Source organism: Mytilus californianus, unplaced genomic scaffold (genome assembly GCF_021869535.1).
Source record: "Mytilus californianus isolate M0D057914Y unplaced genomic scaffold, xbMytCali1.0.p SCAF_7, whole genome shotgun sequence".
Lineage (NCBI taxonomy): Eukaryota > Metazoa > Mollusca > Bivalvia > Mytilida > Mytilidae > Mytilus > Mytilus californianus.
In genome coordinates this window covers 73,146,307-73,290,485 of record NW_026262723.1, presented here as the reverse complement: position 1 = coordinate 73,290,485, position 144,179 = coordinate 73,146,307, and the positions used below count along the sequence as shown (strand labels likewise).

The window sequence follows — 144,179 nt, the reverse complement described above, 5'->3', positions numbered from 1 at the left end:
ACTTAATTCTTCAAATAGTTGTAGTGGGAAATGTGAAATAATCAAATAATTATAATGAGCTATGGCAAAAAATAAGCAAATTAAATGCTTATTTAATTCAATTTAAACAATAACATATAAAAGGTCACAATCCTAGCTTGTGAAATTTTATTCCATAGGCTTCATTTAAGTGAGGAAGAAAAACATTAACTTCAATACCACTAGTTTTAGGGTGTACTGCATATACTATTATCTTTTTTAATTTAAGAATGATCATGCATCATCAAACATGTACATTTTGGCTTTCAGAACTGACATTGAAACATCTTCATTTAAAGTATTTGTCATACAATTGTCTGACTTAACTCAGGATATTAAAGAATTACTTACGGTGAGGTGGATCGAGGACTTCAAACTCAGCTACAGTTTCTCTTGTATATTTTGGACATCCAGTGGTAGCAAACTCCCTTGTGAAACCCTGAAGTACACCATCAACTACCTCCTTGCTGTGAGCGTTAAGCACGTAAACGTGTACTTTGGTCACATCTTTATTGTACAACATAGCAGTCTAAAAATATAGAAGGATATGCATTTAAGAATAGAAGAGATTAAGTGATAAATCTGGTGCTTATTGATTGAAATATTCTTTAATGTGAATTTCAATGAACACTGCTAACCACAATGGCTGTCGTTAGGGGATGATTATTTGATAGTCTTGGTGGAGGGAGCAGGAAAAGAAGTATTTTAATAATGTATTACCTGATATTATAAAAAGCAATATGTTGAAAGTAATTTCCAAATCATATCCTGACCAGAAATGTGGTGAGAATAACTTCCATAAAAATAAAAATAACTTACATAAAAATAAAAATAACTATAAATGTTAAATCGCATAGAAAATAAATTATCTCTTCTCAAAACAAATATTCGTACCGCAAAAGTTCTCAATGTAGCACAAACCCTCTCTAAATATGATTGATTCTTTACTATCGAACAATTAACTGTATTTTTTTTTAATTTGACATAGGAAATGATTTAGATATAAAAAAAAAGTTAAACCCGTTCACATGGTACCGTTATGTGCTTTTTATGCGTCAAGAATCATTTGTCGCCAACACTTTGTATTTGTTTGAAATATTGTATACACATTCAGATCTTTGATGGACTTCTCTTCCCGGACTATTTAGAGCTTATTCATCGTTTTATTTCCCAATCATTGTTGTCTTCCTGCGGACTCCTACTCTAAGAGCTACCACTTTAAGAATCCGATTCAGCACATGAACACGTTCTCCTCCAGAATTAATGGTTGATTGACTTTTCACTATATGTTTCTTTAGTTAACATTAATAAATCAACTCATTTTTACTAAAAAATCATTTTGGGCGTTTACAGCTATTGATATATTACTCACTTCGCTTCCTATTTATAATCTTAGTAAAATGTAGCTTACCTGTAATCCATGTTTAAACGAGGTTATGTCAGTTTCGTCTGCAACCCAAAATTTGACGATTCCTTTAGCATGACTGGCATACAGTTCATCCAGAATCTGTGGGCATGGCGTGGGGTTCTCTTCAGATGCATATATCAATTCCTTCACACTTTTGTTGGGGTCTGGTCTGTATAATCTCTTGATAGATGGCACTAAAAGTCAATAGTAATGAATGCAATACAGTATGTATTTTACACCTTTCATTATTTTATTTTGAATTTAAAATTGAAGCTATTGCTTTTTAAAGATTAATTTGAATAAACTTTGTCTATTTATTTTTCAGATGATAAAGAATGCAAAATAAACGGGAATATATCAGATCCACAAATAAATTGTAGTAGTCTTAAAATTTTGATTTAAAAATGGCTACCCATAGATACTTCAAAGAAGAACAGTCCAATAGAATGTATAAAATAAATATAGCATACTCCTCCGACGAACAGGGACTTGAAATTATCTGGCCGAAGTTCAGATTTGAAGTCTCTGTTCTGAAGGTAAATTTCAACAGAATATATTAGATGAATGAAATTAAATCATAAGTTTATAATGTTTCAGAAACACAAACATGTGACATATTTTCATGTCTCGGGCAAGAAACTTAATATGACATAAAGACGTGAATATATATTTACTTAAAATAGAAAACAACGGTGCCTTTTCCAGACAATGTTCACCACCATTACAGGCCAGCCCTCTTGCTTGCAGGTTATCTCGTGGATAAAAGTTTGTAATGTCTGGATCAGTGTTCATCATTTCAAATGGTAGCCAATGAAGTAAATTGTTACAGTGCTTTAGTTTAGACTCATAAATTGCACCTACAAGTATATATTTATAAATTGTATAAAATTGATAACGAAATAACATAACAAATATCATACTGTTAGTTTAACTGTTACCTCTTTTGGGCGCTCATTCGGCTTCAGACAGTAACTGAACGTTGTTTTATATACAGATGTATAACATAACAAGTTCAATGCAAAAAAATTCCCCAGACTATCACTATCAAGACACCAATGATTAAAACTAATCTCTTGATAAATTTGATGTGATTTCTGCTTAAGCTAAGAAACATCCCAATACAGATCTAGACTTCAACTATATGTTTTAATAAAATGTGTCACAACACTATACTGAGTTTTTTTTCCTCTAGTCAACATCGTGTCTTTCTTTCCGACAAAAAAAGTATATTATAAAATCATCCTCTTAAAAAATTAAAGAAAAGGAAACACAAAGTTAAAAAGTTGTTGGCCATATGATTGTAAACATATGGTTATACAAATTGAAGCATGCAGTTTTGCATAAAAGACGTGTAAAACATAAGTAGAATATTAAATATTATCTCTAAAACTGAGATACATAGACTAATACCTCCAAATAATATCAAATCTTAACTTTGTAAATAAATACCTGTAAGACAAGTTCCACAGATTCCTAAACAATTATCCAGCGCTTCTTTAACCTCAGTTGCATTACGATATATCCATTTTCTATTAGTCTCGGTCCAAATCTCGTCTACCTCTTCCTGAAGATGCTTGGCAACCAATGAGCAATGGGGTGTAGAATAGGTCGGTATGCAGTCGTCAGCCGTTGCACGCTTTCGTCGTCTTTTGCGTTTGGATATTTCAGGTTCATCATAATCATAAGTAAGTGACTGCTTAGCTGGAGGATGTGCAAGTGCGCATGCTTCTGTCATGTCGTCTGGATCAACAATACGGAAGTCTGAAACATTTTCATATCATTTACATATCATCTATAATCGCGCATACAGAATTGTATTAGCAAAAACCTTTCTAGTGTAAATTTCCATTGCAGGTCAAATTGACTTCATTAATGGTGATTTCTTACGAGATTGTTTCTAAAGCAATTTTCTCTTTAATTATCTACTTAGTTAATTTACTTTATTTACCCAACTGCGGAAACCTGTTAGATTGATTGATTGATTGTTGGTGTTTTAACGCCACTTTTAAGCGCCACTTTTGGGCTATTTCGTGGCGGCCAGTTTTTATTGGTGGAGGAAGCCGGAGTGCCCGGAGAAAACCACCGACCTTCGATAGGAAAACTGACAATCCTAGTCAATTAAGATTGGAGTCGAGTGCACCCGCACGAGCGGGGTTCGAACTCACAACCTCAGTGTTGACTGGCTAGTGATTACAGTAGTAGAACTACTTAGACCACTTGACCACCGAGGACCCCCGAAACCTGTTAGATATGAAGTAACATTTTTAAAACGTTTTATCTTTTATTTTTACTTTCAAACATACCATTTGCAAGTTCAGCTCTTTTTTCCATGAAATCAGTGTAAGTCTCAAGTGTATATCCTGTTGGAATATATTCATCTTTTTCAACCCATAATTCAAACTGGTCTCTAATATCAACAAAAACACTGTCTTTGTATATGCCAATTCCCACAGCCTCTTCATCGCTTCCAGTGTGATTGAAAACAGGCGAACATTGCTCTACAGCCTTCTGTGCAAGCCTTTGAGGCGTAAACTCCGAGCTGACGGTTCCATTTTTGTACCTAATCTGCAAAGCCACGCCCAAAGTGTGTGTTTCGTATCTATCGTCCATAACATCCATCAAAGATGCTTGTTCAGGGTTGGATATATATCCACGAATCACTTCTACTTCAATCACTACAAATATGTAAAATGCATACACAGTTCGGTTAAGAATATTTACGTTTAAGGGTATATTGAAGACATATTTTACATATGTTCAGCAAGTCTGTGTTGAATTTCTCGTTCTTCTATGAGATTGGTCAAGACACATCTGATAAACTACTGAACCGATTTATGATATCGCCTTTTCTCTGAGTCTAGATTTAATTTTTGAAAACAAAAACAATGATAACGATTTTACAGGAACGTTCATGTCAAATGTTTGTTTGAAGAGTCAAACAAACGCACTTTTTATTGTTTTCTACATATCTTTTTTCGAGATCTACTTATTCTTTATATTTTACGAAAAGCATTGTCATGTGATTGAATTAAAGACATACAAAACATCAAATCCAAGTGACAGGTATGCAGTCTATCGATTTGCATGTACATGACACGCGTTTCTGGAATAACCATCGTAAGATATGCGATAGACCAGCAGTTTTGGAATCAAAAATAAGTAAACTTAAAATAAATGAGAGCAGCAACATATCAACGAGTTTCAACATGACAGTCAAATTTGAGAGAGTTGCAGCCATACTTTTACTGCAATGTCATCATTTATAACATGAACATTTTCAATTAAAATACATCTTTTAAATCCTACCAAGGCTCTGAAATCTGGGTGAATGATTCCCTCGGGGACTAACGGACCATTAGCAGAGACATCGACCAAGTAGTAGTTATATGAAGGTATACTGCCAAATTCAGTAAGCACAAAAATGTGTCGGTCATAACCTTCACCAGGTTCGATCGAGACCAAAAGTTTTAGATGTCAAAAACAGAACAGCAAATCTAAATGAGTCTAAAGATGACACCTCTCGTCTGAGGACATCTTTACCTGAAGAAGTCACAACCTCTATTAGTGCAATTACAAAATTTATAAACTGAAAATTTTACAATAAAAACAATATCGTTTTAACAAGCCAATTCCGAAATAAACAAGTATTTCTAAATATCATACTTACAGTCATCTGAGTTTTTGTTTTCACTGTCAACTATTGAAGAATAACATTCGACTATTCTAGGGTCTAATCTAAAGTAACGGTAGTCTGGATCTTGTGACATAAACATTCCAACTGTAGCATTGTCGTTTAGCTTGAAATCTTCCTGCAATAATTGAATTATTTCAATATGTATTGTGTTTTGTATCAATTATGATAAATGAATGTAATTCTAAAAGACGGTCACCAAACTTTATTGAGTTGTTCCCTTTAATTAAAAATTGTCTTTTTGTCTCATCTCCTAAACGTTATATCATGTAAACCAAATAGATGCTGAATATGAGTGCTGATACAAATCCTGAATATTACTTCTAATAAATGTGGTGAAAGGCATCACTAATACAGTACATAAAAGGCATGACTAATTCGAATACAAAATGCATTTCTACCATCTACTTGTTACTGATACACTAATATTAATGTTTATACTAACCCGACCACTGCTGTCAAACAGGGAATATTTGGCATTAATCTCAGTTTCTGTAAATTCAGATGGCAAACTGTAGTATGACGCTTTCGAAGATGGTGGTTCTACTGCCATCAGTTGAATGGATTTAAACTGGATCATATTAGCTATATCACCCTTCATTTTCTTTACAGCTAGCAAGAGGTGATCACCTATGAAAAAAAAAAATTCTTTGAAAAACAGTGATTTCTTGGCCCTTTGTTTTGCTTATCATAAATTCTGTATGTATTTCGTGTTCCTGGTGAATGTAAATCTAAAGAAGGGCTAAGGACACATGAAATTTACTAAGTGTTATTTTCATTTTAAATTGTATTTTCCTAATTTTACCTTATAACTTTTCTTCTCTACACTGGTACTAGCCATGATGCAGTCCACATCAATATAAATTTCAAAGAGAAACATTATGGGTGAATGCAACAAATTACTAGGAAATCATTGATTAAGCTTTTATAAAAGAAATGTCACTATTATATTTGTTTTTAGGCTTTCTTAGTACCGTCTTTGAATTATTTCTTATAAAGAAAAATATAAACCAAATCGATAGCATTGGTTTACAATACTTACTTTAAGGATACCATTATTGTTTACAATATCAAAGCATACAAACCTTTGTGTGCAACATAATCTACACCCGCACATATAGCATATCGTGACAGCGTTGTCATATCTGCTGACGAAGATGATGCCTTGAGCTGTACTGTCAGAGCTCTACCTTCCGAATGGAGAGAATCTGGATTTGCACCTGTATCGTCCCATGCTTTTGTGATCTCCAACTTGCCTATTGGATAAAACCGTTACTACTTATTATAAGTGTTGTTATAAAATATCTGGATGTCCACAATTTCGGCCGATTTTTGTGAAAGCGCATAGTAATGTCGATGAATTAAATTAGTTTCGGTTACTTGTAGTATTGTCTCCATAACTAAACATCTAATAACAATATGTGTTTATTAGATTGCTTGCTTAGTGAAGAATTATCATACAATGATGCCCTTTTCTTTTTGAATATGCAATTTGATTCTAGTTTTTTATGTAATTATTGAAAAATGCAATACAAACAATGATTAAAAAGTCATATTAAATATCTTTTTTGTTTTTATTCAATTAAAGCAGGCTTGTTGTTTGGTATTTGATAGTGTTTCTCATATCAACGATTAAAGCATTGGCTATATATCTTGTCTTACCTGACATATTATCTATAACCATTTTTTGTAAGTATTTTACGGCATTGTACATTCTTGTTGTCATCGTTCTTTGTGCACACCTAAAATCAAAATTAAACCTAATTGGATTTTTTCAACATTTTTCTTTACAAAAAGTTCATAGATGAAATAAAGTCATTAAGCTGAAATAACTTGCCATAAAATAGTATTTTTATGGATTAGGATCACAAATATTTATTTTGCAGGACAAATTCTACAATTTGCAATACTTCTTTTTACCATTTGATTTTTTTTTGTGTGTAATATCTTTATATGCTCTGGTATTAATCCGTACAAAATTGTTCTTACCTTAGCGTAGGTCCAGTTAATGCATTTCCTGCATAATTTGCACAATCACTGAAGTCGACGTTGTTACCCAAATACTGTACAAGTCTAAAAAAATTGAATTAAACAGTATATTTTAAAAATAAAATTGAGAATGGAAAAAAGTATTTTTACTGAATTTTACAGTCATGTAGTTTTAACCTAATAGCCACATTTTGTTTAGAGGTTATTAATTGATGTGTACATTGGGTCGATGAAGTCACAAACTGAATGTAAAGTTTTTGAGTCAGCGATCAAGTTTACCCATCAATAACCTCTGATTTTTTGTACCAAATGTTATGAAAAAGTCACAGATGAAATTTTTTTAAATTAGATAAATATACAGCAAAAAATGCCGTTTATTTTCTAAAATCATGAAACTTTGATAAAAATTAATTATTTCCAAAGAATTGTTATACAAATTTAGACCATACTTATGTAAAGAAGATTTTCCAAATGTTTTTACAAAAATCCATTTTTGTTTATCTTTTGAAACAAAAAAGTTAGGTATGTCTATCCAAGGGATAGAAATGTCCAAAAAACAAAAATTTTGAGTAAATGTCTAAAATTTCGACCCCATTTATCTCTTAAAGTGGCACATGAAGGTTTATTTTTTATTACATATTTGAATTGACTGGGTGAAAAATAGCTTGTATGCAAATTTTCGTAATAAATCACCGTGGGATCAAAACTGTGTCGTATGCCCTTAAATCCTTATAATTCTGAACACGAACATTTTTTATTTTTTTTACTTCAATTTCAATTTTCTTAGAACCCAGGATTTCATTCATGTGTACTGCACATAAATAAATCACAGTGTTTAAATAGGTTACGAAAGTGTAAACCAAAGGGGAGTTTTCTAACGGACAAATCACATCCAAGTATGTGTTGATAACCAAATCATTCGTTGATAAACTAAGGCGATAGTAGATCGAAAAGAGATAAACCAATTTAAGAAACAAATACTGAGAAAATCGCATGAACTCCAAAAGAAGCGAGAACGGGTGCGCTGACATGGTAATAAACATGTTTACCGAAAAAAGGATACGTCAACTTATATAAAGAAACCATTTTTTATGCTAAATACTCTCCAAGACAAAGTTAATGGTTTATCTCTAAAGGGCCTTTTTGGATTTTTGTTTTGGTTGTATTCCAAATATATTTATTGTAATTTTCTGTGCCTATATGAAACTGTAGTCATGAGCGTTGACGATGTTAAATCAATACAGGATGGTACAAAAGAGAGACAGTAGAAACCAAAGGGAAATCGAAAACAAACTGGCAACTCCATGGCAAAAATCGAAAAATGACAAAACGATAATCAACAGAATACAAAACACGATATAGAAAACTAAAGATTAAAACCGGAAGTGATCTCAGTTACTCCGGAAGGGTTAAAAGGAGCTGTTTCACGTGTGACACAAAGTTAATTAAAGTAAACTATCTTTTTCTGAGTTCGATATGCCAAAAGATAAAAAACTCGGACTGCCATAGATGTACTTATACATGGGCTACATAATCAAAAGGACCAACAACGAATGTTCTTAACCACCTTAGGTCAATTTAACTGTGGGAAATTGTTATTCTTTACTTTGAATTTCTATTCCTCCGGTATCTTACCCGCTACTTTCCACCGTCATATCGATACCTGTTTGACAAATCAATTATTTAAACAATTCTGCCCACATACCTGCTGGCATCTACTGTCATAGTTCTATCCACTGGTTCATCAACTACACCTACTACTTTTGTTGGATCATCGTATCCACCAGGATAGTACGCACCATCTGCAACTGTGTTAAGATTGGAACAATCTGGTATTTTCTGTGGATCTAAAATGAACACAGAAGAAAGATCTTATTCAATGGTTATGAATAAATTTTCAGATTATTTTTGCTTTCCATGTAACTATGAATGAAGCAAGTTTGTATTTCCAAAGTATGGCCAAGTTGTATAATGTACAGTAAAAAGATCGCCGTATATGTCCGTTTGTGTTCGCACCTCCTCCAATACACGATCGATGAAACTTTAAGAAAATATACAGTACTTAATTAGTTTTTGCACCTTCTGTTTTTTTCATTCATAAGATTTTGGTTGTTTCTCATTGCAAACGACGGACTTTTGACATATCTATATATTCATTGCCTAGTGATATTGTTAACATTCAATTCTTGTTTTTACAGAGAGGGTATTCAAGTTTGATGAATAGATATAAAATGGTCATTGTTTTATATCTAAAATAGTATACTCAGACTACTAAGTAGTTTGAAGACCAAAGAAATCTGAGATGGAGATTAGGCATTCATATCCCCATTCACCTACTTGTATAGGACTGTTAAAGGCCAAGTGCATATTCAAAACAAATAAAAAAAACAATCTTATATATATATCAGTGTTTCAATTGATTGTAATAAGACAGTATTACCTAAGCCAGCATTTATATCATCATACTCTCCTGACACGCCAGTGAACGTTGGTCCTGAAGTATGGGTAGCTCCTTTCATGTGAACATGGACGCCATCCGCAAGTTTCTCAATGCCAATGTCTCTCTCTAATTTCTGTTATATATAAATAATTTGAGTAAATGTAAATAGATATAAGAAGATGTGGTATGAGTGCCAATGAGACCGCTTTCCATCCAAGACTGATTTACTTTACGGTATGGGTTTAAGTTCATGCCTTTTAGTCCCCTATGCTAGCCTATGGTTGTTTGCATTATCTTTTTGTGTCTGGTCGATCGTGGTCTTATTGGTAATAATACCACATCTCCTTATTTTTATAAAATAGTAAAAGCTACAATGCTTAGGGAATCTGCTACTAAGGAATCGAGACTTAAGTGATGCGTGGATAAAACATTATCATGTGTTTTAGTTCGTGATATTGGTATCTCGAAAGATTTTTGCATATATGTTGTCGTCTTGTAAAATAAGTCGATGGCATTCATGTCCCTGTCCATCTTACAAATGTATGGTCTACTTAGCGATTTAAGTGGCCAGATTCGATGTTTTAACATTGCTCATACGCTAGAGTGTGTATTTAATTCGCTTTTTTATGGAATATCTGACTTCTTTCTATTTTATATCCTATTGGTGTTTCCTTAAGTATATATGGGTCCTTACCGGTAAAGGTGTAATAACATTGAGATTTAACTTCTCCTGAGATTTCATTTTTGAGGAAGAGATTCCTATATGCTCTCTTACTGAAAGCCAAATGTCTAATTTGCAACAGCTGAGATGAGCGGCAGATGAAATATTTTCAGATTTTCTATATAATAGTTTGGTTCGATACTTTGTGGAGTACAGAAGTTGCCATTTCGTAGCGATATGATTTGATTCATTGATAATTAATCACTTTGCTTTTGTCTTGATTGGACATAACATACCAGAGATATTATCGACAAGTTTAAATATTTTAAATAATTGGAGCAGGTACCATTTTCAAGACAGAAATGATGTTTCATCAAAAGGCATCAATTGGTCTGATTGCGTTTTGATGACAAACCTAATGTTAAAGATGTTATCGAAACATGATTGCTACTACAGACGGCGTGGTTCGAAGACAGATATACATGTTATATACTAGTGTTGTCATGCAACAGTGAATCTTTTCTGGAATTGACTTCCTTTTGGAGAAATAATTATGAAAATGATCCCCGGCGTGTTTCCCCTAGTGTTTCATTTCCGACGGAATAAACGCACTGGTAAGGAATACACTATAGAGCACACCGAAACGACAATACGCTGACAGTTACAAGAGGTCAATATTTTCAAAATGGCGTAAACTAAGACACCGGAACAGGAATCATTGTTTCCAGACAGGAATGAATATATACTAGTAATTTGGATTGCAAGATGCATGTGAATAGAACCGCAATATGTTGTCATCTTCAATTTGAATATAACAAATTATAGATGACAACTGTCTATACAATACATAAAATTATTGGAAGAGGGCGTATGCTCAAGGGGTTTAAGAACTGCTACTTACCATCATAGGAACAGGACATGTTTGCAAGACAGCAGTGACGATTTCGTCCAGAGTGACAGTTACTCCCTGCTTAGCCTGTAGTGTGATACCAGCACCGCTTCTAAGGTAATTTTCTCTGTCTGAGGTACCACCTCCAACGTCATTGTGTGTTTGAAACCCTTGCTTAACTGCGACCTTGAAACAGAGAAGTATAGTATGAGAGATGTGTTTATCACTTATTAACAATTTTAAACAAGATATACATTTGTGTCTGAGACTTGATAAAAAGTGTGTACCCTCGCAATTACATGTTTGTGAAAAAGAACTTTTGGCATTAATATGTGCTGCTGAAATTGGAATCTTCTACTACATTGATCGTCTAGTATAAAGAACTGATATCTACTGGATACATTTTTTCAGTTTGTAAGTTTAAAATTCCTTAAAATAGAATTTTTTTTTTGTGCGGGCGTGCCTTGCATACGGCATTCAATTTTGTAAAGCTATTGCTTTTGGTTATAGTGTATGAAAACTGCCAATTTAAGAGGGACGTTCTTGATTCATATTTCATGAAAACTCCAGGAGAAAATCCTAAAATATTATTCTTGTTACGTTTGGTTTTTTTTCTTTGCTACTATCTATTTTTATAATATTTTACCTGTTTATCAGCATTTCTGAGTTTGGTCATGGCGGCTTGTATACATTTTAGGAAAGTTGGATGAGCCCTAAAGTACAGCGAATCTGCCGACTTGAAATCTCGTACCAGTATGTTCAATGTCAAAGCTCTGGTGTCACCATCATTTTTTGCTTTAAACAAGTAGCTCCCTGCAAGATCAAGGGAGTTTTAACAATTATACCAACATCAAATATTTGGAGGCAAGTACCTTACATTTTATTAAATATGAGAACTTTTATTGGCTAATTATGCACATATCAAAGGATGGTACTAATAGTGTGAACCAATCTCGATGCACACGCTATCAGAAATACACGAAAAAATCCGTAAACTGCAGGTCCGAATTTTTAAATTGATTTATTCAGTAGTTAAATCTGTTTGATTCTCAACATAACGCATTCATCTGATAAAAGTTTCCATAATTAATGTATGCATACTATAATATATTTTCGCTTTCGGTCTGTATGTTTCTTGAATTTGTAACGTATGGTAAAAAAAACTTTCTCTCAAATTGCGAGACTTTAATTGACTTTCTTTATGAATTGGTTGATTTTGATGAACACATACCTGTATTGACTGGATCAGCAACATTATCTTTTTCCGTTCCCAACAGGTCTGGGTCAACAACGTCCAAACTAATACCGGTATCAAACGCTATCTCTATAAGAAAAAAAAAACACAACTTTCAGAACCTTTAATAACAAATTAAATCTTACAATGTAAACTTTTTTTACTAAAAATGCCCTTCATAAAATCTTCAAATGCTTCTGTGTAAATAAATTTTCTTTGAATACCATAGTCATATATTGTTTCATTTCATAACTGTGTTGCTTTTTCTGTGTGTGATAATCTCTGCTTTGTTGAATTAGTTCCTCACATCCCTTTCTTTGTTGGTAAAAGCATACATCCTCATTTATAATCTTAATGTACCGGTTGCTGTGTCAGTACGTCTATCTTTTTATTTCACTGGAAATCTATGTTCATGCTTTTAAAAATTAAGACACACCTCAAACATAAATAAAGGGAAATATGTCTACCCTCAGAGTGTCTACCTTAAACTTCAATGAATAAAAAGAGGCCAGTGTTCCAAGTGGCAACTCCAACAATAGACAAATGTCTATACCAAGCTCTAAACCGCCAAAATCCAGACTTGTATCACAACTATATCACAACGTTGCGCTGTGCTCTTGTCCTTACTTTCTGCAATTCGCAATTCAGTGATTTTGTGCCGTTTGATTGCTGTGCCATAGGCGTATATCGCACATTTCCTTTTATTCATGTAAAAAACAAGATTTTTGGGGGTAAAATCTAACTTAACTATACATTTGTGAAATGATATATATGTTTTTTTTTCTGTAACTCATAAATGACCAAGAAGGATTATTGACCATATTACTACGTGAACTTCAAAACAAACACTAAACAAACAACAATTCTAAACTCAAAATCACTTCAAAGTTATTTTGAAGACGATATCATGTTAGTCTATACATGAATGTGACACTTAGATAAAAAGTAAAAGTTTTCAACAAAATGCATAATCGACTTTCTGTCGTATCGAGTATTTTATTTATACACGGTGTAGTGGAAAGCTTTGATTTACCTTATTCGAGAGTCATTTAAACGTTATAAATATCAACAATAAGCTTTCTTTTTCATCCAATCGTATGAGACCACGTTCCCTTAATTTTATCAAGTCATTACAAGGGGGGAAAATCCATAATACTTACAAATTAGTATTTACATTATCAACAATGACTTGGAAATATATTGTGCCACATGATTAGTTGATCATACCCATGAAAATTAAGTAGCAATACACGAAGAAAATTAGTTCGTCCCTTCTTGAATACGGGCCAAATCAGTTCAATAAATGTAGTACAGCATTATTTGCATTTATTTTTCCTTTCAAACAATATTTTCATTTATTTCTTCTTTCAAACCTTTTGACCTCATGTACACTGAAGCTAATTTCCTAAAATAAATGCTCAGTGACACATACCAATCGTTTTTCTAAATTATAAAAGACACTTACACGTGGTAAGATAGTTACAATTATTGGAGTTCATACTAACGGTTTTCTTTTAAGTAATTTGATATGAAACTGTCTGTCAGGGTCTACCCGGTCTTAAGCTTCAACAGTATTGGAACACGGTCATTGTTGTAACATATTGTATATTTAACTGTTTCGTTCATAAATGAATGTTTGTGCATAAAAAGAGTAACGAGTGTACATTTGTAATTTATTGATTGTAAAATAGAGAAACTATTTAATGGAGGAAGATGGGTTTTTTTTTTACAGTTCATACATATCACCTGTAAAACTGTCTTTATCTATCTTTTCAAGCGTCCAATTCTAGTTTTTCGATCATTTGACATTGGATGTTCAGTTGATTGAATAGAGAATTGAAACTGGAAATGTATCAGAGAGACAACAACCCGACCAAAGAGCATAAAACAGCACAAGGCTACCAATGGGTCTTCAACGCAACGAGAAAATCCCGTACCCGGAGGCGGGCTTCGGCCGACTCCTGAACAATAATGTATCATAATTCAGCAAAATGGACGCCACACTAAACACCAAAACATACAAATAAACCAAATAAACCAAAGTAAAAGTTTCACCAGTCGTAAACTGAAGATTAAAAAATATATATAAACAATTCAAATCTTATTGAAATTTCGCTGTTTGACAACACATAAAACAACTTCTGTGTAAACGGTTGTTGTGTACATTATTCGAATACTTCCATATGACTGTCGCGATCTCGCAGGCCAAATTGACATAATCATACAATACACAAAGTAACAGAAATAGAAGTGAAAGGTCAAAGATATAAACCTCCATCAAACCAAATAGGAAAAAGCAAACACACAAAATGGAAAAAAAAAACAATGCTTCGTGCCAAGCTGTCCTCAAACTAAGTAGCTTGCTCGCCTCAAATGCCCCAAATAATTAATACCTGTCCGGAAAAATAAGACAGACATAAACCAACAGAACACCGACACTAGTACATAAATAGTGTCAGGCATATGAAATAAAGTTCAGAATACTGAAAACTAAAGCTTGGAATTACGAACGCTAATAAAAACTGTGGAAAATATTACTCGCTCTTATGGGGAAGCATTTATTGTTTCGCATGTGGTATTGTCTTAATGCCAAGCAAACAGGGCATTTTTTTTATTCGGCCAATAATGAATTGATTTCGATGAAAGAAAAATAGAAAAGTGTTTTCATGCCAAGTTGTCCTCCTCAACTTATATAGCGTGCTCGCCTCAAATGCCCAAAATGATTCCTACCTATCTGGAAAAACATTACAGACAAAACCAAACAAAACACCGACACTAATGCATAGATAATTATATACATATCATGATATAAAAATATCACAATAATGTTAAAAAAAAGCTTGCAATCTACGAACTCAAATCTATCGTCTGCTCTTATGGGAAAGAATTCGTTGTTTCTATTGTAGCATTATCTTAATGGTCAGCAGTCAAAGCATGTATTTCTTTCATATTCGGCCAGTAGTTAATTGATTTCGATAAAAGAAAGATAAAAATTAGACTAGTATGACTGCAGTCCTATGAAAACCATTGGCATTTGGTAATTAGTAAATTTCTCAGCGGCCTCACAGCACAGTCTGAGTATAACGCAAACTGGATTTCTCAGACACAAGGTTGCTCTGTTGAGGAAATCACATTAGTTGTAACAAGCTATACAGTTAAAAATGAACACTGTATGCAGCAGAAGTAGGTATATTGCCACTCAGTAAAGGTAAATACATTTTTTTTACATTGATGTTGTTGGATGGTTGACTGTGTTCAACTCTCTTGAATTATCGGTTGACATCTGGCATGATCGAGATAGATTTGGTTGCGTCAGCTGAATTTTACTATGTTAACCTGTTTGATATAAACTATAAATCTTGTGGCTATTTAAAGACGCTTAATTGGCGATTCGCAGAATTTTCTCTTTCTCGTTTAGTGTTGTCTTTAACTTATTCGGGATAGCACAATACAAAAGTGGTGACTGCCTGGAAAAACTGTGGTAGAAGAATCATTCTATGCATGGCATCACTTTTTTCTGAAGACACTGACAACAGTTCAAGGTCTTGTCTACGTTTAATTATCAGCATAACTTGATTTGTCTGTCCATAATTCGATATGGTTTTGTTTTATAAAAGGTATATAGATATAAGAAAAGGTATCAAACAGGCATTACCACCTCATGCGTGACATCAGGCTGCATTAGAAGAGAAGAGCGAACCTAAGAAAAATTTAAGAAAACCCAACGTCGAGGAGAAACTTCTTAAAGTGATCATCTGCTTGGTCATTCACTTTATTAGAAACCGTATAACATTAAAAGACAGTGTAGCGCTTCAGACGCTCGCAATTTATAAATTGTTATTTTCACCAGATGAAGAACAGTATACCGACGGTGAAAATGGTGATGATTGCATGAGAGATTGAAAACTTCTGTCGATTCATTACTATCGCATGTCATCATGAAAAACTTCCAGACACGAAGATAATTCTACGGTCTATATTCTAAAGAAAGTGTTACACCATGCGGCCAAAGTTGGTCATGGACCGTGCAGATTTTATAATCATTTTGGTCCCGTGCGTAACTTACAGTTTGGCTCTAAACGCAGTAAAGTTGACTTTATATATTTCTCTTAGAAAAAGTACCCGGAATATAAATACAGATTTTATCTTCCTATTAGTTCGACATATAGTCTATGTAGTCAACGTATCAAATAGAAATAAGCATCAAAGAAGATCTTACAGTGAACTACAAATATCATGTTGTCTTTGTTAATCCCAAATCAAGTGATCAAAATCGTAAGCATATTGGTTTGTCACTTAAAAATATATCATTTGATCTACGTTGCATATCATATCTTACAAGTCAAACTTCCTTTTGAAGTGAAATACAGTAGGTTATTGTAGTCGACATTTTTTTTTTTTATCTAATCCCCAGTTTTATTCATTTCTGTCATTTTAAAACTATATACAATAGTAGAGTGCAAATAAATTATAGGGAAATCTTATGTTAAATCTCTAAAACTGGTATTTCTTAATTTTCTGTGAATATCATGACTTGTATGAAGTTATTTTTGAAAGGTTAATTGCAATCGGTGAACTTAAAATTTCTATCTTTCTTGATTATTGTATGTTCGCCAACATCGTGTGATTGATTGAGTAATTATTTAGTTTTTAACGCCACTTTTAGTACTATTGGCTATTTCGTGGCGGCCAGTTTTTATTGGTTGAGGAAGCCAGAGTGCCCGTCGAGAACCACAGACATTCGACAGGAAAATTGGCAATCCGGGTCGATCAAGATAGGAGTCGAACGTGCGTGGTTCGAACTCACAACCTCAGTGTTGACAGGCTAGTGATACAGTAGACGAACTACTTAAACCACTCGGGCACCGAAGCGATCCCCAACATCATTTCAGAGTGGTGATAAAAAGTTTATATCTTGAAATGGTACCTTCATATTAACAAATACATCAAAAGACCACCTCTCCAGGACAGACATGCACATTTATTTTTCAGTTTTTTTACCTGCTCACGGTATGCTTGCTAACCATTAAACGGTTTTCAAGCATAACTGGACCCTTATGTAAACACAAAAGCCAAGTATTCAAAGAATGTACAAGATCCCACAGAATGGATATTTAGAAAGCTTCGAAAAGGCGGTTGTCACGTATAAAATCCATTGAAGAAGGCTTGTAAAAATCATCTTCCCTTCTTCTAACTAGTGTCAATTATATATATTTCCCTTCAAAACCTATTATTTGAACAGTTATGAGTGGTGTTTTTTTTATATGGATATAATAAGGATATTATCTGTTTAATAAAACAAAACAAAATACGCACGCACCATTCAAAACAAACACACAAACAAACAAATAAACATGCATATATACACAGAAGTCTACAAAGTAAGTCATTGTTTCGGTATTACTGTACCTAAAGTGAGCTACCTTTAACCCTTGCAAAAAAAATCAATAGTATGGGGGAGATTTCTTGGTCTGTGGTTGTTTCTAATACTCTTGCAGGATCATTGTACAACTTTTACATGCGGTAGTTTTAAGCCTTTTTACTTTTTAGCTTTTTCAACTTTATATGTATCGCCTTTGGCTATCGCGGTATATTTTGAACTTTGCTTCAACTCGAAGCGCATGCATTTTTCATCAAAAATCGTATATAATATTCTAGTAATTGTTTTTCAATAAAATCAGTATACGATCATATCAGTTGAAACTTTTTTTGATTTGGTTTTTAATCTGACCAAATGGAATCCCAGACTCCTACCGAGTTGAACTTGGGTTTCCCCACACAATAACAAACATATACAAAGTTTGTTTATATAATCATTGAAGCCAACAACTTAAATTGTTGATGGTAATACCTAATATTATAAAATATGAGTGAAACATGAAATTGAATAGCGGTTTATTCGACTGTAACTGTATGTTTTAAATTTTGTCAAGGCTGAATTATCAATAAATTATTGATACATGACCTGCGAACTAAACTAGCCCTAGATATGACGTGATTAACCATCCTGGTTTTCGGGTACTCGTGTTTTTAAAATCATAAAAGTATCACTTATTACTAAAAATTGATTAAAGTTTAGAGAAAAGCATGTATATCAAGCACCATTTACGAGGACAAGTCGATGGATTAAATAGACACGTATTTAAGTTGATCTTAGTTGTTTTTCTTGCTTTTACTGTACGTAATAAGACCTTTCATTTGCTAAATCGAATTATGGTTGTTTTTGTTGTTTTTTTTAATTTGTTTCGGGTTTTTGTTGTTGTCAGAAAGGTGCCATGGATACTCTTGTGAGTGTTTAAATACCTGTACTTTAATTTTTCACTGTCAAGGACATGAAGGAAATATGTTTGTATCTTGTGATTTAACTTTTAGACTATTTTCATTCCAATAACATACTAATCAAAATGAATTAGACACAAAAAAAAAACGCGTATTTAAGAGGTCTTTTCCGTAATACAATATAACATTATAACAATTATATATATAACATGAAAATGTATGTATGTTAAGAGAACAATTTATAGGATATGATACAAATTATAAGTGAAGAAGAGATAAAGAAAGAAATAAAAAGAGTGAAACATTATTTTTTGTGATGACGACGTAGGTTTTGATGACGATGATGATGACCCGTGTCGTTATAAATAACACTTTATTAAGGTAAAAGAAATATTAATTCTGATCAAATCTTGATCATGTTTGAAAATTCGGATATTTTTTTCTTTTGGGAGTTTAAGGTTTCTACAATTATATCTAAAACACAGTCAATTTTGGGGAAGATAATAAAGATTGAATAAGGTTACTCAATTTTATTAGAAATAATTTCGAATATGTCTTATTTTTTATAAACAGATAATATTCATATGCCTGGTAATATGAACATCTTTAAAGGTAGAAGTGTTATATTTTTGATGTCAGTCACACATAACAGATTTCAAGGAAGGGTTCGATTCCCAGTGAAGGCATATAAAAATTACAAAAATTAAAGGTAAGTTTTTAAATTAATTCCATTAGTGAACAGAAATCAGTAAATTAGCCAATTCAAACTTAATGAAATTAGGCACACAAAGGAAACAATTGAATATAATTTGGTGAGTCAATTTCAGCGGCAGATTTAGGAAGCGTTGATTCTAGAAAAAGAATCCACGGTAAATGAATAGGCTGACGTCACCACAATGGTTTAATGTTATTGTTTGTATGTTACTTTACATTTGGTTTGGAGTTTGTTGTTCGGTCTTGCCGGACTGCTAAAATAAAAGTTTAAGGAGCGAAATATTCCTTCTTGATTTCCATTTAGCCGGAACGCCATTTTACCGGGCTATATCTGTATCAAAATTGTAGTTTTGAGCTACTTTTATACGCATATATTATTTGGTCATATGAAGTGTTATTATTTCAGCAAGGATCGAAAGACTTATTGTAAAAGGCAGCCATGTGAAATAAATTCGTGGGACCTATGTTTTGTTTTGTTTTACCCAAATCGTGTAATCAAAACAATTAAATAGATTATTAGCAATTGTCAGTCATTTAGTATACTGAATTATTTAGTACAACAGAAGTGAGATACCTTACATAACACAGAATTTCGATATTAAAAAGTCTGAAATAATCTAAAGAAAAAATCTTCACAAATTATTCATAAATATTCAAAAACTTTTAGATAGACGTTTTCCGTCGAATAACCTAGAGTTATACACAAGGCTAACATGTGGATTATGTACGGGAAATGCGTTCTTCCCTTTTCTCGGTGGTTCATCTTTTGTTTATTAGATTTGGTTTAAATGTTGATAAAGCTTTATTATGAAACAATAGGCTTATTATATGATTTATCTGAACCTCGAGTGCATAGTTTAGTTTCAGATTTTTATGTCATGTTGTTTTATTTGGTATGTCTGTCCCAACATGTTTTTTTTCCCCAGATTAACACTAAAATAAATATTAACAAAGTGGATCAGGTATATTTGTGTGTTCCTTGTTCATGATAAATCCATTTTTTTCTTCTTTAGAAATACTTTATGAATCATGATTGCGTATTATTTATAATGCTTTTTAGACAATCTATTTAAAGCCGTGCTTTGAATACCACAACAAACAAATAAATGTTGAACTATAAGATATTTGGTTCCTAGAATACCGAAATATCGTAGAACACAGCTAAAATAATTGAATAAATCCATTCACTAGAAGCTTTGTGAATATAAATCTTACTGACAAGTTGCCTATGTACATGCGATCAAAATATCACTGTGACACAACAGGAAATATGTTCTCAAAATAGTGTATTTTGATATGATGCTTGGTGATCTATTTTTATTCTTATAAACACTTACATCTCCACACTACAATATTGCATCTGATTGGTATGTGGCAACCAAAATATCGTATAAAGGAACAAACCCACATATCTAATATCTTATATCTTTTAATTGTACATAACAGAGACAGATATTTGTATATATATGTCTCTGTATAGAACAACTCAAGACAGGAGTTACAGAATATACTTCCTCGAGTTTACCCCAAAATGAATTATTTAGTACATTAAATAGTTTACTTACTTTCAGATGATCCATACTGTAATAATCCGAGACATAAAAAACACAATTTTAAAATGTAATGTTCCGTCATGATCAACTTCATAACATCCTGGTCTGAACTTATCTCAGAATACTACGAATTAACTTAAAGTTTCAAGTCTACTGTTGAATAGGTAGGTATAATCAGAGTACCGTGAAACCGTGAAATAGTATATAGGTATTTAAACCCAACACAGGTAAATCAATTGAAGTTTTTCAATAAATATAACCGATGTATATCAATTATTGTTCTTTTAGCACTTTGTTAATGGAGAATTGGATAAACAAAAAATACATGTTAATTTATAATCGAAATTCTCATTCAACTACATATAATGGTTATAAAGAATAGACAATTGAAAAAAACCGACAATGTCTCAGCGGGCCATTTGAAAGCTTATTAATATTTTTATTGTTGAATTAATAATATTTTTTTTCATATTTACAAATGTAAATACAAATATCGGTAATGTGAGTTAAGTATTACATTTAGAAATAAACAGGACAGTTTGCATAAATCAAATATACGATCTTGAGAGGGTTATTACCACAAATGAAGTAGTGGATTGTCGACCTGCGTACCCTTGTCTGTCGTAAAGTTTTTCATGTAATGGTATCTCTATATTTCACAAGATTTAAATAAAAAACGTCACAGGTTATCTCTTACAAGTCTTGCGCTCTGAAATCGGTATAGTAAGTGTATATTACCCTCGTACTCCATTCCGTGGCAACATATCAGTTCCCGAAGTCTTTATTTCATGACTGAGTGACTTTAACATTTTATAACATCAATTCGCTAGGAAGTCATCCAGGTTATAACAAAGTTATTTTTAACATCACGATTATCTTTTATTTATGTTGGACCTAACATGTAAATGAGAATTTGTAGCGACACGCATAATGTGCACTTCTGTTGTCTTGTGTCACTGTTGTCCATGTCGAAGACGTCGGTTTTGGAAACTGGGACCCAAAATAACATATAATTTATGAATATAATGTTATATTGATATAAAAATAAGTTGTAGTATGATTTCCAATGAGACAACTCTCCACCAGAGACCAAATGACGTAAAAGTTACTTGAAACTATGTCACCGTACGGCCTTCAGCAATGAGAAATACCCATACAGCATAGCAAGCTACGTTTTAACATATGATTTAAAAGAGATTTGGGTGAATACGTCAACGGACAGCCACCAAATGACAAAAATAAACCAAAAGACATTTTGAGACCAACATTCAGGGTTCAACATTAGACAGGTGTGTATGCAATATATATGTATATCTCTTTATCATCACGAGTCTATAAAGTTGTGATTAAATTTAAGAGAAACAATGAAAGATTTGTCATTAACACCCGATTCTCCAAATAACGAAATACATATGACCATGGAAGTAATATATAAAAATAAGGAGATAATGAGACAACTATCCACCAAAGTTCAAATGAAGTGGATGTAAGCAATTGTGGGCAACCGTACGGCAATATAATACTTCCATATCACATACAACTACTAACAAGGTAACTGGTTCCTTACTTTCCATATTTCATTACCATTGTCAGAGACATGTATAGTACATAGTATATAGTTTTTCATGTGTGTATATGTCTCTGTCATTGTGTTTAATTACTCGCTTTAACCCGACTTCTAATTTCATTTGTTGCCGAAAATTTTATGTAGTGATACTAGTAATTAAATAATCTTAATCATTACATAAAACATTTAGTAATCCTGGTAATTAAATTAGTTATTAAATTAATATAATTATCTTTATTGTTGCACCTGTAAATAAAAGATAAATAATATATTTGCGAGGACCGTCTTTACAGATTGGCTTGTGTTCCGTTAATGTTTTAATTTGGGTTTAATTAATAATTACATAATTCTAATTGCTATTATACAAAATCATGTGAACATGAAATAATTGAACACCACATGTTTAGGCAGGTATTGACAAGTCAGTGTTTGTCAGTTTTATCATGTCTTCAGATTCAACATTTTGTAAAGATTTGAGACAGTTAAAAGCTTACCATTTAAAGTAGACACTTGTTCAATGTGTTGTTTACCTGTCAGAAGAAAGAGGGTCGTAATGGGGGTACCTTCATGACGAATAACGGTAAACATTCTTGCCAAATGACGTTAACGGTAATTTTTGGTGCATGACGATAAAATGTACACTTTCTTTTAGACGATAAAAAAATCGACTGATTTTGACGAATCACGTTAAATTTTTTCCAAAAATAACGGTAACGATAATTATTTGAGACCTCTGACGAATCACAATTAATGACATTTTGACGAATCACGGTAAAATTTTAACCAATTTGACGCTAACGGTAGCCGAAAAAGACCGTTTGATGCCTGACGGTAAAAGGCATTCATACCCTCAAGAAAAGCATGGCTGATTGACAAAATTTAAAGATGCAGTGCTATCATATACATAATAAAATGCTCCGCTGGGAGCAGCTTGATACGACCGCAGAGGTCGAACCCTGAACAGTTGGGGCAAGTTTGGACACAACATTCAAGCTTGACACAGCACTGAATTTGGATTGTGATTAAATATTTGACACAGCATATAGGTTTCTGACACAGAATGAATGTGGTCTAAGAACTTAAAATTTTTTGATTTACCTATTCAAACCATATCATTATTATTTGCTTTTATATATAAATCAGAAATAACTAATTTAAAATGGAAAATTTTAAAGAAAAAAATGGGGGAAAAAAATCCCCCCCCCCCCCAAATTATTTGGAACCCCCTTATGATTCATCACCCCCAAACTCAATCCAGCCTTCCCTTTGTGGTATGGTACCTTGCAGTACAATTTCAGAGAGATCCATACACTTGAACACAAGTTATTGTCTGGAAACTAGAAAAATGCTTGTTTTTTGGCCCCTTTTTGGCACCAAATTCCTAAACGTTTAGGGCAATTACCCCCAAACTCAAACCCAGCTTTCCCTTTGTGATATGGAACCTTGTAGTACAATTTCATAAAGATCCATACACTTACACACAAGTTATTGTCCGGAAACTAGAAAAATGCTTGTTTTTTGCCCCTTTTTGGCCCCCAATTCCTAAAATTTTGAGGCAATTACCCCAAAATCAATCCCAGCCTTCCATTTGTGGTATGGTACCTTGCAGTACAATTTCAGAGAGATCCATACACTTGAACACAAGTTATTCTCTGGAAACTAGAAAAATGCTTATTTTTGGCCCCTTATTCCTAAACGTTTCGGGCAATTACCCCCAAACTCAATTCCAGCTTTCCCTTTGTGATATGGAACCTTGTAGTACAATTTCAGAAAGATCCATACACTTACACACAAGATATTGTCATGAAACTAGAAAAATGCTTGTTTTTTGCCCCTTTTTTTGCCCCTTATTCCTAAAATTTCGAGGCAATTACCCACAAAATCAATCCCAGCATTCCCTTTGTGATATGGAACCTTGTGGTACAATGTCAGAGAGATCCATACACTAACACACAAGTTATGTCTGGAAGTTACAAAAATGCTTATTTTTGGCCCCTAATTCCTCAACTGTTGGTACCATAACCCCAAAAATCAATCCCAACCTTCCTTTTGTGGTATTGAACCTTATGGTAAAATTTCATAGAGATCCATTCACTTAACCTAAAGTTAGAGTGCGAAAACCAATGTGTCTTCGGACGACGCCGAACCACAACGTCATAACAATATATGACCGCAAAATTTTTTTGCGGTTGTATCATAACTAGTAGCTTATGGACATTACACTTATTGTAACAGACCATACAGTGTTGCCATGGAATCAGATAAATGTCCTTTGTCCATTTTTTTCAAATTGTAAAAGTCAACAGTCACTTTAAATATTCCTACAACAGAAAATATTTCTTAGTATTCTAGCTACATGTTCATCTTTTCTACACAATAATATAAGTACTAGAATCATGTGAATAAAAAATAAGAAAAGGACTTATTAGCTCATCATCAGTAAACCATATAAAGAAATATGACACTTTTTCTAGAGAACAAAAGAGCGCACAGTAAAAAACGCCGCAATATTGTAACCTTTGAAATTGTTGTCCCACACTAAACCCCCCATGGAGTTTTCAAAAGGTTGGCAGGTATGCAAATATGTCACCTTTCCTCAGATGTTTGTTCTATCTGTGTCAAGTGATGTCATGACACTCAAATCTGTGTCCTTTCCTCAGATGTGTGTACTATCTGTGTCAAGTGAAGTCATGACTCTCAAATCTGTGGCCCTTTGTTCAGTCTCAAATCTTACCTAGACATGTCCTAACTCAGGGCCAAGCAGTTTCTGCTCTTATTCCTTAATATATGGGATAAAACCAACAACCTCTCTCAAAGCATAAAACCACAAAAGAAGTTTCACAAAGTATAACTTCATTAGATTTTTAATGTTTTATTTCACAAATTTTCCAAAAAAAGTTTGCAACCACTCAATACAACATACTATACCTTATAAATACATACTGCATCATATTTTACATAAATAAATAATGTATACTCTTGTACAAATATTGCAACTGCACTTACAAAATATCCTACACAAACTAATCAATATACACTTTCAACCATATCATCAAATAATTACAAACGTCTGCTACACCTGAAAAAAATGTTATTATGAAAATATAGAAACAAGATAATAATTCACTGACTGTTAAAGGTAAATAACATGTATGATCATACATGTATACAAAGAATTTTAAAAATACCTGGCGATATATAATACAAAAAAAAACTAGAGGCTCTAAAGAGCCTGTGTCGCTCACCTTGGTCTATGTGAATATTAAACAAAGGACGCAGATGGATTCATGACAAAATTGTGTTTTGGTGATGGTGATGTGTTTGTACATCTTAATTTACTGAACATTTTTCCTGCTTACAATTATCTCTATCTATAATTAACTTGGCCCAGTAGTTTCAGAGGAGAAGATTTTTGTAAAAGATTACTAAGATTTACGAAAAAATGGTTAAAAATTGACTATAAAGGGCAATAACTCCTAAAGGGGTCAACTGACAATTTCGGTCATGTTGACTTATTTGTAGATCTTACTTTGCCGACATTTATTGTTTTTTACAGTTTATCTCTATCTATAATAATATTCAAGATAATAACCAAAAACAGCAAAATCACCTTAAAATTACCAATTCAGGGGCAGCAACCCAACAACGGGTTGTCCGATTCATCTGAAAATTTCAGGGCAGATAGATCTTGACCTGATAAACAATTTTACTTCATGTCAGATTTGCTTTAAATGCTTTGGTTTTTGAGTTAAAAGCCAAAAACTGAATTTTACCCCTATGTTCTATTTTTAGGCGTGGCGGCCATCTTGGTTGGTTGACCAGGTCACGCCACACATTTTCAAAACTAGATAACCAAATGATGATTGTGGCCAAGTTTGGTTTAATTTGGCCCAGTTGTTTCAGAGGAGAAGATTTTTGTAAAAGATTACTAAGATTTACGAAAAATGGTTAAAAATTGACTATAAAGGGCAATTACTCCTAAAGGGGTCAACTGACCATTTCGGTTATATTGACTTATTTGTAAATCTTACTTTGCTGAACATTATTGCTGTTTACAGTTTATCTCTATCTATAATAATATTCAAGATAATAACCAAAAACAGCAAAATTTCCTTAAAATTACCAATTCAGGGGCAGCAACCCAATAACGGGTTGTCCGATTCATCTGAAAATTTCAGGGCAGATAGATCTTGACCTGATAAACAATTTTACTTCATGTCAGATTTGCTTTAAATGCTTTGGTTTTTGAGTTAAAAGCCAAAAACTGAATTTTACCCCTATGTTCTATTTTTAGCCGTGGCGGCCATCTTGGTTGGTTGACCAGGTCACGCCACACATTTTTAAAACTAGATAACCAAATGATGATTGTGGCCAAGTTTGGTTTAATTTGGCCACGGAGTTTCAGAGGAGAAGATTTTTGTAAAAGATTACTAAGATTTACGAAAAATTGTTAAAAATTGACTACCGGTATAAAGGGCAATAACTCCTAAAGGGGTCAACTGACCATTTCAGTCATGTTGACTTATTTGTTGATCTTACTTTGCTGAACATTATTGCTGTTTACAGTTTATCTCTATCTATAATAATATTCAAGATAATAACCAAAAACAGCAAAATTTCCTTAAAATTACCAATTCAGGGGCAGCAACCCAACAACAGGTTGTTCGATTCATCTGAAAATTTCAGGGCAGATAGACCTTGACCTGATAAACAATTTTACTTCATGTCAGATTTGCTCTAAATGCTTTGGTTTTTGAGTTATAAGCCAAAAACTGCATTTTACCCCTATGTTTTATTTTTAGCTGTGGCCGCCATCTTGGTTGGTTGGCCGGGTCACGCCACACATTTTTTAAACTAGATACCCCAATGATGATTGTGGCCAAGTTTGGTTTAATTTGGCCCAGTTGTTTCAGAGGAGAAGATTTTTGTAAAAGATTACTAAGATTTACGAAAAATGGTTAAAAATTGACTATAAAGGGCAATTACTCCTAAAGGGGTCAACTGACCATTTCGGTTATATTGACTTATTTGTAAATCTTACTTTGCTGAACATTATTGCTGTTTACAGTTTATCTCTATCTATAATAATATTCAAGATAATAACCAAAAACAGCAAAATTTCCTTAAAATTACCAATTCAGGGGCAGCAACCCAATAACGGGTTGTCCGATTCATCTGAAAATTTCAGGGCAGATAGATCTTGACCTGATGAACAATTTTACCCCAGGTCAGATTTGCTCTTAATGCTTTGGTTTTTGAGTTATAAGCTAAAAACTGCATTTTACCCCTATGTTCTATTTTTAGCCGTGGCGGCCATCTTGGTTGGTTGACCGGGTCACGCCACACATTTTTAAAACTAGATACCCCAATGATGATTGTGGCCAAGTTTGGTTAAATTTGGCCCAGTAGTTTCAGAGGAGAAGATTTTTGTAAAAGTTTACGGACGACGGACGCAAAGTGATGAGAAAAGCTCACTTGACCTTTCAGGTCAGGTGAGCTAAAAATACAATGCACTGAAAAATATACAGATTGCTGACAAGAAAAGTATTCAATTTTTTCAAGTAATGGTTTAAAACTAAGATAGAAAAAGTTTCATTGCTTACCATCTATTTACTACCAATATTATTAACAATAATTTCTTAAATTTTTTGTATCAATTTAGTAATTTTCATCCAGCTCTGACAGCCTTATCTAGGACTTGTTGCAGGGTAGTGGGACGTCAGAGTCCACTCCATATAGAAAAAAAATAGGGAATGTGTCCATGGGACACAGTTGATGCCCCCGCTTGCATATCATATAAAGTTATAAAGGGACATAACTGAGGAACAGTAAAAGTGACACTACCCAAATTTGTACTTGATCTGAATTTTGTGGTAATAAGTATTGTGTATAAGTTTCATAAAATTTGGTTGAGGCAAACTTAAGTTAGAGAACGGAAACAAAAAATTCAGCAATTTTTTTCCATTTGTTTAGGGACATAACTCTAGAACAATAAAAGTGACACCACCAAAATTCAAACTTGATCTGTATTTTGTGGTTATAAGCATTGTGTATAAGTTTCATAGCATTTGGTTGAGGCAAACTAAAGTTAGAGAACGGAAACAAAAAATTCAGCAATTTTTCCATTTGTAAAGGGGAATTACTCTAGAACGGTTTAAGTAACGCCACCAAAATTCAAACTTGATCTGTGTTTCGTGGTTATAAGCATTGTGTATAAGTTTCATAGCATTTGGTTGAGGCAAACTAAAGTTAGAGAACGGAAACGAAAAATTCAGCAATTTTTCCATTTGTAAAGGAGCATAACTCTAGAACGGTTTAAGTAACGCCACCAAAATTCAAACTTGATCTGCGTTTTGTGGTATTAAGTATTGTGTACAAGTTTCATAACATTTGATTGAGGCAAACTAAAGTTAGAGAACGGAAACCAACTTTGGGACCTACGTACGGACGGACGTACATACTGTACAGACGGACAAGGGTATAACTTAATGCCCCCTCCGCTACGGCGGGGGCATAAACATAGAAATTGCTGCCCTAGACTCTGGCCAGCAAGTTTTTATCTAGAATTGTCACAGATCAAATCTTCAAGTAGATCACAAACATCATTGAAATGATTGGGGATGCAAGTCCTACAATCCAAAACTATTAAATACCTCACCAGTTTAGATCTAGGTCAACCATTCACTCAAATAGAGAGTGTCCATTTAAAGCACTTTTTTACCTTCCCACATATTATTGGTCCCTAAAAAATGATAAAAAATAGTTTACAGCTAACACTGATATATGCCACCTTTTTGGCATCAGAATCTAAATGTTAAGATCAGTCTACCAATGATCCAATACCATTAATTGATTAAGAATATAAAAATCAAGGTAACAAACAAATTTGAGTGAGTTGTATAAACTCAGAATAAAGGGAAAGCGGGTAATCTTCTTCTATGTATGCATCACTGCCATGAGAATCCACACTAAGTCATAATGTCACAATCAGGAAAATTATAGATCAGAAAACTATACAGGTATCTTAAGATCCAGAGGCAGGGCCAGGTCCCCTTATGGAGCTACATATATGTTAAATGCATAGACTTTTTACAAGTATCACTCCAAACATTGGCTTACTAGGGGCTTCCTTTTTTAAAATCCTGGATCTGCACCCGAGATCTAAGACTGTGAAAACACAGACACATTATATCAATCAACCAATTTGTGATGATGACCTTTAAACTTATGTGGTGTTGATTTCAGTTGTTCTTCCTTACAACTCTGTTGGAGCAGGTTTTGTTCAAAGGAACATACCTCTATTAAAGAAGTCAGTATAGTGTGAACATGCATACTTCATTCAATATGTAAACACCATACTAATTGAGATATGTTAAAGCCATACGATCCAGCATAAATACATATTTAAAACATAAATTTGTTGAGAAACTACCTGTACTGCTAAAGCAGAAATTAGTGCAATATTTTATTGATGCAAAAAATGTGACAGTATCATGTTCACAATAATAAAAGCTAGCATTCATAATTTCAGTAGTGATGTCCTTCATAAATTTTTTGCAATCGCATTAATTAGATATCTCATCTTGTCCAGAGGTGAAGGATTTGCGATAATAAATGAACGAATTAAATTCTGAATTCACAGTATGTGTCATATAAAATGCAGATGTGCAAGAGTGGTTGTGGCTTAAGTACTTCTTATGTCATGGATCATTCAGTAAGTAATGAGGTATATTTTTTGCAATGACACTCCGCCATAATACATAAGTACTGATCAATCATTTATCTATCAGCTATACAAGCACTCATACATTTCCAGGGTCACTATAATTAAAAAAAGAATATATATTTTAAAAATAAATTTGCCTCTATAATGTGATCTTTCTGCATACACATAAATCTCAGTACTACATGTACCTATTTGCACATGTATCTTACAATATCTTATGCATAAAAATGTATAATACAGAAGCCGTATCTGAACTGACTGGGGACAATACTTGTGGGAGTATGCCTGCATGCTCTCTGGACACACAAATTCTTTGCAGCTACTGAGGCTCCAAAATGGTCAAATCAAACCTGCAACCTTGAGACCTTGCGACATGAGGTCTCATTTAAAAGGACTTGTGACCTTTAAAAATGTTCAAAACCATTTTATTTATAATAAATGTTTTGTTAGCTTAGAAAGAGACATGGTGACCCAAGACATTTTTTAAATGTGACCTGGTGACCTAAGAGGGGTACCCTACTCAGAACTGGAACCTCGGCTGCTCTTGCTTAATGTTTCTGTTTCGATGTGCAAGATGTATAAATCATATCAATTCAACTGTACAAATAAACAGCCATGCCCAAATGTGGACAAATACATAATAGAAATTGAAATGACTGTCATATAAAATTGGGAGGATTGGGCACACTGTAAAACCTGATCCAGCTCAGCACTTTCATTTTGCAGTCCCCATACCAAGTCAAAACCTGATCCAGCTCGGCACTTTCATTTTGCAGTCCCCATACCAAGTCAGGACTATAACATTAACAGTCCATCTGCAATGAGAATAAGAATTGTTTGTAGAAATTTTACCTTAACTAGAAAGTATTAATAGACATTTGTTATGTCACGTTGCTGTCTCACTGTAAAATACCCACATTTTTTATTTATATTGATTTTCATTTTTTATTCCCTAATCTTACACAGCATTCTTCCCTTTTTCATCTTTTGCTTTTGAATTATTAAACATTAAACTAGTAAATGTCTAAAAAATGAGCATATACTTCTTGCAGATGAGATGCAAGGAACATCTGCAACAGTATTCTAATCAGTAATCTACCATAAATTATGAATTGATAAAAAAACTTTTGAACAATGAAATTCTAAAGTCAATGAAGCATGACTATGAATATGGGCCTGATCTGATGCTTCCAACTGAAATGAAACTAATTTACTTTTATAACATGTACCAATAGTCTTTCAAAGGTAATAAATCTAAATTGTACCTAATCTGATAACCTTTTACACATAGTGAAAGTTGACACCAAAATTACTGTCATTTATCAGCCAAAAAATACAAAAACATTCGATAAAGTGGCATCTATGTCTTGAACACAGCAACAACTGTAAGAGAAGGCAAAAATCGACACCAGAAAATAGGATCATTAACATCTAACATGCATGCTACATTATTCTGTTAGTAACAGGTAAATTCTACATAGTATGTTACCATAACCTACCCAGTAGGCTGTACTGTTGGTTATTTACATAGTTAATAATTCAATACAATTAATTCTGCGCTGCAGTATGTCAGTTTTATCAAAACCATAAACTTATTAATATAAAACCAACTAATTTTCATGGATACTTTTTGGCATTTAGCCTTTTTTAGCTGGATTATTAGTTATCTATTTTTCGTTATTTTCAAATTTAGGTGATGTACCAAGACAATTTATATACGCACAATTTTTCTACACATGAAAATTAATTGGCTTATAGTATTTTCTTCTTTTTAACAAGAAAATTAACCATACAATTCAAACCAAACTTCCATACAATTAAACAAAAAAACATATTCATATAAATTATTACAAAAATCCCTGAATGACTTGAATATAAACATTTTGTATATAAAAATACATTAAATATCATTCATTACTATCTACGCTTCTTTCGAAGATTGAGACCTTTTCCAAACCATCCTGGAACGGACATGCTCCTCATTAGTTTAGGTTTTTCTTGATCCTCTTTCTCGTTATCACCTTGACATACTTTTTCACTCTCACACTGCTCAGTTTCTTCTTCAATATCTATAACGATAGGATTGGATGATTCTGTACTTTTGATTGCTACAGGCTCTTTTTTCTGGATCTTGGAATGATTAACATTACATTTTCTTGGAGAAGTTTCTGAAACAATGTCCTCTTCTGCTTTTTGAATATCATCTACATAACTATAACATCTCTTCAGACTTGTTCTTGTAGATATACTTTCGGTCATCAGACCTGTTCTTGTAGGTATTCTTTCTACAGTCTTTAAACCCGTTTTTGTAGCTACACTTTCGACTGTCTGTTTCTCAGTTTGAGATCTTTGGTAATGTTTATCACAGTTAGGAGATAATGATTGCATCTGTTCTTTATTTAAGTATGAATGATCTTGTAATATTGGTTCTACCTTCAATGCATTTGTCACATAATTAACTGGTACCAAACTATTGACATTTCTAGCACTATATGCTCCGTTGAGAACTTTATCCTGCTGTAAACCAGTTAATCTATTGCTAGGTAACATAGGATTAACATTGCTACTTGGTAACAAAGCATTTAAATAATTGCTTGGCAGCAGACCATTCATAAGATTATTCTGAAAGACTTGTGGCATGTAAAGCGATGAAATATTGTTCATTGGAAATGCAAATTTTGCATAGTCAAAAAATGGCATTAAAGGTGCCATTGGTAAGTTAGACATGTTTGTAAAATTTGGCACATTTGCACCCTGAGTAAAGGAAGAGGTATGATTTAGCACACATTTGCACAGATGTTTATGCTGATGGCAAACAGGGCACAGTAACAGAAATGTCTGGCCATTCAAAGCACATTTACATTTGTCAGGAGTGTGTCTACAAAACTGGCACAGTATAAGCTTACTGAAGGAAGACTGACACTTACATGTTGTTTTTGACAATCCACATGCACTACATTTGGAGGGATGTTCCAAAATGTTTGTTTTACATTGACATTTACACACTGTTTTTGACAATCCGCATGCCGTACATTTGGAGGGATGTTCCAAAATGTTTGTTTTACATTCACATTTATTTAGAGAATTTCTACATATTAAACAAATAGATAGAGTTGTTGTTTTTGGACAAGTACATGGATGTTTTTCACATTTACCACAAGATGGTGGTTTCCTTTTCTTTACAGATTCTAGTACGGTACACGGACAGTCACCACTAACACCGTGACAGTTTGGACAGAATGATTTCCTAGCCCTCCTTCCTCTGCTACTCTGTGTAACAGATGTAGAATTAGATATAGGATCTGTGTGTCCTATTTTTGTATCACCTATTCTATCTGGACTACATTTTCCACTATTACGGATTGAATTTGTTTTTGATTTTCTGGGACTCACAGCACACTTTTCTTTACTTGGGACCATTGCCATTTTGCTTCTAGATTCTAACTTTTGCATGTCTTCCGGTAATCTCATTTTGCCATGAGAATTAGTACAATTTTTGTTTACTTCATTATTTTTGGCACGGTTATTTTCCAGCTTAGGTTTCTTTCCACCAAATGTAGATAAATCTAGATTTGGTTCAACTTTAACCTCTTTCCTTTGATTATCACCTTGATCAACATACTTCTGAAATGCAACTTCACCAAACTTTATTTGTTGTCTACCGTTTGGCACACCAGGTAGATATGGAGGTAAAGAATATGGATTGTAAGGAATTAATGGTGATTTTGCCCATATTCCGTTATAGCGGTAGAAATTCTCAGTATGATTTTTTTCCAACGCTGATTTAAGTGCATGGTTATGATGAATTAATGGATGTTCTAAAGGGTTATGAATAAAATGATTTTGATCATTAATCTTCTCTGATTTTACAACAGTTAATTCTGTATTTATTTTTTCCTGAGTATTTATTCCCATGGAATAATTTGTTGAACTTCCTGCAACAGAACTTGAAGGAAGTGTTTTTAAACCAGTCAAATCTGTGTTACTTAATCTTGCTAAAGTTTTATTCCTTTCAGATTCTGTTGAATTTCTACGAATTTCATTCTGTGAATTTCTATGTCTAGTTATTTCTTCTATGTCTGGTTTTAGCAGAATCTTTTTACTAGTAGTGTCGTTTTCTTCTTCGTGAAGTGATGTTGCTAAAGAAAATAATGGATCTTCTTCCCTACAAGAAATTTAAGATTTATAAGAATGAATTTCACTATGAGCAACTATGTATATTTGATGTTAATCTTCAACCTTAATGCTCCAAGGAGACTCATCACCTCATTTGTTAAATATGTCATTTTGATTAACATAAAAAGCAGAAAAAAATCAACAATTTTCTATAAATTTATAGAGATCTTAAATAGCTGAGAATTGTTGCTGCGCAAAGTTTCTGTCTATATATAATAGATTTCAAAATAAAAGCCAAAAATTTCTACAGCAATAGTGTAGGAGCCGGGGGCAAGGGGGCAAAATTGCCCCCCCCCCCCCCCCCACCATTTTTTGGCAAATTTTTTTTGTACACAAAAATTGAAAATTATAGAGGACACTGACTAAGTAAGACTATGAAGCTTTTTATTCTTCAGAAGTATGCCCCACACTTACTAGTCAACTCCTACATCACTGTAAAGGAGTCAATAAATGGTTTCAATCATTTTTAGATTTCTTTAGATCTATTTTTGCTCTTTACAGTCTCTGTCTATCTATTAAAGTTTTCAAGATAATAGGCAAAAATGCTAAAATTTGTTATTTAAGGACAATAACGACTAAAAGGGGTTAATTTAGTACAATGTATTTAAATCACTTGGGATTTTTGGTTATCAATTATCGTTGATTGTGAAGATATTTCCCAACATATCTATTACAGTTTTTGCTGAAATACATATTGTAGCTTTCAAAGAAATCTAGATTAAAGATCATATCATGAACATATGCAATAACTGATAGATATACACCTCAATATCAAAGTGTAAATTTGATCAACACGAAGCTTTAACAATGATAGATAAAATGGCTGAACAAGACTGATACTGACAAACATCAGTACAAACAAGTGTAAATTGAAAATATTTCACTTTAATAAAATAGAATACATGAGATGTCCTTTTGCTTTTAGTATTGTTTGGTTGCTGTTTTATTGACATATTCTCCAGATCCTTTTATCTATTGTGTTTGGCTGGATTTCATAAATATTCAGTCATAAATTACACAGATTTCATCACTTTTTTTCTGGTAAGTAAATTAATTATATATGTTTTGTTTCACCTGTGTATAATTACATTTTCAATGGAAAGTACAATGGGACTACAAAAACTTAACATTTACTGGTTGACAACAAATAATGGCCTTTATTGATTATATTACTGTGAAATTACTTTTATACATGGGAATCAATTTTCGTGCACTGGCTGATATTCAATGTATTCTCTAGATTATATGCCCATATTCATGTAGTCAAACCTACATAGGGATCTTTCCATATCTTGATTTGGACAACAGTTGTTATAGTTCATTGGACACTTTTGGTATCCCACAAATAGAAGTACTTTCAGTATATTGTGAGTGAATGAATCATTCGATCATTAAAGTCTAATTTGTACATTGCTCTAAATAAAGGTTTAACAAAATGAATAACCATAGAAATTTTATATGATCTGCTAACATTTACTGATTAACGGTACCAATTTGTACTGCACCAGATATGCATAATAACTATTAATGTCTCTTCAGTGATGCTCCAGGCAAACATATTTGAAAACCTAACACCTTATACAAACATTGTAGAGCTGATACAACAAAAAAGGACCAAAAGTATAGACAAACCGGGACAAGAAATCAAAGCTACATTGTATTTATATAAGACTTTTTGGGGGTATGATAATTGATATACAATACATACTCAAAATACTCAGGTATAGAGTAACCAAGATGTCTCATCACTCGTCTCATTACATCATCGCATCGACCTGTAATAAAAACATGGACAAAATAGGTGAAAAGATTATATACAGTACAGTATGTACAAATCTATTTCAAAATTATGGTTTAGCATGAAAAGTACTATCAAATTTTCTATAATTTGTTTTTTGAATTGTTCCAAATAACAAAAAAACTTTCCAAAGTGAAACAAAGTAAAAGGCAGTTTGCAACTGTAAAATTTCCTGACAATCAAACCTATGCAAGGTTTGAATATCAAATACTAAATTTTTCTACTGAATTTTAAAGTTAACTGGAATAGAAAGTAAGTGGCATCCATGTCAGAAGACCATTGTACAAACATTAACAAAGTATTCATTCTTCAAATTCCCTCTAGAAAGAGACATTCCCTGTCTGACGATTCTATACATTCAAGATCTTAATATTATTCATTACATGAAAACGTTATGATATTCTGAAAAAAAATAAAGATGCTATCCAGGTGACAAGTATAGCACATATTTTTATGAAAGCAATTTATTTACAATTCCCTATCTAATAAACTGTAAACACAGAGATTGTCTCGCCTACTTGTTATTTTGAAAATGCAAATGTTAAAATTAAAATAGCAATACTTTAACATGTAAGTTATGCAAGTATTCAAAGTCAATGAACCATAACTGAAGGTACAGGGCTAAACAATTTCCATGGAAATGAGATGTGCCAATGCTAATACAACTGCATACCAAATACCATTGACTTTTCATAAGTTGTTCCCTTTAAACAAACCTAAACACAAACATTAACTTGTAAACTAAGTAAAAGTTTCAAAGTCAATGAACTATAATGAGGAGGTGGGGTTATATAATCTCCATGGAAATGAAACTTGCAAATGCCAATACATTCGCATACCAAATATCATTGACTTAACATTAGTGGTTCATCTTAAACTGACCTAATCACAAACTAATACATGTAAACTAAGCAAAAGTTTCAAAGTCAATAGACAATCACTGAGGGGTTAGGATCAAATATTCTCCATAAAAATGAGATGTGCTAATTCTTATACAACTGCATACCAATTATCATTGACCTACCACTTATGGTTCCCCCTAAACTGACCTAATCAAAAACTAATACATGAAAACTAAGCATAAGTTTCAAAGCCAATAGACCATGACTGAGGGGACGGGGCCAAATAATCTGCATGGAAATGAGATATGCCAATGCTTAAACAACTGCATACCACTAGTGGTTCCCAATAAGCTGACCTGATCACCAACTAATACATGTAAATTAAGCAAAGTTTCAAAGTCAATAGACCATGACTGAGGGGGCTGGGCCAAATATTCTCCATGGTAATGAGATGTGCCAATGCTAATACAACTGCATCCCAAATATCATTGACCTACCACTAGTGGTTCACCATAAACTAGACCTAATCACAAACTAATATATTGTTGACGCCGCCACCTCCTACACCTGAAACAGCATACCTATGTCTCGCTTTTGGACTCCGTCAAGGCAATACAAAATGGGGAGGATTTTATGATAATGGATTTTAAAACAGGCATTGATAATAAATATCTTTAATTCAAATTCAAAAGAACTCAAATGTAAAATAAACTGTTGACACAGAGATATGTCTCACCTTTGACTTATTTTGAAAGTACAATGCAAATGTTGAAATCAAAATAGCAATACTTTAACAAGTAAGTTATGCAAAATATTCAGTCAAAAGACCATGACTGAAGGTACAGGGCCAAACAATCTCCATGGAAATGAGATGTGCCAATGCTATTACATACGCATACCAAATATCATTGACCTGCCACTAGTGGTTCCCCATAAACTGACCTAATCACAAACTAATACATGTAAATTAAGCAAAAGTTTCAAAGTCAATAGACCATGACTAAGTTGGCAGGGCCAAAAAATCTCTATGGAAATTAGATGTGCCAGTGCTGATACAACTGCATACCAAATATCATTGACCTATTACTAGTGGTTCCCCATAAACTGACCTAATCAAAAACTAATACATTGTTGACAATGCTGCCGCCGGCGCTGGAAACAGAATACCTATGAACCACTTTTTGACTCTGTTAAGGCAAGACAATTAAAATGTTTTTGTAACTGACAAGAAAGTTATGATGAACTTACTGGATGAATGGTCGAAATAATAAATAAGTTGAGAAATATAAGTGTTATACTGGTTAAAACGTATGACAACAGAATCCTTGACAGACTGATAATTGATTGATTGTTGGTTGCTTAATATCCAGTGGCAAATATTTCATGCATGTTCATGACAAAACTTACTGATGAGTCTTCTATATAAAAATTAAGAAATAATTCATGGGGGCTTGAATATATCGTGATTTTACTACGGGTTGGCCCTTTATGACAAATATTTTACCCTGAGCGATAGCGAGGGGTAAAATATCGGCATAAAGGGACAACCCGTGGTAAAATCACGATATATTCAAGCCCCCATGAATTATTTCGATTCTAATAGGACAAATACAGCAATTCTTTTGGATTGAAGCGCTCTAGGTGAAGGCATTATTTGCCGTTCCCATAAATAAACGCACTATTAAATTGACGTAAAAGAACGGAGCAAACTGAATAAATGGCATGCATAAACTATTTACAATGACATATTTAGATAGATTTTGATGAATCTACATGATAATTGTTTTTATATGTCTTATATAACACATTTTAGCATCGTTTGTTTACGTTTCCTTGTTGTGATGATTTTCGGTTTCATAAGCGTGTATTTTCCCGTAAAAATGCTTATATTCTTATGTCATCGTTCTATGACGTCAGGTAGCTCATTCATAAAAAAGCATATGATGCGGGAGTACGATCGGAACAGCCCAAACAATATATTCATATTTTACCACAGGTGTGTACTCAAAGTGTTTGAAGAACGTCATGTTAGAATATATCCTTAGCTCATAACCTATAGTATAATATTTCTAATATTGAAACCAAATTATATAATACTGTTTTTTATTGGTCTGATTTTACAGAAAGTTTTAGAACTTCTTGTTGTTTCATGTGATCTTGTATCATGGGCATCTGACCTCTCCTTCTCACACGCACCCAAGACCATCATATGTTTAAATTTACCATTGATTTTCATAGTAGCGGCATCATCTCTCGGTGTCCACTGTAAGTTAACTATATACAATTGTGGCCTATTCTTCATTTTTCTGTCCATACACCATAAACATGAGTATTTTTTCAGTATCTATATAACAGAAAATATAGCCTATTAAGAATTCAATAAAGGGGATAATATGAACATCAAAACTACAAATAACAATAATGTTCTTGAGACAGTGTTATCAGTATTATCAGAACCAACTATAAGCCAAGATCCTAGACACAGGACATGGGTTTTGTTCATTGTTAAAGGCTGTACGGCTACCTATAGTTGCTTACTTCTCTGTCATTTGGTGTCTGATGTAGAGTTGTCTAATTGGCAATCTTTCAAATTTTTTAACTTTTATATTATCTTAGAAACAGAATCATATCAGAAACAACCATCAGACTAGATCCTAGACACAAGATTATATCAGAATCAACCTTGAGACTAGATCCTAGACACAGGATTATATAAGAACCAACCTTGGGACTAGATCCTAGACACAGGATTTTATCAGAACCAACCAGGAGATTAGATCCTAGACACAGGATTATATCAGAATCAACCTTGACACTAGATCCTACACACAGGATTATATCAGAACCAACCTTGAGACTAGATCCTAGACATAGGATGATACCAGAACCAACCTGTAGACTAGATCCTAGACATAGGATTATATCAGAACCAACCATGAGACTAGATCCTAGACACAGGATTATATCAGAACCAATCTTGAGACTAGATCCTAGACACAGAATTATATCATAACCAACATCGAGACTATATCCTAGACACAGAATTATATCATAACCAACCTTGAGACTAGATCCTAGACATAGGATAATATCAGAACCAACCTTGAGACTAGAACCTAGACACAGGAAAATATCAGAACCAACCTTGAGACTAGATCCTAGACATAGGATAATATCAGAAACATCCTTGAGACTAGATCCTAGACACAGGTTCATATCAGAACCAACCTCGAGAGTAGATCCTAGACACAAGATTATATCAGAACCAACCTTGAGACTAGATCCTAGACACAGGAAAATATCAGAACCAACCTTGAGACTAGATCCCAGACACAGGTTTATATCAGAACCAACCTTGAGACTAGATCCTAGACACAGGATTATATTAGAACCAACCTTTAGACTAGATCCTAGACACAGGATTATATCAGAACCAACCTTGACACTAGATCCTATACATAGGATAATATAAGAACCAACCTTGAGACTAGATCCTAGACACAGGATAATATCACATCTATCAGCAGCTTTAGCAGCCTCTTTCCACCTGTATGGACATTTCATCCCTCCCTTCTCCCCAAAGTGTACTATAGTATCCTTAAGTGGCTGTTTACAGGTGTGACAATTCCTGTCTGTCTGGTGACGTCTCACTCCTGTCTTCTCAGTCACATCAAATAGTCGGATGTACTCTTGATGTGGCCTGCAACTGTAACAAATCTGAGAAAGACAGTAAGTAGAATCATTAAATAAGTTTAGTAATATAGATTGATTGTTTTTTGTTTGCTTAACATTATTGAGATGATGATGATGGCTGTTTTAAAGTTTAAAAGAAAATTAAATGCATATTGAGGAAGTAAACATGAAAATGTGATATGAAAATAAATCCTGCTTTGTACTTGACCGACAAGCCAAGGCAGATATGTAATGTGCAAGTTGAAAACGTGCTCACATTTTACAACTCCTGTACTGGAGAAATATGTCAAATTTTTTAAAGTTCATTCAATATATTGAAAATTTTAAAGTATCAGCAAACAGGAAGAAAGTTTTCAAAAGTTCTTAAATGTACTCACAGGTAAAAGTAGTATCAGAAAAAGGTGTGACAGAAATATTTGATGGAAGAATGGACAGACGGATGGACAAGGTGGATACAATCTAGCCCCACTCATGGAGAGGGATAAAAGTACTGTAAATTCAGAAATTATTGAGATATCAGAATGCGAGGTCTTATTAATGCGATAATCACCTTGTCACATTATTCGCATTAATAAAAACCTTGCATTAATTTCTGAATTTACAGTATTAAATACATTTTTTTTGGTTCTTTACTTTTTCAAAAATATCCTACAGGAAATGAAGGTGTGAAATCGCTGACAATGCAATTTTCCAGAGAATTTCTTTTTCCAAGGGGCATACGTCCTGTAAAAATAGTTGATCTGCACTGATTATTGAACCAGTCTAAAGTCCTGCTGATATACACCTTTGATATAAATTTCACAAAAACCTGACAAGAAATGTAGGCTTGAATGCACTTACAATGCAATTTTCACTAGAACTTACATTTCAACGGGACATATTGAAATGTTGAAATGAATGATCGGCACTGCCCAAGGCATTGCTGATAAACTTCATTTTCAATTCAAAACCAAACAAGAAATTTAGGCTTGAGAGCACTTACAATTCAATTTTCTATAGAATTTACATTTCCATTGCAGAGGGATGAAAATTACCATTTGTAACATAGTGTACTCATCTGAGTAAATAGTCAAACAGTTCAACAAGATATCACCAGCAGCTGTATTTTGAGGACAGATGAAAGAATAAATGGGCAATGCAAAATTAGTGATTCCAAATGCGATCGTGTTTACATACCTCTATGTACATATTTCCATGGATTTCTGATAATTTTCTTCTGTTAAGACCACTTCTCATATGTAAACCATCACAGTTCTGAGATACAACATGTGTTACCTGGAAGTTAGATATATCTAAATAGGTAAAATAACTTGATAATGAATCGAATCATGCCATGATTTCTTTCTTGAAAACTCTTAATCACACTTTAATAAATTTTCTTATTTTAGACTTCAATTTGAGGTCCTCCTTAAAATACATGTAATATTTGAAACTGATGCTTAACAAACAACAAATACATCAATTTTGATGAATCAAATTCGTATTCATATACTATTCATGCATATTTTTGAAACAACAGTTAAAAGAAACTGGAATAAGAGGATCTAGTAATCACTGATAACCCTGCTTGCAAAAACTCTTTAACAGTAAATTCTACAACCAAAATTCAAACTGAATGTGACCTGTATTTTATGTTTCATAACATTGTGTTAAAATCTTAAAAGTTTTGGTCATGTGGTATTTTATTTATCTAGTGGAACCAAAGAAATACCAATGTTCGAGGTCACTAAGGAGCATGACTTTTGAACTGTAAATGTCAAAACTACCAAAATCAAAATTGACCTGTTTTTATGGTCCATGACATTGTTTGAATCTTTTAAAAGAGTTGGTCAAGAGCTACTTTAATTATCCTGTATCATCATCACATCTACAAAAGTTAAAAATCTTTACTGGCATAACAAATGACTTAACTTTATATACTTTGTATAATGTAGTATTTTGTCAGTTCTTGCATTGATTCGTTGTCTCATAATCCAGAATTAAATCTCTAAAGTTTTACATTTAGATTTAAACAAGAAACTACAAGATGAATGATATTGTTAACAGAAACATCTCACAAAGTAATGAATGACATTCCTGCTATGACTTTGTTAAATAAATGAATAAAATTCCATATCAGCTACTTCATAAATTATCTCATTTCATACTTACATGCCCTGCATCTTCTAACTTCTTGATACTCATATGTGTCAATGTAGGTTTAGCATCACATAAATCTTGAGCTCTGTAATATTCAATAACAGGTGAAACAAAAATATGTGACCTTTGGACATAAATCCCACTCACACTATCACATTATCATGATAGGTGAACCATAAAATCTAGGTCAACATCCTAATTTAACATTTATATTAAAACGTTTGCATTATAGTGAACATGTGTAATAATTTTTTGATGTATCCACAACTTTATGATAAACATAATGATCCTCTACTATTGTAGTGATCAAATCTGACAATTAAAAATATAAAAGTGCCCAGTGCTTTTTCTAAATAGTGTTGACCACATGACTATCTTTTTACAATGCTAGAATTGATGATACTAATGGATTTAATTTTGTATGATTCTTCTGTATATTTTAACTTCAAAGTTCATGTATTTTTGATTTACTGAAAATTTATTTTCTTTTAATTTGAAATGTCATCTGATATGGAGAGGAACAATGAGGGAAAGGATAAATATTGTTTCTGCTGATTTCAGAAATCTGAGTACCGGTATTCTCACTTTTCTTGAGACAGTTGAATTTCATATGTGTTTACCCTTTTGAGGCCACAGCCAAAACTATAGAACTCTTAGAGAGCAAACTCACATACCCCATACTCCAAAATTATTAATATGGAATATTTTTATTAGCCCCCACCTCCCCAAAAATTGATTCCTCAACCATTGCAGTTTTTCAAGATTTTGATAATTGAAAGCTTTTATACAAAATTGAAGAGAATTTGATAAACAAAAGTGAACAAGCTGAAATGTCTCGCCTGCTTTACTAATCATGGTTGATTTTATGTGGTAAGTCTTTAAGATAATGGCTTTACTATGAGTGTTGACAATCAATATCATATAGTCAAATGTTTTAACTATCTGTTTTATCCAGTTTTTTTGTGTTACTATCCCTTTAAAATAACAATACATTGTCCCAATTTTTGTAACCCCTACTGTGGGATGACCAATATATGCTTTATTCTCCCAGGATTTATTGGAACTTGATTTTTTTACAGTAATTATCTTGACAAAGATGCCATTATTATCTTTATCTTACAAATCCTCAATAATTTATTGTCAGGTCAAAAGACACACACAATAAAATTGTACCAGATATTTGAATGATTGAAATTGAACAGGTAAGGTTTGGAATCTTACAAACATGAAAAAGATCTGACATACAGCTGTGGCCACTTCAATAGTTCTGCAGTATATTCATAGTGCTGAAAATTGAATTGCAAGAAATGGAAGAGGGAGACAATTGAATTATGTGAGCTTTTAGAAAACCTACTTGGGTTGTTGTCCCTTTTGTAGCAGTGTCCAAACTCCATTTGGTCCCCTGTAGTCCGGTATAGAGGCTGCCTATATAAAGTAAAAATTTTATTATGAAAAATGTGTGTACATGACTTCTACATGTAGTACATTTACTACTTTCAGGTCAATTCAGAAATTCATAAATACAAAATGTAGAGCATACATCAATAAGACTGCAACACAAAACAAATACTGTAAACCAACTTATTTTTGCGGATACTTTATTTCGCGTTTAACCCTTTCTAGTCCACTTCACGGCTATTTAATTTCGCAATTTTCTAATTGACTTGATGTAGTTTAATAAGGAAAGATCCAAGTTTTACATATTCGCGACTATTTATTTTCGCATTATTTTTCTACTCGCGAAAGTCGCGAAAATAAGTTGGTTTACAGTAGATAATCAAAAAGGTCCTTTTAAACAATGAATCAATCTGTGTGGTGAAACTGGCTGTTTCATTACTTTCTTCATATTTAAAGTATAGCTTTTGGTTTTAACTAAATTCCATCAGATTCATATCCCATATTACAATCCATTTTTTATAAACCTTTGAAAGAGAGCTAAGTCCCAAGTCTGGAGCCTGTAATTCAGTGATTGTCTTTTGTTGCTGTATATCCTATTTGTTCTTTTATTATTGTTTTGTACATAGATCAGGCCGTTAGTTTTCTCATTTGAATTGTTTTATATTTGTCATATCGGGGCCATTTATAGGTTGCTGTGCATTATGAGTTTTGCTCATTGTTGAAGGCCATACAGTGATCTATAATTGTTAACTTCTACGTCATTTAGTCTCTGTTGGAGAGTTGTCTCATTGGCAATCATACCATTTTTTCTCATTTACATAACATAATGTTCCATGTTTACATAACATTAAAAAGGCTATGCTTTATAATTACTGAATCTGAATATGCTAGTCCCCAATTCACATAATTTTGTATAGTTATGGTTGTTCTCTATTATCCACACAGAGCTAGGTAAATGTCAGAGTGTGTGTAATAGGGATCTTGGAAAAAAAACTTATTGTAATTATCCACACAGACTGAGAGCTAATTAAATATCGGAGTGTGTATATTAGGGATCTGAGAAAGAAACTTACCGTACTTATACCAGCACCTGTATATACAACAACTTTATTGGAATGTCTAATAGCTTCAGCTAGTTCTTCACATTTCAACTCCAGTTCCTCAACAGGATCTTCAATCTAGAACAAGATTGTATACAATTATCAAGTAGATTTGACATAGATGCTAGTCCTGTCCTGGTGGGGCATTATACAACTGTCAACTACACTGCTGTAACTTATCTCTACTTTTATCATAAGTTTGTGTTTTGGAAACATTGTCTAAGTAGTTACAACTTATAGTACCATTACTTTAGTTAAATCAACTAAAGCCGAAGTGCTGAAGAGGATCTCTGTGAGGTAAACATAAACTTTAAAGACAAGAGATTTAACTTTCAACCAGTGGCTTAAAATGAGTGTTGTTGACTTTCTATTTTATTTAAAAGCTGAAAGAGTTCTAAAGGAAACCAGTTATCCATAAATAAATTATAACAAAATGTCATTCATACATAATCATGTAACCACTACACAGATATGTGAAAATAAATTGAAAAAAATATAAACTTGATGTACAAAGACTAGCTAAAATTCTATTTCAGTCTTCAATAAAAATCATTCCTTGAGAATTATGTTAATAATATTATGGAATTACAGAAGATCTCCAGAAATATTTTGCCTGATGGATCCGTCAGAAACAAAAGAACAAGGTGTTTTTCTATTTGTACACTAAATTTGCAATAACATCATGTCTTTAGGTAATTAACTCTTGTAAAGACATCTTTGCCAATCCAAATGTTTTGTACATAAATCAGGCCAGCATTAGTTTTCTCGTTTGAAATTTTTTACATTTGTCATTTAGGAGCCTTTTATTGCTGACTATGCGGTATGGGTTAACGTTTTACTCTTTGTTGAAGACCTATAGTTGTTAATTTTTGTGTCATTTGGTCTCTTGTGGAGAATTGTCTCATTGGCAATCATACCACATCTCCTTATTTTTATATTATTGGTTTAGTTTTATTAAGCACACTGATGGACTACAAGTAACTGTTAAGACTACTTTTATGGGTTAAGCAAGTTAAAAACAGAAATGAGCCACGTCAAAATGAGCATGGTACACATACTAAAAATTACATTTACCATGGGCTTGGCCATTGGGCTCAACCCTCTTGCACAAGGGAAAAAATAATTATTATACAATAAAAACAACATGTCAATATACATATACCAGATGCAGTACCTCTAATACTCTTTGTTTTAATGTTCCTCTCCTTTCTTTTAATTTAACCAATCTATTAGTTATTTCTGGAGATTGTCTTAAAATATCTTTTTCTTCATCTGTTATATCATGGTCTTTTTTCTTTAATATTTTTGAAACCTGTAAAAATTCAAGAGTCATCTTTAAGTCTAAAGGTACTAACATAGAAAACAATCCCAAAATTGTTCAACTGTTTCTAAATCAAAGACTTTTTAAGTAAGCTTTAACTCCATTAATATTTACTGGTATTTGTGCATAAACTATATGTAGTATGGACTTATTTGTACATATTGTCCTTCTGATAATTTTGTTATGTAAAGCTTCTCTCTATATAATATACATGTGTGGTTCCTTAATAAAACCACAATAATATGTAAAAATTGTCATTCAAGGGTGACAACTAGGCAATGTTGACTTATACATGCCACACACTGTGATTCAGCTTTTAAGTTGGTGAAAAAGAACAGTTGGAAGTTCTTACATTATAAACATTTTTGACCATCAGATTTTCTCAATCTATAAAGGTACATGTATGGAAGATAGATGATTATTTTACCCATATTTTTTTTTACCCTTGGTCATGTTTTAAGGGACATAACTTATGAAAAACCTTTTTTATATAAATTTAATAAAAATCTGACAAGAATTGTACACATGAGAGCCCTTACTAAGACCAGATAGATGGACAGAAGCCAGTCGTGTAATTCTGTCCCCTACAACATGTCATTTGGGGTACAAAATGACTGAGGACAGATGGCAAGTGATGTCACTGATGAGAAAACAATTAAGGATTTTGTTTATGCTTATTTATTTTTAGATCTTGCTGATCATTTTTCCTACTTATAGATCTTAAGCATTATAAATTTCAAAAGGCTTGTCAGAAAATGCAAAAGTTGGGTCAAAAATGTCATTTAATCAGAATAACTACTATAACATTAACATGATTAACAACCTCAATCATATAAAAATGAAAACACTTAAGTTTGTGCATCTGGATTTACCAAGATCAGGAATGCTCAAAACCAAATAATTATAATTTCAATATAACCATAATTTGTACATCAGTCATCATGATGCATAACCCTGATCCCGACCCCCATTCATCATGTTCATGTTACTGAATAATTGTTAGTTAATGTTGCGACCTGGAAAAACAATACATTGCAATATGAAAGTTAATTTCTCCCATGTGTGCAACCAATGTAACTTTTGTAACCCTTATGGCAACGGAGGTTACAAAACAAGGTAACTTAATTATGGTGCACATTTTGTGCTGATGTGCTGATAAAGTTATATGATTTATTTGGACTGTAGTCTGTACTAAAAGTGTAAGTGTAGCTACAAAGTAGTGATAAATGTTTGCATACTTTTCTTATTTTGGCTTTATGTTCGTTTTCGAAAATAATTTGATTAAGTCTTGCTTCTTTTTTTGCCTGTCTGGACGATGTAAAGTCTACTTTTTCTTCTAATTTTTCTTGATCTTCGATTTCATCCGATTCCTCGTCGGACGACATTTTCACACAAAAGAAGTTATGTCGCTTACGTTAATATCAATTATAAACATTTGCTTTGTTTAATTCAAAGTAGTAAGATATTTTAGTGACATGCCTCCTGTGATTTTGTATAGTCTTTAAGCTAATATTTACAAAGCTAATGATACTATTTTACATTTCTTTTCAATGTTGTATGCATGTACACAAAAACAAAAAGGGAAGTAATTCATCAATGCTCTTGTCTTTCAGAAAGGTGAGAAAAATATTTCACCTTCATAGTCATGATAGTTGTGTAAACGAATGGCTAAGTTACATACTTTTTGCGCGAATAAAGCCTATTTACATTTATAGAGGACACAAAACTGTGTCAACTGTAGTGTAGCCTGTAGGTCACGTCCGAAATATAATCGAACACGCCTCGATTTGTTTAATTGACACCCTAACGTAACTTTGTACTTTTGGTGTCACCAAACGTTTGTGTCCCGGGAAGAGAGAAACTTATGATATGTTTATGTCTGGAAAGACGGGCCGTGTCTCAGTACCATACTGACTGAGGTACCCGTTAACGTTAAAAAAGTATCTTAGTTGGATCGAACACGCCGGTTTAAATTACAATTCAAAACAGACTTAGTACAATTGTATAACTTGATTTAGATAAAATAAGATATTCAGTACTTCACTATTAAATCTCTTGTGTCATGGTCACATATCATTTCCCCCTGCAGAATTTGGTTTTGTTCTGTTGTAGTATCTGCTGTCAGAATTTTTCGTGCGGAACCAATAACATTCAATTTTGAATCCGGTTCCTTACCTGGAAGAAGAAGAAGAAGAAGAAGCCAAATTCATATTCCTTTCAAATTCAGTTTGGAAAGATGTCGAGCATGGAAGCAAAAAATGTCATAGTTTCATTATGACAAACTTTGGTAGTCACTAGTCCTTAAATTTACAAAACAAAGTAATATGAGACACCCCATCAGTTCAATTTTAACAAAATTAACTATACCATGAATATTTTGTTCTAAAGTTTGAACTGAATCTCAAGTTTCATTTCTGAAGGTTTAAGACAAAACCTGTATGTCATGTACAGATAGCAAACGCCTATCAAAACTGTGAAACAAAACTTTTTTATGACCACTAGAAAAAAGGTTGTGCAATTTACGAAAGTAGAACTGTTATTTTTTAACGATAAATGTACACAGGAACACATATATTGTTCCCAGATGTACACCACATTTTTTGTTCCTCCATTCAGAGAAAAAAAAAATATGGATGAACTATACAAGTTAGAAGTGTAGTAGCACTTTCTAGGGCTAATAAAACACAATACTTTCTTCTGAGGTGGATTCGTTTTATTTCTGGACAAACTCAGGTTATAACAAATACTAAATAAAAAATGATCAAAAATACCCTGCAAAATAAATACAATAGTAAGATTCTGACCGTTTTATCAAATAAATAATCTGGTACATAGGTTTCTATCCATGTAATGTGATAAACAAATGTTTTACTAATAGAAATAGAAATAAATCTGTTCTGCATGTATTTACAACGATATGCTAATATTGTTGAGCGTATCTGACAAAGTAGCGGCTGTGTGACAATGTATGTCGGATCTGGTGTCGTTATTCTTTAAATTTGCTATTGAGAGATCCTCTGCTGCATTGACTCACATGTTCGATATGACATCTAGTGCTGGGTTTAGAAGGTCTACCTTACCTGTTTTAACCATGTACTAAAGGAATGATATCAGTTATTTATCTCCTTGCCATCTTTCATTTAGTAGAAATTGCTCACTCATGATAAAGACGTCAGGTGTCCCAAAAATAAACATTTTACATTTGAAAATTCTTTCCTTGATCTTCGGTTATCGACTAAGCATCGGAGGGCTGTATTCAACAGGAGTAAAGAGCTCAATGGTCATAAAACACAAAATATTTAGTGGAAAATGGTAGGCGAATGTCCTTTCTATAATCGACAATTGCAGAGTACTCAACAGTTGGTATTGTGGTGGCCGACTGTGATAGGGGCTTTGTGTGCAACTCACGACAAAAACTGCAATCAACACTCAACATTCCCGTACTAACATATTTGTCAGCGTTAATTTGGTAACCAGCCCGCGTGACGCATGTGTTGAGTCCAACGGTACAATGGACCAATCCTACTATCGATCCTACAATTATAAAATTGGTTAGAAGTCAACAGTTTATATGCAACCACGAAGACGAACAATAATTGTCCATGGTGGAATATGTTTCTTGACAGTTTCAAGTCTTATGGTATCTGGATCGAGACCTTTTTCAGTTTATATAGAATTTAGATGCTTAAAGCATGAAATCTTGCATTTCAATTGAAACAACCTTTATTGCTATTTGTATAATACATTAACGAATTCAAAGTGAGCGATATACATTAATTTCAAGTCAATTGTTCACTTCATTTATCATTTGCAGTTTTACCTTTCATCTGTATTTTCTTTTCTAGAATGTTGACAAAAGCAAGTGCTCTGGTCACAACTAAATGGTTGCACAATGTTTTGAAAAGTGGAGTTCCAAAAGACATTAGGATTCTTGACTCTACTTTTCACTTGCCATCTTCGAACAGAAACGGTCGACTAGAATATGAAGAAAAGCATATCCCGGGAGCGTCATATTTTGATATTGACGAATGCTGTGATAAATCCTCTCCATACGGTCACATGTTACCAGACATAAAACACTTTGAGCGGTATGCAGGCAACTTAGGTATTGATCTAAGCACTCATGTTATTGTTTATGATAATAGTGTAAACTACGGTTTTTTTTCTGCTCCTAGAGTTTGGTGGATGTTCAGAGTTTTTGGACATGAAATGGTGTCTGTTCTTGATGGTGGTTTTATGAAATGGTGCTCTGAGGGTTTACCGACGACATCGGAAGTTATTCATGTTCCGAAAACAATATTCCACGGACTTTATCACCCTCATTTAGTAAAGTCATACAAGGATATTGAGAAAAACTTAAAAGATAATTCATTTCAATTAATGGATGCTCGAGGAGAAGGGCGATTTATGGGAATCAAACCGGAACCAAGAGAAGGTAATTTAGTTATTAAGGTTGTTTCGACACATCTAAAATGAGGTTAATACTAAAGATCTGCTCCAAAGCCTATCGTGCCATCGGTTTTCTCAAATGGAATGTAAACATCTCCAATAAGTCGACCAAAGAAAAAGCATATGTCCAGGACCATACAGAACTGGAACGAAGAAAAAGAGTCGATTAGTAATGATGTATCGATCAAATTCAATTATAGATAAGAGCTTTGACAAATATGGGAGTGACAAACAACATCATAAAAAACAATACATTTATAAATGAGCTTATATAAATGATACCAAATGAAAGCCCTTTCAACAACAAAAAAAACAAGAAAGCATTCAGAGCTTCATCATACAAAACAACTGTACTGTCTCTTGTAAGAGTACTGAATCTTTCAAGGCTCAGCTCCATCGTTAAACTTAAATGACATGTCTTTACTTGCACAAGTATATAAATTGAACCTATTTTATGTTAATTTTCTTTGTTATAACTCCAAAAGTGAGGCAGGATACTCGTAGTCGACCAGTTGACCGCTGGTGCGTACTGGAAGAAAAGTTAAACGAGACCTCTTTTATTTATTTTAATTATGACGGGAACCTGTAAATCATAGCTCGTTTTTGTCCCGGTTTACATAATAAAAAAAGAAATAAGCAGTTCCACTCTAATACAATCTGTAGGAAATCTTGATATTCAAAGTTTGATCAAATTCGGTCAATGTATTAAAGATTTGGTTAACATTTTTTTTTTATAATAACTTTTCTGTTTTATTATAGGTATAGAGCCTGGTCATATACCGGGTACAAAGAATCTCTGTTACCAAAATATTGTGGATAAGGAAAGCGGTGTTATGCTTGATGTAAAAGAGCTTAAAAAACTTTTCAATGAAACTGGAATTGATTTATCGAAACCATTAGTATCCACTTGTGGTTCAGGTAAGCAAACATTTCTTGTCTAAAAACTAATTAAATACCTTTGGATCTTTTTTTTTTAGAATATTTGTCTCTCGTGAACATTTCTAACAGATTAAAACGGAGCAAAGTTAATTTCACAGAAATTCCGAAAAATAAAAATGGTCCAGGTATGTTAAGTAAGCAAAGCAATGTTTGAATCCTTCAAAACCGGTTATAGACGTTCTAGGTAATGAGCGAAAATGTTCGTAATACAATATCCTATTACTTTTATGATGCAATATAAATTAAAATGTGTTATTTGGTAAGTTAATTTTTTTTCGAACGAACCAAATTGCTGCATGACGTTTTGCCATAAATAATCGTCCGTAGTTAATTATAAGCTGACTTCCTTCCCTGACGATAGTGGCAAATTAGACCGAACTTAATTTAATAGTTAAATGAGTTTACACCCACTTCATTTGAACTTTGGTGGTTAGTTTAGTTGTCTTATTGGCAATCATACCACATCTCCTTATTATACGACCGCAAAAAAAGCGGTCATATATTGGTATGACGTTGGCGTCGTCGTCTGAAGACACATTGGTTTTCGCACTCTAACTTTAGTTTAAGTGAATGGATCTCTATGAAATTTTACCATAAGGTTCAATACCACAAAAGGAAGGTTGGGATTGATTTTGGGGGTTATGGTACCAACAGTTAAGGAATTAGGGGCCAAAAATAAGCATTTTTGTATCTTCCAGACATAACTTGTGTGTTAGTGTATGGATCTCTCTCACATTGTACCACAAGGTTCCATATCACAAAGGGAATGCTGGGATTGATTTTGGGGGTAATTGCCTCAAAATTTTAGGAATTAGGGGCCATGTAAGGGGCAAAAAAGCATTTTTCTAGTTTCATGACAATAACTTGTGTGTAAGTGTATGGATCTTTCTGAAATTGTACTACAAGATTCCATATCACAAAAGGAAAGCTGGAATTGAGTTTGGGGTAATTGCCCGAAAGGTTTAGGAATAAGGGGCCAAAAAGGGGCCAAAAATAAGCATTTTTCTAATTTCCAGAGAATAACTTGTGTTCAAGTGTATGGGTCTCTCTGAAATTGTACTGCAAAGTACCATACCACAAATGGAAGGCTGGGATTGATTTTGGGGGTAATTTCCTTAAAATTTTAGGAATTAGGGGCCAAAAAGGGGCAAAAAACAAGCATTTTTCTAGTTTCTGGACAATAACTTGTGTGTAAGTGTATGGATCTTTATGAAATTGTACTACAAGGTTCCATATCACAAAGGGAAAGCTGGGTTTGAGTTTGCGGGTAATTGCCTGAAACGTTTAGGAATTTGGGGCCAAAAAATCAAGCATTTTTCTAGTTTCCAGACAATAACTTGTGTTCAAGTGTATGGATCTCTCTGAAATTGTACTGCAAGGTACCATACCACAAAGGGAAAGCTGGGATTGAGTTTGGGGGTGATGAATCATAAGGGGGTTCAAAAAATTGGGAGGGGATTTTTTTTCCCCTTTTTTTTCTTTAAAATTTTCCCATTTTAAATTGGTTATTTTTGATTTATATATAAAAGCAAATAATAATGATATGGTTTAAATAGGTAAATCAAAAATTTTTAAGTTCTTAGACCACATTCATTCTGTGTCAGAAACCTATATATATGCTGTGTCAAATATTTAATCACAATCCAAATTCAGTGCTGTATCAAGCTTGAATGTTGTGTCCATACTTGCCCCAACTGTTCAGGGTTCGACCTCTGTGGTCGTATCAAGCTGCGCCCAGCGGAGCATTTTATTTTTATATTGTAATGTTGTTCCGATCGGATAACAAACATGACCTCTATTGCCAACACTTATATTTGTTTTGGGTGGAGAAATGTATATATATATATATATATATATATATATAGAGCTGAAAGGAATAACTTCTTCTTGAGAACTGGTAAACCAATTGAAAGCAACAAAATAGAATAGTTCCTTGTGTGGTTCATAACTATTCTTATTTTATTGGTATCTTTTGCCTGCGAGGAATGTTATAGAGCATCAGATGCATTCATATTCGGCGGTGGCTTCATTAGAGAATTTTTTTTTCTTCTTCAGAACTTTTTTACCAATTGCTTTCATTTAGGGGAATATTTTCTGTACGAAGTCTATTTGAAGGTAAACAATCTAGCAACATGTAAATGTAGATATGACTGCCAAGCGAGATATTCAGACATATGTGAGCATTTAGTTATAAAAAACAAGGATGTGTATCCTTGTAAAATAATAAAGACAATTATTGAATCTATCGATATACTAGTATGCCTTCAAGGGTCATGGCCTGATTTCGCATGTAACCCAAATAAGATACATTCCTAAAATTGTCTGATTATAAATTTTGAACTTATAAAGAAACTAAAGTTACAACTACCTCAGGGAAAATTGACCTTAGATGGATTTGGCTATTTTTTTGGTCATGTAGCTCCTCAACTTTTTCGGTTCATATACATCATTGGCTTTTGAATATTCGGCTTTGAGCGTTCCCGATGAAGGTAAGTCTAGAAAAGCTCACCAGACGCATGAAATTTATTAAATGTTGTTTTACTTTTTTTTCAAAGAAGCATATATTTTTTGCAATTATATTTGACTTGTAATTTTAAAAAGTATAAGGACAGTCAAATATAAAATCTAAGAAGTTAAGAGCTGTTCATGAACCGTCCAACGAAAAGAGTCGTTATCTGTCATCTAGGGTCATAATCTTTGCTTTCAAGGTTATATTGCAGGTACCGTTTACATGTAAATGGAAAATAATTTTTCAAATGTAAGTGACATATATATGTATTACTTCTGTTTTAGGTGTAACTGCTTGTTGCACGACATTTGCTGCCTATTTGTGTGGGAAAGAAGATGTGTCCGTATACGATGGGTCATGGACAGAATGGTATCAAAGATCAACGCCAGATATGAGATTTTGTCCTAGTGATAAAAAACAATCAACATGAAATGTAAACTGTTATAATTTATAGAATGATCTGCTGTGTTCTTGCTATTTATTTATTAAATATGTTATTAAATGAATGGTTGTCGTGAAGTTTCTATCAAACATTGAAAACTGTTTCAGTTATTTTAATCATTTTGTTTGCCTTAAAAAAATGATTAAAACAGATAAAAGGGGATGGTTTAGTACTAAATAAAAATTGAAAACATGTTATAAATTTCATGCGTTTGAAGCGCTTTTCTGGATTAACCTTCATCAGGAACGCTTAATGCCAAATATTGTAAAGCCAAGGATGTATAAGAAACGAAACAAATCTACGAAGTAGCTTGCCCACCCTTCTCGTTTATGGGTCAGTCCAAATACAAGAACCTCGTCGATTAAGTGTTGACGGCAGATCTTTGAAAATCTGTCAAATCTATTCACAAAGTAGAGGCGAAAAATACCAAAGGGACATTCAAACTCATAAGTCGAAAATAAACTGACAACTCCATGCATGGCTAATAAAGAAAAAGACCAACAGACACACAACAGCACCCAAAACACAACATAGAAAACCAAAGACTGAGCTGATTGCCAGATTAAACATTTCCAGGTTATGTTCCAAGTTGTGTTGATTTTCCCTTTGGTTTCATTCGCCTCTCTTTTCCAGGTGTGCCATTTCTTGAATTGTTTAAATATATCACAAACTAGAATGTGTTTGTTGTGACTTTCCTTTACCAAGGTGACTTTGATAGATGAAGGGGAAAAATATGTTTAATCCACTAAAAAGTTTTCTTATTTACTAGTATATGAAAATAAGGAGACGTTGTATGATTGTAAATGAGACAATTATCAACTAGAGTCGAAATGACTTGGATGTAAGCAACTGCATGCAGGTCAAAATATGGCCTTCATCAATGATCAACACCCATACAGTATAGTCAGCTATAAAAGGTCCTGACATGACATAATGTGATACAATTCAAACGAGGAAATCAGCGGCATGATTTATGCTGATTTATTTCAAACAATAAACTAAAAAAAATTACGACAACAAATTGAAATTGCAACGTCAGTTGTAGTTTGAACAACGCTGGAGGTCGAAATGGAAAGTTTTGTTGGTGTTGCTCGCTAGGAAATTAAATAAAATCATTCTAAAAGTAAAGTTACGTATATATGTTAATTTTTTTATCGTTCAACTGTTGATTTTTGATAACGTTTTTGGTTCACCAAATCAATATGGCTGCCTTTTGAATGTGTATTATAGGTCGCTTCGAAGATCAAACGTTCTAAATATTCCTAAATATATCAGAATCGATATAATTCTATCATGCCATGCTTTATGCTCATTTTAACATGGGTAAGCATTATATTTGTCAATATTTAACACCTTGCTATTGCTCGGTATAAAGATATTTATAAAGATATTGACAAATATAATGCCTAACGAATTATTTCTTAAATAATGTTCTCCCAGACTTGAGTATTAATCTATACACATCCCACTGGATTTAGTGAAAAGACGCCATTAGCAGTCTGAGAATAGCATGACTTTTTACAATGCCAAAATATAAGTACATTGAAATGACAATAGTTATGAAAACTTATGATCTTACATCCTGTCGATTTTTTCTTTATTCATTAATAGCAACATCAAGATTCTAGATATGAAGATATAACTGTTTGACAAGAAAGTAAAAAGTTCTTTTGATATAATCGATGAGAAAAAGTAAGGACCATAGTATTTTTCTTTGTTTCATTCGTATTGTCAACATAGGAAAGTTGATGATACATAAAGAATATTTATATATCACAAGAGTCCATTTATTTAGTATATAGCATACAGAATTTATCTCTTCACATTACTGTCGACTGAAAAAATGATAAAATATTACAAATATGGTTTTTATACGACCGGAAAAAATTTTGCGGTCGTATATTGGTATCACGTCGTCATCATCAGCGTCGTCCTTAGACATTTGGTTTCCGGACAATAACTTTAGTAAATGTATATAGAAATCTATGAAATTTAAACACAAGGTTTATAACCACAAAAGGAAGGTTGGGATTGATTTTGGGGGTTATAGTCCTAACAGTTTAGGAATTAAGGGGCCAAAAAGGGGCCCAAGTAAGCATTTTTCTAGTTTCCAGACAATAACTTGTGGAACGGTGTATGGATCTCTCTGAAATTATACCTAGAGTTTCCAATCCACAAAGGGATTGTTAGGATTGGCTTTGTGGGATTATGGCTCAAACCGTTTAGGAATTAGGGGCAAAAAAGGGGGGAAAACAAGGGTTTCCTGGTTAATGGACAATTAAAAAAAGTACAATATAATGTTTGGATTACCTCCCTTACACTGCTTTTAAATTATGTATAAAGAAATGTTGTATTGTCTTGAGGTGATTAGCTGTCAATTTATTTTTAAAAGTTACTATTTAAAAATGCTGATTAAGGAATATTAATTTTAGCCATGATTATGTATGTCATTTTCTATTTTAAGACTTTTATGATGTATTTAAATGGGTAATTATGGTTGCAAACTCCATTGGAAATTTGAATTGAGATTATGTCGATATCTTGAGGGAAAGAATTTTTTTTTTTGAAAAAAAAGGGGGGGGGGGGGGGGGGGTAAAAAAGAAATTGTGAGGGGGAACAATTTTTTCTCATTTCAGGTTTCAGAAATTAAAAAGAAAAAGGAGGGGTAAATTTTTTTTTTTGGGGGGGTCAATTTGCAACAGCATAGTGTATTGCACAAAAGCAAAAAAAAGGGGGGTAATTTTTTTTTTGGGGGGGGAGGGGGGGGGGGGGTCAATTCGCAACAGCATAGTGTATTGCACAAAAGCAAAAAAAAATGGGGTACATTTTTTTTTTTGGGGGGGGGGGTCAATTCGCAACAGCAAAAAATTGAATATAAATTCAAATCATATAACCAATTCTAAGTTCTTTGACTACAGTTATTCTGTGTCAGAAACCTATTATGTGTCAAATATTTAATTACAATCCAAATTCAGACCTGTATCAAGCGCGAATATTGTGTCCATTTTTTCCCCACCTGTTAAGGGTTGGACCTCTGCGGTCGTATCCAGCTGCGCTCGGCGAAGCAATTTATTTTATCATGATTGTTATCTTATTATTTGTTAAAACATACTAGTACGTGAAATATTAAATACTTTACATTTATTTTATTAATTATTTTTGGATCATATTCGGTAATTTGTTAAATAGCCATGAAAGGTTTCAATATAGTCAACTTGCAAGGGTAGTGAAATTGTGTTTAATTTCTCCATCTATAAAGTTGTGTTTTTTTTAATTTTTAAATTAGATGTAGCACTGAGTCCAACATGTGCTATTTGTGCTGATTTAGAATTTGGAAGTAAAACTATTTGTCATTCGTATAAGACAGTTACTTGTTTTATATTTATTTAAATTCCGCACGATATAACAGCCTGATAACAGTCATACTACAAATTCAAGTGTGAAATCTTTCAGTAACAGGATTTTTGAAATACAAAAAGGGAGTACAAAAATCAGTGATTTACTAATATAGAAATGAAAACAGTGATCAAAGAATGGACAACAATATTAATCTATGGTTGTTTTATTTGGTAAATGTTTTAATCAGCATGGATCAGAAAACCAGACCAATATGTGTGTGCTCTATTGTCGTTGTGTCCTGCAAGGGTGTGTGAACCTAGGACTAAACCAACTTCAACCCAAACTCTATCTCCTTGAAGCAAATGCAGAACAGCAGAAGCACTGGTCTGAACCCAATGGTCCGTAGTTCTGTCCAACCAACCATATGACACGTAAGATCCAGGCTTGTTCTTCGTGATGTATAAATGAAATTGATGGGAGGGGTCGCTGTTCTCGGGTGAGGCGGCAACTAGGTGAAAGTTATATGTTCCATTGACAGAGGCCGTGAAAACTCCATGTTGTGGATCATAATCGTTGCCTGAATTCGTCATTGGTTCATTGAAAACTATTGTTGTTCCAGAACTAGGGTTTACCATATCAGGTCCTAGGTAGGCAAAGAATGCAATGTCACGATCTTTATTCGTTAGCTTGTCTGGAAAACAAAACACACTGACTATCGTTTTGAAGTAATTTTAGTATCCATTGTTTTTATTGAGCATTTGAATTTGTTTAGGAATACACAAGACTTACTTTGCACAATGTTTTTGTGTATTAAAATAAACAATATTAAAAAATATGACTATATGAATCATTAATATCATTATATTAAATTTGCTGCATTGATGTTTATTCCTCGAAAAAAGAGATACAAGTATCACGAAGGTGTCTAAATAAGTGTTTTACCGACTTGATTGTCCAAGGTGTTAATTTTCCCCTGAGCTTCTTTCAGTTCATTGCTAAGTCTAGTAACCTCCGATAGGAGAAGCTGAAGAGTGGCATCAGAATGCAATTCCTCTTGAGAGGGTATACCATCAAGAAGAAGTCCCGAAGAAACACTGGTAAATGCTAACAAAACAAGAGTTATGGCAGACATTTCCTTTTCGTTATCTGATATTGTTGACCTCTTTTGATTTTCCAAATAAGTGTCAAGAGCGTTGATAAGCAGAAGTGACCGTAGTTGTAGAAGATACCTTTGAGTGGTGCAATGTGGACGAGAAGTGACCGTAGTTGTAGAAGATACCTTTGAGTGGTGCAATGTGGACGAGAAGTGACCGTAGTTGTAGAAGATACATTTGAGTGGTGGACGAGATGTTTTACCAAGCAAAATCTCATTAAGATACAGATCCTGTGCTTCTCTTACAACCTTATACAAAGCTTGGACACATAATCTATATTTTAATCAGTTTGCAAGTAAAATGATTGATTGGTTGATTGTTGGTTCCTTAACGTCCAGTGGCAAATATCTAATCCATGTATATTGGATACGGACAGAAATTTTGCCTTGCAACAGGCCACCTACGGACCCCTCTAAGAGTTGTTATACGGTTTCTTAACGTGCAGAGAGCGTGACACCCTCTACACGAGGCATCGGATTTAACGCACAGCCAAACGGACCCACTTTGGCAAGATTTTACTGCCGATCGGAAGAAGACCTGTAGTGACCACATTTCTATTCCCCAGTCACACTTGGGGTGCAAGTAAAATGTCATTTATGAATAATCCTTAAGATTTGTAACCAACTTTGTTATAAATATTTCAACTATGAAAATCGAGTTGGGATAAAAGCAAAGTTTAATACCACAATTTTGAGAGTAGTGACCAAATTTTCTACCCTGTTCCCTCTGTTGATTGTTAAGCCAGAGTGTAATCATTTAAATAAATTCCTATAACTATTTCCTGCTAAACGTTTTAGTATGAAAAAAATGTATGACTGGGTTTATAAGTCATCGAGACAGCCAGCAAAAGACATCTGTGTTTTACTGTAAACTTTGGCGGGTATATTTTATCAAAACCTCATTAAAATAGAGCTTTGTTATCGAAAGAGATGGGGATAATTTTCCCTGAATTTGTCACGCTAGGGAGAATTATTGAAAAGTCTCTCAATCTCTATTAAAATTCCCACAGCTAATGTGTTCTTTGGGCTTCGAACAAAATCAGGACATACACAATATACTTCTGATAAAGCCGTGACCAAATTATAGCGCCTCTCTATATCCTGAAAATTGGAATAAGTCATTTATTGTTCCTATATTTAAAAGTGGGGATCATCTAGTTACAGAGGAATTTCTCTGATGAGCTGTCTGAGGAAATTATTTAATATGGTTATAAATTGTAGGTTACTTATTTTATTTGAAAATAATATATGCCACCATCAACTAGGCTTTAAGAAGAACGGCAGGACTTCAGATGGTGTGTTTATTGTAAAGACTATGTTTATTAAATAAATAAACCGTAAAAAGAAAAAAGATTTATTTATTTGTTTTCGTTTGACTTTAGGGTTTCCCCTGCATTAAATATAGTTAAATATATTAAAAACTGGTTAGAGAAGTTGTGAAACGAGTGGTTGTTATTGGATTTAGATATATTGGTTATCCATTTTCGCTGAACTATATAGTATACATTGTTTAGGGGCCAGCTGAAGCCCGCTTCCGGGTGCGGGATTTTCTCGATGTGTTGAAGACCCATTTGTGGTCTTGGGCTCTTTTCTGCTCTTTGGTCGGGTTGTTGTCTCTTTGACGCATTTCCCATTCTCAGTTTTATATATGCACGTGAAATCCTTGGGCGGTTTAAAGGGTGGGGTTTCCGTTATATCATATAAAGAAATTGTCCAACTGTCAGTTCATCGATGGTGCTCCAGTAACTACAACGTACAGTTTACCGTTTATTGTCATATTTGTGAATATGGATCGATCATATAGAGTTTAAGTTCATTTACATATAATGATGTGTTGGACAATTTTGTTGTATGCATATTTCAATTTGAATATTGTTATTAAATTATATTAAATTATTATGTTATTAAACATTGTTTGCAACAAGGATTTGTATATGTTCCGACCTATACAATTCCTTGTTTGCAATTAGAGAAAAGATTAAGTTACTGGAAATACAGGAAATAAACTATAAACAAGAGAAGAGTTCATTCTCAAAAAATATTAAAAAGGAACTAAACGATAGCTTTGAAAATATATCCTTTGAATAATTAAAATCAACTAATGAAACAAGTGAAATGTTCTTTGACAGTAAAATTAAGACAACATATGAGTTAGACAAATGCATTCTTAAATATATTTTGGAAATCGAAAAATATTATGTAAAATGCGAGTAAGTGACCATTTCTTGGAAATAGAGAGGAAATAAAAGAATCCAAAGAGAAAATAGAACTGGAAAACATTGTAATATTAATGAGTTTGAAGATGAAACTATTTTCTTTAACATATGCAACTAATAAATCTTTAAGAAAACAGCTTAAAAAAGACATCAATAATATTCATCCAGGAATTATGAAATCATCTGAAAAAGATAAATTACAGTTACTTCTATCTACATTTAATATTATGCAGCAGCTTACTGTTCCGTTCATTAAAAAGTCATTTGCACCGAGGAGAGTGGACACAACAACAGCATAAATATTATTACTTTTTTTACTACCGGTATATATGATGATTTAACATTCTATAATTTTTGCATTGAGTATATATTTGTATTGCATTGTGTATATATTTGTATTGCATTGTGTATATGCCTTCAACCCCTCGGGGTATAAATGTGCATTTCATTAATAAATATTAAATAAGGAAAAAAAAATCGTACAGGATAGTCATGTTTGGGGGTGAAAAACTCATATAATCTACCAGGCTTATCATCGGCTTATAATTATGCCATTACGAGTTTGGTCTACACAAGACTCACCTGTGGTGCCGTAATTAAAACAGTAGAAGGCTATATCAAATACAAACCCAAGTTGACGAACATTAAAAACATAATTTGAAAAATTAAGTGTGTCATTGGAACCATAATCAAATGCCAATTTTAAATCTCAGTAAAACTTAAGAGGGTTGCAAAAGCGTTGATCGTGCGCACATTTTTAGTATGGGGCGTGTTTTATTGGTCTCTTCTGTACATCTCCAGAATGTCTTCTGGTGAAGAGTACAAAAAATTGAATCTGGACCTCATCTGGAGATATTCTGTAGAAGAAACAATAAAACAAAAATTCAATTTGCCGTCGAATATAGCAGAATTCTTTTTATATGTTGGATGACATAAATGAAATTTACGATGATTTATTAGAAAATTAAGATACGTCAATTCCGATTCGGTAAACATGACTGTAATGGTGTTCCTGTCCTTGGCTAGTTTCTTTGTTTCTCCCCAGGGGCGGGTCCAGGTGAGGGCGTAATGGGCGTACGCCCCCCTTTTAAAAAAAAACTATCGTAATCTGCTAATATTGTATTGAATATGGCAATTTATCATATTCATTAATTATTTTATGTTTTTTTTAGCTAAAAAAAGGTCCAAAAAATATTTCATTCTACGCCCCATCTTTCAAATATCATAGAAACGCCCCTGCTCCCCATGTTTTCCCGATTTTCTGTAGATCAGAGGTTAGATCTCTGCACCAGGTGGTTTTTAGTTGCCCTCTTTTACGATGGTCCTGCGGATTCCAATCTAACGCCTGTCTAGTTACGTTTGTGTTGTTTTTACGTATCGTGTACCGATGACACTTCCAAGATATGTGAATTCTGGGACATCCTCAATTTCAGCATCTCTCACTTTGGTTTTGTTAAGTTGGTGTGCGTTAACCCTCATAGATTTTGTCTTTTTTGCATTTATGTACAGTCCTAATTGTTTTGCAGTTGTTTCAAGGTTGGTTGCTTGGTTTTGTGAATCTTCATGGCGGTGGGAAAGCTGGCAGATATCGTCTGCAAAGTCAAGGTCTTCGAAGCACGACTGTAATGTCCAATTAATGCCCAGAGGAATATTGTATGATTTCCGACTCACCCAGTCTATAACCACCAGAAAAGGGAGAGAAGAGAGTAGACATCCTTGCCTGACACCAGTTGATACAGGAAATGGATCTGTTAGGGTCCCTGCATGGATCACTTGACATGAAAATCCATCATAGAGCTGTTGGATAACGGATATGATCTTTTCAGGTATTCCATAATATCTGAGGATGTCCCACAGTACTTGATGGTCTATACTAGTAAAGGCCCTCTCAAAATCTATAAATGTTAAGTATAGGGATGTATGCCATTCAATAGTTTGCTCAATGATGATTCTTAGTGTATCAATTTGGTCAATACATGATCTCTCTTGCCAGTCTGAAACTGGCCTGTTCATCTCTCAGCAATTTATCAACTTCTTTCTTTAATCTTTGTAGGATGATGTGACATAGGACTTTGATAGGAATGGAAAGCAAAATAATACCTCTCCAATTGTTACAGATGGAGTTGTCGCCCTTCTTTGATAGTTTAATGAGGATTCCTTTACGTCAGTCTTCAGGTATATGTTCACCATTCCATATTGTGTTGAGTAGTTGGTGAAGTTTATCAATACAGATGTTATCCGTTGCCTTAATAGCTTCAGGGGGTATGTTGTAAATTCCTCCTGATTTTCCATTTTTAAGTTGTTTTATTGCAGCATTAACTTCTGTTTTAGTTATATCTCCTGTCTTGATATTCAGGACTTTTCTCCCTTCTATGTTAGATGGGTCTGTTGGAGGGGGTCTGTTTAGCACTTCTTCAAAATGTTCTTTCCATCGTTTTAATTGTTCTTCAATTTTGGTAATTACATTGCCATTTTTTATGTTTAACTGGAGCATTTGAGTTGGATCGTCTGCCACTAAGTTGTCTAGTTGTATTGTAGAGAAATTTTTATGTCTCCTTTGCTACAGGCAATTTCTGCTTCTTGTGCTAGTTGTTCAACATATATACATTTCTTCTTCGCTTCTTTGTCTTTCTCCCTATAGAGGTCTTGTGTTTGTCTTTTCTGTTGTCTTGTGGTGGCATATAAGACCTTTTCTTTGGCCTTTCTCCTTTCTTCAACCTTAACCCATGTATCATCTGACATCCAGTTTTTGCGTTCATACTGCATGTTTCCTCGGAGGTTTTTAGGATTGCATTTTTTGCCTGCTCCCATATGTCGTTAATATCATTGTTCTCTATATCCAGGTCACTTTATCTTATAGATGAGAATCTGTTTTGAAGAGATATTTGAAATTCTTCTCTTATGTTTGGTATTTTAGCTTCCCAACGTTAAACTTTCTTCTTTTGACATCTGTTTTTTTGGGCTAAAAGTTTCATCTTTATTGACCCTATAACTAGATGCTGGTCTGAAGCTGCATCTGCTCCTCTTTTTGCCCTTACATCTTGCAGTGAAGATCTCCATCTCTGCGAAATGGTTATGTGGTCTATTTGGTTTTCTGCATTTCCTGCTGGTAAATCCCCGGTTACCTTATGGCAGTTCTTATGTTTGAAAAGTGTTCCTCCTATGACAAGGTTGTTGGTAGCACAGAGGTCTGCGAATAGTTCACCATTTTCATTCATTTTTCCTATCCCATGAGGACCAATTTCTCTCTCCCATCCCTCTAGCTCTTTCTGATCCAACCTCGGCATTTAGGTCACCCATTAGTACCAATAGGTCCCTTTTTGGCACTTTTTCTATTGTTGTCTGTAATGAGCGGTAGAAGTCTTCTTGTTCACTGTCTTTTGCACCATTCGTTTGGGCGTATACTTGTATCAAGGTGGTTTTTTGGAAACCTGGGTTAAAGCTTAAAGCGTGCTGTGATAATTCTTGGTGAGATGGGATTCCACTCAAGCAGAACTGTTTTAGATCTTTTTGTTATAAGAAATCCAACTCCCTTTTCATGTGGATCATTTTGTTTGGTGTCTGCAGAATAAATAATTTTGTGGCCTTTATTCAACTTGTCATGCCTGATGTGTTCCATCTAACTTCACTTAGTCCTAGAATTTCAATCTTGTATTTATCCATCTCTTTTGTTACTTGTGCATATTTACCACTTTGGTATAGTGTTCTTAGGGACCGGTCAAAATTTCTTGATGCATGGGACCGGTGCAAAAAGAAAATTGTCTGAAATAATTCTCTTGATCCCATGGTTACTGGCAGAATAAAAATATGCTTGTCCCATGCACTTTACCTAGTAAAAAAGTGTGTGTCCCATGTTAAAGCACAAAAAACATGATCAAAGTTGTGGCTACATTTCATGCTACAATGTATTTGGATAGTTGAAAAATAATGCTACTATGTGTGAACTGTATCTATATTGCTGTTATAAAGTAAACAAAACAATACATAAGCATATTTTATTGCCAACACAGGAGCCCAAACAGATGACAATATGTTATTGACTATAATAAATGATACATGCAATATTAAACAATTAACATGTATAAAGTGTATGGTAGAATACATTTCTCAAAAAAATTGCAGCTTAATTTAGAATCTGACTATTCTAAATTAACAGTGGGTAGGTAAATTCTGCTTTATGGGAGGACAGAATTATATTTGACAATCATGCTTTTTTGTGCAGAAACACTATCCATGAATTCGTTTTTTTTTTACATTTGTTAAACAGTTATACATGTAAAATATCTAATCAAATTTTTACATATTTTTTTAATTTTATATCAAAGTATTTTTTCATGTTTATTCTGTTCCAAAGTTTTTTTTTGTTGCCTTCACTGTTCTTTAAGGGGTTGGTCAATATTTATTGGGGGGTTGGGACCGGTGCAATTCATATTTCTCCCTTAAAAAAATCTATGTCCTAACCTCTGAATATACCAAAAAAAGTTTCTGTCCTATATGAAATATCTACTAAATAAGTATATGTCCTATCTAATCTATGAATAAATCAAACTGACTATAGTTTTTAAATTCTGTGTCATTTGGTCTCTTGTGGAGAGTTGTCTCATTGGCAATCATACCACATCTTCTTTTTTATATTTAACTTCATTTTTATCAGATTAACATAGATCACATATAGTAGTCTTTGAATTTGTCTGGAATTTTAAATGATCTCCTCCTTTAAGAAGGCAAATAAGATTCCTTTTCAATTTCACTTTCACTTTCACTGCCACTACTACTACTATTACTACTATATTCATCATTTAGTATTATTATCATCATTGTCATTATCACTGTCAGAACTGTCATAGGCTCTTATTACAAGGTCATCTTCTTCATCACTTTGGATTTGTTCATTATCTACACTACAAACTGCTCAGAGTCTGAAAAGACCAGATTTTGTGCTCACATTTTACTTGACTAGTCTCGACATTGTCTCGACATGTTGATATATATTATATGAATATATCAAAAAGGGATCAAACATTAAAGAAATTATTAAAATTGTCCTTCTGATTAAAGTGGTGAAGTATAAAGCAATACCTCCTGCTTGGGGCAAAAAGATCACACCTACCAGAGAGTATTAAATTCTAAATGACATTCATTCAAAATTGCAACATCCTGTTAAACTTAAATCGCAAGGCCTTTTGAATTCACTAGATAAGTAGGTAAATGGACAGAAAGTCACAGGACAAAAAGTCACAAATTTGATAGGACAAAAAGTCACAAATAATATGTATACACTTGTTTGAATATTTTAGAGAAAGATCTTTAAATATTTACTTTTTATCACATATATTTATTTTACAGTTGAGGAAATTGTTCATTAGACTTGATAAATAAAGATTTATTAAATTTTAATTATGCAAAAGATATATTTCTTGGCACCATGAAGCCTTTTAAGTACCAACCCACTTTGACATTTCGTTTTCATAACAATTATTTGATCATTATAAATACTTTTTTTATATAAATTTTGTTTACAAAGTTGCTTATATACTAAAGTTCAAGAAAAGTACAAAAAATGTTTTTTTTTAAATAAGTGTTTTCTTGTTAAAGAAAAATAATCTCAAAACTGAATTGTGACTTTTTGTCCTGTGGCTTTTTGTCTGTGACTTTTTGTCCTACATTCGATAAGTAATACACGAGTTTAAGAAAAGTAGGGCTTTCTTTTTACCTGTAAAACACACATGTACTGATGTAATTAAACCTTATTAAAGTGCCTCTTGTATGCCATGTCTTTAAATCTGACAAAAATTTATTTAAATTTGATTAAAATAAATTTTTACTGTAACTTTGGAACACATTTCCTTTTTTAAAAGGTTATCAAGGATTGTTATGAAAGTTCTATTATCATGATTATATTAAATTCTTGTTTTAACAAAACAAAGGTGTCATTTTTTAAATTTTATAACTTTTTCAAATCAGCTTGGATTTTCATCAAACTTTTCAGCTATCTTTATTATATATTTATCTTACAAAATACCAGGCTGTTTTGTGTTTTGGTGTATTGTGTCAAATTTAAGGACTTAGTTAATAGGTAAAAAAAGGCTAAAATTTTCAGTTTTGACAAAATTCAGATAGAAACCTATAACTTAAATATTTAAATTTGACAGCAATAAACCAAATTACCAAATAACCTGTTTTTTTGTAAGATAAAAATATAATGAAGATAGCTGTAGATTTGGATGAAAATTCAAGTTGCTTTGAAATAGTAATAAAATAATTCAAAGTTAACTATCCAAATTTAGTCTGAACTGCAAATTCTTGCTTTTTTGAACTAGATTAATTTAATCCTTCAATTTGACAGCAATACCCCAAACTACATAACGACCTGGGATTCAGTAAGATCAGTATATAACTGAGATAGCTGTATAGTTTGATGAAAATCCAAGTTGATTTGAAAAAGTTATAAAAAACACTAAAGTGTACTATCTGAATTTAGTCCAAAATGCAAATTCTATCTTTTTTTACCTAGATTAATTTAATCCTTAAATTTGACAGCAATACAACAAACTACATAACGACCTGGGATTCAGTAAGATCAATATATAGCTGAAAAAGCTGTATAGTTTGATGAAAATCCAAGTTGATTTGAAAAAGTTATAAAACAAATTAAAGTGTACCATCTGAATTGAGTCCAAACTGCAAATACTAGATTTTTTTTTACCTAGATTAATTTAATCCTTAAATTTGACAGCAATACCCCAAACTACATAACGACCTGGGATTCAGTAAGATCAATATATAACTAAGATAGCTGTATAGTTTGATGAAAATCCAAGTTGATTTGAAAAAGTTATAAAAATAATTAAAGATGACTATCTGAATTTCATCAAATTTTTTTTACCTATTAATTTAATTCTTTAATTTCACAGCAATGAACCAAACTACCAAAAAAACTGGAATTTTGATAGATCTATATTTAATTTAGTTAGATGGGCTGATTTACACCATATGTTACTTGTTTGTTCCTCAATTAATCTTGTTTATTTTGTTGTAATTAAATTTGTATAGACTATTTTCTACATTCATACATATCCCATTACAATATGGCTGTCCTATCAGTGCTGAAAACTAAAAAAGTAGAAGTCCTATAAAAAATTAAGTTAAAAAAATGTGTGTCCTACTGCGTTTTGCACCGGTCCCAACCCCTCAATAAATATTGACAGGTCCCTAAATCTTGAAAATGAATTTGGTATGTTGTAACTGTTAAATTCACATTGCTAGATGTTCATGATGTTATTTTTGTTTGTTATAGATTTATCAAATAATTTTTTTTTCATATACAGACATTGTTTCAAAAAGTTCATGTCCCATGCTTGCCAATAATGAAAAAACATTGAGTCCCATTCCTGTAAACACTGCAAAAAGTGCTTGTCCCATTACATTTTGCACCGGTCCCATGCATCAAGAAATTTTGACCGGTCCCTTACATTCCATGTGCCTATTCTGGTGGTGAGTTTGTTGAAAACAGCTCCATCGGCCTTCGCGTCATCTGCTGTTTTCGATTTAAAACATGTTTTCCTCCAGTCTATGACGAGAAAGAGTAGTTACTTTTGTGGTTGTTTCTAAAAACAAGATTTTTTTTCCAAGGTAGGGTGTTTAACCCTACGCTTAACCCCCTGGGCCCGGAGGACCGGAAGCTTTTCTGTAGGGGTTTCCATCCCGTATACGATTGCTGTTGCTAACGAGTTCCATCTACCCGGATTTTCTGTCTTGATTTACTTCAATAGCCATTGATTCAAAAATCCAATCACAAGGCAGTGATACTATTTGACCCATAGCTGGGGCAAGAATAATGAGTGCTAGGGCATGTCCACACACCGGTGGGCCTACACACTGCATCTCTAGGGCCCTTGCTGCTCCGAGATCCTCTACAGATGACGCCTAGGATAATATAACCTAGTTAACCGTGTGCTGTCGGGAGGAGGCACTGTAGAAGTCTTGGATAGTGTAGAGGCTTTGTACTGGCAGTAAAGATTTACACACTCGACTCTCTTTTCACCCACAAGCGAATTAGCCGGCGGCAATTATAGAGTATTAACTCCCCACTGCACTAGACGTATATACAATCCCTGTGGCAAGAACCACCAGCACACGATTGATGTAATTATACAATAAGTATAAAAACAAAGAAAATTGGTTGGAAGAAATCGCTGTGTTCGTGACATTTTTTCAGTTATGCTTTCCTAACTCAATTTTTGCTAAACAAATCCGGCTTAAAGCCCCGACCATTTGATTTTCAGGAATAATCTTAAACTGTACAAGAATTTGTCAATGTTTGTCTGGTATATGATCAAAAAGAACATCTTGTCTATCAATTTTGTTCAAAGTAACCAAACTGGAATATTTTTGTATATAGCAGAGATATCACCGAGTTCTCAAAATCTTTTTTCCCTGGTGGTCCTTGAGGAAAATCTGCTGGTTCTAACAATTATTTCTATTGCAAAATTTTGATGGTCAAACCCTTCGGACCACCACAAGGTATACAAGTTCACGGCGTTTCTCAGACTGTTTATGACTAAATCCTTTGGTTGTGTACTGATTGATACTTTAGTCTGGGAGAACAAGATTTATTTCAGTTATTTAATTGTAATTAGCTTTGAACAAACTTTCAGTAACTGCAAATACTGTTATTTCATTGTTTTTTGTGTCTCGTACCGATCTTTTGAGTTAATCTTATTGCAACTGATTTTTACAGTTTGTTCTTATGTTGTACTGTTACACCACTGTCCCAGTTTAGGGGAGGGTTGAGCGCTCACAAACATGTTTAACCCTGCCATATTCTTTATGTGCCTGTCCCAAGTCAGGAACCTGTAGTTCAGTGGTTGTCCATAGCCAGAAATTAGTAGTACTTTTGCTAATTAATATTCATAATATGTAAATGAGAATTGTACCACGTGATAATAGTTTGAACTGGACTGGCTTGATATCATTAAAATCTTTAAAACACGGATATTATAAGTTGCCCGTCACAGAGTCCTTGTTTATAATCACTCTGATATTTCCGTAAAGTTGTCAGGCGGTCAAAATCAAAACAATGAACGCGAATTTGGTGAATTTTTCGTGTTTTCGTGAGTTTATTCTTCTTGAAATAGAGGCATTTTAACTTTACGTGGGAACCTAGAGTTCAACGACTACACATACAAGGTTTGGACTTGCTTATTCTTTGGACATTCAAGTTTCAAGTTTCACCCCGGCAACCTGTATTTCTAAAGACCTTGTTAGCCAATTTTCAACACGAAGTTTCCAAATTTGACGTTTCAGCCATTTTAGCCAGTATTTTATACTGCAATGTTAAAAGTCTCTCGCTTCGATTTTTAAAATAGCTCAGGAACCTTGATTTTTGCAACGACAGTCATTATATTTCGTTTAAATGGTGTATATTGTTGTGTATATTTATTTTCTGCCCCGGCAACCTGTCTATTACTTAAATCAAAGTTAAAACAGACATTTTTTTCAAAATTCCCTATCATTTCAATATAATTTCCGTGACTCGTATCCGATTTTTTTAGTATAATATTCAAATAAGCAAAGTGGCGTTGATTTCTGGATATGCTGTCAACTCATATTTGATTTTTTGTAAATTGTTTTGTAATATAGAATTAGGCCGTTAGTTTTCTTGTTTGAATTGGTTTACATTTTTCACGTCGGGGCCTTTTATAGCCGACTATACGGTATGGGTTTTTGTCATTGCTGAAGGCCGTACGGTTGCCTATAATTGCTAACATCCACTTCATTTGAACTTGGGTGGATAGTTGCCTCATTGGCAATCATACTACATCTCCTTATTTTCATAATATATACCTGACTTTTAAACTCATGTTTTCCTGAACATGCATGAAATATTTGTCACTGGACGTTAAAAATAAGCAACCAACAATCAATCAATTTAATCTTGTGTTAAATAGGGCCGGGAAACCATGTGATATTTTTTTTGGGGGGTGGGATGGGGGACAAGAGCATTTTAAATATGAAAAATGTGGCCATGTAGGAGCGACAGATTGAAATGAATAATAAATCCGCAAAATATCAAATAGTCTTCCCCTTACTGTTACTGTCCGTGTAGTTCTTATATTTATCCAGCTTATCGTCCCTACAAGAATGTCCTACTAAGGCTGTCATACCATAAAAACGTTTCTCTAATTCTTTGTCAATTTATCCCTTTCTGCACCCATTGTATAAAAAAAAAATTTAATCAACGTGTGGTTCGTTTGATCTCAGTTCTTCATTGGTTAAAATCCGATTATGACGTCGAATTTTCTTGCTTTCCTCTGAATTTCCTATTGTGACGGCATGAAAAAAGGCGACCATGCCTGATGACGTCACATAGAAAGAACACATCTTTTTGCAGATCATTCGAAAAGAAGGAATAAATTTGCCTGCGTATTGTTTGAAAATCATTAGAGAAACAGATTCCACCACCAAATCTCGTGTAATACGATATTTATCCACTCTCGACAGTTAAATTTTAAATATTTAAAACGCTCGGCGAGCCTCGCGTTTTAAATTTGAAAATTTAACTGTCTCGAGTGGATAAATATCGTATCACACTCGATGCAGTGGTAGAATTTATATTTATCACACAGCTCACATTCTATTATATCTGCATTAAAAAATTTATTAATGTCATTTAGACTAAGCGACCGGCCATGTTTTTTATGTGTTTCTGCCGTCTTAACTACCTATTTAAAAGGAAGAGGTATAGAAGAGAGCCAGAAGATCTTCCCAATGAAAAAAAAAAAAAACAGAAATACAAAATGTAGATCTTTGATTGGAAAATTTATTCTAACTTCTATTGACTCTGACGATTTGGAGCTTGACAAAGTCCTGTAACATATGACCTTCCCAGTGGCGGGTCCAAAAAGGGGGGGGGGTCGGCGTTGGAACTCCCTTTTTGTTTGACAACTAATGCATTTGTATGGGTACATGGTTGGACACTCCCTTTTATATGACTTGTATGTGTTGGGAACCCCCCCCCCCCCCTCCCCCATTTAAATGGCTGGATCCGCGCCTGTTCTGGGATATTATTTTCTATTTTTTTTTATTTCTGATATTTTCTTTTTTCTTCTTTTTTTTTTTTGCTATCAATGTGCCACAAAATGAAAAATGAAAATATAAACATAAAAACGTTAAAAATTGAATAAGAATGTGAATTCATATGTAAAAGGACTATACAGTAGTATCTTGACATTATTCTTGTATTGTGTCACGGATAAATTTATTTGTAACATGTTTTCGGAAAAAAATGCACGAATATATATTGCCGGTATAAACTTGAGATTACTATATATGTTATAGTAATCTCAGTATATATATATATATCACTGTGACAGAGACATTAGGCATACAAATAATATAATTGTATTATAGATTGATCTGTTATATTAAACAATTCATCCATATTAATTGTGATAGTGTCCGTTCCTTATTGAGTACGTTATATAAACACATTGACTTAGTTGTTATTCTGATGAGATCGAAATGTATCTAATTTACGTTTATGCAATGTAAAACGCATTAATTATTTTTTTTATAATCAGAATTTTTATCATCTCAGTTCCACACATATGAAATAGAAGAGTGAAATGGGCGTGTCAAAATTACCCGATCTGCCTATTTTTTTCAACAATATACCTTCATTTTATAGTTCTATCTCACAAAATTCTGCTAAGAAAAGTTTCAGCTGGGACAACACGTAATTATATTAGATCATATTAGACTCAGATTACAAAAACGTTATTCAATGTAATATTTGTGTAGAAATTTATTGATTATCTCCCTTGAATATTGTATGTCATAAAATCTATAAATTTGATGAAATAATTAATAAAAGTGTTTTAGATTTTCATACGGATGTTAGGAAATACAGTTTTATAATAAAAATTATAAAAATACAATTAAATAGAATAATAATAGAAAATATATTGCAAAGTTAATTTCAAAATCATACTTTTTATTTGATGCCATGTGTAATATTATTAGCTCGTCGAAAACACTTTTTAACTATCAATCAATCAAAGTTTTTGTGGAACGACATTTCAACGGAAATGTATTGCTAAATTCAAATTAAGTACATATATTCACACACATACGCTCATCAATATACGGGTCATTTTCAAAATGTTGAAATTTCAGTACACCTATGCAATTTTTTTTATTTCAAATGTAATTTATGTGCGTACAGTGTCAAAGTAACACATTTCAAATTATTTTTTTTGCTATTTTCTGATTGCCTTGATATCTCCAAAAGGGACTTATTAAGAACGTTAATAATAACTTAAAAATCGCAGCTTCCTTATTATTATATGTAACATTTTTTCTGCAAACTAAATTCAATCAGCGTACACACTGTGTATCATCGCCACCGGAAATTGGGTACTAACGAAGCGGAGAGAAATGGAAAAAAAAGTAAACAAGGTAAGAATTCGTTCAATTTAAAGCATTTCTACTGATTTGACGAGGGTACCGCTTAAGAAATGATTTTCTGATATATAATTCTTTAAATTATTAGGCCGATAAGTACAAAATTAAGACAATATTTTGTGTTATACTCAAGAACTTGCCACTTAGTACCTGAAAATTTCGAGGTCGATTGTCCTCTGTCGCCCCATTGGCAAGATATTCAACTGTTTTTCATTATTTTTCCAGACACTTTTTTAGATTATTATAGTGTGGCATCATATTTAGAGAAATTTGTTGTCAAAATGAACGTTTTTAAAGAATATAGACCATAAAAAATAAAGTCTAGGGTACGGCAACTTGCTCATGTTGACAAATTTACTGTATGGCAACTTGTTTTCAACTGTATGGCAACTTGCTAATTTCAAAATATTTATTTGCCGTCTTTTTAAAGAAAATAAAGCCACGGTATTAAGTGCAAATATCTAATTATGCATTTGATAAAAATACAATTCGCTTGACACCATTTAAGATGTATACACAATATAAGGCTTGAACACAGTCCTATTACATCTTTTAAATACCCGATGTATACAATATGAATACGGCATATACAAAAGCTGGCAAATGTTGTAACTTTCGGAAAGGCATGTCTCTGTTTTACTGACCTGTTGTTCTGCCATGACGTAGCGTTAAATCTTACCCATGTCCGTCCGACCCGTCTCTCCCGTCCGTCCAGAAAGTCCCAATAATTGGTTTCCGTTCTCTAACTTTAGTATGCCTTAACCAAATGTTTTAAAACTTACACGAAATGCTTATCACCACAAAACACAGATCAAGTTATAAATTTGGTAGCGTCACTGTTACCGTTCTTGAGTTATGCACTTTTAAAAATGAAAAAAAGCTAAAGCTGTCGTTTCTGTTCTCAAACTTTAGATTGCCTCAATCAAATGTTTTAACCATACAACATTAGTCAGCATTTGCATATAAGTGATGAACATTTCGGGGATGGATTGTGGGTGGAGGGAAGGAAGGAGGTAATGGCAGGAGAAGTTTTCCGCATTGAATATTTAGAACCATTAAGTGAATGAATTCTCTTTCAACTTTCAGATAAAATGAAATATAAATGAATTATCATTCTCTGCAAAAAAAAAATGTTGTATTGCTGCACCACGGCACCATGTTAAGGGAGGTTTGAGTGCTCACAAACATGTTTAAGCCCGCCTCAATAGATATACGTGTCTGTCCCTGGTCAGGAACATGTAATATAGCGGCTGTCGTAAGTTGCTGCCTGACATATTTGTTCATGATTTTGTCATAAATCAGGCAATTTTGATACGGTATGGGTTTTGTTCATTGTGAAGTGTATAGTAACCAATAGTTGGTCAAATCTATTTCATTTGGACTATATTTGAAATTCCTCTCAGTGAAAACCATTCCACGTCTCCTTTTTCAATTAATGTTATTGTCTTATTTGTAAAAGGCAGATACAGCCACTATATTAGAATAAAGAACATTAATTTTCTAAAAAAAACCTTCATCTCTAAACAGTAAGAAATGACCAAGCTTGGTGGCTAATACTGTTTAAATTTAAAAAAAGAATGAAAGAAGAATTATCCGATACAAGGGATACAAATCCGGCTGTGGCTACGGCATAAACTATTTATATAAACTTTCTACTTGAGAATAAAGATGACCTTGTATGAAGTTTTTTTTTGTTGTCATCTTAATATTATAAACTTATTAATACAATTCACAAAAGCTAGCATCTTCGACTTGTAAGTTTAAAGATTTATAATGAAATAACATCTAATAAGGACAGGTTGAAATATTTTTGAATCCTGATGGTGCATACTCATAAATTCTTTTGGAAAAATCCACGTAAATTTAAATGTTGATTTGATAGCGTTCATTTATTTATTTGCCCTCGTAAACAGTTTTGTTAAAATACAGAAATCGGTAAATTCTTATTGTGAACGAATAAGTCGGGTACACCTTTTTACATTCAGGCGTGCTTAAGTTACACTTTTTTCTTCTTATTAAGAAAAATAATTTTAATTTAAGCATCTATCTAAAGATTAGATTATTTACACACACAAAAAATAGGGCTTACTGTTGATTTTGAAACTCTATGAATTCACATTTATATTCAACCAAACAGATAGGCCGAGATCCATACCTTTATAAGTTTCAAAACAGAGAAGGTGTGTTTGAAAACAAATAATCACGTACTGCTATATTTTTTAAGGCAAATGCAAGTCTTACTTGTATTAATTATATAATTTTAATTGGCACAATATCACATTAAAATTTACTGAGAAATATATACATAGTAATCATGAAAATGTTCTACTGTAACAATGAAAATTCGGACGAATACACTCCTTTTCACTACCCCTCCATCTACTCATTTAAGTTTAGGCCAAACAGCCTTAGCAACAGTCTTTTATTATTTTTTCCCTGTAAATAAAAAGATTGATTGAATTTACTTAAACTAAAAAAAAAATACAATCTTATTTTCAATAAGAAACAAGAAAATTAATTCGAAACACAATTCATGATTTATATATCCTAATTTTCAATGAAAACAAAGTATTTTCTTCACTCTTCTTTTAACAAATTATTCATTTCAGAAATTTAAAAAATAAACAATAAACAATGTTGAAGACCGTACCTTGACCTATAATGGTTTACTTTTATAAATTGTGACTTGGATGGAGAGTTGTCTCATTGGCACTCATACCACATCTTCCTATATCTATTTAACCCAGCACATTCTTTATGTGTCAGTCCGAAGCCACGAACCTGTAGTTTGGTGGTTGTCGTTGGTTCATCTCTATCATATTTGTTATTTTTCGTAAATTGTTTTGTTATGAGTTAGGCCGTTAGTTTTCTTGTTGAATCCTTCCACAATTTTCATGTCGGGGCTTTTAATAGCCGACTGTAAGGTACGATTTTTCGTTGTTGAAGGCCAAACGATAGCATATAATTGCTTACATACACTTTATTCGACCCTGGTGGATAGTTGTCTTATTTGCAATCATACAACATCTCCACAGTTTATAATAAAAAAAAAAAAAAAACAGCACCAACAAAAAATGAATGGTCGTTTTTTTTTAACTTACAAAATTTCACCCTGACAACAAATAAGACAACAGTCGTTAGTATTATAACGATATATGAATGTATTTAGGATAATATGGTTGAAAAAAAAACCTTTTTGTCTTTAAAAACACAAAGTCAAATAGAGGTACGCAACGACGACTTCTGAACGAAATTAACGGCATATATTTTATAATATTTGTTAAGTAGTTTATTTTGTATATTTGTAAGCCGGTAAAGCTTTGATACAGCCAAAATTTCGTCACTTGATATAATCTAAACAGTGATTAATTTCATCTTTAAATTACAATATATTGCAAGACGCCGTACAGACAAAAGTTGTTATTTTGCAATTCGCCGTACAACGTCCTGCAATTCGCCGTACAATAAACAAACAATGTTTTGGTCAATATTCTTTAAAAACATCTTTATGACAACAGATTTCAGTCAATATGATGTCACACTATCATAATCTAAAAACGTGTCTGGAAAAATAATGAAAAACAGTTGAATATCTTGCCAATGGGGCGACAGAGGACAATCGACCTCGAAATTTTCAGGTACTAAGTGGCAAGCTTTGGAATATAACACAAAATATTGTCTTAATTTTGTACTTATCGGCCTAATAATTTAAAGAATTATATATCAGAAAATCATTTCTTAAGCGGTACCTTCGTCAAATCAGTAGAAATGCTTTAAATTGAATGAATTCTTACCTTGTTTACTTTTTTTTCCATTTCTCTCCGCTTCGTTAGTACCCAATTTCCGGTGGCGATGATACACAGTGGTACATGTCCTTCCTGTTACCGCTACTTAAATCAGCCGTTACAATGTTCTCTATGAATATTGAACTAGTCCGTGTTGATTTCAAAAGCGCAAAGTAACCTAAACATTTAACACCGTACGTTTCTTGTATAACAGTGTAGAAAACAGAAATTTCAAGACATTAAGTGAACAAAAATAGTGGGTACTTTTTTGTCATGTCTATGCTGTTACCAACATATTGATTATTTACACCAATATTATACTTGCAAAAAGTGCAATAACGTGTTGGAAACCAAAATCACAACAGAAAAACATTATCACTTCATCAAAGGGAGTATTTATTTCACAACAGCATTCAAAAATGAAGAAATTTGTCTATCCTATTATGTCTATCCTGTTACTATGGTTGCTATGGTTACAGTAACAGGATAGACAATAGTAGACAGAAACGTCTTTAAAAAGTTTACAATAACATATAGTTGCACACATAATGAAATGTTTCGTTGTTTTAACTCATCTAAAGGTTATAACGTCTTAATCTTCGCAATTTAGCATTTGCAGATGCAATAATGCTATCGGTAACAGGATAGACAAAAAGGTAACAGGATAGAACTTAATATGGTGCTATATCATTAACGTACGTTCCTGTTACCAATAAAATAAAGACAAAAGTAAACCAACATGCAAGGGAATTACTTGATGTTGGGTTTATTTGAAAGAGAGAGAAAATGCTGAACATTATGAATTACTATCTTAGACTTGCATTACTGGTGGCTATTTTTATAACCTTTGAAAAACAATTTTTAGAGGCATTTTTCAGTACAACATGGAAAATTGGCAAATAATCTATCATTTCACAGAATGAATATATATAGAATTTTTACCGCTGAAAACCATCATATTGGCTACGAAAAACAAGCTTAAAATTTTATCGAAACCTTTTCTTAATAACCCGAAATTTCTTTTGAACATGGTAACAGGAGAGACAAAATATTGCACCACCTATCAAAAAAGTTTCAATATATTCTTGTACGACATTATCAAGATTGCATCTTTTTATATGTTGTTCTATAAGTACTGTTTGTTTTGATTTGGTTATGACGAGGGTTGTTTGCATTAGTAACTTTAAATCAATTTCAAAATTTCAAAATTCGACATTTTTTTAAAATGACCCATACCTAACCATAAAATTCGTAAAGGCGTACAATTTTCTCACCAAAACAATCATACACATTGTCATGAGTTGGGCATTACCAGTAGAAATTACCTTTTGCAAGTGATCCCATTTTTCATTGTTGTCTGTCTGATATTATCACAGCTTTTTTTTTAATTTCATCTCAATCTAATCAAAATATAGAACTCTGATTTTGTTATACTCTATATGTACCATCTGACCGTGCCACCATTAAATTTTACTTCAAATTAAGAAATCGACAACACATTCTAGTTAAATGTATACCCTCTACCAACAACCCTCTAACTATTAATATTAAAGTGAGAATGATATCATACTGGGCTAGAATTTTCAAAGGAAAAGATTTAGATTGTGCCATTTTGTGTATATTTTCATGCAGCAACTAGAACAAGAAAGAGATTTTCGATCTACTTGATTGAATTCTCGAAGAAAAATTTCTTATATATATAGTATATTTTCCATGGTGTTAACTGGATAAGAGATGTGGTTAAAACCACACGTCAAAATGAATTTTTACATATATTGTTTTCAAATATCAATAACTGTGTTAAATCATTAGACTAGCGTATTTTTATACGACCGCAAAAAATTTTTGTGGTCGTATATTGGTATCACGTCCGTTGTCGTCCGAAGACATTTGGTTTCCGGACAATAACTTTAGTATTAGTAAATAGAAATCTATGAAACACAAGGTTTATAACCACAAAAGGAAGGTTTTGATTGATTTTGGGGGTTATGGTCCTAACAGTGTAGGAATTAGGGGCCAAAAAGGGGCCCAAATAAGCATTTTTCTAGTTTTCAGACAATAACTTGTGGAACGGTGTATGGATCTTTCTGAAATTGTACAACAAGTATCCATACCACAAAGGGATGGTTAGGATTGGCTTTGGGGGTAATGGCTCAAACCGTTTAGGAATTAGGGGCAAAAAAGGGGGAAAAACAAGGGTTTCCTTGTTAATGGACAATCACTTATAAGTACAATGTTAAATTTGGATTACCTCCCTTACACTGCTTTAAAATTATGTATAAAGAAATTTTGTATTGTCTTGAGGTGATTAGCTGTCAATTTATTTTTAGAAGTTACTAATAAAAATGCTGATTAAAGATATATTATTTTAGACATGATTATGTATGTCATTTTCTATTTTAAGACTTTTATGATGTATTTAAATGAGTTATGGTTGCAAACTCCATTGGAAATTTGAATTGAGATAATGACCATATCTTGAGGGAAAGATTTTTTTTTTGGAAAAAGGGGAGGGGGAGGGGAGGGGAAAAAAATTGGGGGAGGGGAGGGGGGGTAAAAAAGAAATTGTGGGGGGACAATTTTTGTTCTCATTACAGATTTCAGAAATTTAAAAGAAAATTTCTTCAAATATTATTTTATTTTTTGCAATAAAAAAGGGGTGGGGTGAAAAAAAAATTTTTTGCCAAGAAAAAAAGGGGTGAAATTTTTGCAACAGCATAGAGTATTGCACAGCACAAAGCAAAAAAAAAATGGGGGTAATTTTTTTGGGGGGGAGGGGGGCAATTCGCAACAGCATAGTGAATTGCACAAGAGCAAAAAATTTAATATAAATTCAAATCATATAACCAATTCTAAGTTCTTTGACTACAGTTATTCTGTGTCAGAAACCTATTATGTGTCAAACATTTAATTTCAATCCAAATTCAGACATGTATCAAGCACGAATATTGTGTCCATTTTTGCCCCAACTGTTCAGGGTTGGACCTCTGCGGTCGTATCCAGCAGCGCTCGGCGAAGCAATTTATTAAAGAATCGCTAAATTTTGTAAAAATATATTTTGACTCTTCTTGGTACCCCCAATTGAATAAACATTAGAAGTAACACTCATCGAGCTCACACTGGGAATTATGAAGAAGGGGATATAGTTTTTGTTTACAAACATAACACTTTGTAAAGTAATCATTCTATGTTACCAAGCTAATCACTACTGGAGTAGTAAACCCTGTTTAAACACTGAGTAAAATAGAAATGAACAAATATCGTCAGGAATAGTTTTTTTTTTGCTTGTAATTTTCAAAAGCCCCACCCCACCTGTTCAATCTACTCTTACGAAACTGATTGTATTGACAAATTTGTGGACATTTTTCCTCACAATTTATAATGATAGCAAGTGACAGACCTAGCATTTAAAAAGTCTGGTCCAGTAGTATAATGCAGAAAGATGAAAGGTAGTATTGCAGTAGCATCGCCATTTGCAGAGGAAAACATTCTTATGTTGTACTGTTACACCACTGTCCCAGGTTATAGGGGGAGGGTTTGGCGCCAGCAAATACGTATATTAAAGCTCGTCACCTTCTTTATGTGCCTGTCGTAGCCAGGAGCCTGTATAGTTAAATGCTTGTCGTTCGTTCATGTCTGTCATAATTGTTTTTGTTAAATTGTTTTGTCATAAATTAGGCCGTCAGTTTTCTCAATATTGAATTGTTTAACATTTTTTATGTCGGGCTATACGGTATGTTTTTTTTTCATTGTTGAAGGCTGTACGGTTGGCTATAATTGCTTAATTACATCAAATTCATTTGCACTTTAGTGAATAGTTGTCTCATTGGCAATCATACCACATCTCCTTATCTTTATATTGTTCAATACGTATTTTATCAAAATGAAAAGTTATGTCAAAACGTAAAAATAAACTTTTAATTATATCGCATATATATATATATATTGATACTAGTACACAGAATAGATTACATACAAGACAGTAATATTATAAATTTTGTCATATCATATATTTGTGACGAGAGTAAATATATAATACCAGCCACTCACAACTTGATCTTTCGTGTGACCCAAAATCTTCTATTACCCATGCAAAATTTGTTAAAGTTTTAATGGCTCGAGGAAATCCACACACTCACATGTCATATACAGCATTTTTCATAACGTTTTCTTTTGTAGTCAACTTATTATCTAAAATCTAATGAAAGATATTTCACTTATTTGCTCTTCAGTTACTGTTTTTTAGGCAATAATTTAAAAACATTAGACATTAGACATTAGACATTAGACATTAGTCATTAATTAGACATTAGACATTAGTCATTAATTAGACATTAGACATATTTATACAAATTTATATATTTTGATAAATATAAATATTTGTCATGACTTGGGTCTCTCTTAGAGGAGGGTACTGGGTCGTAACCCTTGACTAGCGGAGATGGACCTGGGTTAAATATTACAAAACATAAGTCCTAACTATACAATTCCTTGGTCCTATATATATATAGTAATCATACAAACCAGAGACATATATATATATATATATATATATATATATATATATATGAGTCTCTGCACAAACATATTATAACTTTGGGTTTTTTAGTCGTTTAATTGTTGTTTTGTCGTGATTTTGTGGCCTAATAAAACGTTTTAATAGGTAGGTCAAAGGGCTTTGGATATACAAATCCTTGGTAGAGGACGTTAAAGGGTTATTTTCGTGCAACGTGATCGCCGTTTTTTTATTTCACGTGTGTTTACTTTTTTATTTGACGTTCAGTCGTGCAAGACAGTTGCCTCGTTCAACGTATTCTGCTTATTTAAATTTACGTACATCGTGATTTTCAAATGCTTATTTTGCGTGCTCGGTATTTTTCAAATAAAATTCAAACACTTGGCAGGGATCGTCAAGAAAAAAATGGATTCAATTTTGTTTTTTGATAAAGCGGAAAGGCCTTTGATGTTTTGTTCCTTATCGATTTTGGAGCTTCCAAGATATATGTACTGGTTTGGCCTAACACATTGTTCATTAAGTATCAAGTAACTACATCATACTGACATTTTATTGTCTAAACAAATTTGTAACGGGCCATACATATTTAGTTATGTCGTATTCTTTCGATTTGATTCAGATTGCTGTATTGTCATATATGTCTCTAGTTCATGACTGTAATGTTAGAAAACATAAAAAAATAAAAGGACTAATGAGACCTGCATGCATGGTATGAATTACTAGGGAAAGCTGTAGGATTAGGGATATATTACAATCCACTTGTGCTTCTGTTCGTCAATCCAACAAATATTTCCGTTAGATTTTTCTAAGAAACAACTTTACATAATGACTTCATATTAAGTTCAAATCTGATATGTTTTTAACTTGTGAACACTTTTCGGATCTCCTAGATACATGCTTCCTCATTGCCGATTCTTTGAATTTTTTGGTAAAATGAAAAGAATGACTTTAAATAGGATCGACATCTTAACTGTGATGAGCTTTAACGTGTTTGCACTTTCCATCATCTGTCAGTTCAAACTTCCTATTTCTGATACTTTTAACCACGAGTCGTGGTAGCTGGTGGCATGGATAACATGACATGCATGACAACGTGTTTATTCTTGTTAATAAAGACAATGAAATAGATCAAGAATACACGTTCGTGTCTGCGGGATATTTGCATTTTAAAAGTTAAGAAGATCGTTATATACTTTTTTAAAAGCCGTAAACCATTTATATTATAAATGTGTATACTAAATCGGGAATATCAAGTAAAACAGAGAGTTTATATATACAAGAAGACAGTGACTCAGTTACCAAAGGTTCACATCAAAGTCTTTATTTTTCGTGCAACGTTCATGACAGAAATTATTTCACGTTCAACGTGAAATTATGTCTTATTTCACGTTATTTTTTTCGTGCAAGCACCCCCCTTTACCACCCTCTTGGTAGATCCCACCTTTTAAATTTTTTGGAGAAAATACGGTAACCACTTAAAAAACGTCTGAAAGATCTAGGGTAAAGCGTTTAGATGACTGGGAAAGTCAGTTTCCGGTCTATTCGTTGGAAGAATGCGAAACATTTAGTAAATCAATTTATGTTTACTGGGAAATAAGTATCCAGCAAAGAAGATTTCAAAAGTTGTCATTGATATTCTTTCAAATTAATGAAAAGGAAATGATAGAATTAATTTGAATAGTTCGACAAACATCACACTGACAGTACCAAATCTAACATTGAAAACAGCCTCGCAGTTTCTTATTTTTTTTTTATTTAACCCCTACATAAAGAACGTAAAATGCTTTGAAATGTGAACAGATAGAACTTTCAGTGACTGATCTTCATTTCATTGATATTGTATCTTCCATGTGAAAAATAAAACAATTGTGGCACATGAACAACAGTTGTTATAGGTTATAAGATGGACGATAGTAAAAGATTTGCGTCTGTTGAAGATGAACGAGACTATTGGAGGAAAACTGCAGAAAAATTTAAACAAGAGTAAGAATAAAATCTTATAATTATGTATGTAAAACTATGATTCATACACTGTATTTGATAATTAATCTGCAACTATTGGGCATCACCAAGGTGTTCTCTGTCAACTGATTTAATCCAGATGCTAAATTTTGTGAATAATGTTAATTTTAATCACTTTTTTTGTATTATACATCCACGTATTGTCAAATTTTAGAATATTCTTTGGCATTTACAAGATAACTAAATTTTGGTAAATATCACGTATGCGCAACGACAAGTAATCTTCAGCATGTTCAGTATCCTGAAGTATTGTTGTACAACCGAAGAAGAAGAAGGGTTTTGATAGTAAGAAGGGTGGAAATAATTTTTATGGACAGTTGCATTGACTGTGTGGAAATACATGTATGTTGTGTTGCAGGAGTGTTTGCAAGATTGTATTTTATATGATTATAGTGTATGAAATTTGGCCTTCCCTTTCGACAACCTTTTTTTCTGCAACAGTATAATGCAATGTTGGTTTCATATTCAGCTCCCCTGTGTTTACACTGATGAAAATCAATGTTTGACAATCAAATAGTTACTACATTTAAAGAACTTTTGGATGCATACATGTTATTTCTTCTGCAATCAAACTGAGTGTATATATTTTATAAATTACAAATTTCATGATTGAAATAATTATTTAAAAGCAGCCAGGATAATGAAATCAAATGTGTTGTGTAGATTGCAAACATGTACAGGGTGAGATAATGATGATGTCAGAGTTGAAAAAATGCACAGTCATTTTATGTACATGTATATTATAACAATGTGAAAATGCATGACAGGAAATGTCACAAGAAAGGGGCATTAGCTACGAGATATAAAAAAAAATTTTTTTTTTTTTTTTTTTGTTCAATCATTAATGAAAGTGAAATAGAGAAATAACAATTCGCTTTTAGCGGCCAGTTTATTTCAATTTTGTCAAAATAAGCTAAGAAACATCGCTGATGAATTATTCACTTGCAAGTGAACAATTTAACCTCATTGAATCCGTATTCATGTGAACTTCAATTTAACCCATTAGCTAGAGATTGGTTACGCATGTATTAGTCGTGTTCAGCCATTAAAAGGAAAAGAATGTCAACATTGAAAGTGAAACAAGGATGAACCAATTTCGTTGACTGATTCAATTCACAAAAAATCATTCATATACATGTAAAAAAGATGATTAACTTATTTTTTTAGCCTATTACATGAAAACAAACAGACCTAGAAAAGTCCAATTGCACGAGGTCGCTATCTATATATATTTATGTATATGTTTATATCGGGTTATGTGACCATCGTCAGTCTTCGGAGGTCATCTTGATGATTAATTAGATGGCGTCTAGATTAAAATATACACGAAATGCTGATATATATTATCGAGTCCATGCACTGTTAATTGTTTATTTCAGACTCATTGTAATTTGGATATACATTTTAGTATGTTATAAATCAAATATGAGAATTTGAGTCAATTCGGTGAACACAAATTTGACAGCTAATGCCCCTTTAAGATACAAATCATGTATCTGATTTTACATACAAAACATTTTTATTATTTGATATATACATATACTTATATTGATAGAAAGAAGATAACATTTTAGTTTTTGGTGTTGTATGAAAAAAAAAAAACTATTTTGTATTTAGGCAAAACAAGTATGTGTAAACATGGTTAACTTAAGGATTTCCTTACCATGCCTTCTTACCCTAATGAGTGCCAAATCTAACTCTAACTTTTAAAATTCATACTGAATAAGTTTTTAATTCAAAATTCTTTTGTCAAACTGTCTTTTTTCACAGTACATGAAAATTCTAATAAACAAACTCTCATATGCATGACACCTTCCAAAGAGCACTGATGTGTTACCTGTCACTTGTATTCACAACCTTCGTAAATTAATTGAACAAACATACATGCCGTAGATAGATTTTTCATTTAGACAGGTGCAACGAAGCCTTTTAGCATGTTTACGATATTGAGTATCACAGGGAAAAATGATTATAGGTGAAAGTGCACACATGCAATTTGATAATTTATGAAAAATTGAATAATACATGAATCACCAAAAATACTGCCAGGGCTGGATGTTAAACATGTTAAATGCATAAATAAATAAGTATTTGAAAATTCTTTGAAATATATATGTTAAAGGAAGATAAGATCAGTTCCATTTGCAGATGCCAGAATAAGGAATAGTAAAAGTCCTCATACCAATATATTACTCTTTGAGCACTTCAGTAATTAATTTCTGTATGAAAATTGTCCTGATGACGCCTGCCCTGCAGGTGAAACATGTAGACCATAGCAAATAAAATTGCAGACCATTTGAAGTGTTGTTGTCAATTTTGAGTATTATTTAAATGATGCATTCATTTGCATAATTTGACAACCCAATCCACTTCAGGGACTCTATCGAAATGATTCACACAGGCGTTGGTTCACCAAACGGAGTTTAAACCAATATATTGTTACTGAAATATACGATATAACTCAAACAAGTTATAATTTCATTGTACTTGTAATATTTTTTCTTGTATTCAGACTTTTTTCAGATGTAAATATTAAAAATAGCACAAATTCATGAAATTCAGTTATTTTTTTCTTGAAAGAACCGTATTTTTAGTTTTGAAAAAGTTAAAAATTACTGCAGAAATGTCTATTTTTAAGACTTTTTGAGCCTTTACAGTTTACAATAGGTTTTCAGCTAAAACACTGTGTTTAGTGAAGCAGGTTGATTGCTTATCTGATTTACCACCCCATCATGTAATATCTTTTAAACCCGGCTAGTTACCTCCCTTGTTTGTCTTGTGGAAGCTTGCTTTTCTGTCTCTTGAATACTGGAAAAATATCCGTATTTATCATTGATGTATGTTTTTACCATTTCAAGTTTATTAAAGGCAGCTTTTATGAAAATCACTTAGAAGATATGCCCGTTCAAATGATTCCAATATTTCAACAAATGAGATATCTTAGTGTGTACTTTCTTGAAGTTTAATGTTTTGCATATATGTAATATCATTCATTTGATACATGTACATGTAGAAAATGTATGATATTAGTTCAAGGATTGTTGCAACTTTAAAAAAAAAATCAACTGATGAAATGATGAATAAAGACTTGGACGGGTTTAACCTCATTATAAACAAACAGAACTGATTTTGTTATTATTCATGTATTAATACAGACATGTTGCAAGAGTATTCATTATACCCGAGCTCTGAAAGGAGAGGGTATACTATTTAACCTCTGTCTGTCTTGTCCCTCCTTCCTATGAAATTTTGCAATTTTCACTAGAACTACAAATCAGAGCTTTCTGAGATTTGTTGTCGGGCTTTATGTGAACATGTTATACCGTATGATGATTTTTCACATTCATTGCACAACTACTACCCCTACTTGAAAAAACATTTCACATCATGACCATGTATGAAATTTTTATCACATTTTTCTCAAGAACTCATTAATCTAAATGTGAGCCTGGTTTACCCTGTGATGCATTTTCATAATTATTGCTCTTCAACTTCCTGTTTACCGAATTCTTGTATCGGGGGTATCGTTTGTCAGCAGTACAAAGTAGCTCACAGTTCAACTTGTTTTGTTTGCACTATGCATTTTTGGATAAATGGATCAAATAAAGAAATTTTTTAGGCCAAAAAAGTTTGCTAAATGTGAATTGTTTTACATTTTCACCACACAATAATCCATTTCTGTATATATCATGTGTAAACAAGTATTTTATGGGTACATTTGATAACATAGATATTTAGAGAAGAATATCAATACATTTGGTTAACATTCTTGTTAAATATCTTACAATCAGGCCATCTACTGGCTCTTTTTGTGTATTGATATTAAACATATTAAAATATTAAATGTAATATTTAAAATTGGATTACTTTTAAGTCAGAGATTTAAATGTCTTTTGTTTTATATTTGATCAGATATTAAATACAATGAACCAGAACTTCATTGATTGGAATGTCACAAAAGAATAAAGGAAAAAATCATAACTGTTTTCAATTCACAAAAGAAAAAGTTAATCTGTTGTTTATTAAAATATTTCCTCAAATGAAGTCAATTTTATAATGTTTTTTTCTTATTTCAGATCAAAGTTTTTAACATGCTTTATATCTGTTTTTGTACATGTTTTATTTAAATACAATAAACTGAGGTTTTATTGACGCTATGTTTATTTAAAAAACACTGTTTAAATGCCTTTTCAACTTGTTTACAGTCAAAATAGCAAGTGGGCAAGATTTGTAGCTTGTCAAGTGTCAACCCCACACAAATACAATGACGAATGTATGAAGTGAATTCTTTTGTTGTATCTTGAAATAATCAAGTCCATTCCATAGAAAAGGACAGACAGATTTTCATTCAAAATTTTTAGAGTAAAAGATAAAAAAATTTATGGATATCTTCAACCCATTTACAGTAGGCGACTACCAACTGTAAATAGGTAGAAGAAGCAAAATCATCAGACTCAGGATGAGCTGACACTGTAGTACATATACATTGTATAAAGTATTACAGGTTAAATATTTAACTAATTGCACCTTTAATTTTAAGTTATTTTTGTACAGTAAGTAATAGCAATGACGTTAGTTTATTTTTGTTCAAAATAAGATGTGAAAGGAATAAGCCAGATGTATGATAATGTCTGTAAATATTTTCATAACTTTTCTAGACCGGGATTCGAGCATGACATATTGTAAAAGCACTTGCAATTGTCAATTGTTGAAGACAGCATGTTATCCTCCAGATGTATTTTAGTTATTTTGTATGAATTGCTGTCTCTGTAATCTGTACCATTCTAAATTTTATATTAAAGTTCAACTTTAAATCTTCCACCTGTGATATACATGTACCTAGATTAGTGGTTTATGTGTAAATCCACCTCTTTAGCTTATTATAATTGTGTAATACAATACAAGTTGTTGCATATCCAATATTTTCTTTAAAAAATGCTATTAGGTAAAATACAAGCTACTCAAATACAATTGAAATGAATCTGAACAAAAATGTTTAGGTAGCTACAGGTAAAACTGTAACTTTGTGTTACAATGTAGATAACTAGAATCTTTGACTGGGTATAAGATATTATGAATCATGATGTCAACAATAAGTTGCAAGATATGAACGACATCAGATAGAAATCGACCTCATACAAGTGCATGTATATATGTACATGTATCAGACTTTGATTGATTTTAAAACATTCAAATACAAAATAAAAGATGAATTATGGTCTGATTTGTAGGGTTCTTGTATCAACTCAATTTTCAAACGGTTACAGACTTTGCATAGAGATTTTTATACGACCTCAAAAAAAATTTGCGTTCGTTTATTGGTATGATGTTGGCGTCGTCGTCATCGTCCGAAGACACATTGGTTTTCGCACTCTAACTTTAGTTTAAGTGAAAGGATCTCTATGAAATTTTACCATAAGGTTCAATACCACAAAAGGAAGGTTGGGATTGATTTTGGGGGTTATGGTTCCAACAGTTAAGGAATTAGGGGCCAAAAAGAGGCCAAAAATAAGCATTTTTGTAACTTCCAGACATAACTTGTGTGTTAGTGTATGGATCTCTCTGACATTGTACCAAAAGGTTCCATATCACAAAGGGAATGCTGGGATTGATTTTGGGGGTAATTGCCTCAAAATTTTAGGAATTAGGGGCCAAAAAAGGGGCAAAAAACAAGCATTTTTCTAGTTTCATGATAATAACTTGTGTGTAAGTGTATGGATCTTTCTGAAATTGTGCTACAAGGTTCCATATCACAAAAGGAAAGCTGGAATTGAGTTTGGGGGTAATTTCCCAAAGCGTTTAGGAAAAAGGGGCCAAAAATAAGCATTTTTCTAGTTTCCAGACAATAACTTGTGTTCAAGTGTATGGATCTCTCTGAAATTGTACTGCAAGGTACCATACCACAAAGGAAAGGCTGGGATTGATTTTGGGGGTAATTGACTCAAAATTTTAGGAATTAGGGGCCAAAAAGGGGCAAAAAACAAGCATTTTTCTAGTTTCATGACAATAACTTGTGTGTAAGTGTATGGATCTTTATGAAATTGTACTACAAGGTTGCCCGAAACGTTTAGGAATTTGGGGCCAAAAATAAGCATTTTTCTAGTTTCCAGACAATAAGTTGTGTTCAAGTGTATGGATCTCTCTGAAATTGTACTGCAAGGTACCATACCACAAAGGGAAGGCTGGGATTGATTTTGTGGGTAATTGCCTCAAAATTTTAGGAATTAGGGGCCAAAAAGGGGCAAAAAACAAGCATTTTTCTAGTTTCAGGACAATAACTTGTGTGTAAGTGTATGGATCTCTCTGAAATTGTACTGCAAGGTACCATACCACAAAGGGAAGGCTGGGATTGAGTTTGGGGTTGATGAATCATAAGGGGGTTCCAAAAATTACGGGGAGGGATTTTTTTTTTCTTTGAAATTTTCCATTTTAAATTGGTTATTTCTTATTTATATATAAAAGCAAATAATAATGATATGGTTTGAATAGGTAAATTAAAAAATTTTAAGTTCTTAGACCACATTCATTCTGTGTCAGAAACCTATGCTGTGTCAAATATTTAATCACAATCCAAATTCAGTGCTGTATCAAGCTTGAATGTTGTGTCCATACTTGCCCCAATTGTTCAGGGTTCGACCTCTGTGGTCAAATCAAGCTGCGACCAGCGGAGCATTTTATTTAACACAAAATAAGTCCACAGATGTATTGAAATTCATTTGCATAAGGTGGTTTCTATCCTATGCAGTTCATATGTTGCAAGGGTTCTTTACACATGTACAGAAATTTTGGCAATCTCCCTAAATAAGGCATCAAATTTAATGTCCTCCATACGACTAGAAGTCTTCTTCCAACTAGATGTTGCTGTTTTATTATGTACATTGTAAATGATCAGTTTCTAAATGTATACCCTTAACATGTACATGATGTACATATAATATGGTGAACATGGATCATGAACAGGATCTGACAAAATCTATCATAAGATGTTGATGATAGTAATAATAAAGCTTTGGTTATGAAGATCTATTGATTTTCAATATTAAAATATTAAGTTAAGATTGATATGGACATTGTAATACAAACCAGAATTAGAAGAGAGCTAATTAAAATCTTGGGACAAACTTGTTTTTGCTTTTTCTGAAAATTGTAAAAAAACTGAATTTTTTTGTCAACTTATTGGTTATTTATGACAATAAACATTAATTTAAGTGTGTTATAAATTTTAGTTTGGAAGAAACAAAAGAAGAATTAGAAGAATTTCAGATCAGTAGCAGGGAGCTAGAACTAGAATTAGAAGCACAATTGGAACAGCTAGAAACCAAAAACAAAGACAATGAAAGTCAAAAAAATAAATTTCAGACAGAGAATGAAGCTTTACGTGTAAGTATTATACAGAAGGATAATTCTATTACATGTATTTATAAATTAAAAATGTGTTTGAAGCTGACAAGAAAGATCTCATGAATGATTGGTTGTTGGTTGCTTCACCTTTATATATATGTACCGGTTCATATGTACCTTTTTATGGCAGTTTGATATACAAAAAAATTGAAGAGAATATTTTTTTATATCATAGCAAAAAAAATTTGCCATTTGTTTCAAAATTTATGGTTACCAAATACTAAGTTATAAAATGTTAAAATATTTGCAAGAACATGGGTCTGGCATAAATAATTAGTTATTACACATTGTATCACATGTAGTATGTCATTATGAACCATTATTTGAGTAAATAATTGCTATTGGTAAACATTTGTTATACATGTACATGTTATTTACTACTTGGACCACAAACACTGTATTCATATAATACGTCGATATGTACATTTACATTAACGACATCATGTGAACATCTTTTTTAGTATAATATTTATGACATCATGGACATAGTGGTTCAAAACATTTTTAAAGGAACATACTGCTGTTTATATAATAAATACTTATACTGCATGCATGAAGCATATACAATTTTTTGAGGGAAGATAAGCGTAAAACACTATATATATAAATAGAATTATTAGTCATACATGAACAGGTCAACCCTTGAAACAGATGCTAATTTATCAATACCTAGATAATTTACAATTCATGTTATATATGGTATGAAAAGTTTATTGATTTTTATGAGGTGCCTTTGTATAAAAAATAAATTAAAGATGTTTTGTAATTGAAAATCAATACAATTTATTGTATAATTAAGGTAATTGACCACAGAGAATACAATTAAGTGTAACTATCACAGAAAAGCAGAAAGTGCTACATGGAATGAAGGAAACAAAGTCTGCTTTTTATATCCCAGCTTATCAAGATTGGGAGTATAAAAGCTGTTACTGTTGTTATATACTTTTATTCCTTTGTAATTTCTTTAATGTATAAAAGTTCATGGCTCCCTAGTCACACACAAAACACATGCAAATCTTTTTTTATTGACCTTTTACCGAAAGTTCAATTCAAAGTTGGGGACGATGAAATAAGTCTTATTGAAATTGAATAGAAAATAAAATACTTTACACCAAAAACTGTGTTTGATGAAACTATAAAATTTTCTTTTTATGAACTAACATATATGCAGTAATATGATTAAAATGTTCATCAATGAGTTAAGTAAATTAATTCTTGTAGAAATAATGTTGACCATTGTTCCAGAAAACTGATCACTACTGGAAGGCTTTCAAGTCTTTTTCCCTGTCTTTTAAAAAAAAAAAAACAAAGTACACTGCATTTTGATTTGTACAGAAAAGTCAATAGCTTATTGAAATAAGCTTATTTACAAAGTTTTCGCCAATGTATTCTAGATTTGAATGAAACCACATTAGAGGTAACATCTAGAAGCCCTTAAATTATCAGAAACTGCTGCCCCGTTTTTATACGACTGCAAAAAAATTTTGCGGTCGTATATTGGTATGACGTTGGCGTTGTCGTAGTCGTCGTCCGAAGACACATTGGTTTTCGCACTCTAACTTTAGTTTAAGTGAATGGATCTTTATGAAATTTTACCATAAGGTTCAATACCACAAAAGGAAGGTTGGGATTGATTTTGGGGGTTATGGTACCAACAGTTAAGGAATAAAGGGCCAAAAATGGGCAAAAAATAAGCATTTTTGTAACTTCCAGACATAACTTGTGTGTTAGTGTATGGATCTCTCTGACATTGTACCACAAGGTTTCATATCACAAAGGGAATGCTGGGATTGATTTTGATTGTAATTGCCTCCAAATTTTTGGAATTAGGGGCCAAAAAAGGGGCAAAAAACAAGCGTTTTTCTAGTTTCATGACAATAACTTATGTGTAAGTGTATGGATCTTTCTGAAATTGTACTACAAGGTTCCATATCACAAAGGGAAAGCTGGAATTGAGTTTGGGGGTAATTGCCCAAAACGCTTAGGAATAAGGGGCCAAAAATAAGCATTTTTATATGACCGCAAAAAAATTTTTGTGGTCGTATATTGGTATGACGTTGGCGTCGTCGTCGACGTCCGGCGTTGTCTGGCGTCGTCATCCGAAGACGCATTTGTTTTCGCACTCTAACTTTAGTTTAAGTGAATGGATCTCTATGAAATTTAACCATAAGGTTCAATACCACAAAAGGAAGGTGGGGATTGATTTTGGGGGTTATGGTACCAACAGTTAAAGAATTAGGGGCCAAAAAGGGGCCAAAAATAAGCATTTTCTAGATTCCAGACAATAACTGTGGAACGGTGTATGGATCTCTCTGAAATTATACTACAAGTTTCCATACCACAAAGGGATGGTTAGGATTTGCTTTGGGGGTTATTGCTCAAACCGTTTAAGAATTAGGGGCAAAAAAGGGGGAAAAACAAGGTTGTCCTCATTAATGGACAAATACTTTAGTACAAAACATAATTTAAAGCAGTGTAAGGGAGATAAATCAAATACATCATTGAAATTATCTCCCTTACACTGCTTTTAAATTATGTATAAAGTAATGGTTAATAAACAATTAAGATAATTTAAAACTGTGTAAGGGAGGTAATCAGAATACAACGTTTTGGTTACTTCCCTTACACTGCTTTTAAATTATGTTTAAAGAAATGCATATTTATAAAGGAAGACCAGTATGGCGCATTAGATTTGTAAAATCTTTGACCACATTTATTTAGATTTTTAATTTTGGGTCCAGTTTTCAAATTAGTCTACATTAAGGTCCAAAGGGTCTAAAATTAAACTTTGTTTGATTTTAACAAAAATTGAATATATGGGGTTCTTTGATATGCTGAATCTAAACATGTATTTAGATTTTTGATTTTTGGCCCAGTTTTCAAGTTGGTCCAAATTGGGGTCCAAAATTAAACTTTGTTTGATTTCAACAAAAATTGAATATATGGGGTTCTTTGATATGCTGCATCTAACCATGTATTTAGATTTTTTATTTGTGGACCCCGCTATCAAATTGGTTCATATTAAGGTCAAAAGGGTCCAAAATTCAACTTTGTTTGATTTAATTAAAAATTGAATTATTGGGGTTCTTTGATATGCCAAATCTAACCGTGTATTTAGATTTTTAATTTTGGGTCCCGTTTTTTAAATTGGTCTACATTAAGGTCCAAAGGGTCCAAAATTAAACTTAGTTTGATTTGAACAAAAATTGAATATATGGGGTTCTTTGATATGCTGAATCTAAACATGTATTTAGATTTTTGATTATGGGCCCAGTTTTCAAGTTGTTCCAAGTTGGGGTCCAAAATTAAACTTTGTTTGATTTCAACAAAAATTGAATATATGGGGTTCTTTGATATGCTGAATCTAAACATGTATTTAGATTTTAGATTTTTGGCCCAGTTTTCAAGTTGGTCCAAATTGGGGTCCAAAATTAAACTTTGTTTGATTTCAACAAAAATTGAATATATGGGGTTCTTTGATATGCTGAATCTTACCATGTATTTAGATTTTTTATTTGTGGGCCCGCTATCAAATTGGTTCATATTGAGGTCAAAAGGGTCCAAAATTAAACTTTGTTTGATTTCATCAAAAATTGAATTATTGGGGTTCTTTGATATGCCAAATCTAACCGTGTATTTAGATTTTTAATTTTGGGTCCTGTTTTTTGAATTGGTCTACATTAAGGTCCAAAGGGTCCAAAATTAAACTTAGTTTGATTTTAACAAAAATTGAATTTTTGGGGTTCTTTGATATGTTGAATCTAAACATGTGTTAGATTTTTGATTATGGGACCAGTTTTCAAGTTGGTCCAAGTTGGGGTCCAAAATTAAACTTTGTTTGATTTCAACAAAAATTGAATATATGGGGTTCTTTGATATGCTGAATCTAAACATGTATTTAGATTTTAGATTTTTGGCCCAGTTTTCAAGTTGGTCCAAATTGGGGTCCAAAATTAAACTTTGTTTGATTTCAACAAAAATTGAATATATGAGGTTCTTTGATATGCTGATTCTTACCATGTATTTAGATTTTTTATTTGTGGGCCCACTATCAAATTGGTTCATATTGAGGTCAAAAGGGTCCAAAATTAAACTTTGTTTGATTTCAACAAAAATTGAATATATGGGGTTCTTTAATATGCTGAATCTAACCATGTATTTTGATTTTGGACATTGGACCATAATAGGTAAATTAAAAAAATTGAAGTTCTTAGACCACATTCTTTCTGTGTCAGAAACCTATGCTGTGTCAAATATTTAATTACAATCCAAATTCAGAGTTGTATCAAGCTTGAATGTTGTGTCCATACTTGCCCCAACTGTTCAGGGTTCGACCTCTGGGGTCGTATCAAGCTGCGCCCAGCGAAGCATTTTATTCTAGTTTCCAGACAATAACTTGTGTTCAAGTGTATGGATCTCTCTGAAATTGTACTGCAAGGTACCATACCACAAAGGTAAGGCTGGGATTGATTTTGGGGATAATTGCCTCAAAATTTTAGGAATTAGGGTCCAAAAAGGGGCAAAAAAAGAAGCATTTTTCTAGTTTCATGACAATAACTTGTGTGTAAGTGTATAGATCTTTATGAAATTGTACTACAAGGTTCCATATCACAAAAGGAAAGCTGGGTTTGAGTTTGGGGGTAATTGCCCTTAACGTTCAGGAATTTGGGGCCAAAAAGGGGCCAAAAAACAAGCACTTTTATACGACTGCAAAAATTAAAAAAAATTTTGTCGTATATTGGTATGACATTGGCGTCGTCGTCGTCGTCCGAAAACACATTGGTTTTCGCACTCTAACTTTAGTTTAAGTGAATGGATCTCCATAAAATTTTACCATAAGGTTCAATACCACAAAAGGAAGGTTGGGATTGATTTTGGGGTTTATGGTACCAACAGTTATGGAATAAGGGGCCAAAAATAAGCATTTTTGTAACTTCCAGACATAACTTGTGTGTTAGTGTATGGATCTCTCTGACATTGTACCACAAGGTTCCATATCACAAAGGGAATGCTGGGATTGATTTTGGGGGTAATTGCCTCAAAATTTTAGGAATTAGGGGCCAAAAAGGGGCAAAAAACAAGCATTTTTCTAGTTTCATGATAATAACTTGTGTGTAAGTGTATGGATCTTTCTGTAATTGAACTACAAGATTCCATATCAAAAAGGGAAAGCTGGAATTGAGTTTGGGGGTAATTGCCCAAAACGTTTAGGAATAAGGGGCCAAAAAGGGGCCAAAAATAGCATTTTTCTAGTTTCCAGACAATAACTTGTGTTCAAGTGTACGGATCTCTCTGAAATTGTACTTCAAGGTACCATACCACAAAGGGAAGGCTGGGATTGAGATTGGGGGTGATGAATCATAAGGGGGTTCAAAAAATTTGAGGGGGGATTTTTTTTCCTTTTTTTTCTTTAAAATTTTCCATTTTAAATTGGTTATTTCTGATTTATATATAAAAGCAAAGAATAATGATATGGTTTGAATAGGTAAATTAAAAATTTTAAGTTCTTAGACCACATTCATTCTGTGTCAGAAACCTATACTGTGTCAAATATTTAATCACAATCCAAATTCAGTACTGTATCAAGCTTGAATGTTGTGTCCATACTTGCCCCAACTGTTCAGGGTTCCACCTTTCCGGTCGTATCAAGCTGCGCCCAGCGTAGCATTTTATTTGTCATTGTATACATTGTAATTTTGGCAATAAAAAATCGGACAAATCTGTAAATTTACAGATCAGATGACTATTCTGGTATCGAAAAATATAAGATTGCTAATTGTGGCGCCTGTGAGTTGAGATATGGACACATCATATCTGTAAACCAATTCAGGATGGTGTAACTCATGAGAAATGGGAAGTTAACAATGGGAAAGCTGAACTCATTACATTTGTCATAGATCCTAGTTTGTGGTAGTCCATCTGTGTCAATATCAAGAAAAAGTTGTAAATATGAAACAGACCTTCTTGTTTGATAGTATTCTGAATTTCAAGCTCTCTTGTATATGAGATGCAAGCACTCATTGAAATGGGGGTTATTGAGTGACATGACATCATCAATATATCTAAAAGCGACATTGAAGAACTTGGCAAATTGCTTTTCCTTTTTGTCTTTGAGAAGATTTTGTATGAAATCTGCTTCATATGAGTAAACAAACTAGTTGGATAGTAGGGCTGTACAATTTGTATCCTTTGGAAAACCAAATGTTTGCTGACATATCAATCCACCAAACTCAACAAATGATTTGTTGATAAAAGAGTCCAGCATTTTGGTGATATTGATATCGTCTTTAGTGTATTAATAACCAAAATCATTAATCATTATTTGGTAGATCATGGTAATTAAATCATTTCTATTATAATCAAATGGTAAGGTTGATGTATGAACAGAACAGACGAAATGTTGATGACTTTAGTAATGGATCATTCTATTGATCAGTCTAATTTTAACATAATAGGTTACCTAAAATTTTGTCTTGATTCCTTATTTGGATCTCCCTGATCTCCATGGGATATAAACTAAAGCAAATGAAGATGCTGGCTTAATTAGAATCGGTTCCTTCACAACTTAAACTTTATCTAAATGTTTTTTGTTATTTTGATAATTTGGTGCTGATGGAAGATCTTTGATAGTAAAATTGAGAATGGAAATGGGGAATGTGTCAAAGAGACAACAACCCGACCATAGAGCAGACAACAGCCGAAGGCCACCAATGGGTCTTCAATGCAGCGAGAAACTCCCGCACCCTGAGGCGTCCTTCAGCTGGCCCCTAAACAAATATGTATACTAGTTCAGTGATAATGGACGTCATACTAAACTCCAAATTATACACAAGAAACTAAAATTGAAAATAATACAAGACTAACAAAGGCCAGAGGCTCCTGACTTGGGACAGGCGCAAAAATGCGGCGGGGTTAAACATGTTTTTTGAGATCTCAACCCTCCCCCTATACCTCTAGCCAATGTAGAAAAAACAAACGTACAACAGTACGCACAGTAAAACTCAGTTTAAGAGAAGTCCGAGTCCGATGTCAGAATAGGAAACAAAAGAAAATAAACAAAATGACAATAATACATAAATAACAACAGACTACTAGCAGTTACTGACATGCCAGCTCCAGACCTCAATTAAACTGATTGAAAGATTATGTCTTCATCATATGAATATCAGGCACAATCCCTCCTGTTAGGGGTTTAGTATTATACCATCATAAAATATATGAGAAGAACATAACCCGTGTCATGCCAACAACTTGTTTTAGAATAAATATGTTTAATTCTGATGCAAAGACCCTATAAGTGAATCAATATTAAAGCCAAAATATGTACATGTATAAAAATAAGGAGATATGATTTGATTGCCAATCAGACAACTATCCACCAAAGTTCAAATGAAGTGGATGTAAGCAATGATAGGCAACAGTACTGCCTTCAACAATGAGTAAAATCTGCCTTTCAATAATGAGAAAAATACCATACCTAATAGTCTCTTTAACTTATTCACAACATTTTTAGACTGATGGGGGGTTTAGAATATTGTGTAGATATCTATCCATTGTTGAAGACTGAATGTTGACCCCTAAATATTTTTTGGTTGTTTGTGTCAATGGGTTGCTCTCTCATTGGCATACATCCCTCATCTCCTTTTAATCATATCGTCAATATATGAACTTAATATGTGGCATTAAGGTAAACGAACAAGTTTGATGAAATGTCTGGTATGTAAATTTTCAGGAGAAATTAGGCCATCAACAATCAGGAAGTCATAAAAGAATTACAGAACTTGAAGATGAATTAGCAGAAGTGACAGCTTTCAAAGATGAACTACAAAAATACATACGAGAATTAGAACAGACAAATGATGACTTAGAAAGAGCCAAAAGGTTTTTTTTTTTTAAATAAGTTACTTGATAGATGTCTTTTTAGTATACTTGTTCAGTAATTTGATGTTTTGAATATACTGGAGTGAAGATAGAGCTAACTGTGCATAATGATTCGTTACCTTGACAGGGGATATGAGCCCATATACCATGTGAAGAAAATAAAACCATAGATCAGAATGATAAAAAAATATTGAAATCAGAATACTCTATTATAATATAATTGTGTTATTTTGGCTTCACAGGGATATGGGCTCAGTTTTTATATTCCATGTGAAGATCCTGATTAACATATAATCAACAGTAAAACAGTTTTAGTAGAACAAAGCCATAGACTAACCATGCTTTTGTTTTGTCTGAATTTTTCCCCATTGTGAACTATTTTATGAACATGAAGATTTACTATTGTCCCCTCCATTAGTTCTTTCTTTATGCTTTCACTAGTTATTGACATGGCATATAGTTTTACAGAAACAATAGATCTCCATTTGCAGCTGTGCTTGCTAATATTGAGCTGATCTTTGGTTTATAGTTGTTCATATTATTCATATGCATGTAATTAATATGTGCAAAGTTTCATATGAGCTTTTATCATCTTTTTGCGCTCATGCTTGATGTTGTTGAACATTCTAAAACAAATCAAAATGGAAACCATAGGGTTAAAATGGACCAGCTTCACTTTAATCATAAGTCAATCTACTTTTAAGTTTAGGATTTTTGCTGTGCAAAATATAGTGTTAATAGTGATAAATAGTAGGTTTTAAAGATAATATTTATTCAATATATATATATTTTTTCAGGGCTACAGTTGTATCATTAGAAGATTTCGAAGGGAGACTTAACCAGGTTTGTTATCTATTAAATAAGTGGTATATTGATTGGGAATATTTGAAGACATTTTGGTTGAAAAATTTTTTTTTTAAATAAGGCCATAATTTTAGTGGTTATAATGTATACGGATGTAAATTTTCATGTACATGTAGTTAGTACACCTTAAAAGTGCAGAAATTCACAAAGGACTAACAAATAAAAATAACATCATGTTTCATTGAAAATTTAGAAACAAGTAGTTCATTGAAAGCTGTTTAGTTTTAAGAATTATTTATCATTTAGCTAACGATAGAAATCTACATTTTTAAAATTTTTTTGATGTTTAACTGCTTACGCAACAACATAATGCTCTAAGTACGACAGATCCTGGTAAGATTTTGCAGTTATGGATATATTTCATTGACGGGCCTCAGTGCCTGAGTGGTCTTAGTAGTTCATCTTATATATTACTAGCCTATTAATACTGAGATTGTGAGTTCGAACCCCACAAATGAAAGGTGAATTTGATTCCAATCTTAATTGACTTGGCTTGCTAGTATTCCTGCTGAAGATCATTATTCTCTCCAGGAACTCCAGCTTCCTCCACCAATATAAACTTCCCCCTATGATATACTATGTAGCCAAAGGTGCTGAAAGTGGTGTTAAACACCAGCAATCAATCAATCATATCTTATCTTATTGTGACACATGTTTTACATATTTTAAGATAATTCTTCAATCTTAGTTGCATGTTATCGTTATACATACAGTTCTTTTAGTTTTTGTCTTGCCTTGACGGAGTCAAAAAGCAAGACATAGGTATGCTGTTTCCAGCGTCGAAGGCGGCGTCGGCGTCAACAATGTATTAGTTTGTGATTAGGTCTTCTTTAAGGTGAACCACTAGTGGTTGGTCAATGATATTTTGTATGCAGTTGTATTAGCACTGACACATCTCATTTGGCTCCGCCCCCTCAGTCATGGTCTATTGACTTTAAAACTTTTTCTTAGTTTACATGTATTAGTTTGTGATTATATCAGTTTAAGATGAACTGCTAATGTTAAGTCAATGATATTTGGTATGCAAATTTATTGGCATTTGCAAGTCTCGTTTTCATGGAGAATATATAGCCCCACCCCCTCATCTTGGTTCATTGACTTTGAAACTTTTATATAGTTTACAAGTCAATATAAGGTCTAGGTTTGTTGAAAGGGAATGACTTATGGTATTTGATATGCAGTTGTATTAGCATTGGCACATCTCATTTCCATGTAGATCGTTTTGCCATGTACCTTCAGTTATGGTTCATTGACTTTGAATATTTGCATAACTTACATGTTAAAGTATTGCTATTTTTATTTCAACATTTGCATTATCAAAAGTACAAAAAGGCGAGACATATCTCTGTGTTAACAGTTTATTATTATGTTATAATATAATTTACAGGCCCTGGAAGTCAATGTTTTCCTACAGAGTGAAGTAGAAGAAAAAGAATGTCTAGCAGAAACTGTACAAAGATTAAAAGATGAAACTAGAGGTAACTAAAATTAGGCTTTATTCTTCTGGTAAAAAAGATAAACCCTGATAATTTCTCCTGAATATTTTGTATCTTTACTTAAGACTGTTAAAAAACCTTAACTTGGTGTTATTAGGAGTTGAATCAAAGGAATTTGCCACCTGAACTCTTGGAAAAAAGGTTATCCAGTAAGCCAAGTTCATCCAAGAAGAAAAACAAAAGAAACTCAACCACATCGATTTTTCAGTAGAAACAAACATCATGACGGTAATCAGTCCTGTTCTCAAATAATAAAAAAAAACATTAACAAGAATTAACACTCAATGTGCTTCATTTTGATAATTAAAAAAGAAATGCTGAATAAAAAGCACAATACTTTACTATACAACTGAAAATGATATTTTCATGAATCCTCTATGCCTAAAGGCATCATTCTGTGTCTGACAGGCAATGCCTTGAGTCTTTGTATGGTGCATGAACAGGGATGCCTGAGGCTTCATTTGTCGTATGAACAGAGATGCCTTAAGGAATCATTTGCCTTGAAAGGAAAATGCACAAAAAACATTCTATTCATTAAAATTGACTAGACCACAGCATGACAAATACAGAACTTATGCGGTTTCCCAGATGGACCATTTTCACAAAAATTTCAAATAAATAATATCCATATAACACTGGAGGTTGGATATTCAGCATGGCTGCTGTTTTTATGCTCCACCTAGGGGCATTATGTTTTTCAGTCTGTGCGTCCGTTCGTCCGTCCGTTCGTCTGTCCGTCTGTCCCGCTTCAGGTTAAAGTTTTTGGTCAAGGTAGTTTTTGATGAAGTTGAAGTCCAATCAACTTGAAACTTAGTACACATGTTCCCTATGATATGATCTTTCTAATACATGTATTAATGCCAAATTTGAGTTTTGACCCCAATTTCATGGTCCACTGAACATGAAAATGATAGTGTGAGGGGGCATTCGTGTACTATGGACACATTCTTGTTAATATATAAGATATAAACTGGCTAGGTGTGTCTTTTTGAAAGAATACTGTATATCTGGAGATTTTAGTGTGTCTTATTTTCATTATTTATGCAATAGACATTTAACATCAAAATTTACTCTACACGAACATAACACTGTTCATTTAAATGCATTCAACAAGGTCATGAAATGTGAATAATTAACACAGTGAAAATTTAACTGTTCCATCTGAATGCTGAAAAAACAGGTATATGGTGTATGGAATATCTTTTTTTCCTAAATAAAAACACATGTAGAGTTCAATTATTTTGGGACAAAACTTACATCAAGGAAAACAATCTTTTCCTATAGAGCTACTAAGCTCTTTGATTAGATACTTAGCTGTTTGCTATTTGCAAACAAAACTAGTCTAAAGTATGGACGTCCAGACAATGTTTGAAATCGAGAGCTTTTCAAAACACAATGATTTACCTTATAAATTTCACAGATTTAATTCCTTAATTTTCATTTTTTTACAGATTTGAAGCAAGAACTTGGTGTAAAGAAAGCATTTGGTGGTACAGAGGTTGTGAAGAATGAATCTGAAGATAGCACAGTAACCACGCCAACAGGATCTATAGACTCTAATAAATTAGTAGATAGTGGCATAATAACATCTCAGTCTTATAAAACACCTCCAATGAAAGGTAAATTTTTTCCCTGGTAACTCGACACATGGAATAAGAAGCTAGTTTAAAAAAAATCAGTTATATTAAATTTTTCCAGTAAAAGGAACAGCATCTTGCTAGAACAGTTTCAGACTTTGAGCTTCTCATTCATCTGAAATTCCTGTAAGTTGAATTATCTCCATTTGTGTCAATAGCCTCTAATATTCATGCAGGTAGGGAACAATTAATTCTCTATTATATATCTTTAAACTTCCAGTGAAAGCAACTTGTCTCCCTTGCTTTAAATTGTAGAAAGTGACAGAATAACCATGCATTATGAATAGCTACAGTAAAGGTAATTTATCTCCCTTGTAACAAACTTAAAAACTTTGAAATAAAGTAATATGTCAATATAGCTAAATAAAAATGAATCATTTACCAATCGGATGTAGGATGTTCTTCATTTGAAATATAAGGATAAAGAGGCAATGACACATTTATTTTGACGGGGGAGTCCCTAAAATCTATTTATTGCCCAAAGACAAGCAGATTTTTACAAATAATAAATATTTTCTTTTATTTCCAGGTCTTCCTCCAACAATAAATGGTAGTACACCACTAACACCATCAGCCAGAATCTCAGCATTAAATATAGTCGGGGATTTGTTACGCAAAGTTGGAGTACGTTTTTACTTGTGCATAGAACTGCATCTGAATAAGTCACCAACAACAACAAAAAATCAAATTCATATTAAGATTAGAACACAGATAAAATAAGAGCACTTCTAAGATCTGACAGATGCCTACGTCCTATTTGCCGATACTTTTACCTTTTAAAATGTTGAATTAACTTCTTTTCGTCACACTCTCGAAAACTACATAACAGAATAACTTCATATGCGGTCAGCAGTTTAACAGTAATGAGTTGTACAGTATATATGCTTCTGTTCTGTTAGACACCCACTTCCTGTTTCTGAGACTTAGAATTCCAAGTGGGTGTATGCTTAGCAAGACAATGCATGCATTCTTGTTCAATTTTTATATTCTGCAGTATCTACTTCTTTATTGTTTTGATAATTCCTACTATGCAAGATTGCATGAACAAATGTACACACTAAATCTGAATTCACAATGCTATATTTATTTCACTTGGAATGTCAGCTTCCAATGTTCTTTTCATTGAATTGTTGTCCTTTATTTGATTATGCTGTGTTGTCCCTTATTTGTTATGCAGTTTTTCAGAAATAAATGACATAAAGCATCAAAATCACTCAAAATTTGAATTGATAGTTTTTAAGACCCCTTATACATACAATACATGTGGATTAAACCATTTTTAGCTCTCCTGGCCAAAAGGGCCAAGTCAGCTTTTCTCATCACTTGGCGTCCGTCGTCGTCGTTAACTTTTTACATTTTGAACTTCTTCTAGAGAACCACTGAATGGAATGAAACCAAACATGGCACGAATGTTCCTTATGAGGTGCTGACCAAGTGTTGTTACTTTGAAGCTGATCCATCATCCAAGATGGCCGCCAGCGGGGGACTTAGTTTAACATAGAACCCTATGGGAAATGTTTACAAATGTCTTCTTTTAGAGAACCACTGAATGGAATGAAACCAAACATGGCATGAATGTTCCTTATGAGGTGCTGACTAAGTGTTGTTACTTTGAAGCCAATCCATAATCCAAGATGGCCGCCAGCTGGGGATTTAGTTTAACATAGGACCCTATGGGAAATACATGTACATACAAATGTCTATTTTTAGAGAACCACTGAATGGAATGAAACCAAACATGGCATGAATGTTTCTTATGAAGTGCTGACAAAGTGTTGTTACTTTGAAGCCGATCCATCATCCAAGATGGCCGCCAGCTGAGGACAATGTTGAACAAAGGACCCTATGGACAATACATATAAATGTCTTCTTATAGAGAACCACTGAATGGATTGTAACCAAACATGGCATGAATGTTCGTTATGAGGTGCTGACTAATTGTTGTTATTTTGAAGCTGATCCTTCATCCAAGATGGCCGCCAGCGGGGGGACTTCCTTTAACATAAGACCCTAAGGGAAATACATACAAATGCTTATTCTAGAGGTGCACTGAATAGAATGAAACCAAACATGGCATAAATGTTTCTTATGAGGAGCTGATGAAGTGTTGCTACTTTGTTGTCGATTTACTGTTCAAGATGGCCACCAGGATTTTTTATTAAATTACAGGGCCAATATTAAACCAAATTTGGCCTCACTCATTATTGGGGTATCAGATAAATGTTATGATTTTAATCTATTTTTACATGATTTCCAAAACCAAAGTAGAATCAGGTGAGCGACACAGGCTCTTGAGAGCCTCTAGTTTAAATTCTCAATATTTTCAAAACCATGAATTTAAACCTTTCAATTTCAGATGTTATCAAATGATTGAGTTTAAATGTTTTGTTAGAAATATGATTTTTTAAAGCTTCTTCTATACTTATCAGGCATTAGAGACAAAACTAGCTTCATGTAGAAATTTTGTAAAAGATCCGCCAAGAGAAAAGAAGTCAGCAGGTCCAAACTCAAATTCACCAAGGTTTGTAATTAACAAGCATACTATTTTATGAGAATTTTTCATGCCACATTATTTTTGCTATTATCTTTTGATACCTCTATTCTCATTGTTCATATTTGGTGTTTTTCAGTATTTTATTTGCAGAATGTTTCACATGTGTTGAATTTCACATGAGAATGGATTTTGTGGATGAACTGTCACATGAAAAAATGGAGAGGATAATAACATGTATTGATATTTCTCATAACTGAAAACATTAATAATATAAAATATTAATATAAAAAAACCAGATATTTTAATAATACAACTATTGCACTTGAAAAATTCTGGTAGTGTTTTAAATTAAAAAATATGACAAAACAAAAGAAATTATAGTTTTCATTATACTTATGTATCTTTACACCTAAGTTTATTCTATATCTTCAATATTATTCAAAACAAATAACTTAAAAACAAACTTAAGTTTGTTTACTAGCACGCTGCTTGGATCTTTTCTGTGCTGCTGCTTTATAATTACAATAAACAGAAATATTGACATAACATATATACAAAGTACTATTTGCTATCATCTCAAAATATCAAAATCCAAAACACACAAAATTCTTTTTTGTGACTTATAAAAAAAATAATTTGGAAACCTGCATCCTTTTGTCAGTGCCAAGTGAAATTCAAGTGTAGGAACTTTGCATGTAAAAGAAATGCTCAATCTTACTTACAAATTGAACACAAGGAGTTTAGTTCTAAGACTATGGCTATAAAACAAATACTGAAGACACAAATTATATAATCCAAATAGGATTACGGTTAAATAGCCATTCCTTTTATAAAAAATATATATTCAGTTAACTCTTGGTTTCTCACTCGTTTGACTTGAAATTTTCCTGTGGTCCTGAACTTCGTTCCAAAGAAATATATGTATTTCGTTTCCTGATCAGTCGAGATTCAGATAACTAGAACCAAATTTACAGTCTCAAGGTTAACAAAAGCATTTAAATTGCTTTTTTTTTTAATCTTGAACAAATACATATATGTAAAAACATGACCTTGAGGATTTAGATGGATTGACAAATTAATCTGACAAATATTACACCTGTAATTAAATTTCTGGTCATTGACCACTGTATTGATTCATGACATCCTTTTCCCACGAGTGTTTACCTAAGATAAACTTTGATCACCATAATAAATAGTTAGTGATACATTGCTATAGATTATGAAAAATTATTTTAATTGTTTTATATCAATTAACTGTAATCATACATTAATGAACTTGGTTGTGTATTAAGTGTTTCAAAACTACTCAATTGGCGTCTTGAATGTTTTATATTTTCTTTTTGCGGAAAAAGATCGAAATAAAAGAAATAAACCAAAATCTATTTTTTATCAAATCTCTTGTATACGAGAATGAACAACTTTGTTAACTTAAAATCACACTAAGATCGATTGGAAATTGTTCTCCTGGCCTTAGACCTCAGAAAAATTGTGACTGTGCAAAGAAATAACCCAAGAAAAACATAATTTTATTATAATAATAAAAGACCATTTACATATATGTACAGATACATCAATCTTAGACCCGACTATCGATCCTCTACCCATATTCATCTGGATTTGTTTTAGCCTTACCAAGCTAAGCAAGAGTTGTATCACTTGGTCTGACAAACTTCCTGTATTCGTTTGAGTCAAACTACGGGTATCTCAAAATATTTCTCTGGTCCAGCTGACTTCAAGATAACGAGTCGATTGTATAAAATAAGACCATAAGAAATTGCCAAATTGAATATTCTTTATGCCAATGAAAAATTTGATGTTCACAGTACAAAGCAAGGCTAGAAGTAATAATCATTTAACTGCCTATTTACCAATAATTTTTGGCACCAAAAATTCACATGCCTCAGAAATTCTTTATCAGGAAGACTTTAATTTTCATTTTTCTGTGTGCAGCTGGAATGATCTAATATGCACAAAAAGCACAGTTCTTATGTACATTGCTTGTACTTGTTCAACCAAAAAAGGACAGATGTTGCTAAATGTTTTTACATGTTTGATTGCATGCATCATTTTAAATCATTGCTTTTCATATTTTGAATTAACTACATAATTGAATCTTTATCTTATATTCATATACATCAGTAGAACTCCAATGATATCTTATTGAAACCTTAAAATTTCTTTTTAAAATAAAGATTTTTCTCTAAAATGAGAGGAATTCAGAGGTGAAAATCTTACTTCTTTAGTTGTACTAGAATTTAAAGAATCTATTAAGTTATTAATTCGGGGCGTGAAAATTACTTTCTTTTCCAACTTGCTTTCTATCGACTAAATGTTTTCCAAACTATCTTGATATTGTTGATTTTCTTTTTATTTAACACCCCTAACCTCCTGACAGTTTTTCATGAAATGTACAACCCTAAATGCATTGCAATCTTAAATGTTTTATTCCCCTTCCTTTTCTTTTTAACTTCAGTTTTAAAAATTATGTTTGGTTATCCTTTTTGGATACAAAATGTCTACATACACTTGAGATTTTTTTGGTGCTATAAACCAGAGATATTCTTTTTTTTTAAGATGTATGCAAATTAAGATGGGTTTTTATAATGTCTATAAAAGTTAAATTGTACTGAAAATTTTCCAGTGTACAAGGATGTAGCAGCAGTTGATTCTGAAGGTCATAAAATAGGTCATTGAAAAGGTATTTTTGATTCCAGGCATGATATAACTACAACATGTATTTTTGAGAGACACAGATTGCTACTCATTCATGTCAAAATAATCTTTTAGTGATTGTAGATCTGTTCTGCCCTTAACATGTGTTGCACATTTGTGCTGATCTTAATTATGAAATGCTGATAGAAACCACCACTATTTAACATTGTAAATAAAATTAGAAAATCATATTACAACTGGTCAATATTTAATCCTCATACAATGAAAGTACTTTTATTCACAAATGTCACTTTTTGTGATGGAAAAAGTTGTTGAAAACATTTGGTTTGAGAATTTTTTAATTCATTTTGTCTTACTTTTTACTTCCAAAACTGAGAAGCTTTCATATAAGATAAAATTACTTTCACAGTATTTCTGTCTGCTTAATTGTCTAAAAATTGTAGTACATGTAGCACTGCTTTGTAATATTGGAAATATTAAGACTTGACTGTCTACTTTGATAACATTCATTGATGTCTGTATGAACTCTCTATTAGCAGGGATCTCCATGACCTGTTTTATGATGGTGCACTGCCATCATTAAAATATCTTCTGCCACCGTCAAATGATCCCCGCCATCTTTAAATTATCTTCCGCCATCGTCAAATGATCCCCGCCATTGTCAAAATATTTTTTCGTTTCTCTAGCCGCCGCCATATTTGTTAGCAGTTATAATCAATTAACCCTAAGGCTTTTTGTATTATAATCCAAAGGGTCCTCCTGATTACAGTTTTCAAGCTCTGAGGGATATCCGGCTAAAGATTGCTAATCACTTGTACAGGTAGATCAACACACCTGACAGGAGAACTCTTGATCAAGATAGACGATTGATTGCATTATTTAATTACGTTTTAGCAAATGCTAATGAAAATTTAGATTAAAAAAATAAATATTAAATCCAGTAACAAAGAAAAAAGATTAACAAGTGGAACACATGCTTTTATATTGACTTTCGCAATCAGCATCCCCTTTTTAAACGAGTGCAAAATAAGACGTATAACTGAACATAATTTCACGCCAAATAACATGAGTACAGCAATTATCGATAATATTGAATCACTTTACAAGTTTAAAAGTAAACACATGAATATTAACTGTAACTTGATAATCTGAAGAAATTTCATATTGTAATTCCGAATTCATTTCGTAGTTTACAATCAAAATTGATACATCCGGTTTTCCGGTTTACATGCATTCAGAATCGAAAGATGAATGTTGCATAGTATATGACTATAAGATTTTCTATTTGAAGTCATTAAAACCTTTTAAGTTGTTAATTTTTGACCTCCAAATATAAAAAAGAAGATGTGGTATGATTGCCAATGAGACAACTCTCCACAAGAGACCAAATGACACAGAAATTAACAACTATAGGTCACTGTACGGCCTTCAACAATGAGCAAAGCCCATACCGCACAGTCCGCTATAAAAGGCCACGAAATGACAATGTAAAACAATTCAAACGAGAAAACTAACGGCCTAATTTATGTACAAAAAATGAACGAAAAACAAATATGTAACACATAAACAAACCACAACCACTGAATTACAGGCTCCTGACTTGGGACAGGCACATACATAGAGAATGTGGCGGGGTTAAACATGTTAGCAGGATCCCAACCCTCCCCCTAACCTGGAACAGTGGTGTAACAGTACAACATAAGAACAAACTATAAAAATCAGTTGAAAGAGGCTTAACTCATCAGATGGATACAAATACAAATAATACAAATACAAGTGGACGTGGCCAGGTACTTGTACATCCAAACAACAAAAAGACACAGATCTGAGAGTACTCGCAGTTACTGACAGCTAGTTCAAAGCCACTAACAACTAATAAAAAAAATCATGCTTCTAAGACTAAAGCCTTCTTCAGCGTTTTACAAAACGAGTACGGAACTTCTTTTTGTTGATGCTGCAAATCGTCGATACCGGTTCATGACTTCTGAATTTGACAGTGAAAAAAATTCCCACCGATTTTTAAGCCCTATACAATTACCAAAATAGCAAGAAAACGATTAGGGAAAAAGGTCATTCTTGACTAAGGGGGAGCAATGCAGGCTTGGGATTGGAATTGTTGCAAATGACAATTAATGAAAATATTGGTTATTCTATAATGAAATAAAAATAATAAGCAATATATCAGCCTGTTCACCGTTCCTTACATGGAAATGGAGGAATGAAATACTTTCAATCCTGCCACACCGTAGACACAGGGTTTTGTCATGGTGAAAGTTCCTCCATCGTTTAATTTTCATCCATGGAGATCCCTGCTTTTAGGTTGAAATGATACAAAAAATTGGCATTTCATGTTTGATGAAACAGTTTAGACATTACCAAAGCTTGGAGATATGAAATGTCCTTAATAGGCTAAGCAAGTAGTTACAAGTGTAGCACACTACCATAATGTTAATGGAATGGGTTTGCAGAAACCTGTCATTAAAAATACATACCGGTATCTGAATTTTGCTATATTATTTCCTTTCTAAATCCCATATGTATACAGCTTGATATCAATATTTTGTTTTAGAAATGCATGCAGAAAATCCATTGTACTAAATATTTAAATATTTATGATTTATTTGTCATAGTTGGTAGCTTAAACTTGACTTTCCATTAAAATTTTTCAACAGTTTTTTGTTTTCACTTTTGAATTAATAAATTTTTTGAACATTTGATAATGTAAAAGTCTTTTTCAGGCTAAATCTATTCTAATACAGTTAGCTGTATGACAATCCATTTATAAGGATGAGTTTAAGCTATTGAAATTATACCATAGTTCATTTATGATTATAATTCAAACTTTGAAAAGGACAAATATTTTTTACGGATGTTTGCTACTCTGTTTCAAAATAAACAAGCTTTTTAAAAGACTCTTAAATTAATAGTATATAAATAACATTACTTATAAAGCAGAAAGAAGTTATAGGTCCCTGTCCTTATTTTTGAGATATTAGCCATTAAAAATTTGACAGGAAATAATTTTTTTCTAGTTTTTTTTATACATTTATCATTGGCACCTTTTTTTCTTTTAAAAACTATGAAAAATAACAAGGATTTTATAAGATTAAAAAAATGGCTTTTTTAAAACTGGATGTAATTAAATTGTGAAAAGAAAAGCAGGGGCTAGCAGGTGAAATATTTAATGGCACTCCATAGATAAAACCAGAGGATTCCGAATAGCTGACAAAAAGTCAAAAACAAGGCTAGCAAACATCCTTAAAACTACAGTTTGTTTCAGAACAGATAGGAGGGGGGGATTGCATACCAAAACTGGTCATAAAACAGTGCTAAATTGAGAACTATAAATGAACTTTATCCTTATTTATATATTTAGGTCAGATTATATGCATGGAGCTAGACCAAGGTGAATATCTCCACATTTCCAAAGCTTTTTGTTGTCTTACACCCTTGCCTAAATTATATTGCTTAAATTGACAAGAAATAGATATTTTAATTTTTTATACGACCGCAAAAAAATTTTTGGGATCGTATAATGGTATGATGTCGTCTGCGTCGTCGTCCGAAGACACATTGGTTTCCGGACAATATCTTTAGTTCAAGTGAATGGATCTCTATGAAATTTTTTAAGAAGGTTCAATACCACAAAAGGAAGGTTGGGATTGATTTTGGGGATGATGGTCCCAACCATTTAGGAATTAGGGGCCCAAAAAGGGGCCAAAAAGAAGCATTTTTCTAGTTTCAGGATATTAACTTGTGTATAAGTATTTTGATTGCTCTGAAATTGTACCACAATGTTTAATACCACAAGTAGAAGGTTGGGATTCATTTAGGGGGTTAGGAATTTTAGGAATTAAGGGCCAAAAAGGGGCCAAAAACAACAATTTTTGTAGTTTCCAGACAATAACTTGTGTTTAAGTGTATGGATCTCTCTGAAATTGTACTACAAGGTTCCATACTACAAAGGGAAGGATGGGATTGAGTCTTGGGGTAATTGCTCCTAAGGGGGTTTCCAAAAGTTGTTTTTTTGGGGGGGGGGGGGGGGTTTTCCAATTTTTTTAAGGAATTCATATTTTTTTTCAAAAATTTTCAAATTTCAAATTTATGAAAAGTTAAAGAAGAAATCTTCAATTGCGCAGTATTGGGCAATAGATTTGTAAGATCTTTGACCACATTTATTTTGTGTCAGAAACCTTTATTATGTCAAAAATTTGATCACAATCAAAATTCAGACAGTATCAAGCTTGAATATTGTATCCAAATTTGCCCCAACTGTTCAGGGTTGGACCACTGCGGTCGTATCAGGCTGCGCTCAGCGAAGCATTTTATTATGTCAAGTGATTAGAGAAATTATTTGAATTAAAAGTTTTTTATATAATTTTCAATTTTGCAGCATTAACTTTCCATAAGCTGCTTATCTAATGGTTTATTTTTTATGCCATGCCATGGTCTACATATTATATACTTATAGTTTTAAATTGCATAATAAAAGTTTTTAATTTTAGAAAATCAGAAAAGTATGGATTATAACTCTGTAATTTTTTTATTTCACTATAGTTCGTTTCCAGGCTGTTGTTAAAATGGAGCTCTCCTCATTTCCTGCTCTGTTTGGAAAGTTTGGGTATAATTATTTCTCCCTTTCCGGTATAATTATTTCTCCCTTTCCAAATCAATCATTCACATGTTTGGTGTTTTAGGAAAATTTGAAAATATAGTCAGATGTAAGAAGAAAATTTAATTCTAGTTTTTCTTTAAAAATTTAAATATAAATGAATTTGTTTTATTTTTGAAAAATAAATGTTTTAATTGTGGATTTTTATTTCTTATTCATTTTCTCATTAGTTTTTAGGAGTAGATGCAACACTGTGTTGAACAGGCTCAAAGTAGATTCTTCAGTATATGACATCAACTAAATATAATAGAAAAGAAAAAAAATAGTCCTGTAAAGATAACCTTGCAATGAAATACATACAGGATATAACAACAACAAACTCTGTTCAAGTGTGTTGTCATTCCATAACACTCTTGCTTGTTCAATAGAGGACTAATCTTGTTTCGAATCTCCATCAAACTTTGTCCACTGCTTTTCCATTGGCAGTACTTGGAGTCTTGAATTCTATAAATATTCAAGGTTGGAGGTCATGGTCAAGGTCATAACAAAAACTTTGAAGACTAAGCACTATAGAACTCAAGTTTTGTATCCAAATTTCTTCAAACATCATCCTATACATGGCTATGGGGAGAGCTTCAACCCCATTTTTAAGGTCAAAGGTCACCAAATGACATCAGAGATGCAAGCTTGTAGGCAGAATAGACTTCTAGTCTATCAAACATTGTCATATGCTTGGTCATTTAGAGATCTTGAATCATATTTAATTTAAGTCATTGGTCACAGATCCATGTCACAACATTACCTTTGTAGATAAAAGCTTTCATGCAATTTCTAGTTTGAGCCTTGCACCAAATTTTCATCTAGCATCCCCCAGATCTTAGTCACTGGAAGAGTTTGAACACCTTTATAAGTTTGAGGTTATATTTGAAAGGTCTACGTAGCATAGTAGCATTATTAAACATTAACTTTCTGAATTTGTGGAATTGCTGGATGATGCTATTCTGGAGACATTGTCAATTTTTTCAAAGGATTGGAATGGGATATTCCTGTAAGTAATGAGGTGACAATTTTGGAAATACATTTTTAGGAACATTTTTATGTTTTTTTGTTTACAAAAATTGATAAAAATTGGTGTGTATGAATTTATAAATAATATATATCACATTCAGTATTTTGAACCTGTACTTAAGGGTGTAGTATAGACAATTTTTTTTCTTTCATTATATTATGTTGATCTACTTGGACCTCATTCAATTCAGTGTGCAAACCAATATTATATGGATGCAATGAAATACTGATTTTTACTTGCTTTTATAGAACGTTTTTCATAAGCAACAAAATTTTGTTCCTTCAAAATTAAAATTCAAAGTTTCACCCAGTTATATATGGGTATTTCCAAAGGCAAAAATATAAATGATTTTAATGATTTAAGAATTTAAATTAAAAAAAAACAACATGAATTTTAGCACTACAAATGAATATCAGAATATATAAATAATTTGTAAATAAGGTACCATTTTTTTCATTGGCATTTTCCTGTTTAACCAAAATTGAGCCTTACACCTTCTAGTAGTTGGCTAGTATCATGCAACAGTACCTTGCAATAGTTCTTCTGTTAATGCACTGAACAATGCTTGAATATCATCTCCCATCATGTGATGTGTTGGCATCAACAATATATAGAATTTTTAATAGATTGAAAATATTGTTTTCAGTCAGTTTTCTTGTAAGTTGAAGAATTAAAAGAAAAGATGACATATTCAAAATAATTAGCAATAAAAGATATATTTTTTATCAGTATTTTTTAACCATCAAAGACCTGGTAATGAAAATTATGTCTCGCATAGAAAAGAAAAACTTGATCTATATGTGTAGGTAAATTTGGAATGAATTTTTGAAATAAGAAAAAATATGGATAGTGATTTGGTGAATTGTAGGTTTATGCACCTAATCGATTTACATTCGCTCATAATTATGGTCCTTCTTTTTATTTAGTTGATTTACTGTAATAGATTTGACCTTACTATGCCATCACATGCACTACCAGCATCAGTAACTTATATACATATAACCTGTACTATTATAAAGTCATCAACATATTAGATAGAGTGTATATTCTTATAGATTTAAACTTTTATTTTGTTACACTTACATAAAATTATCAATTTTATATTATTTTATTTTTATTTTACAGCAGAGCTAAAAGAATAAACAGAGGAGGCTCGGTACCACCACAACAAGGAGCCAAGATACCTGTATAATGACATACCTGTATAATGACATACCTGTGTTATGACATACCTGTATAATGACATACCTGTGTTATGACATTTACACATCAGATTTTAGGTTTTGTTTTATTCTGTGTATGATTTGGACTTATTGTAATTTCAGTAACAGTAATTTGTTTGGTGTTTAAAGCTCATTATATGTTGCATTTTAAAAGAAAACACAAAACTTGAAACCTGTACATAAATTTAAAGTTACTAATCTCTGAATTTCATTCCTGATCTCTGCTACCTGGTTTATATGATGATTATCAAGATAAATGTCTTCTTGCCAGAGTTTGAATTTTTAGCTTTAAAGTTAAGTACTTTGGACATATTTTGAATTTTGAAGGAGGAACATTGTCCTTCAGAACAATATTGTATGTATAATAGTTAATTTACTTACTACATATTGCTTCAGTGAAAAGTTTTGATCTTAATTGTGTAATATGCTGATAAAGGATAGTGCTAATTTTATTTTATTCTTCTTGGGGTGCCATCTATTATGTTGGCCTCATATGAATAAAGATATGAGTTAGCAAGAACCTTATGTCATTGTTAACCTAAATTGTGTCTCGCCTCAAACAAATTGCAGAGATGAGACTAAGGTGTGCTGTTGGGGGCGTTGTCAACAATGTATGTGTTTGTAATAAGGTCAGCTTAAGAAAAGTAGTAGGTCAATGATATTTGGTAGTGGTATTAGCATTTGCAAACCTCGTATCAATGGAGGTTATTTGGCCCTGCCCCCTCATTTATGTTCTATTGGCTTTGAAACTTTTGCATAGTTAAAGTGTTAAAGTTTGTGTTAAGGTCAATTTAAATGGAATCACTTATGATAAATCAATTATATTTAGTATACAAATGTAAAGAGCATTGGCATTTCTCATTTCCACAAAGATTATTTGGCACTGCACCTTTGATCTTGGTTAATTGACTCTGAATGTTTAGCATAGTTTACGTATTAAAGTATTGCCATTTTAATTTCGACATTTGCATTATTTTATCAAAATACCATTCAGGCAAGACATATCTCTGTGTCAACAGTTTATTTTTATCAGAATGATTTTTGGAAGTTTAACATAGCAAAACATGGATTTTGTCATTATTTCTTTACAAATGGGAGTATGGACTTCTAAATTCAGCTCACATTTGTAATAAGTTTATGTTTTTATTGATGTAAAAATATATTTCTATTGAATAAAGTAAAAGATGTTTATATTGGAGAGATTTTTCTATACCATGTTTTTTTTCTTCATATTTCTGGTATCTTATTTCATATTTGGTGTTTATTAAAAAATACTTGCCCCATATTTTCATCATGAAATGCCAAAAACTTTGGTTTTAATTTGGAATAACAAATGCATTGAACTTCCAGAAATCAATATCTGTATGCACTGCCAAAAACTTTTTCATGACCTTCATGAAACACTAAACTTTTTCATGACCTTCATGAAACGCCTGATGATTGTCTTACTGTCTCTGGCAATGTGAAGTTCAATGATAACTGTGAGGTAAACAATATGTAAAAATTTTACTGACAAATTTAGTATACTGATTAGTTTTCTGTTAATTACTGCTGACTGTTAGATTTAGTTTAGTATATAGAATAAAACCATAATTGTGTTTTTTGTTATTTTTGTTACACAATGGAGACAGTTGCAATATTATAAGAAAACTCTGCCTCATGTTAATTGTTATACTCAGTTTTGTTTGTTTATATTTGTATCATCAGTTTGTTATATATGGTAGAATTGTAGTCATGTTGCCAGAAAGAAATGTCGATTCATATCAGTTTTCAAGGTCTGATTATAATTTGTAATCTCAATAATGTTTAAAGAAATTGGTCATAATTTAGTAGTTAAAAATCAATTTTTCATTTAATTATTAAGCCTGCATTTAGAAAGTAAAAGAACATAAACACTGCAGGCTTTACGAACTGAGTCATAAGGGGAGATAATTATAGAATTTTTTTGATATAAAAGAAAAAACAGTTTTAAACATTTATATTTTGATCACAGTATTTCTGTACAATGCTATACAAGATGTGGTTGTTAGGAAGTATAAATATTCTTAAATTCAGTAAAACGTTAAACAAAGTTGAAACTAAATTAAAAGTAATGGAAAGATAAAAAATTACCAATAATAATGTGAAATAACAATAGATATGATAAATATAGATCAATAATAATGTGAAATAACAATACATGCGTTTAATGGTTGTGATCTCTGTAGCTATTATTTATTTTATAATCATGCCTTGCTATGGTTCCTTCTATAGTTAATGAGTCTTAGAAAGGAAGGAATTCCATCAGATTTCCATCAATAATCTGGTGTCATATTTATCACTGCAAAATTGATGATGATTGATATACATGGAAAGACCTTTAATTTTTGGATATTAGTTAACATAGTTTATTGAGATTTTATATTTAAGGTTTCAGTTGCATAAATAAAATACATTGTCGGACAACTTGTATTTCTTTAGGAATTAAAATTTTGTGGTTTAAACCGATCATGAAATCAGTAGGACAACTAGAAGATCTGTTGTAATAACAATGTTTTTACAGAATTTTATGTTTAAAAAGAAAGAAAAAACAAAGCAAAATATGAAGACTTGCTTCTTTTTATTATCTGGAATCCTATTACATATATATAAGTAATTTTATCAGATCACATTTATAATAGACATTGTACATTGATAATTTATTTGTATATACCTTAATCATTATCATGTATGCATCATCATGGTTAAGGACATTCATTGAATGTTTTATCACATATGTTGATATTTAGGCTTGGTTTGTCTTTAACAGTTATGTTTATCCTTTGTTTTTCTTGTTTTTTTCGCTTGTCATATTCAACTGCTAGCTTCTTTTTATTTTCATATTTTATTAATAGAAGACAAAATAACTGCCAGCATTATTGTTTTCACTTTCATATAAACTCCATGAAGAATACAAAAGTTAGTTTAAGATGTAATATTAATTTTTTCTATTTATCTAATCAGAAAAATATGATGTCATAGAGTAGAAGTCAAAACAAGTTTACCCATTAAGTTATAAAAGGAAATTCTTTAAAAAGAACTTGAGTGATGAATTACATCCATCTACTATTAGTATGTAATCTTTTGTAAACTTTTGGTCATAAACAGTAAACATTCTGTTTCTTTATCCCTTTATCTTCTCTCATAAATCAAACAATGTATTTTTTACAAATTTAGAAAGGATAGGTTTGATGTTGTGTTATGATTGATAAGTATTCAGAAAACATGTGAGCTATTAATAAACTGTAGTATATTTTTAAAGAAATATAGAATCTATATTTTAGTTACACAACTTTATAAGCCTGATAAACATAAATAGCCTTATAGTTGCTAACTTTTACATCATTTGGTCTCTGGTGGAAAGTTGTCTCATTGGCATTCAATACCACCTCTCTTATTTAATATAAAAGTTGTATACTAAACAAAACTGGAAAAACTAACTTTGAAAGGCCTTCCTTTAAAAATAAATGGTGTTTATATGTTTGTGGAAGACAAATTTATTTAGAATATTAGAGATGTTAATTGTTCTTTAAATATGGTAAAAACAACTACTTTGCAATGAAATTATTTATTCTTTGTAGTTGTACATTTCTTTGAAGGTATTGCTTATTGTAAATATAAAAATATTGTTTGAAGAGGTTATACATAACTACAAGATGTGTAAGGTAAACTATTTGGTTTTTTTTATTTCTTGATTGAAGAGTTTCATTGAAACATATAAAATCAGATTGTATTATCCATTTTTTGTGCTGAGATCTTATCTGAGTATAAAGTAAAGAATGAAATAGTTATGGAGAAGTAACACTCTTTTCAGTTCTGACACTCCATTGTGAAGTTATGTGAACCCTTCACTTAAGGGTTTTAAATAGATTGTGATTACTTTTAGTAAAGCTTTCAAACAAAAAGATGAAATTTATGTTTACAGGCTGGCAAATTTGTTCGATGTATGGTCTTAAAATTTGCTTTAACTTGTATAGAAGATGCAAGAGAATGTTACTTTTCATTTTGAAATTAAACATGAAAACTTCTGTATTTGATCCAAATTATTTTTTGCAATTTTACGGTTCAATTCACAATATCAATGAGAGAAAATGCATCTTGTTGAAAAAGACAAATTTGTTCTGGGTAAACAGCTTTATACAGGAGACATTTCTTTGATTTGTTCTATGTATGGTCTCAAAATTTGCTTAAAATGTTTAAAATTTGCAAGAGAATATTACCATTCATTTGGAAATTTAACAAGAAAACTTCTGTATTTAATCCATATTTATTTGCGATTTTACAGTTCAATTCACGATTTCATTGAAGAAAATGCATCTTGTTGAAAAAACAAATTTGTTCTGGGTAAACAGCTTGATACAGCCTCATTTCTTTGATTTTGTCTTGACATTAAAAATAAATATATAAAATTGTTAGTTTTTAAATAGCTCACAAAAATGTTAAGGGGAACTGTTGCAAGAAAGTGATGACTGGATTAATGTACTTTCTCTTTATTTTTTATTTTTAGAAAAACCTGCAAATATCATAATCAGTCTATTTATATTCTATTCTCAGGTACAGTTTGCATAATTCAAAATTAATTAATTTCTTTTTGATATTTGAAATGATCTTGTTTTAGCAAAAAGTATCGTTCGGTTAACTTTTATGGTGGATCTTTATTTTTTTTATTGGACACACAGTTTTAACACTCTAAAACCTTATAAAAGATAAATTGATTTAAGTGACAGAGTTTTTTTTCTTGTTTCCTCTTTAAAGATTTCAGATTTTTTCAGTTTGGCTGAAAGTGATTACTTGTTTAATAAATAATATGTACAATACAGGGGTATTTTTTTTTATAAGAAATGTGTTTAACTTGATGTTAACAAAAATCATGAGTTTATTTATGATTTTGAACACAGAATTGATCTATTCTTTCTTCTTTGTATTGATATATTTGTTTAAATTTTGACATGCATAAAGGCACAAAAATAAAACATAAACATTTGTATTCTGTTTTGATTTATTTAAGGCATAGAAATATACAAAATCTGATAATACATAAAAAGGTAAACAGGAATCGTCAAAAATATTATGCAGTACAACAGACCTGACTCCTCTGAAAAAAACCAACAATAAATGGTCCAGATAGGTTGACTTGGTACAGACATAAAATGTGGTGGGGTTAAATCAGTTTTACCAGAGACATAATACAAACAATTGTATTATATGTCTCTGGTTTTACATATGCACAAAAGCCCAACTTGACCTATCAAGACAATTATCTTTACAGTAAAACATGTAATAAAAGACCTATGCAGTGTACAAATGTGTGAAATGTAGTTTATGTCTTGTGTACTCCATATCCCTCTTTTCTAGTTTTAGTGGATTTTATTAAAAATTTGATATTAAAGAAGGGTTAAAAATCTTAAATATATATTAAAATGTGAGAAAACTTAGTTGGCATTTGACATGTGATTTGATATATTTATAACTGGGAAGAGGAATTTTTGTGAGAACATACGGGGAACGGGTTTTACAGTCAAAAATGGTCCCATAAAAATTTCATAATGCATGCAAAGACTCAAAACTATGGTATACTAGTATGGTCAACTACACGTGATGACAAACAGTCTTAACACAGTATGAAAGTAATCAAGTAAACAGTTTTAGAGAAGTGGCATTCACAATGTGTCAATTTGCTTTTATATGCCAAAATGGTCAATATTCCACATTATAAAATATATGTACTTACTCTGTATTCTGTATATTTCAGATATCAATATTTTTGTATTTATCAAAACAATATATATTTGGCAGTTTTCTATGAAACAAAATTAGGAAATGAACAACAAATGAAAGGATGTTATTGAACACTGGATACGATACAAATGTAGTTTAAATGAAAACGATGGAATATTTACCAAGTACATATTACTTTTACTGAAATAAATTGCAATAGCTGTCAATTTGCTCTAAAGTATAAAACCATTCCCTCCACCAAAGTGACATCTATGATTTGTATTGTTACTCAGGCACTTGACTCTGAAAAAAACTACCCATATACCTTAAAAGAACATTAAGGTTTGAAGGAATAGATAATATGCAATAAGGAATTATTTGCAGTTATTGGTGCGTAATAATCTTGAATATAATCATATTCATTTTGGGACGTTGCTTTCCCTGATCTGCTTGATACAGTTTCGGTAAGTTGTCAAATCATGTAAAAAATTGATCTTCATTGTGAAGAGTTCCGCTGGCGGGAATGTTTTCTGTTCTCAGAGTTGTTATTCTAATGAACACTTGAAAATGTTGTTTAATCCTGAAAAAGACACGAAAAATGTTGGAAAACTATTAACTGAACCGACAGAATCATCTGATGCAGATTATGTTCGAACTGATTGTAAATATGAAGATTTATCTGAAAGATTTCGAGTGAAATCTAAAAACTTCACAAGACAGTATGCTCACCTGTATGCTGAACGGTTGTGGAGTATGAGGGACAAAGTAGTAGATGCTGCTAAAACAAAGTGGGGTAAAAAAATAAGAAATTTTCATTTTCATGAACCCACCTTTATTTTTTGTTCCTTTTCTGCCGGGACTGTGATTTTTTTATACTAAATAGTCTTTTGATTAAACTTTTATTTATGAACTTGTTTTCCCTTACTTAACATGTTCTTGCTCTTCCCCATACCATTTCACAATAATGGTAGTTTATATATTTTGCACCGCTTCTGTTTTGTAAACAAAAAGTGGGGGTCTATGTGTCACGAAATACAAGTTCCTTCATAATATAAGTTCCAAATGGAGAAAATATTCTAGAATATTATTTCCACTGGAATTAATATTACAGTATATGTTCCTAACGGAATAAATGGTATAGAATATTTGTTCCAACAGGAACAGATATTATAACATTGTTTATAACAAAGTTTCCAGTGGAACTTCTGTTAGGCGGAACAAATATACGTTGACATATGCACTACATATAACAGTATAAGTGCCTTAATCTCTATAGCAATTCAGTGACCAGAGTGATTTTTCCGATTTGGCTGCCCTCAGAATCCCTTAACACGCCATATTATGTATTTTGGAAAAAAAGTATGCCAACTACCTTACCTCGAACCTGTGTTTAAATATGCCTACAGCACAATTCCGTACACACAAAGCAGGTAATAATTGAATAAAAGACATATTAGCCTTTTAGAATCCATTAGATCACAAGTGTCTGTGATTAATTAAATGTTCAATCAAAGTGTAGACCTATTATACAGTACATGTATATGCATTTCACAGCAATATTACATTTAGTTAAGACAGAAAATATAAGGCATGCAGGTACTTCCTAATGAGAATTCGAAGGTTATATTCAATGCCATGTTAAAAATGGAAAAACCAACAAAAGACTGTATACAAAACACAACATAGAACTAACTAAAGACAGCAACATGAACTCCACCAAAAGCTGGCATTGATCTCAGGTGCTCCAGAAGGGTGAGCAGATCCTTCTCCACAAGTGGCACCTGCCATGTTGCTCATGCAAGTCCAAATCCAGTGATGTCTAATTCGGTAGGTCACATTTCAGGAAAAGAGGAATGGGTTGTTGTTATGACAATTGGAACATAACTGTCCTCATCTATGAAACAATACAGGCCATCATACATTTCGGCGTTCAGATATATCAATTTGTGGGAAATAGTATACTCCTTTGAGATGTTCAAAAAATTCCAGAATAAAACAAAACCGGAAAGATGTTTTATTGCCACCATGTTGTTGAGGGTTTTCAGGACCATAGTAATATACATGTAACCCCTCAAATCAACCCTTTTATTAATCTGATTTTCGAAGGAAAAATCGGTTATATATTGATTTGGGGATGTACGGCGGCCAGGTGGCTGCCAAACAGTGTCTGTTCATTAACATGAAAACACTTTGACGAAATTTTTTCTTATTTAGATTTGTTGTTTCCTGTGACTAAATGAAGGTCAAGTTCAATTTTTACGATTTTAGCTTTTCTCGTTGTTGAGTTGTAGACCTTTCAGTAGCCAAAAGTGAATATTATTATATGATTGAGTTATTTCCCTTTGAACAGAAATGGTGTAATTAATAAGTTTATGTATAGATAGTCTATCAATGATTGTATCTGTTCAATTGGTTTTAGTCAGGAGCTGTAAAAAATTTCTTTATAACTATTTTTTTTTTAAGTCGTATGTGTTTTGAATGTAGATGTCACAGTTGTTATGTGGTATTTCATTTTTGTTGAGTGTGTTAATGTTTAATTTTTCCTTGATCCTGTTTGGGGGTCCAGATTTGCAAATATTATTTTCATTAGATGATAATCTATTTTTATTAAAGGATAAATTTCATTACATTACATTGTGTAGATAAAGTTGTTGACATTGATAGATAAGTTGCAGATCTTTATTAGTTTGTGACAAATGAAAGAAAAAATATTGGGAACTATTAATTATATATATAAAGTTTAAATGTTGTGTCCATACTTGCTCAACTGTTCAGGGTCTGACCTCTGCAGGAAAATCCGGTTTGCTGTCACTCTGACAGCCTCTTGTTGCCTCCATGTTGTCGAAGGGTTGTTAGGGCCATAGAAATCCCAAAATCAACCCTTTTACCATTTCCAAGGAGTATATTTTCAGGCAGATGCTACTTTATGATCTCACAGAGGCTGCTTTTGGCTTTAAAAACACATTTGAATATTTCAGTAAAATACTTTCAACTTTCATAGTATTTTTTTTAGGGGAATATTTTCATGCTAAAAGTAATGTTTTTACATCATTCTATTCAGCTGTACTTCCCAAACATATCTTTGAAATTGCTTTTCCAAATAATATTTTTATAAGCTACAAATGTCCTATGTTTATTTGTATGCCCCCGCCGTAGCGGAGGGGGCTTTAAGTGTTACTCTTGTCCGTCCGTCCTGAAAATTGGTTTCCGTTCTCTAACTTTAATTTGCCTCAACCAAATGTTATAAAACTTATACACAATGCTTATTACCACAGATCAAGTTCGAAATTGGGTGGCGTCACTTATACCGTTCATGAGTTATGCCCCTTTTTAAACATAAAAAACTTGTCCACAATGCTTATAATCACAAAACGGTCTTAACTATGTGAATCTTGCATTTGTATGTGGAAGTTGACTCTTGCATATTTACACAAGTAGACACATTCTCCATTTATTTTCTTCAAACATTAGTTAAAAAAAAGTTAACATGATATAAAAGTTAGTAATATTATTAATTGAAAAGGACTTGAATATTTATTTTATCTAGCATAATCAGTGGGGCAGATGAAACAGTTGTTCACCATTAAACTTCAGCTGTAGAATTATACCTGTATATATATTTATATGTATATTTGTAGGAAAAGATGTAATTATAAAGAAGTTGCATGAGTTACAAAGTGATGAAAAATGTGTTATAATTGGTACTCTTTTTAAACACATGGAACTTAGACCTAGTATCCTCAAAGAATTAAGTGAAGAGGTATGTTTTCATTCATAAAGCAACTTAAGGAAGTTCGCTACTCAGTTTCAAAATAACAAGCTTTTCATAACATTAGTATATATTGATAGGGGATTAATAAAGGAACCAAAAGAGCGAAAAAAAAATAAAGGTCCATGTGCTTGTTATCGAGATATTAGCCATTGAAATTTTGGCGGGAAAATGTTCTCTCTTGATTTTTCATAGCTTTATCATTGACAAGTTTAAGTTCTCAAAAACTATTAAAAAGTAACAAAGATTTTATAAGACTTTTACAGATGGCTTATAATTATACATGTAAAAGATTTATAAAAAGAAAAATGGGGGTTAGTGGGCAAAATTTTTTAAGGCATTCAAATGGATAAAACCAGAGGATTCAGAAAATCTGACAAAAATTCCAAAACATGACAAGTGAACATCCTTAAATGAGTGTATTATTCTTAAGCTACAAGATATATCTAGTGTCCTCTTGTCAGTTTTAGATGAATGTTTGACCTTGACCTTACATACTTTTACATATTTACTCCTAATCAAGTTAAGGCAAGCAAAACATTTTGTAGTGGGTAACTATCATAACTATATATAGGAATCATCCTGTCCGTCAGTCTGTCTGTTACTGTAACATTTATGAGATGTAGCATAATTGCCAATTAGACAACTATTCACCAGAGACCAAAGAACATGAATGTATGCAACTGAAGGTCACCATACACTACTGCCTTCAATAATGAGCATACTAATCTTTGTTTAGTCACAGTCAAATTGGTGTGAGTCCTGTTGGTATTTGTAGTCTTTTTGAAGGTTAAGATGTCTTTACAAAGTTTTCAAATACATGAAATTTGTTTTGAATATTTAATAAGAAAATTTTGCTTTTTTTCTAGCACAATTTGATGCCTCAACCAATTAAATCGAAGTACACAGATGTTAATGATAAATTGATCCTTGAAGATGAGTTACAACGAATTTTATTAATTGGAAAACTGAATATACAGACATCAGTGACAGGTAGTTAGAAATTGAAATAATTACTAATACATACTTTCTTAGATACTATGAAAATAAGACAGCAACTACCAGCCTAATTGCATTGTGGAATTAAGTTCATTATTAAAAGCAGTTTTATCATTCTTAAATTGATTTCTTATTTATAAAAAGTCAGAAAACAGAATGTGCATATTACAGACCTTTATGGTGAAAGGGAAGAAAGTTCGCAGATTGTTTTTTTTTTCAAATGTTAGTGATTTTTTTTTGGGGGGGGGGGGGGGTTGTAAATGCATGTATATCAGGTCTAAAGTACTAAATCAATGTTGACCAACAAATTCATTCAGCTGGCCAATCAGTGAAATATGTATTATACAAACAATTTTTGTGTCAGGAACAAAAGTATATAAAAATATATTTGGATAACAACAAAAGGTAGCATGGTGAACTTGTTAAAATATTCCCATTCTTTATGTAGGTGTTATTGTTGCATTGTATGGTGTAGAACCAGACGACAACAGAGGAAAGTTCCATGTGGAGGATTTCTGTTACCAACAGTTACCAGAACAAATACCTAGACCTATGTTTGAACATGACAGGTATTCATATTGGGATTAGCAAAAACTGGTACAGAAGTACAATAATAAATTTTAATCTTAGAATCAACTTGGAGGGTATTTTGTGGCTATTTGATTTCATGGTGTTACAAAAGTCAGCATACAAGCCTATAGAAAATGTGTACTTATTTCAATATTTAAGTTTGTGGTTCATCTGTACCCGTGAAAACCTTGAAAATTGGTATCCAAGGAATAATGATGAATCCACCGTAGCTTAAAAAAACCATTGGAAAAGATTTCTGACATTAAATTAAATCGGGACTTCCAAGTTTTTATTTTATTTGAAAACAATGCAATGCTGATAGTAGGATTATGCACATAACTTGCCTACAGTTGGGTTTATTAGTTATTTGATTTAAGTTTGGTAAGTTTTTTTGGTATTGAGTGTCAAAATAAATGCACATGTAAAAAATTATTCCCCATTTATTGATTAATACATTTTAACAGAGAAAAAGGGAGAGAGCATGCATTTAATGAGGAATAAGGAACTGTCATCTATTTTATTAAGTCTCCCAAACGAAGTTTGGGAAGACTTATTGTTTTTGCTCAGTTATTATTATTATTATTCTTCTTCCTCTTCCTCTTCCGCCACTTTTAAATATGAACTTGTCCGCACCCGTTCTCCAAAACCGCTTGTCAGATTAACTTAGGGTTTCACAATATGTTAGACTAACATGTCTAGTGGTGCAATCAGGGTTTTGTTTGTGCAATAGGGTTTATAAAGGGGTACTTTGAGGGGCAAAAAGAAAGGAGGGTTTTACTATAGAACCCTATGGGAATTTATTTTTTTTAATTTTCAAATGATTATAAATTGAAAACCGTTTGTGATAGACACAATCTTTTTAATTGAAAATGTTCTAAATGATAAAGCACATTAAATGAAATACAGGGTTAGTCCCCAGGGGTCACCCCCACCCATGCCATTTAAGAAAGTTCTAATACCTTGTAAGTGGTCAAGATCCCCACCCCTAAACCATATATATTCTGGTTTGTCATGCTAAGAAGGTTTGAATGATATACAGGGTTAGTCCCCAGGGGTCATCCCGACCCCCTGCCATTTGAGAAAGTTCTAATATCTTGTAATTGGTTGAGATCCCACCCCTAAACCATATATATTCTTGTTTGTCATTATAAAGCAAATCAAATGAAATACAGGGTTAGTATCAGCCAGGATACACAAGATAAAGAGAGTTTACAAAAGGTAATATATATTGATATGGTAGAAAATTTCACAGGAACAGTCTACTTTGCTGAAATTTGTCTGCTTATAATGTATACTATCTAATCTGGTTTTAGATTTCAAATTTAAAAAAAAAATGGTAATAGGTTTATGAATTTCAAAATTGAAGCTCCTCTTCTGTATAAACGGTAAGTTTTTTATTTCAAGAGACATACATTCTTGATGAGTTTAGATTGACATAAGGAAAATTGGCTTCCAAATTAATGTGCAGAATGAATTGGTTCATTTAATACATTTTCTTTTTCTTCTTGCTACAAAATTGCAAAATATTACATCCATGTTTAGTAAAGTTGAAAGGAGTAGGCCAGGTAAGACCCCTTTTTGGCCCCAAAATATAGCATTTTTACAAATTTGTTGTTATGTAAACTTTTAGATATTCATTGGAAAGTAGGGTTTATAAAGGGGTACTTTGAGGGGTAAAAAGAAAGGAGGGTTTTACTATAGAACCCTATGGGAATTTATTTTTTTAAATTTTCAAATGATTATAAATTGAAAACCGTTTGTGATAGACACAATCTTTTTAATTGAAAATGTTCTAAATGATAAAGCACATTAAATGAAATACAGGGTTAGTCCCCAGGGGTCACCCCCACCCCCTGCCATTTAAGAAAGTTCTAATACCTTGTAAGTGGTCAAGATCCCCACCCCTAAACCATATATATTCTGGTTTGTCATGCTAAGAAGGTTTGAATGATATACAGGGTTAGTCCCCAGGGGTCATCCCGACCCCCTGCCATTTGAGAAAGTTCTAATATCTTGTAAATGGTTGAGATCCCCACCCCTAAACCATATATATTCTTGTTTGTCATTATAAAGCAAATCAAATGAAATACAGGGTAAGTCCCCAGGGGTCACCCCTACCCCCTGCCATTTAAGAAAGTTCTAATATCTTGTAAGTGGTCAAGATCCCCACCCCTAAACCATATATATTCTGGTTTGTCATGCTAAGATGGTTTGAATGATAAACAGGGTTAGTCCCCAGGGGTCATCCCCCACCCCCTGCCATTTGAGAAAGTTCTAATATCTTGTAAATGGTCGAGATCCCCACCCCTAAACCATATATATTCCTGTTCGTCATGTCTCAACATTTGAATGACGTATAGGATCAGTCCCCAGGTGTTCCCCCCACCCCCAATGTTCTAATATCTTGTAAGTGGTCAAGATCCCCACCCCTAAACCATATATATTCTGGTTTGTCATGCAAAGATGGTTTGAATGATATACAGGGTTAGTCCCCAGGGGTCATCCCCCACCCCCTGCCATTTGAGAAAGTTCTAGTATCTTGTAAATGGTCGAGGTCCCCACCCCAAAACCATATATATTCCTGTTCGTCATGTCTTGAACATTTGAATGACGTATAGGATCGGTCCCCAGGTGTTCCCCCACCCCCTATGTTCTAATATCTTGTAAGTGGTCAAGATCCCCACCCCTAAACCATATATATTCTGGTTTGTCATGCAAAGATGGTTTGAATGATATACAGGGTTAGTCCCCAGGGGTCATCCCCCACCCCCTGCCATTTGAGAAAGTTCTAGTATCTTGTAATGGTCGAGATCCCCACCCCTAAACCATATATATTCCTGTTCGTCATGTCTTGAACATTTGAATGACGTATAGGATCGGTCCCCAGGTGTTCCCCCCACCCCCTATGTTCTAATATCTTGTAAGTGGTCAAGATCCCCACCCCTAAACCATATATATTCTGGTTTGTCATGCAAAGATGGTTTGAATGATATACAGGGTTAGTCCCCAGGGGTCATCCCCCACCCCCTGCCATTTGAGAAAGTTCTAGTATCTTGTAATGGTCGAGATCCCCACCCCTAAACCATATATATTCCTGTTCGTCATGTCTTGAACATTTGAATGACGTATAGGATCGGTCCCCAGGGGTTCCCCCCACCCCCTATGTTCTAATATCTTGTAAATGGTCGAGATCCCCACCCCTAAACCATATATATTCCTGTTCGTCATGTCTCGAACATTTGAATGACTTATAGGGTCAGTCCCCAAGGGTGATTGTAAGTGGCAAGATGATTTGAATGATATACAGGGTTAGTCCCCAGGCATCACTAATGCATATAACTTTACCAAACCAATTTTCACTGGACTTTGCCCAATGTCAGACGACCCTGGGAATTACGAATTATGGGAGCTTCGTTTGGGAGACTTCGTAACAGCATCCTGTTACAATCATTTCTTGTTATTTATAGGTTTATAGCTCTCATTTCTGGTTTAGAAGTAGGAGGAAAAGATGAAAAGTCTTTTCCGTTACAACTTATGGTTGACATGGTAACAGGTCAGGTGGGAGATATTGACCAACAAAAGTCCTCATCTAGTATTGTACGTGTAATAGTAGCAGGAAATTCACTCAGCCAGGATACACAAGATAAAGAGAGTTTACAAAAGGTAATATATATTGATATGGTAGAAAATTTCACAGGAACAGTCTACTTTGCTGAAATTTGTCTGCTTATAATGCATACTATCTAATCTGGTTTTAGATTTCAAATTTAAAAAAAAAATGGTAATAGGTTTATGAATTTCAAAATTGAAGCTCCTCTTCTGTATAAACGGTAAGTTTTTTATTTCAAGAGACATACATTCTTGATGAGTTCAGATTGACATAAGGAAAATTGGCTTCCAAATTAATGTGCAGAATGAATTGGTTCATTTAATACATTTTCTTTTTCTTCTTGCTACAAAATTGCAAAATATTACATCCATGTTTAGTAAAGTTGAAAGGAGTAGGCCCGGTAAGACCCCTTTTTGGCCCCAAAATATAGCATTTTTACAAATTTGTTGTTATGTAAACTTTTAGATATTCATTGGAAAGTAGAATACTTATGTTCCATAAAAATGGACTGTTTTTGACAATACAATGCACATGTATCAGGTACTAGCATCATAAATTCATGCAAAATTACTGAAATTGTCACAATTTTAGCATTTGTGCTAATTTTAAGACGGTGTTTGTCTAAAATGGAAGTGGCCGCATTTGTGTTCAGTCTTTATTTAAATATATGTTGTATTTGATGATAATACATAACATATTTAAAGGTTGAGACTGAACACGAATGCTGCCACTTACATTTTAGACAAAAAACATCTAAAAAGTGACGTTTTATGGCATATTTGATAGATCTTTCATATTAAAACTTGAATTTGAGCATCTTTAATGACCAAATCAGTTCAAATCTTTGACATAAACTAATTGAATCGACTGAAGTAGACACTTAAGTGTTTAAAAAATGTCAAAAATCTTTCATCAGATGTACTTCGAATTTTGTGCCAAAACTAGCCCTTACCGGACCTTCTCCTTTCTATTATTGAGTGGATAGATTCATAAATTATAACACAAAAATCAACACACTCAGTAGTAACTCACTTTTCTGTGCAAATTTGATAATTTTTTGTCAGAGTCTGTGGTGCTAAGCCCAACTTTTGGTAACCCTTCATATGGTTCAAGAATATTACCACACAGAGTTTCTGTTCATCATTATTCAAGAAAAACTTAAACCCGACTGAAACTGGAACTAGACTAGTACAGTATTAATAACTCACGATTTTTTCAGTGTGGATTTTTTACTTACAAAATTTAACCATAAACAAAATTTAGCCATAAACAAAAATGACCCACATGATCTTATAGTGGATTTAAAATGAATATATATAATTTGCAGGCCAAATATTTAACAAAGAAATCTGAAGCAGCGAGTGTTGAGGCAGTTAAAACGTTGGATGATGTTTTCTTTCAACTATCTGTAAGTATTCTTTAATCAATCCTACGTTTTAGTGTATGGGATATATATATATATATTTAGCTGATTTCTCCTTACAAATTAAACTAAACTGTGGATAATGTTTTACCAAGAATTCTGTTGTGTATTCTCAGACAGCCCAATCTAGACCAGAACCATTAAGAAATACTGTATCACTATTGTTTGCTTGTAAAAAAAAAAAGAGAACTGAGTAGATGGCTCCTTGGCATTTTTATATGACCGCAAAAAAAATTTTGCAGTCGTATATTGGTATGACGTTGGCGTCATCGTCGTCGTCCGAAGACACATTGGTTTACGCACAATAACTTTAGTTTAAGTTAATGGATCTCTATGAAATGTTACCATAAGCTTTAATACCACAAAAGGAACAGTTAAGGAATTAGGGGCCAAAAAGGAGCCAAATAGAAGCATTTTTGTAACTTCCAGACAATAACTTGTGTTCAAGTGATTTGATCTCTCTGAAATTATACCACAAGTTTCCATACCACAAAGGGATGGTTAGGATTGGCTTTGGGGGGTTATGGCTCAAACCGTTATGGAATTAGGGGAAAAAACAAGGGTTTCCTGGTTAATGGACAATTTAAAAGCAGTGTAAGGGAGGTAATCCAAAAACAAAATTGTACAATGTTGGATTACCTCCCTTACACTGCTTTTAAATTATCTATTTAAGACTTTTATGATGTATTTAAATTGGTAATTATGGTTGCAAACTCCATTGGAAATTTGAATTGAGATTATGACCATATCTTGAGGGAAAGAATTTTTTTTTTGGAAAAGGGGGGAGGGGGGTAAAAAAAGATTTTTTTTGGGGGGGGGGTCAATTCGCAACAGCATAGTGTATTGCACAAAAGCAAAAAATTGAATATAAATTCAAATCATTTAACCAATTTTAAGTTCTTTGACTACAGTTATTCGGTGTCAGAAACCTATTATTTGTCAAATATTTAATTACAATCCAAATCCAGACCTGTATCAAGTGCGAATATTGTGTCCATTTTCGCCCCAACTGTTCAGGGTTGGACCTCTGCGGTCGTATCCAGCTGCGCTCAGCGAAGCATTTTATTCTTTATGTATCGCCCAAGAGGAATGTTTACACTTGATTATAAGATAGATAGATTTGGAAAGAAATTGATAACAGATAAATGTCTTCTTTTTTTTTATACTTATATTGTATATGTTTGTACAAAGTGAATATAATTTTTTCAGAGACAATTTTGTAAGTGTTTATGAATGAAAACTAATGGCATATTTAAGTAAATAGTTTTTATGATATACTATGTAATTCTGACAAATTTAAGCACAAATAAGAGAAAATGTGTGGTATACATCAATGAAACAGCAATCCAACAATATTCAGATAACCAAAAGACATCGAGATGGCAACATGTGTTGTAACGTCACAAATTATAAAAGATAAGTTATATTCCAGGGTAGTGTTGACGTAGATGTTATGGCAGGAGAATATGATCCTACAAATTTTACAATACCTCAACAACCTTTACACAAATGTATGTTTGCTCAGGCATCTAGATTTCCAACATTTAAAACAGTCACCAATCCATACGATTGTCATGTAGAAGGAGTCAGGTGAGTTGTTAATCTTAAAACAGTCACCAATCCATATGATTGTCATGTAGAAGGAGTCAGGTGAGTTGTTTAGCTTAAAACAGTCACCAAACCATAGGTTTGTCATGTAGAAGGAGTCAGGTGAGTTGTTTAGCTTAAAACAGTCACCAATCCTTATGATTGTCATGTAGAAGGATTTAGGTGAGTTGTTAAGCTTAAAACAGTCACCAATCCTTATGATTGTCATGTAGAAGGAGGCAGGTGAGTTGTTAAGCTTAAAACAGTCACCAATCCTTATGATTGTCATGTAGAAGGAGTCAGGTGAGTTGATTAGCTTAAAACAATCACTATTTCATATGATTGCCAGATGAGTTGTTAATCTTAAAACAGTCACCAATTCTTATGATTGCCATGTGAGTTGTAATCTTTAAACAGTTACCAATCCATATGATTGTCAGGTGAGTTGTTTAGATTTAAAAAGTCATCAATCCTTATGATTGTCATGTACAAGGAGTCAGGTGAGTTTTTAAGCTGAAAACAGTTGCTAATCCATATGATTGTCATGTTGAAGAAGTCAGGTGAGTTGTTTAGCTTAAAACAGTCACCAATTCTTATGATTGCCATCCAAGTTGTAATCTTAAAACAGTCACCAATCCATATGATTGTCAGGTGAGTTGTTTAGCTTTAAACAGTCACCAATCCATACAATTGTCATGAAGAAAGATTCAGATGAGTTGTTTAGCTTTAAACAGTCACCAATCCATACAATTGTCATGAAGAAAGATTCAGGTGAGTTGTTTAGCTTAAAACAGTCACTAATCCGTATGATGCCAGGTAAGTTATTAATTTTAAAACAGTTACTAATCCTCATGATTGTCATGAAGAAAGATTCAGGTGAGTTGTTTAGCTTAAAACAGTCACTAATCCGTATGATGCCAGGTAAGTTATTAATTTTAAAACAGTTACTAATCCTCATGATTGTCATGTAGAAAGAGTCAGGTGAGTTGTTTAGCTTTAAGCACCCGTTTGTTTGATTAGCATGTAGAAAGAGTCAGGTGAGTTGTTTAGCTTTAAGCACCCGTTTGTTTGATTAGCATGTAGAAAGAGTCAGGTGAGTTGTTTAGCTTTAAGCACCTGTTTGTTTGATTAGCATGTAGAAAGAGTTTAGTGACTATAAACAAAATGAATCAGGTTAGTTCTTACATTTAAAAGTCAGCAATCCATAGGATTGTAAATGTTGAAGTAATACAGTCAGTTGTCACATTTAAAACCACTCCAAACCATATGAATGTAAATAAAAAGAACCATCAAAGTTAAAACAGTTACTAATACATTTGATTATGATATAGGGTTATTACTTTTATAGGATGCAAACAATCAACTATCAATCATATTTATGTAAAGACCATGTAAAAAGCATCTGGTTTACCAGCAGGGAAAAGCGTAAATAAAAAGATATGAATTTGATTTGACCTGTATAGTTTTACCTCCAGTAAGCTGGGTTCATTTTTGAATATGACCATGATCAATGGAAGATAATTCTATCTCGAAAATTCTGATGAATTTGCAGCAGCAGTATCATAGGGATTTCAATACAATTTTTTCTGTGTTATAAACTTAGTATTCATGAAAGTTAAAAAGGATATTTAATACTTCGATCAGTTCAAAAGTTCCATCTTCACCCGGAGGAATGAGAGAATGTTTTACATTGGTTCTGGTCAGAAAATTAATGTATAAAATTCAGTATAAAAAAACTATTAAGTTCAAGTACAGTTTTATGTGTTTTTCCTGACATATAATTTTCCTTTGTTTATATCTGATATTTTGGATAAATATGTAAATTATCATCATGACATTTTGATTTTTGCAGGTTGACAACTTAGTGCGGCTGGCCTTTATTCTGCCATTCTTTGGAAAATATATAAATCATTACTTTTACCAAATTGTTTAAACATATCTGATCAGTTTTATGATGAGCCACATTAACCTTTGACTTTTCGTCCTTGTCATTATGTATATAAAATATCAAGTACCTTTTGTGTAATGTCATTGTATTTATTTTGGGTAAATAACTGAATGAGCACTTTTAAAATGTCTAATTTGTGTTTAATCTGATTGTCCTTGTGTTAACAGTGAAATGTATTTAAATTTGTATAATGAGCGGCAGAGCCTCAATTAAATTGTTGTTTTAGTTTACTGCAGAACAGATAAGAAAATGGCTTTCCTGACAAATATTTCACATTATAAAGATAGTAGCAAAATTAAATGTAACAAGCAACTAAATGTTATCACAAGATAAACAAAATGTAGTAAATCATTTATGTTTATTATTTTAAAACTAAATTTTGGGATCTATAATGATTTAGTACTGATGCATATGTATCTTCTACTATTCATCTTAAGTTTAAATTACATTTTTGTTTTCAGAGTCCTTGGTACCTCAGGACAGCCTGTCACTAACATTATGAGATACAGTGAATTAGAAGACCCAGTAGACATATTAGATAAATGTATTACCTGGGGACATATCGCTCCTACAGCTCCTGATTCATTGGGTATACAAGGTTTATTTGTTATATCTAAGGAAAAAAAACCTTCTTCAGTTCATTGAGTAAATGCTTTTTCATTTTATATGAAAACTAAAAAAAAAACTGTGTAGTATCTTTATTCCCTTTGACATAATTTTCATTATCAGCTTGATAAGCATAAATCACCCAGACTAATGTCTGTTTGAATAGAACATTGATTAAATAGAGATAGCATAAAGAGACCATTTTACAAGTTTAGATTAGTATATAGGATTGTGTTGCTGGAGGGGCTTTTGCTATATTTTTTTTTTTGTGAGGATAGAGCAAAGCCACATATATGGGCTTATTCAGTACCCGATTTTCAGCATTTTACACTGTAAGTAGTGGCATACATATACTCATACTAACATTGTTAAGGAAGTGTCACATATTTATTTATTTCACAGGTTGCTATCCATTCTATAAAGAAGATCCCTTCATATTAACAAAGTGTCCACACATATTCTTTTGTGGAAACCAATCTTCATTTGGCAGTAAAATTCATAAAGGTAAGTTGACTTAATTATAGTTAAACAAATATTGTGCAGTATATAAGTTAGTTATATTTTCAGTGGATACAATTAAAAACAATAACTTTTTGGTCTACATTAACAGATTTGTTTTCTGTTTTTATTTTGGTCACCTTGTTCTATTCTTTAGGGATTAATTATCGGTGTAGTTTTGAGTAAAGGACCAAAACTGAGAGGTAAATTTAAAAATAAGATGTGGTATGATTGCCAATGAGACAACTCTCCACCAGAGACCAAATGACACAGAAACAGTAAAAATTAATATAATGGAATATGTAGACAGCTCTCTCACAAGCAAAAAACCCTAACTGTAAAGTATAAGGGCACACACTACAGGCACGGGGACACATTCTACTGCATCCACACAGCATGAGTAACAAACGCTGCAGTAAATATAAAAATAAGATTTGGTATGATTGCCATGAGACAACTCTCCACAAGAGACCAAATTACACAGAAACAGTATACAATGCAAAGAGAATGTAAATATCCCAGCGTAGCCTCCATGATGATAATGAAGTAAAAAAAAATTGTAGAAATCACACAGGCAGCATCCCAGATCTAAACTATGAACAGTAACTTTTTATTTACCACTTCTGGAATTATGGTCTTTGCTGACTTAAAATAATAATTTTGTGCTAGGTAGAGAGAATCAGTTATCCAAAGTTCCCATCTATCTTGTTTTAATCTTTAACTTCATATAAACACGGGAAGAAATGTTGATTTCAAAGCTCCACTTTCCAGTTTCTTGATGTAAGGTAAGCCTGTATTCACTGATAATATATCAAGAGCAACAATAAAAAATAGTTTTTAAAGGTTACTGTAAAATTGATGAGTTGATTCTATTATAGATACAAAGGAAAATTGACTATTATTCTGTAGGATTAATTTATGATAAAGATCTTAATTTTGTTTAAAATAACATAATATTAGTTTTAATTCAATGTATTTTATAAAAGTTTGAAATCATGACTTGGTTTGTCAGATATTTTGAATTTAAAAGATAAATGCTGCTAACCTTTATAACAGAAGTGGGCCTTTTTGTTATCATTTGTTTCGTTATGAAAAATAGTTTATACTCACCCAAGATTATTAAATATACAATAGTTTATACTCACCCACCGTTATTAGATATACAATAGTTTATTTGCATTTATGATATTCACATTGAATGCAATTCTGTTAGAAATACAACATTTAATCATTCAATAAATATGTACCATAAATTACCTATTACCCTTGCAATTTTTCAATTGTTTAAAATTTCTTTTCAACTGAAGTCGACAAAAAACAGCATGACTTATCTCCCCTTTACTGTTTGCCCTTTTAGAATTATGTTGATACATAGTCTTACCATTAACATGTTCAGAACCCCCAAGAATGAATCCCAGTAAGAAGCTATAGTGAATTTTAAATAAATGAACGAATGACAGAGGGAACCTCAGTTATGTTTGACTTTTGGAACATTTCACCTGTGTGAAGAGTGATTTATGTGTGGGGGTGGCTTATCAATGTGTTTTCCTATTATGACCTTTAATATGTTATTATACAGTTAAATATACAACTGTTTGTCATTAATTGAATTTTAAAGTTATCTCTGGTACAACATGTCATAAATCAATACAGTGGTTATAACAAAAAAAATCCAAATGTCACATTATAATAGGTTATTCAACATCTCAAATAAAGATTGAATATATGCTTTAAATTTGAAGTTGTAAAATAATTTCAAGAATAATCCAGATTATTGCAATTTCAGTCCAACTGGAATAAAAGAAGATGTTGGGAATAGATAGGTTTTGTTGTGACATATTTTGAGTTTGAGTTATTTCCCTTGGCCACCATTTTGGAGGGATAAATGGTTGATTTTCCTAATTGACTAACCAAATTGAAACATGCAGTACAAACAAGAATTATAAAAGATCTTTACCAGAATATATTGATGAATCAAGCAAGGCTAAAAGAAATTAAATGTTTTTAGAAAACAACTTTTTATAAAGTTTAGTGGTCAGTATAACAAGTTGAATTTGACTGGTTTGTTAAGGAATTTATACATGCAGACCTCCAACTTGGCAACCAAAGGAAAATAACACTTGCTTAATTTGTGTCAATCGAAACCTATCTTTACATCAATGAAATATGAACCTGACACCAACAAACCCTTATAAAACATTGAGGCCAACATCTGGTATTCAATAGAAAAAAAAGTGTATATACAATATGTTAAACTCACCCATCTAAACAAGTAGAGAATATATTTCTACCAAGACTATCAAAGATCTGTCATCAAAAACTGTACTATTAATATTGATCGTTAGCTATACTTGACTTTCAAGTATTTGTTGTAAAATTGTTTTTTAAAAAGTCTTGGGAGTCCCAGGGTTGGCAAAAACCCGGGTTTTATGAGTATTGCCCAGCCCAGTGGGAAATACCGGGTAATATGAAATACTGGCCTGAATTTTAAAGAGGATTCAGTGATAAATCACAAATGCAATACACTAAAGTCGAAGAATTTTTTTTTTTTTTAATAAGTATAACTAATATTAAGAATAAAAAATCTATGTAATGAAAATTACTTTTAAACATTTTTTGTTAATTACTAAAAATGTTTACTAAGTTTGAGCATATGTTTATGTAAATCACTAATTAATAAGTAATTATTCAGATAATAATACAGATTTGTTTATATTACAATAATCAGCCTTTTGATTTCTTTAAGTGTTCATGGCCTGTCCCCTTAGGGTGTTTATTTACCAATATGATTGTATAAAAATTAAAAATTTACAATTCACTTAAACACTGCAATAAATTGCATTTTTCAACTTGGATTTAATATTGAAACAAAGCTTGGAAATTAACAAGGTATCCTGATATGTCCAAAACTTGTATTCTGCCTACATAGAATTAGTGGAGAAAAGGAAGAAATTGAATTTTCAATCTTCAGGAATGACTCTCAATGGTTATCTATATAAAATGTATATATTTAGCTATAATGCTATTAAACTACAACAAGTCTTTACTATTTTGTGTAAAATAAGCTTGAAAAATCATATTACCTAGTATTGCCAAGTATTACCCGTTTCTAGGAGTATTGCCAGCCCCGTTTTTCCCGCCCGGGTAATACTTTGCCAACCCTGCTTGGGACCATGCTGAAGTTAATGATTGAATATATAGATGGTTACCTATAGTCAATTAGTGAATTAGGATGTGGTATCCTGTTTTGATATTTTCAAAACAAGATCCTAGCTTTACTGATGAGAGGTAGCTACCTACCTATCTAGACTGGGAAGTGTACCTAGTTATATTAGCCAGTAAGAATTCTATAATTGTCTTGTCAAATATTTAATGGAAATTTACTTATATCATTTCAGGACCTAATGGCCAAGAGATATTATTGGTCAGTGTACCAAAATTCTGTCAAACAGCCACATGTGTTTTAGTTAACTTAAAAACATTAGATTGTCATCCCATGGAATTCAACTCACAATTTTCACAACCAATGGAAACTGAAAGTCCTGAAGTTGACAAATAATACTTACCATTCAGTTTTTGTGTTATATAATAAAATTATGTACATTTGTCATCATTTGAAAGGTATATTGAAAATTTCAAGTATACAAATTGAACACCAGATTTTGATCTACAAAACAAAATTACACAGTTATATTAAATGATTTATAAGGATAGAGTAGATCAGCCTTTTGTTGGCAATAATGAGAATTGCTAAAAGACCCTACAACACAAAAAAAGCTGATCCCAATAAACACACTTATAATCAACTTACTACATGTTAAGAGATTTACCAACCTACTGAACAAGCTTTTTCAGTGTTTTATTATGGATTTTTGTCCATCTTTATATTTGTGTCTGGAAATATAATCTTTTTGTTTGACATGCAACATATGTCATGGATATTTCCTCATATTCAAGACCTTATGCTAAGTTCCCTCCCTAACCTCTACAACAATTTTCATGTATGCATCTCAGTTGAGTTCAACACATAAGCCTCAATACCCTCAGTAACATTGAAATTTTTTAGTGTCAAATGTGAACTTATTAATTGCGTGTATTGATGAATGGTATTAATGTTTGGTGTTGCATGATTATTCATACATATCAGTTTTGACAAGATGGTACTACTCTTAGTTATATGCATTGTTTCAAAGTCAACTTTTATATATGACAGTAGGTATTATTTATACAAATTCTTATATATGGTAAACTGAAGTAGAATGTGAAGCCCCAATGCTTCAGTTTAATACTTTGATAGATAAATGGTGTTTAAAAGTCATTTAATACACCTTATTTCTATTAGTCAGCTATAACTGGACATCACAAAAGAACCCGTAAAATTTTGATGGCACAAGACAAATGTCTGATACCACAAAAGAGAAGCAATTGTTGTATGGCATTAATAGTTCAAGTATTGCTAATCCCTGGGTCAAGTGTCACAGATTCCCAAGTAGTGATGAGATCTATTAAATCTCTATATATCACTGTGTATCATCGCCACCGGAAATTGGGTACTAACGAAGCGGAGAGAAATGGAAAAAAAAGTAAACAAGATAAGAATTCATTCAATTTAAAGCATTTCTACTGATTTGACGAGGGTACCGCTTAAGAAATGATTTTCTGATAAATAATTCTTTAAATTATTAGGCCGATAAGTACAAAATTAAGACAAGATTTTGTGTTATACTCCAAAGCTTGCCACTTAGTACCTGAAAATTTGGAGGTCGATTGTCCTCTGTCGCCCCATTGGCAAGATATTCAACTGTTTTTCATTATTTTTCCAGACACTTTTTTAGATTATTATAGTGTGGCATCATATTTACTGAAATTTGTTTTCAAAATGATGGTTTTTAAAGAATATAGACCATAAAAAATAAAGTCTAGGGTACGGCAACTTGCTCGTGTTGACAAATTTACTGTATGGCAACTTGTTTTCAACTGTATGGCAACTTGCTAATTTCAAAATATTTATTTGCCGTCTTTTTAAAGAAAATAAAGTATTAGGTTCAAATATCTAATTATGCATTTGATAAAAAACAATTCGCTTGACACCATTTAAGATGTATACACAATATAAGGCTTGAACACAGTCCTATTACATCTTTTACATACTTGATGTATACAATATGAATACGGCATACACAAAAGCTGGCAAATGTTGTAACTTTCGGATAGGCATGTCACTGTTTTACTGACCTGTTGTTATGCCCCTGACGTAGCGTTAAATGTTACCCATGTCCGTCCGACCCGTCTGTCCAGAAAGTCCCAAAAATGGTTTCCGTTCTCTAACTTTAGTATGCCTAAACCAAATGTTTTAAAACTTACACGAAATGCTTATCACCACAAAACACAGATCAAGTTATAAATTGGGTAGCGTCACTGTTACCGTTTTTGAGTTATGCCCTTTTATAAATGAAAAAAAAGCTAACTGTCGTTTCTGTTCTCAAACTTTAGATTGCCTCAACCAAATGTTTTAACCATACAACATTAGTCAGCATTTGTATATAAGTGATGAACATTTCGGGGATGGGTTGTGGGTGGAAGGAAGGAAGGAGGTAAGGGCAGGAGAATTATTCCGCATTGAATATTTAGAACCATTAAGTGAATGAATTCTCTTTCAACTTTCAGATAAAATGAAATATAAATGAATTATCATTCTCTGCAAAAAAAATGTTGTATTGCGTCACCACGGCACCATGTTAAGGGAGGTTTGAGTGCTCACAGACATGTTTAACCCCGCCTCATTATATATGTGTCTGTCCCTGGTCAGGAACATGTAATATAGCGGCTGTCGTAAGTTGCTGCCTAACATATTTGTTTATGATTTTGTCATAAATCAGGCATTTTGTATACGGTATGGGTTTTGTTCATTGTGAAGTGTATAGTGACCAATAGTTGGTCAAATCTATTTCATTTGGACTTTGTTTGAAAGTCCTCTCAGTGAAAACCATTCCACGTCTCCTTTTTCAATTAATGTTATTGTCTTATTTGTAAAAGGCAGATATAGCCAATATATTAGAATAAAGAACATTAATTTTCTAAAAAATAACCATCTCTATATAGTAAGAAATGAACAAGCTCGGTGGCTAACACTGTTTTAATTAAAAAAAATATTAACCTTAGATTAATCATTTTTGGAAAGAATGAAAGAAGAATCCGATACAAGGGATACAAATCCGGCTGTGGCTACGGCATAAACTATTTATATAAACTTTCTACTTGAGAATAAAGATGACCTTGTATGAAGTTTTTTTGGTTGTCATCTTAATATTATATACTTATTAATACAATTCACAAAAGCTTGCATCTTCGACTTGTAAGTTTAAAGAATTATAATGAAATAATATCTAATAAGGACAGGTTGAAATATTTTTGAATCCTGATGGTGCATACGCATAAATTCCTTTGGAAAAATCCACGTAAATTTAAATGTTGATTTGATAGCGTTCATTTATTTATTTGCCCTCGTAAACAGTTTTGTTAAAATAACGAAATCGGCAATTTCTTATCGTGAAAGAATAAGTCGGGTACACCTTTTTACATTCAGGCGTGCTTAAGTTGCACTTTTTTCTTCTTATTAAGAAAAATGATTTTAATTTTAGCATCTATCTAAAGATTAGAATATTTACACACACACAAAAATAGGGCTAACTGTTGATTTTGAAACTCTATGAATTCACATTTATATTCAACCAAACAGATAGGCCGAGATCCATAGATTTATAAGTTTCAAAACAGAGAAGGTGTGTTTGAAAACAAATAATCACGTACTGCTATATCTTTTAAGGCAAATGCAAGTCTTACTTGTATTAATTATATAATTTTAATTGGCACAATATCACATTAAAATGTACTGAGAAATATTATACATAGTAATCATGAAAATGTACTACAATGAAAATTCGGACGAATACACTCCTTTTCACTACCCCTCCATCTACTCCTTTAAGTTTAGGCCAAACAGCCTTAGCAACGGTCTTTTTTTATTTTTTCCCTGTAAATAAAAAGATTGATTGAATTTACTTAAACTAAAAAAAAAAAATACAATCTTATTTTCAATAAGAAACAAGAAAATTAATTCGAAACACAATTCATGATTTATTTCTCCTAATTTTCAATGAAAACAAAGTATTTTCTTCACTTTTCTTTTAACAAATTATTCATTTCAGAAATTATAAAAATAAACAATGTTTGACCTATAATGGTTTACTTTTATAAATTGTGACTTGGATGGAGAGTTGTCTCATTGGGACTCATACCACATCTTCCTATATCTATTTAACCCATCACATTCTTTATGTGTCTGTCCGAAGTCACGAGCTTGTAGTTCGGTGGTTGTCGTTGGTTCATCTCTATCATATTTGTTGTTTTTCGTAAATTGTTTTGACATGAGTTAGGCCGTTAGTTTTCTTGTTGAATCCTTCCACAATTTTCATGTCGGGGCTTTTTAAAGCCGACTATAAGGTACGATTTTTCGTTGTTGAAGGTCAAACGATAGCATATAATTGCTTACATACACTTTATTTGACCCTGGTGGATAGTTATCTTATTTGCAATCATACAACATCTCCAC

General features: G+C 32.6%; 6 protein-coding genes and 1 long non-coding RNA gene across 10 annotated transcripts in view; 3 read left to right on the top strand and 4 right to left on the bottom strand.

Moving 5' to 3' along the window:
* LOC127709245 (uncharacterized) overlaps positions 1-21,049 on the bottom strand; it is a 22,118-nt gene extending 1,069 nt beyond the window's left edge. Inside the window, exons 1-16 of the mRNA XM_052214662.1 lie at positions 20,889-21,049; positions 12,328-12,420; positions 11,743-11,909; positions 11,109-11,282; positions 9,547-9,679; positions 8,812-8,953; positions 7,107-7,190; positions 6,780-6,859; positions 6,203-6,373; positions 5,563-5,747; positions 5,094-5,235; positions 3,730-4,101; positions 2,876-3,187; positions 2,101-2,283; positions 1,430-1,620; positions 370-547 (exon numbers count right to left, since the gene is read on the bottom strand). Coding sequence (XP_052070622.1) covers positions 370-547; positions 1,430-1,620; positions 2,101-2,283; positions 2,876-3,187; positions 3,730-4,101; positions 5,094-5,235; positions 5,563-5,747; positions 6,203-6,373; positions 6,780-6,859; positions 7,107-7,190; positions 8,812-8,953; positions 9,547-9,679; positions 11,109-11,282; positions 11,743-11,909; positions 12,328-12,420; positions 20,889-20,970 — 2,689 coding nt within the window. The 5' untranslated portion in view covers positions 20,971-21,049. The remainder of the gene's footprint in view (positions 1-369; positions 548-1,429; positions 1,621-2,100; positions 2,284-2,875; positions 3,188-3,729; positions 4,102-5,093; positions 5,236-5,562; positions 5,748-6,202; positions 6,374-6,779; positions 6,860-7,106; positions 7,191-8,811; positions 8,954-9,546; positions 9,680-11,108; positions 11,283-11,742; positions 11,910-12,327; positions 12,421-20,888) is intronic.
* Positions 21,050-25,291: 4,242 nt separating this feature from the next.
* LOC127709263 (uncharacterized) lies at positions 25,292-27,951 on the bottom strand. The gene is made up of 2 exons (XR_007985565.1): positions 27,147-27,951; positions 25,292-26,638 (listed from the first exon to the last, which is right to left on the bottom strand). It is a non-coding gene; the product is annotated as an uncharacterized LOC127709263 (long non-coding RNA).
* A 1,944-nt stretch (positions 27,952-29,895) lies between these two features.
* Positions 29,896-48,036, bottom strand: LOC127709244 (uncharacterized). Its single transcript, XM_052214661.1, has 11 exons — positions 47,875-48,036; positions 46,490-46,627; positions 45,289-45,393; positions 44,172-44,242; positions 42,830-42,902; positions 41,855-41,953; positions 40,466-40,702; positions 39,209-39,329; positions 36,054-36,120; positions 30,916-34,334; positions 29,896-30,865 (listed from the first exon to the last, which is right to left on the bottom strand). The coding sequence occupies exons 1-10, from the start codon at positions 48,019-48,021 to the stop codon at positions 32,087-32,089; spliced, it is 3,306 nt and encodes a 1,101-aa protein (XP_052070621.1). The 5' UTR covers positions 48,022-48,036; the 3' UTR covers positions 29,896-30,865; positions 30,916-32,086.
* Positions 48,037-48,200: 164 nt separating this feature from the next.
* Positions 48,201-55,039, top strand: LOC127709251 (3-mercaptopyruvate sulfurtransferase-like). 2 transcript variants are annotated; one of them, XM_052214676.1, is made up of 4 exons: positions 48,201-48,253; positions 50,482-51,071; positions 51,845-52,003; positions 54,818-55,039. In XM_052214676.1, the coding sequence occupies exons 2-4, from the start codon at positions 50,483-50,485 to the stop codon at positions 54,961-54,963; spliced, it is 894 nt and encodes a 297-aa protein (XP_052070636.1). In that variant the 5' UTR covers positions 48,201-48,253; position 50,482; the 3' UTR covers positions 54,964-55,039. The 2 variants fall into 2 exon arrangements, with proteins under 2 accessions (XP_052070636.1, XP_052070637.1); XM_052214677.1 differs by lacking the exon at positions 48,201-48,253 and adding an exon at positions 48,421-48,555.
* Positions 55,040-58,550: 3,511 nt separating this feature from the next.
* LOC127709255 (complement C1q subcomponent subunit A-like) lies at positions 58,551-59,446 on the bottom strand. The gene is made up of 2 exons (XM_052214684.1): positions 59,257-59,446; positions 58,551-59,005 (listed from the first exon to the last, which is right to left on the bottom strand). The coding sequence occupies exons 1-2, from the start codon at positions 59,444-59,446 to the stop codon at positions 58,554-58,556; spliced, it is 642 nt and encodes a 213-aa protein (XP_052070644.1). The 3' UTR covers positions 58,551-58,553.
* Positions 59,447-83,974: 24,528 nt separating this feature from the next.
* LOC127709250 (nuclear distribution protein nudE homolog 1-like) lies at positions 83,975-120,826 on the top strand. Of its 3 annotated transcripts, none has more exons than XM_052214673.1 (10): positions 83,975-84,432; positions 91,698-91,851; positions 99,605-99,753; positions 100,551-100,596; positions 102,005-102,095; positions 103,565-103,732; positions 104,280-104,374; positions 106,180-106,271; positions 112,294-112,323; positions 115,724-120,826. In XM_052214673.1, the coding sequence occupies exons 1-10, from the start codon at positions 84,353-84,355 to the stop codon at positions 115,788-115,790; spliced, it is 972 nt and encodes a 323-aa protein (XP_052070633.1). In that variant the 5' UTR covers positions 83,975-84,352; the 3' UTR covers positions 115,791-120,826. The 3 variants fall into 3 exon arrangements, with proteins under 3 accessions (XP_052070633.1, XP_052070635.1, XP_052070634.1); XM_052214675.1 differs by lacking the exon at positions 112,294-112,323 and adding an exon at positions 108,886-108,942 and having other exon boundaries at positions 115,724-115,805; XM_052214674.1 differs by lacking the exon at positions 112,294-112,323.
* A 1,235-nt stretch (positions 120,827-122,061) lies between these two features.
* LOC127709248 (DNA polymerase delta subunit 2-like) lies at positions 122,062-140,177 on the top strand. The gene is made up of 10 exons (XM_052214669.1): positions 122,062-122,350; positions 125,196-125,317; positions 126,196-126,319; positions 126,774-126,894; positions 130,363-130,558; positions 131,833-131,913; positions 133,361-133,518; positions 135,925-136,052; positions 136,472-136,573; positions 139,966-140,177. Exons 1-10 carry the CDS (start codon positions 122,125-122,127, stop codon positions 140,124-140,126), a joined length of 1,419 nt encoding a protein of 472 aa, XP_052070629.1. The 5' UTR covers positions 122,062-122,124; the 3' UTR covers positions 140,127-140,177.
* The last annotated feature ends 4,002 nt before the right edge of the window (positions 140,178-144,179 follow it).

Bases quoted from the DNA above. Each gene is read 5' to 3' on its own strand.
- LOC127709248 (XM_052214669.1), top strand. From the start codon at position 122,125: ATGTTGTTTAATCCTGAAAAAGACACGAAAAATGTTGGAAAACTATTA. The intron at 126,320-126,773 runs GTAGTTAGAAAT...TTCTTTATGTAG, and splicing joins TATACAGACATCAGTGACAG to GTGTTATTGTTGCATTGTAT. The intron at 130,559-131,832 runs GTAATATATATT...TATAATTTGCAG, and splicing joins ATAAAGAGAGTTTACAAAAG to GCCAAATATTTAACAAAGAA.
- LOC127709250 (XM_052214673.1), top strand. From the start codon at position 84,353: ATGGACGATAGTAAAAGATTTGCGTCTGTTGAAGATGAACGAGACTAT. The intron at 99,754-100,550 runs GTTTTTTTTTTT...ATATTTTTTCAG, and splicing joins GACTTAGAAAGAGCCAAAAG to GGCTACAGTTGTATCATTAG. The intron at 106,272-112,293 runs GTTTGTAATTAA...TTATATATTTAG, and splicing joins CCAAACTCAAATTCACCAAG to GTCAGATTATATGCATGGAG.
- LOC127709251 (XM_052214676.1), top strand. From the start codon at position 50,483: ATGTTGACAAAAGCAAGTGCTCTGGTCACAACTAAATGGTTGCACAAT. The intron at 51,072-51,844 runs GTAATTTAGTTA...GTTTTATTATAG, and splicing joins CAAACCGGAACCAAGAGAAG to GTATAGAGCCTGGTCATATA. The intron at 52,004-54,817 runs GTAAGCAAACAT...CTTCTGTTTTAG, and splicing joins AGTATCCACTTGTGGTTCAG to GTGTAACTGCTTGTTGCACG.
- LOC127709244 (XM_052214661.1), bottom strand. From the start codon at position 48,021: ATGTCGTCCGACGAGGAATCGGATGAAATCGAAGATCAAGAAAAATTA. The intron at 42,903-44,171 runs GTAGGTTTTCTA...TGAATATTACAG, and splicing joins CAAAAGGGACAACAACCCAA to AGCTCAAGATTTATGTGATG. The intron at 34,335-36,053 runs GTATGTATTGTA...AATTTCTTGTAG, and splicing joins TCTATACCTGAGTATTTTGA to GGAAGAAGATCCATTATTTT.
- LOC127709255 (XM_052214684.1), bottom strand. From the start codon at position 59,446: ATGTCTGCCATAACTCTTGTTTTGTTAGCATTTACCAGTGTTTCTTCG. The intron at 59,006-59,256 runs GTAAAACACTTA...TTTGTTTTCCAG, and splicing joins CACCTTGGACAATCAAGTCG to ACAAGCTAACGAATAAAGAT.